The following is a 144179-nucleotide window of genomic DNA, read 5'->3' on the forward strand; positions in this document are numbered from 1 at the left end:
CGGCAATCTTGATTCCAGCTTGTGTTTCTTCCAGCCCAGTGTTTCTCATGATGTACTCTGCATATAAGTTCAATAAGCAGGGTGACAATATACAGCCTTGACGTCCTCCTTTTCCTATTTGGAGTCAGTCTATTGTTCCATGTCCAGTTCTAACTGTTGCTTCCTGACCTGCATATAGATTTCTCAAGAGACAGGTCAGGTTGCCGGGAGCCAGTGTGAGGAATCCCGCCCGTGACAAGGTCATGAGGAAGGAAGCTGACATATGCAAGGCGTGCTCAGACTTCAGGGGCCCCTCTGGAAATTCCTAAGCATGTACCCCAACAAAAATCTGCCGGCTTTTGTGCTCTGCTTTTCTACTCTTCTGACATTTTCTGGAAAAAGTCAATTCAGGGCTTTAGTCTTCTGCATTTGAAAGAGTGTTTCAATCCAAATACCCCTCTGATGGCTTTCTAGCCTGCCTGCAGGACTCGTACAGCTGCGCGTGTGATTGTTTGAGGCCTCCTGACTGCAGGAGGCACAGGAAGCTTAAAACATCCTAGGAATGTAGGGGCTTCCGAGGAGTCAAAATCTTTAGAATAGGACTGATTAAAGGTTTCATTTGTTGAGTCAATGCTTGCTGCCAAATTTTCATATCCTTTATTTTTAGATATAGTTGGTATATAGAAAAACAAGTAGTAGACCTGGTATTAGCAACATTAGATCTTTGAGTTATAACCCACTGCACCTTTGTTCTATAGAGATGTAACTTTAATGCTTTAAGGAGATGCAGATTAAAAAAAGCACTTCAGGGGAAACAAAATTAACATTCATTAAGGAAGAGAGCCAAAAAGTGTTAACAAGCCTCTTGGCCAGAAGATAATGTAAATCACCTGAGACCTTTTGTATACAAAATGATATACAGAAAGAGTCTGGGCTGAACGCTACATAACTTTGTGTTACCCATTGATCTCCATGTTTTATCAAAAGTATAAAAAGCCTTCTGAACAATAAAGGATGGGGCCAGCTTCTCGGACCAGTTTCTCGGACTAGTTTCTCGCGGCCTGGTTTCTTGGGACTCTGGCTCCCCCCGTGTCTTTCTCTCTCTTTCTTCTTCTCTCCCTTTCCCTCTCTCTGCTCTTTACTTTAACTTCAGGCTGAATCTCCACCTGGGGCGCGGAGGCTCGCCAGGTCTACTTACTGGCCCTGGCTGTTAAGACCCGCGCGAAAGGGAGCTTAAGGCGAGGCACCCTTAGATATTCAAGCGGGCGCCGGTGGCCCAACGTAGATGGTGCAAATTCCTTGTCTGGAATTTTATTGGTCTTCCGCGTAAACCAAGCTATTCAGCCCTCTTCCTCCACTTAATCTTCCTACTACGCTATAGTTTCTTAATCTAATCTTATAATAATAAATAAACAAGTCTTTCCATGCCAACGCCGTCCACCCTTCGAATTCCCTGGATCCACCGGGGCTGGACCCCGGCATCAGGTGGTCTGGTATTCTCATCTCTTGAAGAATTTTCCACAGTTTATTGTGATCCACACAGTCAAAGGCTTTGGCATAGTCAATAAAGCAGAAATAGATGCTTTTCTGGAACTCTCTTGCTTTTTCCATCATCCAGCGGATGTTGGCAATTTGATCTGTGGTTCCTCTGCCTTTTCTAAAACCAGCTTGAACATCAGGGAGTTCACGGTTCAAGTATTGCTGAAGCCTGGCTTGGAGAATTTTAAGCATTACTTTACTAGCATGTGAGATGAGTGCAATTATGCAGTATTTTGAGCATTCTTTGGCATTGCCTTTCTTTGGAATTGGAATGAAAACTGACCTTTTCCGGTTCTGCGGCCACTGCTGAGTTTTCTGAATTTGCTGGCATAGTGAGTGAAGCACTTTCACAGCATCATCTTTCAGGATTTGAAACAGCTCAACTGGAATTCTATCACCTCCACTAGCTTTGTTCATAGTGATGCTTTCCAAGACCCACTTGACCTCACTTTCCAAGATGTCTGGCTCTAGATTAGTGATCACATCATCATGATTATCTGGGTCATGAAGATCTTTTTTGTACAGTTCTTCTGCATATTTTTGCCATCTCTTCTTAATATCTTCTGCTTCTGTTAGGTCCATACCATTTCTGTCCTTTATTGAGTCCATCTTTGCATGAAATGTTCCCTTGGTCTTTCTAATTTTCTTGAAGAGATCTCTAGTCTTTCCCATTCTGTTGTTTTCCTCTGTTTCTTTGCATTGATTGCTGAAGAAGGCTCTCTTATCTCTTTTTGCTAATCCCATGAAGCAGTGTACTAGTCAGGGTCCAGTTGAGAATAACAGAAATTGCCTTACCTAGTTTTAGAAGAAAGGAAATAGAGGAAGAACTTTCAGAACAACACCATAAAACTTACCAGTCAAAGAAACCACTCCTTCCATGTGCAGGATCCTGGGAAACCAGAGAGCTGCTCTCTGATCAATGTCCCAGAATTCCACACTTTATGTCATCTGTCTGACTTATTTCATCAAGCATAATGTGCTCTAGGGTCTCCTGCATTGCAGGCCGATTCTTTGCCATTTGAGTCATCAGGGAAGCCTTAGGCCACCCACATTGCTGCAAATGACAGCTTTTCATTTTTGGTGGCTGAATAATATTCCATTGTGTGTGTGTGTGTTGCGTGTGTGTGTGTGTGTGTGAGAGAGAGAGAGAGAGAGAGAGACATCTTAATCCAATAATCTGTTGATGGGCACTTGGGTAACTTCTGTGTCTTGGCTATTGTAAATAGTGCTGCTGTGAATACTGGAGTTGTTTATATATTCTTGATTTAAGTGTTTTCATTTTTTCCAGTTATCTATTCAAGAGTGGAATTTCAGGATCATATGGTATTTCTGGGCTTCAACATAGAGAAGCTGGTTCAATCCCTGGGTCAGGAAGATCCCTTTGAGGAGGGCAGAGCAACCCACTCCAGTGTTCTTGCCTGGAGAATCCAGTGGACAGAGGTTGCTACAGTCCATGGGGTCACAAAGAGACTGAGCAACTTTGCATGGAGGCGTGATACTTCTACTTTAATTTTTTGAGGAAACTTCATACCGTTTTCCATAGTGACTGCTTCAATTTACATCCCCACCAAGAGTGTACTAGGGTTCCCTTTTCTACACGTCCTCTCCAACATTTGTTATTTGCAGACGTTTTGATGATAGCTATTCTGACAGATGTGAGGTGATACCTCATTGTGGTTTTGATTTGCCTTGCTTTAATAATTAGCGATGTTAAGCCTCTTTTCATATGTCTATTGGTGATTTGCATGGTCTCCTTTGGAAAAATGTCTATTCAAGTCTTCTACCCACTGTTTGATTTGGTTGTTTATTTTTTTGATGTTGAAATGTAAGTGCTTTTTATATATATTTTGAATATTAACTCCTTATTGGTCATATAATTTCCAATATTGTCTCCCATTCTCTAGTTCATCTTTTCATTTTATTGGTGCTTTTCTTTGCTATGCAGAAACTCTTAAATTTAATTAGGCTTCAGTTGTCTATTTTTGCTTTTATACCCTATGCCTTTAGAAATAGATCTTGGGAAATATTGCTATGCTGTTGTTTAGTTGCCAAGTTGTGTCTGACTCTTTGTGGCCCCATGAACTGCAGCACGCCAGGCTTCCCTGTCCATCACCATCTCCCGGAGTTCACTCAAACTCATGTCCATTGAGTCGGTGATGCCATCCAACCATCTCATCCTCTGTCGTGCCCTTCTCCTCCTGCCTTCAATCTTTCCCAGGACCAGAGTCTTTTCCAAGGAGTCGGCTCTTCACATCAAGTGGCCACAGTATTGCACCTTCAACTTCAGCATCAGTTCTTCCAATGAATAGATCCTGGAAAATATTGCTATTTATGTCAAAGAGTGATCCTCCTATATTTTCCTCCAGGAGTTTTAGGGTTTCCAGTCTTATAATTAGGACTTTAAACCATTTTGAGTTTATTTTTGTATATGGTGTTAAGACATGGTCTAATTTCATTCTTTTACTTGTTGCTGTCCAGTTTTCCCAGCACCAATTATTAGACACTGGCTTTTTTCTGTTGTATATTATTACCTCCTTTGTCATAGATTAGTGAACCATAGGTGTGTGGGTTTATTTCTGGGCCCTTTATTCTGCTCCACTGACCTATGTGTCTTTTTTTGTGCCAGTGTTACAGTGTTTTGAATACTGTAATTTTGTAGTGCCATTTGAAGTCAGGGAGCATGATAGCTCCAGTTTTTTCTTTTTAAAGATAGCTTGAGGAATTCAGAGTCTTTTGTGATTCCATGTAAATTTTAGGATTATTTGTTCTAGTTCTGTGTAATGTGTAATAGGCATTTTGATAGGAATTGCATTTAGTCTGTAGATTTCCTTGGGTAGTATGATTATGTTAACAGTATTAAAATTTCCAGTCCAAGAACACGGTATATCTTCCCATCTGTTTGTCATTAATTTTTTTCATCAGTGTCTTATAGTTTTCCAAATATAGGTCTTTCATGTCCTGAGGCAGGTTTATTCTTAAGTATTTTGTTATTTTTGATGCAATTGTAAATTGTATTATTTCCTTAATTTCTCGTGTTGATAGTTCATTGTATGTGTATAGAAACGCAACAGATTTCTGTATATTAATTTAGTATACTGCAGTTTACTGAATTCATTGATGAGCTCTAGTTTTTTGGTGGTGTCTTTAGGATTTGCTATGTATTCAGTGACAGTTATACTTCTTGCTTTCCAGTATGAAAGTGCTATCTATTTTTGTATTATACTTTATAATATAATACTAAAACTTTATAATATAACCATAATAACAAATATTCTTATAAAGTTTACAGTGTACTCAGCTCTAAGTGTTTAACATATTGTTAAATCCTCAAAACAAACCTGTGGTAGGTGCTATTATTTTCATTCTTTTTTACAGTTGAAGAAACTGAGGTGTGAAGTTTAAGCAACTTACCCAGTGCATGCATGCTCAGTTGCACCTGACTCTTTGCGACCTCATGGACTGTAGCTCACCAGGCTCCTCTGTTTATGAAATTTCCCAGGCGAGAATACTGGAGTGGATTGTGATTTCCACCTCCAGGGGATCTTCCTGACCCAGGGATTGAACCTGTGTCTCCTACATTGAAGGTGGATTCTTTACCGCTTCCTGCTGAACCACCAGGGAAGCAACTTATCCAGTATCACACAGCTATTAAAGTGGCAGAGATAGGCAGTCTATCCTATTTATCACTGTATAGTACTGCCTGTATCATGGGATGAAATATTGTTTCATGAATTACTTCAAGGTTATTTCCTGACTCAATGGGACTACAAGGTCCTTGAGAGCAGGAACTTGTCTTTTTTTTTGCTGTGTGCTCCATTTTGCGTGTCCTCCAAGTTATTTTTTCTTTTCATATGTACCTTAAAAACTTTTTAGTTTAAAATAATTTAAGATTTTCAGAACGTTCTTAAAAATAAAACAAGGAGTTCCCGAATACCCCTTACCCAGCTTCCTTTAATATTAATATCTTATGCAACCATGATCTTTATCAAAATGAAATTAACATTGGAATATCACTTAACTAACATATAGACTTTATTTAGATTTCATCAGTTTTTTCAATAATTTTTTTCTATTCCTGGGTCCAGTGATATATACCAAGTTGCATTTGGAGTCTTACTGTTTTTTAAATCTGCAAATAAGCAAGAGAGGAAAGCTGACTATCTGGGCCAATTTGATAATGATATCCAACAGTCTAACTCTAAATAAGTTTTTAACCATCAGGTTTTCCTCAGTTTTCAGTGATAGCAGTATAAATTTCTGTGCTTTAAAGTAGGACAGTATGACATACAAAGATCAACATTTAAAAATAAGTGTTTTTTTTCTTTTTTGTATTTGAATAAGGAGAAAATTCAAATTGAATGTCCAATTCTTGTAATTACATCGAATTCCATCCCTCTTAAAAGCTTTGTTATTAAAAAAGCTGCAGTCTGTTGACTGCCTATCCCTGTTAAGTAAGTACTTTACATGTGATTTTGCTGTTAATCATCACATCAATGCTAAAAGATAATTTTAGTGCAAAGACATTAGTTTTTGTTTGTTTGGCAATTTTTATTTTGTCACTGCCCTTCCCCAACTTGGTAGGATCTCCCGTTTGTGGATCGCCCACCTGGAGGCTCTATGGTAGTGCCAAGGGGGACCTCCTCCAAGAGGACTGATGCCAACACACTGCACCTCCCAAGACTGCTGTTGTCAGAGCTCCGACCCCAAGGTGGGCCGCTGTGGACCCACACGTCCGCAGGAGACCCCCAAACCCTCACAGGCAGGTCTGCTCAGTCTCGGGTGGGGCCGCTGCTCCTTTGCTCTGGGTGCTGGGTGCACAAGGTGTGCTGGTGCCCTCCAGGAGTCTCTGTTTTCCCCAGTCCTGTGGAAGCTCTGTAATCAAGTCCCCTGACCTTCAAAGTCAGATTCCCTGGGGATTCCCAGTCCCTTTGCTGGATTCCCCAGGTTGGGGAATGCGGGGCCTGATGTGGGGCCAATCATACCAAAAAAGGTTCTTGCACTGTTGCAAAGGTTCCTGGCCCCACTGCTGCTAGACTAGTTCTGGCTCTTACCATCCCTCCTTTCAATGTTTGCATGAGTTTTTTTTGGAAACTTATTCATTTATTTACCAAATATTTATAAAGCATATGGTATGTGGTATAGCTCTATGAGAGGGCTACAGAACTCAAGAAAACTAACACTTAGACACTACCATCAGGGAGTTGGCAGCTTTGTTGAAGTAGCCACAGAGAACTGGAATGCAATATGGTCAGTGCAATGATGAGGTGTTCTTGAGATATGAAGGAACAGGGAGGATGAATATTTAGCACAGCCTGGTGTTGTTGGCTGATGCACTTAGGACAATGAAGGCAGACTCACTCATACCTGCAACATGTGAGTTCATCACATATTGATTAACTGATGGGTTAATCAAGTAACTGACCGGTCCCTTTGAGGAAGGCTGCCATACTGAAGACTCAGATTTGGTTCTTAGTACTGACAAGTCAAAACTGTAGTAGCAGCAGCAACAGCTAGATCAACTGTAGGTGAGCTCATGAATAGCTTCCAAGTCCATTACTGTGCATTTTGCTCACAGGTCCACTATGTTCATGGGTAGCTGAGGGCAGAGGCGAGCTGACCTCTACTAGACACATGATTCCATCCACAGAGGTGTTCAGGGCTTCCTTCTACAGAGATGTGCTCCTTCAGACATTGATGTGAGACACAAAGATCCACACGTTTTGTGCTTACTTGCCTAGGTTCATTCAGGTGCTACTTTCCCAGACCTCTTTATATTTGATCTTTGTAATCTTTCTATCTTGTTCCTTCTAGATTCCTGATGAACCAGTCAAGTGACTTGTGATTACAGGAATTTATGTATATTTTTATTTTTATGTGATCACTTCCCCCTCCAGACTGAGTTTGTGGCTGCTTATCATCATCAACATCAACAGCAAATGCACTGTTCAATGCTCTGCTTGCTAGAAGCATCACCCTTCATTACTACCGTTCACAGTCACCCCCCCGGGAGACTCGAGTACGGCAACAGCCTACAGTGAGCCAGGCATGAGAGTTTCCCTGTCATCAGTTAGTGAAGGGAAGCAGAAAATGCCACCCCAAATATGTCACTTTGGCAAAAGGCTTATTTGGAGCTGAAGGCAAGCGAGAAGAAACAGAGAAAAGAAAAGCTCTATGCCCTCTCCCTACTTTCTTAAAAGCAGGACATAGATTTATAAAGTATCCCCATTCTCTATTTACCAGGAAGGACCAGACCTCCTATCAGTGCAGAGACAGCCTGAGAGGAATCTATCTAACAAGGTTAACTCACTAGATCTTCCATGAGTTCTCCCATATATCTACCTTCCCACAGTTTGCTGTTCCAGAAACTGAAAGCCCATTTCCTTGTCTTGTCATTTCTCACATTCACCTTCTCTGCTGAATTAAACCATCACTTTTATCCTAAAAGGCGACTGAACTGAACTGAACTGAACTGAACTTTACCCTAAATTAAATGACCCTCGTGCACTGTCATACAAATGATTCCAAGTATCCAAAGATGTATTGATAAGTCAAAAGCATTTAGCTAAATAAAAGAGATCTAACTGGTCTATCCTAAAGGAAATCAATCCTGAATATTCATTGGAAGGACTGATGCTGAAGCTGAAACTCCAATACTTTGGCCAACTGAGGTGAAGAACTGACTTATTTGAAAAGACCTTGATGCTGGCAAAGATTGAAGGCAGGAGAAGGGGACAACAGAGGATGAGAAGGTTGGATGGCATCACTGACTCAATAGACATGAGTTTGAGTAAGCTCCAGGAGTTGGTGATGGACAGGGAGGCCTGGTGTACTGCAGTCCAGGGGGTCGCAGAGAGTTGGACATGAATGAGTGACTGAACTGAACTGAACTTCATCCTAAATTAAATGACCCTCATGCACTGTCATATAAATGATTCCAAGTATCCAAAGATGTATAGATAAGTTAAAAGCATTTTGCTGAATAAAATGGCTAGTATTATTCCATTTGCATAAATAAATATATATTTAAGTATAAAATATATATGTAGTAGTGATTTCTTTTGAGGAGAGAGGTCAGTGGAGCACAGATAAATGGAGGTTTTCACTTTTTATTTTATAACAGTTAATAAAAGATAACATTTTTGTATGTGGCAGACCCTGTCCTAAAGCTTTACTTTTTTTTTTATTTCACTTACTCATTACAACCCCAGGATGAAGATACTTGTGGTTGAAGGTGTAGACTCTTCCAGTCTACAGACATTTAAGAGTTCATATCTCAGCTTATAGTCTAGCAGTGCAACTGTGAGCTTAAAACAAATAACCTAAACTCTCTGTGCTTCAGTTTCCTCATCTGCAAAATGTGAATAGAAGTAATAGAGTTGTTGTGAGGGTTAACTGAGTTACACATGGAAGCTTGTTAGGACAGGCCTTGACACATAAAGCACTCATAAAATTATTATTATCATCATCATTTCCATTTTATAGATAAACAGAGTGAGGCCCAAAAGTTTTAAGTCACTTGTTAGTAAGTGGCAGAGTCAAGTATTAAACCCAGCCTGTCCCTAAAACCTAGGCTCTTAATTATTTAGTCAAACTGCTTCCCAGTTCTCTTGGATAATTGAACTTTTTGTAAGCATGCTTATGAACACATGTGTTATTTGTGTATCTTGGAGAAATTAAAAGCTGTGAAAAGAAATGTGAATGGAAGATAAGTTTTTACAAGATGAAGATGAAATTTTAAACTATCACCTGTGCAATTTTTAAGAGAGTATCATAGATATTCATGGGGGTTCCTAGCTGATATAGTGGAAAAGAATCTGTCTGCCAAAGCAGAAGACACAGGTTGGATCCCTGGGTCAGGAAGATCCCCTGGAGAAGGAAATGGCAACCCACTCCAGTATTCTTGCCTCGAAAATCCCATGAATAGGGTAGCCTGGCAGGCTACAATCCATAGGGTCGCAAAGAGTCAGACATGAGTGAGCACACATGCTTGCATAGATAGTAATAATTTTTTTTAAGCAGCTTTGTTGGGATTTCATTTACATACCATAAAATTTACCTGCTAATGGTGGTTGGTTTAGAGAAAAAAAGTCTTGGTTACAGAGTTTTGTTTTAGCTCATGGTAGTATTTTCAAATTCACTGCAGTATTTAGCTTGGTGTCCAATAATTTGGTTCAGTTCAACCCACTCACAATTATTAAGCACTCATGGAGGAAAGGCCTTGGGGGATACAGCAATCATGTGAAAAGTCCCTGATTTTCCCTTAAGTATAAAAGCTGGTGTTTTTTTTTTATCATTTGCATTTGATTATTTTTGGCCTTTTTCTTTTTGTCATGATGTAAATCATGATTAAATTATTCATTACACCACTGTTTTATTTTGTGTGTGTGTGTGTGGCAAGAGATAATAAATTCAACATTTTTTGCCATCACAAAAAATATTTCTTTTGCCTACTTTTTTGTTTTGAAGAAGCTGCATTCATTTGTGGCGAAGGAAGGACTTCTCTAATAATCTACTATATCCCTTGGAAGTAATTCTAACATCATGTTGTATCCTGATCATTCTAGTCTGAGAATTTCCCGGAGTGTTTGTACAGTCAGAAAGATTCCCCTTGGTTATTAGGAAACTCCATCAGCTCTCCTTTCATGAGACTCTCTTCATTACTGAATTTCCAACATCCCACATCTAGCCTTCATCACAGACTGGCCTGAATTGACATCATGTCTCTATGTATCATAAGTCAGGTTATTTTGTAGAAGAGTAGTCTCTTTCCTTAGGGACTTGAATTTGGTATATATTATGAGCCAGACATAGATCATCAATTGGGGAAGCAGAATGAGGGTTACTGGAAGATTATAAATATTTGGAGTGGGTGATATGATGCTGGGCTTCCCAGGTGGCTCACTGATAAAGAATCTAGTTGCCAGTGCAGGAGACGCAAGAGACACGGGTTAGATCCCTGGATCAGGAAGATCCCCTGGAGGAGGGCATGGCAACCCACTCCAGTATTCTTGCCTGGAGAATTCCATGGACAGAGGAACCTGGCTGGCTACAGTCCATGGAGTCACAGGGTTGGACACAAGTGAGCAACTGAGCCCATGCACACATGATGCTGAAAGGGTTGCTGTAGCCCCCGCAACAGGCTTGGCTACATTTGTGAACCCCTTGATGAGGCAGTGACTGAGTCCAACCTTGTGTTTCTATTGATGGAGATGGTTTGTTTTCTCACATGCAGGAGGCAGTACAGGGTGGTGGAAAGAACGTGGACTTTGGAATCAGATACGTATTGATTCAAATCCGAGTTTCATCACCTTGGACAGGTTACTCAACTTCTCTGAGTCTGATTTCTTACCTCTTCAATGAGGTTCTAAAACTCTTGTTTCTGGCTATTATAAACAGTGCTGCGATGAACATTGGGGTACACGTGCAACCTAGATGTCCATCAGCAGATGAATGGATAAGAAAGCTGTGGTACATATACACAATTGAGTATTAACTCAGCCATCAAAAAGAATACATTTGAATCAGTTCTAATGAGGTGGATGAAACTGGAGCCGATTATACAGAGTGAAGTAAGTCAGAAAGAAAAACACCAATACAGTATACTAACACATATATATGGAATTTAGAAAGATGGTAACGATAACCCTGTATGCGAGACAGCAAAAAAGATGCAGATGTACAGAACAGACTTTTTGACCCTGTGGGAGAGGGAGAGGGTGGGATGATTTGGGAGAATGGCAGTGAAACATGTATAATATCATATAAGAAACAAATCGCCAGTCTAGGTTCGATGCAGGATACAGGGTGCTTTGGGCTGGTGCACTGGGATAACCCAGAGGGATGGTATGGGGAGGGAGGTGGGAGAGGGGTTCAGGAGTGGGAACTTATGTACACCCGTGGAGGATTCATGTTGATGTATGGCAAAACCAATACAGTATTTTAAAGTTAAAAAAATTCCACACACACACACACACACACAAAACCGAAAAAAAAAACCACTCTTGTTTCTGGTCCCCTGGCTCTTGGTAATTTTTTTTTTTTTGCAGGGCTTCTTAGCCAAAGTAAACATTCAACAGTCCTGTTTATTAAGTAGTTAGGTTTGAATCAACTTAATAATTATGTCCTAACAACTTGAAAGCTATCTGAAAATAACAGACATAAATTGAAAGAAAAATAATTTTTTAATTTCATCTTTAAATAATCATGATTTCTTACTAGTGGAATGTGTGTGGGCTCCTGGTGGACACTACACAACTTCTGGATTTGGGGGGAAGATCAGTCCACACTGATTTTCACACAGTACTTGCTTTTTATCACAGAACCCAGTTTTGCAAAGTTTGATGCCATCCAAAGGAATGTAGCATGATCTAATACTGAAACTGTGAATTACCTTGAACTACTAGTTTGCTCAGTTTCCAAGAAACACTGAGCATTGCTGTATTTCCCCTGAAAATTTAAGCTATCCCGGGAGCCCCCCTGCGTGAAGTTTGGGAGCCATGGGGTTGAGAGAATTCAAGTGCAGTGATTTTGGAGGGATGATGTAATAATGAGTGGCCAGTGCCTGGAACGTCACAGGTGCTCAGTAAGCGCAGCAACAGACGTGTGCTCGGTGGGGGTGGGAAAGAGAGAACCCGGCCCAGAACTCAATTCGGTATTATTCCTCTTCAAATAAACTCCTCTCAGTGTGCTGAAACAGAGTCCTCTCTGGACGGCCCCTGATCCTTGCAGTGACCACTGCCACGGTGCCCTTTTTCTTTTATACCCCCACACACAATAGGCCAGTAGTATCAAATTCCCAGTACCTTGGGGATAGCCTGGGAATTCAACTCAGGAGATCTGATGTACTGGTTTCAGTAAGGTGGGGGTAATTACTTAGGGTCTCTGACACTTCAGTTAAGAGGCAGCGTATTGTTACCAGATATATACCAGATCAGTATATACCATATATATATATATAATAGTTATATATCAGATCAATACCATATTGATACCAGAGATATCATAAATTTAAAAAGATTGTGTATTTTGATTTTGGCTGTGCTGAGTGTTGGTTGCTGTGTGCGGGCTTTCTCTGGCACGTGAGCTGGTGCTCCTCTCTAGCTGCAGCGCTCAGGTTTCTCATTGCGGAGGCTTCTCTCAATGTGGAACATGGGCACACAGGATTCAGTAGCTGTAGCACAGGGGTTTAATTGCCCTACGGCACGTGGAATCTTCCCAGACCAGGGACTGAACTGCCATCTCTTGATTTACCACAGGACGGCTAGGGAAGTCCCAGAAATTTTTAATATTATTAAAAATTTAATACCTAATATATGAAAATTCTGATCTTTTTGTAACACTTTCCATAGTGTTTATTTTAATAATGTCACTAATGGCCTCTAAAAGGTTTTACAGTGCTGGGCATTCAAAAAGGTAAATTAAAAAAAATTTTTTTTTAACCATTTTCCAGTCCACTAAATTCTATTTATATTTATTATTTTTTAATTTTCTTCAAGTATAGTTGGCTTACAATGTTGTGTTAGTTTCAGGTGTATATAAAAGTAAGTTATAAATACATGTGTATCTTTTTTCACATTCTTTTTCCTTATAGGTTATTACAAAATATTGAGTGTAGTTCCCTGTGTGATACAGTAGGTTCTTGTTGGTCATCTACTAATATTTTATATACTGTAGTGTGTGTATGATAATCCCCAGCTCCTAATTTATTCCTCTTCCCCTTTCCCCGTTGGTAAACATAAAATTGTTTTCTATGTCTCTGGCTCTATTTATTTTTTGTATATATAAGTTCATTGGCATCTTTTTTGATTCCACATGTAAGTAAAATCATGTGATATTTTTCTTTCTCTAGCTGACTTACTTCACTTAGTACGATAACCTCTCGTATGATAAAGTTGCTGCAAATGGCATTATTTCTTTCTTTATGGCTTAGTAATATGCCACTGTGGGCTTCCCTGGTAGCTCATCTGGTAAAGAATCTGCCTGCAATGCAGGAGATTCTGGTTTGATTCCTGGGTCAGGAAGATTCCTTGGAGAAAGGATAGGCTACCCACTCCAGTATTCTTGGACTTCCTCGGTGGCTCAGATGGTAAAGAATCTGCCTGCAATGCGGAAGACCTGGGTTCGATCCCTGGGTTGGGAAGATCCCCTGGAGGAGGGCAAGGCAACCCACTCCAGTATTCTTGCCTGGAGAATCCCATGGACGGAGGAGCCTGGCGAGCTACAGTCCATGGGGTCACAAAGAGTCACACATGACTGAATGACTGAGCACAGCACACAGCACGGTATGCCCCTGTATGTGTGTATACAGCATATCTTCTTTATCCATTCATCCGTTGACAACATTTAGGTTGCTTCCATATCTTAGCTGATGTAAATAGTGCTGCAATGAACATCGGGGTACACATATCTTATTGAGTTATGGTTTTCTTTGTACAGCCACTATGGAGAACAGTATGGAGTTTCCTTAAAAAAACTAAAAATACAGCTACTGTGTGATCCTACAACCCCACTCCTGGGCATATAGCCGGAAACTCCTGATTTAAAAACAATGTTTATGTAAGTAATTTAAATAAATAAGTAAACAAACAGACAACCATACTATGTGGCCCAACACCCTGCAGGTCAAACAACGTGTGCCTTTAGATTTTCCTGGTGGATCATGCTTTCCAGCTCTGAAACCAGCCCAAACTCTTTACCTCTGGTTGATAAACCTAGTGCTTACGGCCCATGGAGTGAGTCATTTTTCAACACCTCCTTTCTCTGTATGACAAAATTATTTTCAATCATAATCAGGAAACGAAATGAATAAGAGTACTGACTGGAAAGAAAATGCAGAAAGTGAAATTTTCAGTTACTGAACATTGTAATGAATAATGTTGCACTTTTTGTTTTTAGACCTGAACTTCATTGTAATCAATTTTGCACAGTTGTATCAAAATTTGTCAATCTATCTTGACTCACAGTGCATTGAAGAACACTTTTTTTGATTTGCACTTTATTTATTAAACTTTTAAAATTGACATATAGATGATTTCAGAGAAGGCAATGGCACCCCACTCCAATACTTTTGCCTGGAAAATCCCATGGATGGAGGAACCTGGTTGGCTGCAGTCCACGGGGTCGCTAGGAGTCGGACATGATAGAGCGACTTTACTTTCATTTTTCACTTTCATGCATTGGAGAAGGAAATGGCAACCCACTCCAGTATTCTTGCCTGGAGAATCCCTGGGACAGAGGAGCCTTGTTGGGCTGCCGTCTATGGGGTCGCACAGAGCTGGACATGACTGACGTGATTTAGCAGCAGCAGCAGCAGCAGCGTAGATGATTTACAACATTGTGCTAGTCTTTACTGTGTAGCTGAGTCACTTATGCACGTATAGATAAACATTATTTTTAAAATACTGTTTGCTATTACCGTTTATCACAGGGTACTGAATCTAGTTCTCTGTGCTGTATGGTAGCACCTTGCTGCTTATCCATCCTGTACACAACAGTTTACATCTGCTAACCCCAGACTCCCGGCCCCTCTCTCCCCGCTTCCCACTGGCACTCACAAGCTTGTCCTCTATGTCTGTGAGTCTGTTTCTGCTTTGCAGATTGGTTCATTTGTGCCATATTTTAGATAAAGGTGATATCATATGGTATTTAGCTATCTGTTTCTGACTTACTTCAGTTAGTATGACAGTCTCTACTTGCACCCATGTTGCTGCAAATGGCATTATCTCATAAAGAACAGCTTTTATTAATTTAATTTTAAAGGTTTTTTTTTTTTTTCACATGAAGTGACGGAAATACAAATAGTTAGGAAAAATCTTAAACTTAGGGATACGTTTGTCAGTCATAAAAAATTCCCATTTCACATCAGTTTCCAGATATCACAATGCTATCCACATCTGTTACTTTGGAACTGACTATAGCATCTTTCATATATCTCTACAGTCGAAAAATTTAAAATACCAAAAAGCTCCACATGGTCACAGGGGATGACAGGAATGATGAGTTCAAATTCTGTTCTCTTATTTTTATAATCCCTTATTTCTATTGTTTATCTTGAATCTACCCTTCAAACATAGGAATGAGTAGTCCTATAGAAACTGGAGAAAAGAATTGGGCCATAGTGATCATGAAAGTTATGAACTTACTTTTAAGGGTATGTCTGTAGCTGAGTCCTCATTAGTCCATGGCTAACTTCAGCTATAAGTTCTTCAAATTAAGTTCTATGTGGGACACAATATCTATTCAAGATAAGTAATAAAACCACGCATACTGGAAGTCTGCAAATACATTATTAAAATTCAACTGTAATGTCAGCATTTATTTAGAATACAGACTGACACAAGATTTTTGGAGGGGGCCTATTTCAATGCTATTTGTTAGAATTGCTGGCACATGGTGATAATAAAAAGGAGACAGAGATTTAGTCACTCTGGAAAGATGAAGCAAGCTATCTAAGAACACAGACTTCATTAATAGAAGACCAGGACTGGAGCTCAGATTTCTTGTTTCCTAGCATCTGGTAACAAGATGGGTAGCACTGCAACATGAAACAGTTCCTCAGGACTGTAAAAGGAAGTAAAAATAATTATTATTTTAATATTATATCAATATATTTATTGATCAATTTATTGCTTGTTATGAGCTAGGCATTGTGATATGTGTTTTATGTAGATCATCTCACTTAGTGAAAGTCAAGACTATGAAATGGGAAATGGAGGCAAAGGAGCTGAAGTGAGCTGTGCAATAACATAATGCTCAAAATTCTCCAAGTCAGGCTTCAACAGTGTGTGAACTGAGAACTTCCGGATGTTAAAGCTGGATTTTGAAAGGGCAGAGGAACCAGAGATCAAATTGCCAACATCTATTGGATCATAGAAAAAATAGGAGAATTCCAGAAAAATATCTACTTCTACATCATTGACTACACTAAAGTCTTTGACTGTGTGGATCACAACAAATTGTGGAAAACTCTTAAAGAAATGGAAATACCAGGCCAACTTACCTGCCTCCTGTGAAACCTGTATGCAGGTCAAGAAGCAACAGAACCAGAGCTGGAACAACGGACTGGTTCAGAATTGGGAAAGGAGTACGTCAAGGCTGTTTGTGGTTACCCTGCTTATTTAACTTCTATGCAGAGTACATCATGCGAAATGGTGGGCTGGATGAAGCACAAGCTTCATTGAAATATCAGTAACCTCAGATATGCAGACGACACCATCCTTATGACAGAAAGTGAAGAAGAACTAAAGAACCTCTTGATGAAGGTGAAAGAGGAGAATGAAAAAGATGGCTTAAAACTCAACATTCAAAATACTAAGATTATGGCATCCAGTCCCATCACTTAATGGCAAATAGGTGGGAAACAATGGAAACAGTGAGAGACTTTATTTTCTTGGGCTCCAAAATCACTTCAGATGGTGACTGCAGCCATGAAATTTAAAAATGCTTGCTCCTTGGAAGAAAAGCTATGACAAACCTAGACAGCATATTGAAAAGCAGAGACATTACTTTGCCAACAAAAGTTCGTCTAGTCAAAGCTATGCTTTTTCCCATAGTCAGGTATGAATGTGAGAGTTGGACCATAAAGAAGGCTGAGCACTGATGCTTTTGAACTGGGGTGAGAAGACTCTTGAGAGTCCCTTGGACTGCAAGGAGATCCAGCCAGTCCGTCCTAAAGGAAATCAGTCCTGAATATTCATTGGAAGGACTGATGCTGATGCCGAAGCTCCAACACTTTGGCCACCTGATGTGAAGAGCTGACTCACTGGAAAAGACCCTGATGCTGGGAAAGACTGAACGCGGGAGGAGACGGGGATGACAGAGGATGAAATGGTTGGATGGAATCATTGACTTGATGGATATTGGTCTGAGCAAGCTCCAGGTGATGGTGATGGACAGGGAAGCCTGGCATGCTGCAGTCCATGGGGTCACAAAGAGTTGGACACGATTGAGTGACTGAATAAAAAGAACAACAGCAACATTAAAGTGATAGGAATTTCCTATTTTTTCCTGGTGTTTCCAAGGAAGTGTTCAGGGGCCTCTAAATTTGGGGAAGTGGAAAGGAAAGTACAGGCAAGGGGAAAGAGAAGAGCCCTGCATGTCGGGAGTCAGCACAGGAGATCCCACCCATGACAAGGTCATGCGGAGAGACCTGGTGGGGAAAGGCGAGTCAGGTATCAAGGGGTCCGCTGCCCGAGCATCTACCCTGAAACCAAAATCTGTCTGTTTACTCTCTGCTATACAACACTCTTCTGACATTAGCAGGAGGCTATCCCCAACCACCTTTTTCCGAAAAAAGTTAACTTAGAGCTCCAGTTAATAGTCTCCTGCATATAAAAGGAGTGACTCAGCTCAGACCCCTCTGATGGCTCTCTAACTTGCCTGACAGGCTTCCCCGGACTTTTACAACTACGCATGAGAATGTTTACAGCCTCTCAGCTGCGAGAGGCACGGGAAGCTTAGAACATCTTAAAGATATAGAGTCTTTTAAAGAGCTAAGAATCATATTGGTGAAGGGTTTCATTGTTGAGTTAATGTTGCCACCAGGCCTCCATATCCTTTATCTTTTAGGCACCTGGGAGGATGTTAATCAATGTAATTGGGATGCAGAAATAGGAATATAGTAGTTTTGATGTTAGCAATACTAGACTTTTGAGTTAATGAATTTTCTCTTTGTTATAAATTGTTGCATCCTTGCTATGTAAGAATGTAACTTTATTTAGTGCTTTCTGAGAGTGGCATCAGACTTTGGAAAGAACAACACTTTTAGGGCAAATAAGTTTTCTAGTTGACGGGCCCTTATCAGAAAAGGGCCATAAAATGCTAATAGGCCTCCTGGCCATAAGATGATGTAAATCACCTAAGACCTGTGTATACAGATAGGTATGCTGAGAGAAAGCCTAGTCTCGATAGGGTCAGGGCCGCTAACCCTGCATGACTTTGTTTTTTCCATTACTCTCTATGTACAGCTTAAGGTATATAAGCCCCCTGGAAAAATAAAATTTTGGGCCTCGCCTCATCATTTGCTTGGCTCCCCATGTCAATTCTCTTTTTCGTTCTCTCTCTTACTCTCCTTTTCAGGCTGATCCCTTGGAGCACAGGGGCTTGCTGTGTTCACGTCTCTGCCCAGGCTTCTAAGACCCACGCGAGAGGAAGCCCAAGGCAGGGCACCCTCTGCTATTCAAGTGGGTGCCTGTGGCCTACGTGAACAGTATAAGTCCCTTGTCTCGGGACTTTATTGGCTTTCTGCATAAACCAAGGAATATCAGCCTCTTTCTCTCCTCTATTTTCTTAACTGTTTTGTTATTTCTCTATATATCTCTAAGTCTATAAATCTATATCTATATATCTCTCTTGCTTCGCTGTCCACACTCTGGATACCCTGGATCCAACTGGGGCAGGTCCCCGGTACCCACAGATGGGGGGGATTAGGGCCTGAGGAGAGAAAGAGGCAGGAAAGGGTATTGGGCTGACATTGTTTGGGAAGGGAAGGAGCTTCCCTGGTGGCTCAGTGGTCAAGAATCTGCCTGCTGATGAGGAGACATGGGTTAAATTCCTGGGTCAGGAAGATCCCCTGGAGAAGGAAATGGCAACTCACTCCAATATTCTTGCCTGGAAAATCCCATGGTGAAAGCACTGGTGGGCTACAGTCTTGGTGTTCAGTTGTTCCATTGTGTCTGACTCTGCAACCCCATGGACTGCAGGACCCCAGGTTTCCCTGTCCTTCACAATCTCCCAGAGCTTGCTCAAACTCATGTCCATTGAGTCAGTGATGCCATCCAACCATCTCATCCTCTGTCATCCCCTTCTCCTCCTGCCTTCAATATTTCTCAGCTACAGTCTAAGGGGTTGCAAAAGAGTCAGACATAACTTAACATGCACACACACACACATGGTTGGAGAATGTTTTAAGAGAGCACTGATAGTCTCCTGTGCTCTAATCTTCTCCTTAAACCTGCGATAAATCTGCCCCTCACAGCCCTGTGATTGTGATGACCTGGAACAGGGGGAAGAGGAACTGTGTCCATGATGAAGGGGACAAAAGGCCTAGGAGGGATGACAAGGCACAGACAACCGTGATGATGATGAGGAGCTTGAGCAAAGGCCTAGGAAGGATGACAAGGCACAGATGACCGTGATGATGAGGAGCTTGAGCAAAGACAATGGAACAAATAAGAGATGAGAGAGAAAGCAAGCATCCCCCTAGTATGGAAAGTCTCAGAGGATCTGCTTGGTGATAACTTGAGAGTCAGTGCAGAAAGGGTGACCTTGAGGGTGGAAATTTGGAGCTAGAATCAGTACTGTAGGCTGACTCAGGATTGTGTCCACCCAGAGGGTAAGGCCAGGCCAACTTGGCCCTCAAAGAAGCAGACTGAGTCTCCCAGGGTTTTTCCCTCCCTGAAGGGCATCCAAGAGTTTCAAGAGGGGAAAACCGATGATCTATGTGCAGACATACTCCACTTGAGGGTTGTGGGAAGGTGGTCAGACAGCCAGAGCCTCAGAGCACCCTTCCCAGGGTTTACCTGACGTTTTCAGGGCTCAGCTCATCAAAGAGGCTGCCGACTTTCTCAGAGGAATTCCCATCAGAGTGGGAGGATAGGCCCGCCACAGGGGAATGAGGAAGAAAATTCCACTTAGAAAAAACAAACAGAACCAAGAACAAAGGGTGGAGTTCCAGGAAGAGATAACAGAAATTTTCTTCCCTGGGAAAGGTGAAATGTGTGTGAAAATCACTCTTTCATTCAGAGCCCTGGAGTCTGTATTATTCTGTATTATTATTCTAGGAAAGCTCCAGAAATTCAGACGACTCATTGCTCATGAAGTGACAGATGCTGGAGGCTGCAAGTGCAGAGAGCAAAGCGATCCCAGGCAGAGCTCTTGACCTCACTTAGGGTATTGTCCGTCTCCCAGTCTTGTCTAAGCCATCCTTCCCCTCCTTCCAAATCTCCAGATCATCTTCCTACACTAACTGCATCTGGGAGGCTTGTGTCTGTTCCCATCAGTTCTCCGTGCATCCCCATGCACAGCTGATGGGTGGCTGACTCACAGGACCAAATGCAGCTCTTCCTTTACTGCGCTGAGGGGTACTTTTCAGATGCGTTTGCTCTAGATGTACTGAATCTTTCTCAGGGAAAGCTTAGTGGCTCAAAGCATTGGACATGGATTCCAGTCACACCTCTGCCTTTAGGACTAGGGCAAGTTCACTTAACCCAGAAATAGAGAAACAGAAATACCCACCTCATTGACTTGTGAAGATTAAGTAAAACAACACGTGTAAAGCACTTACATGGTGTCTGGTACATAGTAAATGCTCCATAAAAAGGATCATTCACTGGAACTCACATGCTGTTGGCTGAAGTATATATTAGGACAATCCCTCGGAGATGCATGCACTCTTGGAGACAACTTTTTGCATATATTATATACCAAAGCTGAACATATGCATCAATTATCTCAACTATTGTAACTATTCAAAGTTACAATCTTTTGTTACTTTAAAAGGTCACCATCATGGAAAATATGTTCTGAGCTCTAAAGAGCCAACTAACAAAGTTTTGAAATCCAACCCAAGTATAACTTGAGCACTGTTTTATATTTGATTAATAATGTTGTGGTTTGGTGCTCTTTGGTATTTAAATTCCAGAGCGTTATTGGCTTGAAGTTCTTTGCACTCCATGGTTAAGTTAGTCGCATAGTCATATTTTGGAATTTGAGCTCTGTTATTAGAGGAATAATTACATCCTGGGCTGACTTGGAAATGACTTGGAATTGGTTGACATCCTTGAATAGACAAGAGTAAGTCCCATGATGCTAGGCCAGCCACTAGGAGGGTTTCTGGGTGTGACAAATGTCACATTGAAATGCTTGACAATTTTCACTGTTGAGGACATTATTACTTGTGTAAGAAGTAAACATTCATCAAATGCTCACTTGGTGAAATTTCATTCAAAGTTCTCTTATTCACTCCTCAGCAGGACTGTCATATTTGGTTGCAATATTTTATGAATAAAGCCTTATTGATATACATTTTGGTGCAATCATAAAACTGTCAGCTCATTGTACTTCTTCCCCTCTTCTTGCTTCCCTGCCTTCTTCCTTTATATCTCTGCTGTGATCTATTTTCAGACATCTCATAAATAGAAACATATTTATTAATATGGAATACTTTACAGTCGACTTTGAAAACTCACTGAACAACACTGTTGATATGGTAAAAAATTTGAATTTAAGGCATATCATTTTGAATGGCTCCGTCCCATGGACCAGGGCTACTCAGGATGTGGTTCTCAGGGCAGTGTCCGTCTACGATCTGCTTGCTACCAGTCTGTGAAGACATACCTACCGAACTCCTATAGAACTCGACAGTAAGCATTTATACATTTTTATAAGCAGTTTCTCAGAGTGCTTTTATGTCCGTCGAGAATGTCTGTAATAACGCCTTCCAAAGAGAAGCAAGTGGCTCGTCTCATGCTGCTGCTTCTCTTCCTCTTTTTCTCCCATCCTCCTCCTTTTCCCCCTCGTCCTTTTTCTCCTCTTCCTCCTCCTCCTTTTTCTTCTTTTCTCCTTGTCCCTCTATAGACATAAAACTCTGACATAATATCATTAACATAAGGTGCATAAAGAATTGTTTCTCTCAGTCAATGCAATGGCGACTTTGTTTAAACCACTGTTGGAGGAGGCCCTGTGAGGACACGACTGCCTGCTGACCCTTGGATTGCTGTGCATCCTGCCAACTATGCCAACTGTATCACTGATCGTGTTCATGACACCAGTTGTCTTGCTGTTCACACTGTCTGCGCTGCTTGCTGAACCCGGGGTAAGGCAAGGTGCAAGCTAAGAGGCTGGAAGCAAACTCGGGCAGTGGTTGGATCTGCAGATGCGTTTCTTCTCTCCTGTCTGACGCAGCAGCCGTAGCAGCAGACATGCTATATTCTCCCCTCTGGCGGTTGACCCCACGGACACAGCCGTGACGCAGCAGTAATTGCCGCCACCTTCTGAGTGGAGCTCACATATGCACACCGCACACAACCGGAGACTATGCCAGCACTTTGTGAGGCACATGCGCAGTGCTGTCAGTGAGCTCAGCTGTACTGTTTACAAGAGTCAAGACGTGGGAGCAACCTAGATGTCCCTCGGCAGACGAATGGATAAGAAAGCTGTGGTACATATACACAATGGAATACTACTCAGCCATTAAAAAGAATGCATTTGAATCAGTTCTGATGAGGTGGAGGAAACTGGAGCCTATTATACAGAGTGAAGCAGGTCAGAAAGAAAAATGCCAGTACAGTATACTAACACATATATATGGAATTTAGAAAGATGGTAACAATGACCCTATATGTGAGCTGGCAAAAGAGACACAGATGTATAGAACAGTCTTTTGGACTCTGTGGAAGAAGGTGAGGGTGGGATGATTTGAGAGAATAGCATTGAAACATATATACTACCGTATGTGAAACAGATTGCCAGTCTAGGTTAGATGCATGAAACAGGGTGCTTGGGGCTGGTGCACTGGGATGACCCTGAGGGATGGTATGGGGAGGGAGGGGGGAGGGGGGTTCAGGATGGGGGACACAGGTACACCCATGGCTGATTCATGTCAACGTGTGGCAAAAACCATTACAATATTGTAAAGTTATTAGAATCCAATTAAAATAAATAAATTGATTTTTACAATGATCTCAGCTGTTCAGTTCAGTTCAGTTCAGTCGCTCAGTCATGTCCAACTCTTTGCGACCCCATGAATCGCAGCACAAAAGGCTTCCCTGTCCGTCGCCATCTCCCAGAGTTCACTCAGCTGTTACACAGTCATTTACAAAACGTGGGGCGAGAGCATCTGAACAGTCCAATTTGGCCAGTGCGCTCTGTCACCATAACCCCCCGGCTGGACCTGGGCAACCAGAGGCTTTTCCCTCTCTGCTGCTCCTGGAAGGCATGTTCTGCCCACCCTTCCCACAGCGGGAGTTATTTTCAGGACGCAGCTTAAGATAGCATATGCTGTTGAGATCACTTGAACTGGATTTGTGACAGTGACTGAACCTGGTTAAGACCTCTGTATAAACAAGACTCTGGGGGCAGGTGCAGAGATTTACTCCCCTTGAGGTCGCCCAAGACAAGCCTTGTATGTCAGCTCCCTCATTTATCATACCTGCCACCTACCCATCAGGAGTGATCTGCTTTCTCCAGTCTCTCCTTGCTTTACGTGTGTGGGAGCCAGTTTCAAATTTCACCCAAGGGAGCTCTTGAAGTCGTGAACCAATACCCATTATTAAAAATACTCCCTTTTCTCTCTGCTGCTGCTGAGTCACTTCATTTGTGTCTGACTCTTTGCGACTCTATGGACTGTAGCCTGTCAGGCTCCTTGGTCCATGGGATTCTCCAGGCAAGAATATGGGAGTGGGTTGCCAGGCCCTCCTCCAGGGGATCTTCCTGACCCAGGGATGGAACCTGCATCTCCCGCTGCTCTTGCATTGGCAACGGGGGTCTTAACCATTAGCTCCGCCTGGGAAGCGCAAATGCTCAGTACTGCTACCTGTCAGGGAATCAGACCCTGGTCTCCTGTGTGACAGGAGACTCCTGGTCGCCTGTGTGCAGGGATATTCACTAAGGAGGAGTAGCTCCATTAAAAAATTCAGTTTTGCAATGTGGATTTTTTATTGACTAAAATATAGTTCTTCAGCTTGACCTTTAGGATCTTAACATAAGCCCAGTATAACAGCTGAATTTCTCGTAATTCTTGTAAAAGTTAAATAATTTCTTCTTATTATCCATTTAAACCATTTTTTCTCCCAGAATGTTTTCTCTGCTTAAATATTTATGAATTTATTCACTCATCTAATGAATATTTGCTGGGCTTCCCTGGTGGCTCAGATGATAAAGAATCTGCCTGCAATGTAGGAAACCTGGGTTCAATCCATGGGTCATGAAGATCCCCTGGAGAAGGGAATGGCTACCCACTCCAGTATTCTTGCCTGGAGAACTCCGTGGACAGCGGAGCCTGGTTGGTTACAGTCCATGGGGCTGCAAAGAAGTGAGTATGACTGAGCAACTAACATTTTCACTTTACTTTTCCACTTCAGATGCTGGGCAATGGGTTTCTGCCCCTCAGTAATTTAATAACTAGTACTTTAAATACTTACCTGCTTTGGGGACTAGCTCAAGTCTTGCCTTCCCCATGAGGTGTAATTAGAAAAAGTACTGACTATTGTCAGAAGAGTTGAGAGTCAGAACACTTGGGTGTGAATCCCAACTGGGAAAGTTACTTTACTCCTTGAGTCTCATTTGCATAGTCATCTGTGAAATGGGGCCAATAGTGATCTTTTCTTCATAAAGATGTATTTTTTTCAAAACAGACTGATTGACTTGTTTGTATCTAGTGGCACCGGGTCTTTGCGGCTGCCCCTCTGCCCCCGCCCTGGTTTCTCTGGTCGTGGAGATGGGGTCTGCTCCTTGTTTTGGCGCTCAGGCTTCTCGCTGTGGTGGCTGCTCCTCATGGCGGTTCTGTTGTTGCAGAGCACCAGCTCTAGGTGCATAGGCTACCCCGGGTGCTGGCCACAGGCTTAGCTGCTCTGGGGCATGCGGAATCTTCCTGAGCCAGGGATTGAACCCGTGTCCCCTGCGTTGGCTGGCAATTCTTAACCACCAGGGAAGCCTCATAAAGATTTTTATTTTTTAAAATTATATGGGATAATGATGTAAACATGTCTGGCATAATATGAAGTCTCTCCATGATATTTTCCTCTTTTCTCCTATGATAAATTTTGCTTTTTACTCAATCTAATTCTGCCATCAAAGGCATGTTTTTTCTTTCCTCTATACTGTACACATTCTAAATTAGTTCATTTAACTGGTACGATCTTCCTATCCTAACTTCCCCCTTTTCTGGAATCTTCTCCCTTCCTTTCCCATCTGCCCCAGTTCATTATTTTTTTCAGAATGGGATTCAAAGACCTTGCTTCTCCATAAGTACTCAGAGGTCCCTTGACTTTTTGGGATTTCCTTAGAGAACTTTAGCTTCTAGCCATGTTATCTCAGGTGTTGTTGGCCATTATATTAACCCCACCTTATTGATCTAATGAAAATAAATGTTCTTTGATTGTAGAGAAAATGTTGCTATGTGTTGTTTGTATTTTCCTGCTCCCTGGAGTTTAGAACATATGATAAGTAGTTTAAAAACCCAGTAGAACCTTGACGCTGGTGAAGACATTGATGGTAAGTCATATTTTAATGCAGGGGCCCAGTGGCTGCAGGGTCTACTGCTCAAATGCTTCTCTCATTTACAGCCTCCAGACTAGGGAACTGCAACCAGTTTGTCCTTTAGCAAAATAATTAACCCATGTCCTCAGACATTCTGTGTTTGCAAAAACCTGAAACTTCGAGGGTAAAAACTCAAGGGCTTCTTATGCTTTTGATAAAGTTGGTTGTGCCCCAAACTACTGGGTGGAAAAATTCTTACTCAGCCAATTATTTTGACATCGTGCTGCTTCAGTAATAGACATATCACCAATTACCTGTCAGGTGTGGCTTGGAAGGTGGCTTTTGGGTAAATACAGACAAGGGAATAACTGCTAGTTCTTGCCTAGAGGCTCTGAACCCGCTTGCATTTTCCCAGCTCTGAAGGAGCAGATGCCAAACACTCCTCCGGGTGCTCAGTGAACTTCCAGAGGCCACATCACATGTCTTCAAAAGTCCCGCTCCAGGAAGTGTCCTTTCTCAAATATTCCATCTCTCAGTAGCTCTACCCAGTAACCAACTTTTGGAAGAATAGTGTCTAGCAAAATGGAAGGAGAGAGCAGTGTTCTGACTTAGATGAGTATCTTTTATTTAGTTTTAACTTTATTTATATTGACTTTATTTATAAAAATTCAAAAAGAAAAAAGAAAGCTCAGAATTATACCATATTAAGAACTAATATTAGAATTAACTTTCAAATTATAGCTAACCCTAATTGAATGCTTATAATGTACCTGTGCAGTCTTTCTTGTCCAGATGGTATATGAAAGCAGACTCGAAAAGTGCATGAGAACAGAACAAAGAATTAATTATACAGCACTGAATGAATTGATGTTGGAAACTAATTTTGGTTATTTATTGCAAATTTCCAGAAAAATTATGAGACTTAGACATGGAGAAAAAAGAGAGCATTGAGTGTCTTTTCAGCAGAGTGGTCATGAGTGTTGTCTAGCTGATCATCCAGGGATTATTTGATTATTTGACTATTTCACTGTCTGGTCTGATTGACAAGTATATTTTAAAATTCTGTAGAGACAGAAACTAAGTTGTAGAAAACTGATAGCAATCTAAGTTTTTCTAGTCCACAGTAATGCAAGCAATCTCACCCATAGAAATGCAAATACTCTAAAAACAAATGAAAAACAAAACAAAAACAGTCTCATAGAAACAGAGAACAAACCTGTGGAGCAGGGGTTGAACCAAATAGGTGAAGGGGATTAAGAGGTACAAATCTTCCAGCTATAAAATCACTGGGCTTCCCAGTGGTGCCTGCTAATGCAGGAGATGCAGAGACGCAGTTTCGATCCCTGGGTCAGAAGGACCACCTGGAGTAGGAAATGGAAACCCACTCCAATATTCTTGCCTGGAAAATTTCCTAGACAGAGGAGCCTGGTGAGCTATAGTCCCTAGGTTTGCAAAGAAGTGGATAAGACAGCATGCAGGTGTGCGCACACACACACATGATAAGTGTCATGGGGATACAATGTACAGTATAATATCTGATAATATTTTTAAAACTTTGTATGGTGACAAGGCCTCCCAGGTGGTTCAGTGATAAAGTATCTGCTGGCTGATTCAGGAGACTCAGGTTTGATCCCTGGGTCAGGAAGACCCCCTGGAGAAGGAGATGGCAACACACTCTAGTATTCTTGCCTGAGAGATCCCATGGACAGAAGAGCCCGGCAAGCTACAGTCCACGGGATCACAAAGGAGTCCGATGTGACTTAGCGACTCAACAACAACAAGAAGAATGGTAACAGATGATTACTAGACTTATCATGGTGATCAATTCATAATATATGAACATGTCAATGACATATTGTCTCATAGAGATAAAACTTTGAAATGTAAAATTTATATCTTATTGACCTATAGAATTTTAATCAGTTTTGCATTAATTAGCAAAAATATTTCAGTGTACCTAATTGCACATATATATTCTCCAAAATCGCTGACTCATTAATTAATTGAATAAACAAATTCTTTGATATATGTTTATTTTATGTTTGAGAGTCATCATTTTAGAAAATTATAGCTTAGCATTTTTGGAATTTCCAGTGAGAAACCTGAATGGGCTCTCTTGGCAAAGTATTAGTATCAAGTAAACTGCACTTCTGGAAACATTCACTAATGGTTATTTAACCTGGACACATCCCTTCTTGGAATCCAGGGTGAATTCCAGTAACAGTAGAACTTAAGCTCTAGTTTCTCTGTTTCTGTAGTTTTTCTTCTCTCTCGACTGATTTTTTGTTTTATTTTCCTTTCTGATTTGCTCATAGTCAATAACACATTGACTGGTATCCTGGTAGCTTGTATGCACCAGGACCAAGGAGAAAGCAGCAGTGACCCCACAAGAGACTGAGCCAGACTTGCTGGTGAGTGTCCAGAAGGTTCCCGTGGAAGCCTGGTTTGACAGCAGCCTGCAGTGGTGTCAGGGGCACTGAACACAACAGTCCTGAGAGCTGCAGGGTGTTCTGGCATGAGTCATTTTGAAGGAATTTGGCCTCAGGCCAAACTACTGGGAGGGAACAGAGCCTCACCCATCAGCGGAAAATTGGATTAAAGATTTACTGAACATGGCCCTGCCGATCAGAGCAAGACCCAGATTCCCCCACTGCCAGTCCCTCTCATCAGGAAGCTTCCACAGCCTTTTATCCTTATCATCAAAGGGCAGTCAGTCAATCAGTTCAGTCACTCAGTCAGTTCAGTCACTCAGTCCTGTCTGACTCTTTGCAACCCCATGAATTGCAGCATGCCAGGCCTCCCTGTCCATTACCATCTCCCAGAGTTAACCCAAACTCACATCCACAGAGTCGGTGATGCCATCCAGCCATCTCATCCTCTCGTCCCCTTCTCCTCCTGCCCCCAGTCCCTCCCAGCATCAGACTCTTCTCCAGTGAGTCAACTCTTCGCATGAGGTGGCCAAATTACTGGAGTTTTAGCTTTAGCATCATTCCTCCCAAAGAACACCCAGGGCTGATCTCCTTTAGAATGGACTGGTTGGATCTCCTTGGAGCCTAAGGAACTCCCAAGAGTCTTCTCTAACATCACAGTTCAAAAGCATCACTTCTTCAGCACTCAGCTTTCTTCAGAGTCCAACTCTCACATCCCTACATGATCATTGGAAAAACTATAGCCTTGACTAGACGGACCTTTGTAGGCAATGTAATGTCTCTGCTTTTCAATATGCTATCTAGGTTGGTCATCACTTTTCTTCCAAGGAGTAAGCGTCTTCCAATTTCATGGCTGCAGTCATCATCTGCAGTGATTTTGGAGCCCCCCCAAATAAAGTCTGAGACTGTTTCCACTGTTTCCCCATCTATTTCCCATGAAATGATGGGACCAGATGCCATGATCTTCATTTTCTGAATGTTGAGTTTTAAGCCAACTTTTTCACTCTCCTCTTTCACTTTCATCTGTTATGCCCAGAGTCCGAGTCCCCAAAACTGAGAGAATAAGACGTCCGCAGCAATGCAAAAGCATGAAGGGGTTTTATTTCTAACTTGAGCTAGGGCTCCTGCCACATCCAATGCAGTGGAGTGGAGCAAGGAGCCCTGAGTCCAGATTTACAGCAGTATTTATGGGTTTTGGAAGAGAGAGTTGGCAAGGGCTGATTGGCTGCAGGAGTTTCCTAGTATTTACTAATTGGCTAATCTTTATTGGCTGCAGGGGTTTCCTGGTATTTACTAATTGGCTGTTGGCTGCAGGGGGATGTCTTTTACGTCCTGACAAACTCAAACCAGGTTAAGGGGAGTATGCTGATTAGACAAGTCCTGGCATCTGCGGAGATGACCTCACTGGGCAATGACTCAGCCTTTCCCATGAGTCCTACCTCAGTCCCTGAAGACTATCATGGCATTTGTTAGGTCCCAACACATCAAGAGTCTTTTTAGTTCCTCTTCACTTTCTGCCATAAAGGTGGTGTCATCTGCATATCTGAGGTTATTGATATTTCTTCCAGCAATCTTGATTCCAGCTTGTGCTTCTTCCAGCTCAGCATTTCTCATGATGTACTCTGCATAGAAGTTAAATAAGCAAGGTGAAAATATACAGCCTTGATGTCCTCCTTTTCCTATTTGGAACCAGTCTGTTGTTCCATGTCCAGTTCGAACTGTTGTTTCCTGACCTGCATATGGGTTTTTCAAGAGGCAGGTCAGGTGTTCTTGTATTCCCATCTCTTTCAGAATTTTCCACAGTTTATTGTGATCCACACAGTCAAAGGCTTTGGCATAGTCAATAACGCAGAAATAGGTGTTTTCTGGAATTCTCTTGCTTTTTTGATGAGCTAGTGGATGTTGGCAATTTGATTTCTGGTTCCTCTGCCTTTTCTAAAACTAGTTTGGACATCTGGAAGTTCACGGTTCACATACTGCTGAAGCCTGGCTTGGAGAATTTTGAGCATTACTTTACTAGCGTGTGAGATGAGTGCAATTGTGCAGTAGTTGGAGCATCCTTTGGCATTGCCTTTCTTTGGAATTAGAATGAAAACTGACCTTTTCCTGTCCTGTGGCGACTGCTGAGTTTTTCAAACTTGCTGGCATATTGAGTACAGCACTTTCACAGCAGCATCTTTCAGGATTTGAACTAGCTCAACTGGATTTCCATCACTCCCACTAGCTTTGTTTGTAGTGATGCTTTCTAAGGCCTGCTTGACTTCACATTCCAGGATGTCTGGCTCTAGGTGAGTGATCACACCATCATGATTATCTGGGTTGTGAAGATCTTTTTTGTACAGTTCTTCCATGTATTCTTGCCACCTCTTCTTAATATCTTCTGCTTCTGTTAGGTCCATATCATTTCTGTCCTTTATCAAGCCCATCTTTGCATGAAATGTTCCCTTGGTATCTCTAATTTTCTAGAAGAGATCTCTAGTCTTTCCCATTCTGTTGTTTTCCTCTATTTCTTTGCATTGATCGCTGAGGAAGGCTTTCTTATCTCTCTTTGCTATTCTTTGGAACTCTGCATTCAGATGCTTATATCTTTCCTTTTCTCCTTTGCTTTTCACCTCTCTTCTTTTCACAGCTATTTGTAAGGCCTCCTCAGACAGCCATTTTGCTTCTTTGCATTTCTTTTCCATAGGGATGGTCTTGATCCCTGTCTCCTGTACAATGTCACGAACCTCAGTCCATAGTTCATCAGGCATTCTATCATCAGAGGGCAGACAGAATTAGAAACCACAACCACAGAAAACTAATCAACTGATGACATGGATCACAGCCTTATTTAAATCAATGGAACTATGAGCCATGCCATGTAGGGCCACCCAAGACACACGGGTCATGGTGGAGAGTTCTGACAAAATGTGGTCCACCGGAGAAGAGAATGACAAACCCTTCAGCATTCTTGCCTTGAGAACTCCATGAACAGTATGACAAGGCAAAAAGAAAGGATACTGCAAGATAAACTCCCCAGGTTGGTAGGTGCCCAATATGCTAATGGAGAAGACTGGAGAAAAAGTGCCTGAAAGAATGAAGAGGCTGGGAAAAAGCAAAACAAACAAACAAACAAAAAAAAACAAACACAAAACCAACCAAAAAACAAAAAACAAAACACCCAGTTGTGGATGTGTCTGGAGATGGAAGTAAAGTCCTAGGCGCTAAAGAACAATATTGCATAGGAACCTGGAGTGTTAGGTCCATGAATCAAGGCAAATTGGAAGTGGTCAAATAGGAAATGGCAAGAGTGAGTGTTGACATTTTAGAATCAGTGAACTAAAGTGGACCAGAATGAGTGAATTTAATTCAGATGACCATTAGATCTACTACTGTGGGCAAGAATCCCTTAGAAGAAATGGAATAGCCATCATAGTAAACGAAAGAGTCCAAAATGCAGTACTTGGATGCAATCTCAAAAATGATGGAATGATCTCTGTGCATTTCCAGGGCAAATCATTCAATATCACAATAACCCAAGTCTATGCCCCAACCACTAATACTGAAGAGGCTGAACTTAAATAGTTCTATGAAGACCTACAAGACCTTCTAGAACTAACACCAAAAAAGGATGTTCTTTTCATTATAGGGAACTGGAATGCAAAAGTAGGAAGTCAAGAGAAACCTGGAGTAACAGGCGAATTTGGCCTTGGAGTACAAATGAAGCAGGGCAAAGGCTGATAGAGTTTTGCCAAGAGAGTGCACTGGTCATAGAAAACACCCCTTTCCAACAACACTAGAGACAACCCTACACACTGACATCACCAGATGGTCAATACCAAAATCAGATTGATTATACTCTTTGCAGCTGAAGATGGAGAAGCTCTATACAGTCAGCAAAAACAAGACTGGGAGCTGACTGTGGCTCAGATCGTGAACTCCTTATTGACAAATTCAGACTAAAATTGAAGAACGTAGGGAAAACCACTAGACCATTCAGGTATGACCTAAATCAAATCCCTTAAAATACAGTGGAAGTGAGAAATAGATTCAAGGGATTAGGTCAGATAGACAGAGTGCCTGAAGAGCTATGGACAGAGGCTTGTGACACTGTACAGGAGGTGGTGATCAAATTCATCCCCATGAAAAAGAAATGCAAAAAGGCAAAATTGTTGTCTGAGGAGGCCTTACAAATAGCTGAAAAAGAAGAGAAGTGAAAGGCAAAGGAGAAAAGGAAAGATATATCCATCTGAATGCAGAGTTCCAAAGAATAGCAAAGCGAGATAAGAAAGCCTTCCTAAGTGATCAGTGCAAAAAAATTGAGGAAAACAACAGAATGGGAAAGATTAGAGATCTCTTCAAGAGAATTAGAGATACTGAGGGAAAATTTCATGCAGAGATGGGCACAATAAAGGGCAGAAATGGTATAGGGCCAATAGAAGCAGAAGATATTAAGAAGAGGTGGCAAGTATACGTAGAAGAACTGTATAAAAAGGATCTTAATGACCCAGATAACCACCTTGGTGTGATTACTCCCCAAGAGCCAGATATCCTGGAATCCGAAGTCAAGTGGGCCTTAGGAAGCATCACTACAAACAAAGCTAGTGGAGGTGATGGAATTCCAATTGAGCTATTTCACACCCTAAAAGATGATGCTGTGAAAGTGCCACACTCAATATGCCAGCAAATTTGGAAAGCTCAGCAGTGGCCACAGGACTGAAAAAGGTCAGTTTTTATTTCAATCCCAAAGAAAGTCAATGCCCAAAATATTCAAACTACCACACAATTGCACTCATTTCACACACTGGCAAAGTAATACTCAAATTCTCCAAGCCAGGCTTCAACAGTAAATGAACCAAGAACTTCCAGATATTCAAGCTGGATTTAGAAAAGGCAGAGGAACCAGAGATAAAATTGTCAAGATCCACTGAATCATAGAAAAAGCAAGACAATTCTGGAAAGAATTGACAATGCTGAAATCTTTGGCTGTGTGGATCACAACAAACTATGGAAAATTTTTAAAGAGACAGAAATACCAGACCCCCTTACCTGCCTCCTGAGAAATCTGTATGCAGATTAAGAAACAACAGTTAGAACTGTACGTGGAACAACAGACTGGTTCCAAACTGGGAAAGGATTCCATCAAGGCTTTATATTGTCACCCTGCTTATTTAACTTATATGCAGAGTACATCATGAGAAATGCTGGGCTGGATGAAGCACAACCTTGAATCAAGATTGCTGGGAGAAATATTAATAACCTCAGATATATAGATGACACCACCCTTATGGCAGAAAGCAAAGAGGAACTAAAGAGCCTCTTGATGAAAGTGAGAGAGGAGAGTGAAAAAGCTGGCTTAAAACTCAGCATTCAGAAAACGAAGATCATGGCATCTGGTCCCATCACTTCATGGCAAATAGATGGGGAAACAATGAAAACAGTGACAGACTTTATTTTCTTGGGCTTTAAAATCACTACAGATGGTGACTGCAGCCATGAAATTAAACGATGCCTGCTTCTTAAAAGAAAAGTTGTGACTAACCCAGACAGCATAAGCAGAGACATCTCTTTGCCAACAAAGGTTTATCTATTCAAAGGTATAGTTTTTCCAGTAGTCATGTATGGATGTGACAGCTGGACCATAAAGAAAGCTGAGTGCCGAAGAACTGGTGCTTTTGAACTGTGGTGTTGGAGAAGATTCTTGAGAGTCCCTTGGATTGCAAGGAGATCAAACCAGTCAATCCTAAAGGAAATCAGTCCTGAGTATTCATTGGAAGGACTGATGTTGAAGCTGAAGCCCCAATACGTTGGCCACCTGATGTGAAGAACGGGCTCATTGGAAAAGCCTCTGATGCTGGGAAAGATTGAAGGTGGGAGGAGAAGGGGATGACAGAGGATGAGATGAGATGGTTGGATGGCATCACCGACTCGGTGGCCATGAATTTGATCAGGCTCCAGTATTTGGTGATGGACAGGGAAGACTGCTTTGCTGCAGTCCATGGGATCGCAAAGAGTTGGACATGACTGAGGGACTGAACTGAACTGAAGAGTGTATTCTCAGTTGGTTGCATCAGTTTTGGTTTTGGGAAATTTGCTTTTATAGCTCAACCATTTGATGATCTTTCTAGATAATGGATATGAATTCTGAGTTTGGTGAGAAACAGCAGAGAAACAGATTGGTCTTTTTTTTGTTGTTTTTGTTTGTTTATCTATTTGTGAGCTCACATTTATTCAGAATTTTGAGGCCATTGGGAAGGAGGATAAAGCTGTAAGATCTAGGCAAGTTAGATTTTGTTTGTTTGTTTGTTTTATTCTCGACTCAGCTGAAATGTGAGACTGAAGCCATAAGCTCTCTATGTGCTTACGCATCTCTCTGTGTTAGTGTCTGTAACTGAAACAGGTTCTTTCCTATAATCGTGAAAATGGAAAATGTTTTCAAACTTCTGGAAGGTGTTGCTATGGCGGGGTATTAATAGATTATAATGTCTTAAAGAAGCACTGTTCTGATTTTTTCAGAGGTAAATAAGCACTTATATAATTATTAAAAAATAAATGCATAATATATTTAAAAGGCAGTAACAGTCTTCCCATTCTTATGTCTTCTTTTTCTCACAATGTGCAGCAACATAGACCTCTTGAAAGTTGTAATAAATAAATTTAGCAGTGTCACAGAATCCAAAATTCATACACCAAAATCAGCTGTATTTCTATATACTCACAAAGAATAATTGGAAACTGGAATAAAAAAGAATACCATTTGCAGCAGGATCAAATATTTATATATAAACTTAATAGAATACATGTAACACCAGAACACTGACAACTACCAAACACTGCTGGGAGAAATCAGGGAAGCTGGCAGTAGCTTTCCCATCAGGAGCTCTGTTTTGGATGGAATGGAGTCCAGGCATGAGTGGCCCATGGATCTGGAAAGGGGAATAAAGGTGCACTGGCTTTGCCATGCGTGTTGATAGTAATAGGAGCTATCTCCAGAGATTGCTAGGTGACCTCATCTGAGACCAATAATTCATGATATACATGGTGTTACTGACCTGGGTTCTTGGACTCTTTAGTCAATAGAAATTGATGAGGCCAGATGAGAAATTTAGGGAGGGATTTATTAGGACTCAGCATGAAAGAGTGAAAACAAGTAACGGGTTCCCTTGCTCCCTCTCTGAGTCGCGGCAAGCTGGTCCCTCTAGTGGGGTGAGGGTAAGGGTAGAGCCACGGTTGGGCCAGAGGGGAGGCTTAGGTGGTCTGCCCACCTCCTTGGTGGTGCTGTGTGCAGGGATCATGCTTAAGTACTTCACTTTTGCTCTCAGCACCTCAGAAATGGCAGTTAGTGTTTGGCCTTTTTGAATCTTATTGTTCATAACTTGCCCCAAGCGGGCATGCACACAGTTATTTTTAGTCCATTATATTTTCTTTGTATTTTGCTGCTTGAGATGTTTGTTCAGGTATAAGTGCTGCAGTGATTTATAGAAGGGAAGGCCATAAACCTAGACTGACTTCCCTAGAAGGTAAAAATATCCTGGAGCCAGTATCTTAGTTTTCTGGAAGACTAACTATGTGTGTCTCTTTTTCTTATAAGTGAATAAATAAATATCCTGAGTTAATGAAAAAAGTGATTCATAAATCATTCTCCACCCTCTTTCCATAGTAATAAGGACAGAGCCTTGGGGTGATGTGCTGAGGACAGAGAAAACTATTGCAAGACTCTAGAATCACGTTGCTAGAGTTTTTCACGTGATGTGCTTTCCGGAAAAGCCTTTACTTTCTGTAGTAGTTTGAAGCCTGCTTCCACTGTAGTGAAACTTCCATTCATATGCATACAACGTATCTAGGTTTCAGGCTTTCAAACTAAATTTGATCTGGAACCTGGGAAAAGACAGAGATACTGCGGGGAGGTATTGAGAGAGATTGGTTATGGGGTTGTGTTCAAGGAAAGTGGGAATCCTGATAGTTAAGCTTAACCACTTTAGAGTGTTACTGCTGCTGTGCTCAATCATGTCCAACCCTTTTCCACCCCATGGACTGTAGCCAGCCAGGCTCCTCTGTCCATGGGATTCTCCGAGTAAGAGTACCGGAATGAGTTGCCAAGTCCTCCTCCAGGGATCTTCCCAACCCAGGGATCGAACCCAGTCTCCCGCACTGCAGGCAGATTCTTTACTGTCTGAGCTACCAGGGAAGTATTCAGTTCAGTTCAGTTCAGTCACTCAGTCGTGTCTGACTCTTTGTGACCCCATGAATTGCAGCATACCAGGCCTCCCTGTCCATCACCATCTCCTGGAGTTCACTCAAACTCATGTCCATTGAGTTGGTGATGCCATCCAGCCATCGCATCCTCTGTTGTCGCCTTCTCCTCCTGCCCCCAATCCCTCCCAGCATCAGAGTCTTTTCCAATGAGTCAACTCTTCACATGAGGTGGCCAAAGTATTGGAGATTCAGCTTTAGCATCATTCCTTCCAATGAACACCCAGGGCTGATCTCCTTTAGAATGGACTGGTTGGATCTCCTTGCAGACCAAGGGACTCTCAAGAGTCTTCTTCAACACCACTGTTCAAACCCATCAATTCTTCAGTGCTCAGCTTTCTTCACTGAAAGTCCAACTTTCACATCCATACATGACCACTGGAAAAACCATAGCCTTGACTAGACGGACCTTTGTAGGCAATGTTATGTCTCTGCTTTTGAATATGCTATCTAGGTTGGTCATAACTTTCCTTCCAAGGAGTAAGCGTCTTTTAATTTCATGGCTGCAATCACCATCTGCAGTGATTTTGGAGCCCCCCAAAATAAAGTCTGGCACTGTTTCCACTGTTTCCCCATCTATTTCCCATGAAGTCATGGGACCAGATGCCATGATCTTTGTTTTCTGAATGTTGAGCTTTAAGCCAACTTTTTTACTCTCCTCTTTCACTTTCATCAAGAGGCTTTTTAGTTCCTCTTCACTTTCTGCCATAAGGGTGGTGTCATCTGCGTATCTGAGGTTATTGATACCTCTCCCAGCAATCTTGATTCCAGCATGTGCTTCTTCCAGCTCAGCGTTTCTCATGATGTACTCTGCATATAAGTTAAATAAGCAGGGTGACAATATACAGCCTTGTCATACTGCTTTCCCTATTTGGAACCAGTCTGTTGTTCCATGTCCAGTTCTAACTGTTGCTTCCTGACCTGCATATAGGTTTCTCAAGAGGCAGGTCAGGTGTTCTGGTATTCCCATCTCTTTCAGAATTTTCCACAGTTTATTGTGATCCACACAGTCAAAGGCTTTGGCATTGTCAATAAAGCAGAAATAGATGTTTTTCTGGAACTCTCTTGCCTTTTCCATGATCCAGCAGATGTTGGCAATTTGATCTCTGTTTCCTCTGCCTTTTCTAAAACCAGTTTGAACATCTGAAAGTTCATGGTTCACGTATTGCTGAAGCCTGGCTTGGAGAATTTTGAGCATTACTTTACTAAGGGACTAGACCTGATAGACAGAGTGCCTGATGAACTATGGATGGAGGTTCATGACACTGTACAGGAGACAGGGGTCAAGACCATCCCCATGGAAAAGAAATGCAAAAAAGCTAAATGGCTGTCTGAGGAGGCCTTACAAATAGCTGTGAAAAGAAGATAAGTGAAAAGCAAAGAAGAAAAGAAAAGATATAAGCATCTGAATGCAGAGGTCCAAAAAATAGCAAGGAGAGATAAGAAAGCCTTTCTCAGTGATCAGTGCAAAAAAAATAGAGGAAAACAACAGAATGGGAAAGACTAGAAATCTCTTCAAGAAAATTAGAGATACCAAGGGAACATTTCATGCAAAGAAGGGCTTGATAAAGGACAGAAATGATATGGACCTAACAGAAGCAGAAGATATTAAGAAGAGGTGGCAAGATTACACAGAAGAACTGTACAAAAAAGATCTTCACAACCCAGATAATCATGATGGTGTGATCACTCACCTAGAGCCAGACATCCTGGAATGTGAAGTCAAGCCGGCCTTAGAAAGCATCACTACAAACAAAGCTAGTGGAAGTGATGGAATTCCCGTTGAGCTAGTTCAAATCCTGAAAGATGATGCTGTGAAAGTGCTGCACTCAATATGCCAGCAAATTTGGAAACTCAGCAGTGGCCACAGGACTCGAAAAGTCAATTTTCATTCCAATCCCAAAGAAAGGAAAGTATTACTGAATCAGACTTCAGAATCAGACATCAAGTTCCTTTGTAAGGAGGAAAATCCAAGATTCCCTTTCTTTTTCCTTCTCTCTTGCCACATTAAAAAAAAAAAATTGGAATTCTGTCTCTTTTCCCTTCCCTCTTGCCAATTTTTTTTTTCCCCAATTTGGGTTTCTATAGCATGTTTGGCTTGTCTTCCTCCATTGGCAATTTAGTTAGCATTGATTTTACTCTCTGTACACAGTCACATACATTTCTAGCCTTATCTGTGTGACTGTGGAAGTAATAATATCTCTCAGGGTTATTGTGAGTCTCCAAGAAGATTAGGTGTGAAATGATGCTTTAAAAACTCTGGTGCTGAATATAATTCTGAGACCCCAGCCAAGTGATCTGGGGTTGAAAGCAGGTTAGGAATTTGTGTGCTGGGAACAAACACTGAGGCAAGGGTGAGGGTGAGCATCTCTGGGGTTCATCCTAGCCCTTGGAATCCTGGCCTACTGGAGAGCTCCACTGATGGCTGGGCTGAGTTTCCAGGCCTAATGCTTGTCTTAAAGGTTGACTTGGATACTGAGGTAAAGACATGGGGACTTTGGTTTTCAGGCAAAGGCAGAAAAATGTGGTCGAGACCTGGCTAGCCGCCGTCTCTGTAAGGCTTGGTAACATTACAAATGTAAGTTCTTCCACTATAAGAACAAAATGGATTTTTAAAAACTCTTAAAACTTTTTAAGAGTTTTAAATAAATTCCCAGGATACCAACAACTTTCTTACAGAAGAGCAATCCATAAGATTGTGTATTTTTTTTTTTTTTTATGATTTAGGCTTTCATTTTTGTTCCAAGAAATGTAACTATCAAGGAAAAAAAGCCTCAAAACATAAAAAACTCTTGTTAAAAATTAAACCATGTTCTTGAAGAGGGTAAGAAGAATGGATTAGTAGACGGAGCACGAGATCCTGATTAAAAAACTTTGAATCATTTTTATCTGCCTCTTTATTCTTTTATAATTCATTTTACCCAGGTTTCGTGGTAGTCTGTGGGGGAAAGGGCCTCAGCAGGTTGTAAACTGCAAGGTAAGGGTTATCTGTGATTTCCAGATATCTGGCTCCAAATTCTTTCTTGAACTCGAGTTTTTATATCTACTACCTAATCAGACATCTTCCCTTGGAATACATCCCCCTGGATGTATGGATAGGCAAGTCAAACCCAGCAAAGTCAAAATTGCACTCCTGATTTCCAGCCTTCATAAACCTGTTCTTCCTCTAATCTCCCTCATTTTACCACCGTTCTCACATTTGCTTAGCCCCCAAATCTTAGAGTCATTCCTGACCCCTTTCTTTTTCTTAAAGCCACATGCACTGTGGGGGCAAATCCTATTGGCTTTTATTATTTTTTTTAAAGTAACAGCTTTGTTGCAATACGAATTCACAGACCATGAAGTGCACTCTTTAAAAGTATACAGTTAAGTGGTTTTGGGCATATTCACAAAGTTGCGCATTGGTCATAACCACCTGATTTCAGAACACTTTCATCTCAAAAAGAACCCCATCCTCATTAGCATTCATTGTATTCCCTATTCCTCCAAGCTTCTGGTGGCTGCAGGCACCACTTTACAACATACCTGCATTGAGGGTTCCATTTTCTATACATCCTCATCAGTACTTGCTATTGTTTTGATTAGAGCCATCTTAGTGGGTATGAAGTGGTGTCACACTGTGTTTATGGTATGCATTTCCTGAGCATCTTATTGGCTCTTCCTAGAAACCTTCCTCCCATCTGACCATCCTTAGTGTCTTCACGGCTCTCTCCTTGGTCAGCACCATCGTCATCTCCCCCTGGGAAATGCCACTGTCTGGTGTCCGTCACATGCTCCCACATGCGTATGTCCCACCATATGAGCATGGCGTCCCTCATCCACTCGTATGCTTCTACGGGCCGACTGCCAGCCAGCAGCCAGACTGACCGTTAGAAGCCTGAGATCGTCGTGTGCCCGCTCACACCCTTCTCGTCAGGGTGCAGCCCATCTCCTTAGGGGGCCCACAGGCTCTGCAGAGTGTGGCTGGCTTCCTCTCTGACCTCGCCTTTTCTACTTCTCTTCTCCCACTGCCTGCAGCCACCCTGGCCTTCCTGCTCTGCCTCAAACACGCCCGGCCCTTTCCTAGCTCAAGGCCTCCCCTTGCTGCTTCCTCCACCTGAAACCTAGAGACACCCGTGTCTCCTGCCTTCCCTCACTCACATTGCTGCATGAACATTCCTGACTCAGTGTATCCTTTCCCCACACTTGCTTTTATAAAATGGTGCTCCAACACCCTTTTTACTCTCTCCTGCTTTACATATTTTCCAAATTATTTTCAATGTCTTTCATTGTATTGAGATTTATTTAGCCATTTGAATATTGACTGTCTCTCCCATTAGAATGTAAGCTCCTAGAGGGCAGAAATTTACACTTGAAAGCAGCTGAGCTTAGACTGGTGTTTACAAAAAACAAACACTTATTTTTTTTAGTGAATTAAGAATGAATCCTGAGGGTGATGATGGGATAGCTAGAGCCTTCAAAAAAGACTGAATTATTTGTGGAGATGAAGTATTTTAGGGAAGGGGTAAAGTGAAGAAGAACTAAAGAGCCTTGTGATGAAAGTGAAAGACGAGAGTGAAAAAGTTGGCTTAAAGCTCAACATTCAGAAAACGAAGACCATGGCATCTGGTCCCATCACTTCATGGCAAATAGATGGGGAAACAGTGGCTGACTTTATTTTTGGGGCTCCAAAATCACGGCAGATGGTGACTGAAGCCATGAAATGAAAAGATGCTTACTCCTTGGAAGGAAAGTTATGACCAACATAGACAGCGTATTAAAAAGCAGACACATTACTTTGCCAACAAAGATCCGTCTAGTCAAGGCTATGGTTTTTCCAGTGGTCATGTATGGATGTGAGAGTTGGACTATAAAGAAAGCTGAGCGCCCAAAAACTGATGCTTTTGAACTGTAGTGTTGGAGAAGAGTCTTGAGAGTCCCTTGGACTGCAAGGAGATCCAACCACTCCACCCTAAAGGAGATCAGTCCTGAATATTCATTGGAAAGACTGATGCTGAAACTGAAACTCCAATACTTTGGCCACTTGATGCGAACAGCTGACTCATTTGAAAAGACCGTGATGCTGGGAAAGATTGAGGGCAGGCGGAGAAGGGGATGACAGAGGATGAGATGGTTGGATGGCATCACTGACTCAATGGACATGAGTTTGGGTAAACTGCATGAGTTGGTGATGGACAGGGAGGCCTGGCGTGCTGCAGTTCATGGGGTCGCAAAGAGTCGGACATGACTGAATGAGTGAAATGAACTGAACTGAACTGAAAGTCTTTCAAAATAAACTGTTGAAAAAGTATTAACTTTCAGAAATTGCCAATTCATATACGGAAATATGCCTAAAGTTTAATGGAATGACATGCTGCACTCAAAGGGGACTGAGTTGCAAGTGATTCATGTGTAATGTGCTTTAAGAGGACTTTTGATGTCCCATCCCCTACTGAGGCAGCTGTGAACACCCAACTTCAAGAGTTCACATTATTTACTTTGTATTACAGGCCTAGAATTTTCCAAGAATAAACAAATTACTAGCTATTTACATAGACTTGATTTTCTCCCATCACTGTAGATGATCTAAAATGGATTTAAATGTTACCTTTCTTAATTGGTCTTTTGCAACTGTTTTCTCATCCTTTTATCCTTTTCTGATCTCTCCCTCTACTTGTAGAAACAATATGCTGCATTGTGTAGCAAAGATTTAATTTTATCCCCAACCATTTAAAAGGACATCTTGAATGAAGGAAAGTATATTGGATTAAGATTAATGGATAAGAGGTTAAAAATGAGGATAGGTCCTTTAGAAGCATCCCAAAGTCACTGACTGATTTCCTACTCTACCTTACTTACCAGCATGCTTCCAATTCTGCTTTATTTCAATTCCAAGATTCTAAGCTGTGACAGCAAGGCAGAGATTATGCAGTTTTTAGCATAAGAGGAGGCCCTTTAGCCTCACCATCTTGACAAGCCACTTGGGGATGAGAATGAGACCAAAGACAAGTTCACCAGCTGGAAGATAATCAGAAGATACTGTTTAGGCCTAGTCAGGCCTGTAGGACAGAGACACAGAGAACCTTTTGGCCCAGACTTTTCTATGATCCATTTTGTTGTTGCTATTCAGTCACTAAATTGTGTCTGACTCTGTGACCCCATGGACTGCAGCATGTCGGGCTCCTCTGTTTACTATCTCCCAGAGCTAGCTCAAACTCAAGTCCATTGAGGTGGTGATGCTCTCTAACCAACCTCATCCTCTACCACCTCATTCTCCTTATGCCTTCAATATTTCCCAGCCTCAGAATCTTTTCCAGTGAGTCAGCTATTCACATCAGGTGGCCAAAGTATTGGAGCTTCCATTTCAGCATCAGTCCTTCCAATGAATATTCTGGGTTGATTTTTTTCAGCACTGACTGGTTTGATCTCCTTGCAGTCCAAGGGACTCTCAGGAGTCTTCTCCAGCACCACAATTCAAAAGCATCAATTCTTTGGGGCTCAGCTTTCTTTATGGACCAGCTCTCACATCTGCACGTGACTACTGGAGAAACCATAGCTTTGACTGTAATGAGAATCTAAAACTCCAACCCGTTGACAAGCATTAGGCATTTTCACTCACTGGGAAATTTGAGCTACAAATATTCGCATAAACCCTTCAATAGAAGGAATGAGTAAAAGCAGGAATAAAGAGGAAATGTGAATGACATATAAATGAAAGCTCTTCAAAACCCTGTGACACATTTTAAACATATCACACACAATTCCAGATTAAAAGCTGTAGTTCATCTGTCATCTACCATGTGAAATAGAAGTTTAAGACGTTTCTGAATAAACATTTGAAAAAGAACAGAGGACATGGCAAAGTGGAGTCCACCATTTCACACCAGGCTAACTGGAAGAGAGCTTGGTTCCAGCCACAGAAAATTTAATGCTGATCTGTTAGGGAAGCTCCCCACCCAGGTGATCCATTTGTCCTTTAGCAGCCTTTCTGGTGCTTTCCAAGGCCACCCAGAAATCATTATAAAGAGGTTAATAGGACAATACACAGAGGACATCAGAAATCAAACTCTGTTCTGCTTCCTCTTGATTTCAAAAGAAGCAGTTGATTCACACTTTGGTCAAAACTCTTATTTAACCAAACATTTTTTCACTGTTATTCTGAAAACACTGTATTCCAGAAAAACATCTACTTCTACTTCATTGACTGCACTAAAGACTTTGACTTTATGGATCACAACAAACTGTGGAAAATTCTGAAAGAGATAGAGATACCAGACCCCCTTACCTGCTTCCTGAGAAATCTGATGCAGGTCAAGAAGCAACAGTTAGAACCAGACATAAAACAACAGACTGGTTCCAAATAGGGAAAGGGGTACATCAAGGCTGTGTATTCTCACCTTGCTTATTTAACTTCTATGCAGAGTACATCATGAGAAACTCTGAGCTGGATGAAGCACAAGCTGGGATCAAGATTGCCAGAAGAAATATCAATAAGTTCAGGTATGCCCATGGCCACCACCGTTATGGCAGAAAGTGAAGAGGAACTAAAGAGCCCCTTGATGAAAGTGAAAGAGGAAAGTGAAAAGGTTGGCTTACAACTCAACATTCAAAATACCAAGATCATGGCATCTGCTCCCATCACTTCATGGCAAATAGACGGGGAAGCAATGGAAACAGTGACAGACTTTATTTTTCTGGGCTCCAAAATCACTGCACATGGTGACTGCAGCCATGAAATTAAAAGATGCTTGCTCCTTGGAAGAAAAGCTATGACAAATTTAGACAGCATATTAAAAAAGCAGAGACATTACTTTGCAAACAAAGAATCATCTAGTCTAAGCTGTGGTTTTTCCACTAGTCATGTGTGGATGTGAAAGTTGGACTATTAAGAAAGCTGAGCACCGATGAATTGATGCTTTTGAACTGTGGTGTTGGAGAAGACTCTTGAGACTCCCTTGGACTGCAAGGAGATCCAACCAGTCCATCCTAAAGGAAATCAGTCCTGAATATTCATTAGAAGGGCTGATGCTGAAGCTGAAACTCCAACACTTTGGCCACTTGATGGGAAGAGCTGACTCATCGGAAAAGACCCTGATGCTTGGAAAGACTGAAGGCAGGAGAAGGGGATGACAGAGGATGAGATGGTTGGATGGCATCACTGACTCAATGGACATGAGTTTGAACAAGCTCTGGGAGTTGGTGATGGACAAGGAAGCCTGGCATGCTGCGGTTCGTGGGGTTGCAAAGAGTTGGACACAACTGAGTGAATGAACAGACTGATCTTGAAAACAAGTGAGCAATATATGTTATAAACTACTTCTGCACAAAATTCCTCTTTCAGATGAGGATGTAAATATTCTGAGTTAGTTCTGACACAAACAAAATCACTTTTTCCTGTGCTTTAGAGAGACTATATCTTTACAAAATACAACTATTTACCTTACTCAAAAAGGGATAAGGATTTGTAAGAATTCCTTTTGGTGGATGGGGGTTAACCACAGTCAGTATATTATTTGAAGATTAATTCAATTTGGAATTTGGGAAAGAAAAATTTCAGGTCACTGGTTATCAATCTTTGTGGTACTATTGCTCAGCTATCACAAGGGATAATTACAAAGTCTCTAAAATATCTCAAAACAAAATTAATTCTAATTGTTTCAAAAGCGACAGTTTTAGAGTCCTTATATGGGCTGTCTAGAGTTCCACATATTTTGACTCAGATATTTAAGCCTCTAAATATCCCAGTGAGGTAAGAATTATTCTTACTGTAATTTTACAAAGGAGGAAACTAAGACATTAGGGAACTTGACCAATATCACAAGGCTAAAGATGACAGATCTGGGGTTTGAATTCAGTCAGGCAGGCCTCAGAGCACACTCATTTTGCACCCCGTAACATTCGTTTCTTTGGTGAAGTGTCTACACCGGACACACGCAGGGCTAGCAGTGGCCGCAAGGTGGACACCTTGCATGCTGTGCTCAGCACCACACGCCTTCAGGCCAAAGCTTCGCTGCTGTGGGTTCCCGGCCACAGACGGTCAGCCGGCACGGCCTGCACACGTCTTCACACTACCTTGATCTCCTTGCTTATTATTTCAAAAAATATAACAGGTTTATTGAGATATAATTCACATACCTTACAATCCATTCACTTAAGGTGCACAATTTAATGGCTTTCAGTATATTCACAGATTTGTGCAACCATCACCTGTAGTGGCTCATACGTGATAGGAGTCACATCCACACCCCCTTTCTCCAGCTTCTGACCAGCAGAGATTAGTTCCCTGCATCTCTGAACATCTCATACATATAGAATCATGCCATATTCTCTGCCTTTTGTGCATCTCAGTGCCTTATGTGCATCTCAGTGCCTTATGTGTGTGACTTTTTTCACTTAGCATAAGGTTTTCAAATTTTACTCATATTGTAATGTGTATTAGTGGTTTTTTTTAATTGTCAAATAATAATCCAATATGTGAATTTTCCAGATTTAAAAAGTCCATTCATCATGTGATGCCTGCGTTTCCACATTTTGGCTGTTAGGAATAATGCTGCTGTGAATCCTCGTGTGCGCGTTTTTGTGTGGACATATATTTTCACTTCTCATAGGTATATACCTACTTGGAGCCTGGCAGTCTTCAGTCCATGGGGTTGCAAAAGAGTCAGACACAACTTAGCAGCCAAACACCACCACCACCACCACCACCACCACCACCTAGGAGTGCAATTGCTGGGTTATGTGGTATCTCTATGTTCTGTGTTTTGAGGAGATGCCAGACTGTTTCCCCTTCTTGCGTATTGATATTAAGTTTTCCTCAGCTGACCGTTTTTGCAAAAGTGACTTTTTTTACTCTGTGGAGTCAGTTGACATTGGAAATCAGGGATACCAGATTTTGTCATCAACAGTCTAGTTGGCTGTAAATAGCCACTTTCAGTAATGGAAACCATATGGAAAGCTTAGAGTACCCTTGAGTAACTGTCCCATCCCTTCTTACTATTAAGTCTTTTTAGTGAGCATATGAAACAAATTTAATAAATAATAATAAAATTATAACTAGTGTCTATTGAATACTGTAGCTGTTCCTGGCAGTCCATGAAATATGCTAACTATATTTTATCATCTAATTTTAGAACTACTTTTTAAAAACAGTTTTTTTAATTGAAGGATAATTGCTTCACAGAATTTTGTGGTTCTCTGTCATACATCAACAAGAATCAGCATAGGTACACCCATGTCCCCTCCCTCCTGAACCTCCCTCCCACCTCCCTCCCCATCCCACCCTTCAGCCTGCCACAGAGCCCCCGTTTGAGTTCCCTGAGTCACATTAAAAAAAAATGAAGTATGGTTGATTTACAATGCTGTATTAAATTCTGATGTATAGCAAAGTGGTTCAGTTTTATACATATAAGTATTACATATTATTTTTCATATCTGTTTTCATTATGGATTATTACAGGATATTGAATATAATTCCCTATACTATATAGTAGGGCCTTGCTGAAATAATAAATATTTGTTCGTAGCTGCTAATCCCAAACTCCTAATTTATCCTTCCCCTGCCTTTCGCTGTTGGTAATCATAAGCTTGTTTTCTATGTCTGTGAGTCTGTTTCTGTTTTGTAAATAAATTCATTTGTATCATACTTTAGATTTCACATATAAGTGATATCGTGCGGTATTTGTCTTTCTCCTTATGACTTATTTCACTTAGTGTGATAATCTCTAGGTCCATCCACGCTGCTGCAAATAACGTTACTTCATTCGTGTATAGCCGAGTGGTATTCCATTGTACGTTTATATCTGCTTTATCCATTCATCTGCTGGTGGACATTTAAGCTGCTTCCATGTGTTGGCTATTGTGAATAGTGCTACTATAAACGTTGGATTGCAAATGTCTTTTTAAATTAGAGTTTTCTCCAGATATATGCCCAGGAGTGGGATTGCTAGATCATATGGCAACTCTATTTTCAGTTTTTTGAGGAACCTCTATGTGGTTTTTCCTAGTGGCTGCACCAACTTACACTCCCACCAACAATGTAAGAATGTTCTCTTTTCTCCACATTTTCTTCAGCATATATTGTTTATAGCCTTTTAATGATGGTCATTCTGACCTGTGTGAGGTGATAGCTTATTGCAGTTTTGATTTGCATTTCTCTATTAATTAGCGAAGTTGAGCAATTTTATTGGCAATCTGTATGTCTTCTTTGGAGACATGTCTATTTAAGTCTTCTGTTCATTTTTTGATTTGGTTCTGTTTCTTTGTTATTGAGTCGTATGAGCTGCTTGTATATTTTGCAAATTAAGCCCTTGTCAGGTCTCATTGTCTGTGTATTTTCTCCCAGTCTGCCAGCTGTCCTTTTGTTGTTATGGCTTCCTTTGCTGTGCAAAAGCTTACAGTTTGATTAGGTCCCATTTGTTTATTTTTGCTTTTATTTCTATTTCTTTGAGAGACTGAACTAAGAAAATGTTGCTATTATTTATGTAAGAGAATATTTTGCCTATGTTTTCTCTTCTAGAAGTTTTATGGTGTCATATCTTATATTTAATTAAGTCTTTAAGCCATTTTGAGTTTACTTTTGTGTAGGGTGTGAAAGAGAAATTCGCTCAGTCATGTCCGACTCTTTGCGACCTCCTTGGAATTCTCCAGGCCAAAATACTGGAGTGGGTATCCTTTCCCTTCTCCAGGGGATCTTCCTAACCCAGGGATTGAACCCAGGTCTCCCACATTGCAGGTGGATTCTTTACCAGCTGAGCCACAAGGGAAGCCCAAGAATATTGGAGTAGGTAGCCTATCCCTTCTCCAGGGGATCTTCCCAACCCAGGAATCCAGCTGGGGTCTCCCACACTGCAGGCGGATTCTTTACCAACTGAGCTCTTACAGAATCCCGTAAGGTGTGAGGAAGTGTTCTGACATCATTGATTTATATGTGGTTGTCCAGCTTTCCCAACACTATTTGCTGAAGAGACTTTCTTTTCTCCATTGTATATTCTTATCTCCATAAAGATTAATTGACTGTAGGTGTGTGGGTTTATTTCTAGACTTTCTATTCTGTTCCATTGATCCATACCTCTGTCTTTGTGCCAGTAGCCTGCTGTTTTGATTACTTTGGCTTTGTATTATTTTCTGAAGTCTGGGAGGATTATGCCTCTAGCTTTATTCTTTTCCCTCAGGATTGCTTTCACAAGTCTGGGTCTTTCGTGGTTCTGTATAAATTTTAAGATTATTTGTTCTAGTTTTGTGAAAAATGTCATGGGTAATTTGATAGGGATTGCATTAAATCTATAGTTTGTGTTGGGTAGTAAGGCCATTTTAATAATATTAATACTTCCAATCTAAGAATATGGGATATCTTTCCATTGCTTTGAATTATCCTCAATTTAATATATCAATGTTTTAAAGTAGAACTACTAAAATATAAGATAAAAAAATAAGAATGACGGCTGTATTTTATCTGTACTAATGACTAGGTAGAAAAAAAAAATTAGCTTGAAATAAAAAAAAATAAAGCAAAAGACAAACTTCCCCAAATGAAAAGCTAGTCAGAAGAGGCCTTCTTAGAAAGGCTAAAGACAGTTTCATTGAAGACATTTTATTTTCAGGAAGGAGGAAAAAGAGTGAATTAATATTATTTCTTCTGAGTCTGAATATTCATGATACTATCTCAAGGTTTGAGTTTTCTATAAAGTACACAGAATTTGTTATCAAAGTGTGATAGAAGCTGGTAACCATTAACTAAAGAGAAATACTGGATTGATCTTATACAACATTTTTATTGGCTTTTGTTAAAAATTTTCTTGTTGTTGCAAAATGCCCATCTCTTACCTAGTATGAGAATCCATTTGAGTAGATTTGCCCATTATAACCTACTTCAAAGACCAGTGAGCACACATAGAGTCAAACAAACAAACAAACAAACACACAAACAATGAGAAACAAAACTTATACAGTATGCAGTCTGTGATATGGTTAAAGACAGATACATTTATATCCATCAGAGCAAATGTTAAGACCAAAAAGGCTTGTATAGAATTAATATAATTTGTGTGGTAATGCTATTTCCTATTAAAAGAATTATAATACACATCAGAAAATCCACAAGTAGGCTTCTTCCTGGAAATAAAAACCAAACTGATCAATTTGCCTCAGTGTATTAGTGAGGAGAAAAAATGATGCGTATCTAACTGAAGAGTTGCACTGTGTTGATTCTGATTTTGTGTGAAGCTGAATGTATAATAATTTCCCATTTGGTTTAAAATTCTGAATCCAAAACTGAGAAACTGTTTAGAAGCATAATTTTTTCAATGAATTCGAAATTACCCTTAGAATTGAAGGCCATGGGAAGAATATGTAACCTGAGTTCCGATTTAGTCCTTAAGATCCAGTCCTCAGATCCAGTTCTCAGTCATCTTCATTTTTTAGGAAAGACTAGACTTTGCTATTTAGCAACCAATCCAGGAACTAGATTTCAGCACACTAACCACGTCTTCCTTCTCTGTATCATATTTGTATGCTTTGGGTCCCGAAAAGAAGTAAATGTAGCCTAAAAGAGACAAAGATGAAATTATGGTTACTGAAAAGGACTTGAAAATTTATAGATGGGATGGCCGTGCAGTTGTAACTTTCTCTAGGGGGGACCGAAGAGAAACAAGAAATGTGCCAGGGGGCAATTGGCTAACCCTCAGCACAGCTCTCTCTCAGCCCTGGAATCCGACACCCCTAACTTGCCAGTCATCTCTCATCATTCTCTCTGCCACGCCAGGGGCGCTCTGTGCCTCTCCTCAGGCTGCTCCCATCCGGGAAATCCACCCCCAACTTTTTCTTTCCTGAGTCAAAAATCCAGCCGTTCTTTAAAATCCGGCGGAAGTCCCATCACGAAATCTACACCAACGGATGCCTGTTTTGATTTTTTCTTTCTCAGATCACCTCTTGCAATTATTGGGAAGACTACCACAACAATTCAGTACTAAATTATACTTGATTTCTAGTAATTTCATCTGTGTTGGATGGAGGGGCATTTCCCAAAGAGACTAACCATTCCATGAGGGCAGAGACGGTAACTGAAGTTGCCTTTGCATTTCTCAACAGGGTCCAGCTCTGTGCTAAACACTCAAGAAGAACGTGTTGACTGACTGATTCAAAGATTCAATTAAACTTATTCAACCCAGTTCAATTCAACTTTCACAGCTATGTGTCAAATTTCAGAAGCTGGGTGATAGAATGGGGAAGGGCATTTATTCTCAATGGGAAGGTTGAGAATATGTACATTTTAAAGATGAAAAAGGCGGTTTTGACTAGATGGCCTTTATGATGTAACTGGCTAATGGACTGAAGCTATACTTTTCAAACTTTCCATTTGTAAAGACAGACCCATAATGGCAGACTTTTTATACTTTTTCTGGTGGTTAATCTGGTTAACTAAATTTATAAGGGACTCAGGGCCCCAAAAAATAAGAACCAAGGACTCCCATTTGGAAATCCATTTTCAGTTATGTTAAAGCAAAGCCCAGAAATTGTTACAATTTCTACAAAGAAAGTGTTTCATGGAAACACTCACCATTTAATTCTACAGCTGCATCTATTTGGCCATTGACTCCTGAAAATTCTTCTTCAGTACTCTTTGGATAGTCTTTTTCCATTTTCCTTTTTCGTTCATCGTAACTGTAAGAAATATTATTTTGCAAATAATATAAACATGAGGTATTCATTGATTGTAGAGGACATCGTGCTAGTTGGGTGTATTTAGCCAGGGTTGACTTATGATTTACTTTGGATCTCCTCTGTCTCTCTGTTTCTCTGCTGTGTCTCTCTCTCTCACACACACACATTCTGCCATTACTTTCCCAGGTTGCAGAGATTCTGTGGACACTAGTTTGGGAGTCATTTGCTCTAGACATTTTTTTAAGCAAATTGCCAGATATGTTGTTTAGACTTAGTTATATTGTTTAGAATTATAAGATCATATTTCTATAATGAAAAATTACTGCTTTTCAATGGGAAATCTACACTTATTTTCAGTGCTTTTTTTTTTACTATTGTAATTTCTCTCTCTCTTACCCTCCATGTATGAATTTCCTGGCTCACCAAACAGTTGAAAGCCCTTCACGGAGGCTTTCATTAACCATTGCCATGGTTTGTCATCGGAAGTGCCAGTAAGGAGCTTTGTGCTATGCAGGGAAGGGATTGAACAAATGACGCACGATGAATGAATAAACAAGGAAACAAATGTGTGAATGATCAATAGATAAAGACAAGAAGTGAGAAAGTCTGGAATAACAGATATTCTGCTTTTAAAACATTCTAATTGTTTCCTAGAAAGATTATACAACTAATCAAAAAGTAGATTAGGTTTGTTTTTCTGAACTCACAACTACCATGCAGTGATAACTCTGAAGACTGATTAATACATCTCTTTAGTAACTCTCTAAATTATCCCTTGTAAAGAGATTGTGACTCATATGAACCAGTATGACTTGGATGAGCTCAGCATGTAGGCAGAGCAGGCTCTCTTCCCTTCAAGAAGACTTCATTTAAAGTGTGAGAAAGTCCCTTCTTCATCAGCATGGAGCTCCCAGTGGGGACATTCTCTAGGTAGACACCCTACTCATTTCCCACCAGAAGGTCAAACAGTTTCTCCTGGTGCCTGGGCCACTGGGAGTTTCCTGCAGCAGCAATCACAGCCGCTTCTCCTGAAATGTGCCTCTCACACGGCTATGACTACCCAGGCAGGGGACAGAGCTCTCATGATACTGAGTAGATCAAACCCGGGGAAGGAATATTCAGGTTGAAACTGACTTGTGGTTGAGATGCTTTGCTGGGTATTGAGGAGAAAAGTGGAAGTTAACTCCTGGAAGTCCAAATTCCCTTTCCAAGAGTGTCATTAGAACCTTCCAGCAGGCCGAGGGGAAACCCTAGCTATGTGAGTTACACAAATAAACATGGAAACCATTGCCATGTTTTGTCATCAGAAGTGCCAGTAAGGAGTGTCTATGCTATCAGGAGGAGTGCTGCAAGGTGTCAGGACTGTAGTGAGGGAACGGGTGGGGGAAAGGACAGCTGGGCATATTGCCTCACCAGGGCTTGGATTTCTCTTGTTTGCTTTGTTCCAGTGTTTGAAATCTAGAGTCCCTGGTTCAAAGTGGGAGTGCGGTTGTTTACACATTAACCAGTGCTTACTAGGTTCTCTTCTCTCACTTCCCTGAAACAGTTGAATTGAGGAAACGGATGCTATTACTGGAGCGTATGAGGAGGGTAATTCTAACGCTTAAAATATTTTGGGCAAGGGATGAAACAGGAAGAACAAAGGGACCGAAAGGTTTTGGCATGTCTGTAGACATACAGAGAGACGTGGTGGGGGATACCAGGGAATGTGACATTTTGAATTCTTTGTTTAATGTCAACCCCTAAGCTCAGGGATCAATAGTGAAATGCCTTTCATATCCACTTCCTTTTTCGTCTGTCCTGAATAAAGGAGTAGGGGCTGAGCTATTATAATTAGAGCTATGCCTTACCTTTGTGTGCGTTAAACATTTATGAGTGATTTTAAGAACTTCATCCACATTTAATCATTTTACAGCAAAATGTGTTCTCAGTTCCAAACAAGTGACTGGCCAAAGAATGTCTGTAGGGAAGCCTATTACAAACTGAGATCTGCTCATACTAAGAAATCTGGAAAGTATCAAAGGAGAGAGTGAAGATCTTTTCTTGAGAATGGAAAAACCATTTAAATAATATGGAATAGGTTTTCAAGAAAATGATGACTATTAATCCAACAACAAAAAAGAAAAATCCAATAGATTTGAAAAAGTGATCTTTCTTTTTTTTTTTAAATGTGTATGCTTAGTTTGCTAAGGGCAGTGGTGACATCTAAAATCTTATATATCTATCTGTTGAGAGGATAATGGAGTTAATAATATTATATGTAAATACAATTTCAGCAGAAATTTTGGACAAGTGATATCCAGCTGAGAATTTTAATTTTCAATTACATTTATGAAAACATAGGCAAAAATGTTGGCAAACCTGTGAAATCATTTTTCTTTTTTTCATCCCTTCTACCACTTAGTCCCTCTCCCTTTCTGCCAACTGCGTCTCTGCCCTCTTGCCCCTTCCTCTATAACTGCTTTTCAAAGAGTATCTTTTTGGAGTATCAATAAAATCTATGTTAAAGAATCAGTCTGACACATAAACCGTGTGGTCCTCGGATGTTGGAGTGGGTAACCATTTCTTTCTCCAGCGGACCTTCCTGACTCAAAGACTGAACCCTGAAATGCAGGTGGATTCCTTATCATCCAGGGCCAGAGCGATTAGGGAAGCCCACATTTTAAGATTAGCTGATAACATATATTTCATTTGGACCTCTTATATAGACACTGTGTAGATGGCCTTATGCAGTTAACATAGGGTTAAACTACTTCTCATTTTACCAAATAAGAACATTACCATTAACCATCAAAATAATAATTATCACCTATTTTCATCATCATTTCATTAAAAAAGAAACTTTAATACTAAAAAAGGCAGAAAAAACATAACCTCAGAAGAAAAGATGGTTCTTGCCAATAATACTGACCCAGATCACGTCCTCCTATGTCTTTATTGTGCTATTTTATATTTCTGTGGACTAATGAAAACTTTGTGATGATCTATCCCTTGGCTTTTGGACAGGTATTTGGGGATTTCACTTCCCTGGTAGCTCAGTTGGTAAGGAATCCGCCTGCGATGCAGGAGACCCCAGTTGGATTCCTGGGTTGGGAAGATTCCCTGGAGAAGGGATAGGCTACCCACTCCAGTATTCTTGGGCTTCCCTTGTGGCTCAGGTGGTAAAGAATCTGCCTGCAATGCAGGAGACCTGGGTTTGATTCCTGGGTTGGGAAGATCCCTTGGAGGAGGGAAAGGCTACCCACACCAGTATTCTGGCCTGGAGAATTCCAAGGACTGTATAGTCTGTGGGTTTGCAAAGAGTTGGACACTACTGAGTGACTTTCACTTTCACTTTGAGGGTTTCTGTTATAGAGCAGAGAGCACAGTCGATGGCACAGTCAGGGTTTGAGTTCTGACGCTGTTATGTGCTGGCTCTGTGATCAGGAGATTGTGTTCTGAGACCTGGTTTCTTTATCTGGGATATAGTGGCCATGAGGATGAGAGAAATCACACACACACACACACACACACACACACACACACACAGGCACATATGCACACAGAAACGTGCCTGGCACATGTAGATATCAAGGGCTGGCCCAAGTTATTTGCTGTTTATTTTGGCCCCAAGAGGGCTTCCCTTGTGGCTCAGCCAGTAAAGAATCTGCCTGCAATGTGGGAGACCTGGGTTTGATCCCTGGGTTGGGAAGATCCCCTGGAGGAGGGAACGGCTACCCACTCCAGTATTCTGGCCTGAAGAATTTCATGGACTGTATAATCCATGGAGTCACAATGAGTTGGACACGACTGAGTGACTTTCACTTCACTTGGTCCCAGGAGCCATTAACTGGCTGGCTAGTATGAAGTTGAGTGAATGTGTGATTTTGTCTAGGATCCTGAGTCATCAAAGAGTTTAGTGTTTACCTAATTTTTTAAACACACTTCAATGGGATAACATTTTGCAGTAGTAGGCAAAGTTGAGAAAAAAAGAAGAAAGGAGGACTAGAAAATACTGGAGGTAGTTCAGAGACCTCAGCAAAAATGAGGTTAGAAAGTCTACTGTTAATAGTATACTGAGGATTTTACTGAGGATTAAAGAAAATAAAATTATATGACAGGATGAGAATTATGGGCATGGTTATTTTAATTGACTGTAAATAAATATATGGTGAAGAGAATGAAAAGTTACTACACATGGTAGACGGAAAGGACTTCTGGATCTGGACTCAGAGGGCATAAAATACAGCCTTGGAAGGACTACTTTTAACTGTGTGGCCTTGACTTAATCACTTGATCTCTTAGATGCAACGTTTTTAACTGTGAAATGAAGATAACAATACCTACTTCTCAAGATGGTTGAGGAGGCAGATGGGAAAATGAGAGGAAAAAAAGAAAATAGTTTGATTTCTAACACATAATAAACTATCAATATTTGAATACTAAGAAAGTATTTATTGTAAATAAACTATATACTGTGTGTGTGCTAGGTTGCTTCAGTTGTGTCCACCTCTGTTCGACCCTATAGACTGTAGCCTGCCAGGCTCTTCTGTCCATGGGATTCTCCAGGCAAGAATACTGGAGTGGGTTGCCATTTCCTCCTCCAAGGAATCTTCCCAATCCAGGGATTGATCCCACGTCTTTTACATCTACCTGCTTTGGCAGGTGGATTCTTTACCACTAGCACAACCTGTATACTAGATACCTGGTAAAAGCAATACACACATTTTCTCACCACTAAGGTCTTGTTTGTGAAACCCAAATACCAGATAAAAACGATTAACCAGTAACTATGTTGATTTCCTTGAGAGTATTTCTTTCATCATTTAACACTGATCAATGGGTCTAGAAATTAAACAAATCATTACTGACAGTTAAACTTTACTAGCAATATTGTTTAACTGCAATATTGTAAGGCTGTAGATATCTGATACTGCTTTTTCATATATATTATCTTACTCTCCACATTTGCAATCTAAGGATTTAGGGAGTATTTTGGTAAAGTACCTGCGAATTGTTTAACTTTTGGCCGAGAACTTAGATTTGTTAGAAATTTCTAGTGTTTCCATTGTGATGATTTCTAACTTGTGTCAATGGCAAAATTTAACAGCATTCTGTCTTCTTTGAACTACTGAATCGGGAGTTCGGTCTGCTAAACAATGCTTAAAGAAAATGTGAGAAAGGATGGCAGACGCAGGAATTTACTGTTTAGCATGTAAGATACTGTCTTCCCAGGTGGTGCTAGTGGTAAAGAACCCACCTAACAATGCAGGAGACATAAGAGACTTGGGTTCCATCCCTGGGTTGGGAAGATCCCCTAGAGGAGTGCATGGCAACCCACTCCACTATTCTTGCCTGGAGAATTTCACAGACAGAGGAGCCTGGTGGGCTACAGTTCACAGGGTTGCAAAGAGTTGGACATGACTGAAGCAACTTAGCATGCACACAAGTATTTATGGTACATGTTTCAAGAAGTTTCCTCAAGGAGACCTTTTTAGTGAAATCTAGTGGAATTTCTCGTGGAATCCCCTTTGAAGTTAAGCCACTTCTAGCCAGGAATCACATGGTTCTCTTGGAGGAAGGGATCTTTGTGATCTAAACTAGAGAGGGTAGGCGGGTAAATGGTCAGGAATGAAGAGAAGGGAGAAGAGTAAGAACCTGCTATGCACCATCTTAGATGAGGAAAGTGGCTATGAGAAAATTCTGGAACAAAGAATTAGTAATAATGTTGAAAAGTACAGATGATCTCAATTACTATCTGATTGATGAAATGCAAAATTATATCCAGCCTGAATGCTCTAAATTCAAGCCCTGTATATCCAACTCCCTTCCAGACATTTCCATTCTTTGATCTTACCAGCATGTCAAACTATATAACTGCAAACTGGAATTTCTGTTTATTCTTTTAATTTTGCTTTACTTCTTAATCTTATTCTTTCCCTACTGAATGGCCTTAGCATCCTTGTCAAAAAGCAACTGAAAATAGATACACGGACTGTCAATTTTATTCCATTTATCTATATGTCTGTTTTCATTATTAGTATCACATTGTCTTGATTAATGCTGCTTTCTGGTAAATTTTGAGATTAGGAAGTCTGAATTATACAGCTTTGTTTCTCTTTTTCAAAGTATTTTGGCTATTCTGGTTTTTTTGATTTTCCAAATAGATTTTAAGATCAGCTTCTCAATTTCCAAGAAGAAACCAGTGGTATTCTGGTAGGGACTGGGTGGAGTCTATAGATCTGTTGGGGGAGCACTGCCATTAATTAGGGCTCTGAGCCATGAACGTAAGATATCTTTCCATTTCGATCTTGTTTAATTTCTTCTGACAGTGTTTTGTAGTTTTCAGATTACAAGTTTCACATTTACTCTGTTAAAATGTATTTCTGAGTGTATTTTTCTTCTTGATGCTATGGAATTGCTTTCTTAATTAATTTTTGCATTGTTCATTGAAGTATATAGAAATACATTAGATTTTTTCATATTGAACATATCTACAAGTTTGCAGACTCATTTATCAGGTTTTTTTTTTTTCTTTTGAGGTTCCTTAGGCTTTTCTATGTGAAAGATTATGACATACAAATACAAATAGTTTTACTTTCTTTCCCATCTTCTGTATCATTCTTTTTAAAATATCATTCATTCTTGCTTAATTGCCCTGACTAGAGCCTCCAGTAAAATTTCGAATAGAAGTGGTAAGAATGAAAATTTTTGTCTTGTTCCTGATTTTAGAGGGGAAGCATCCAATCTTTCAACACTGAGAATGATACCAGCTGTGGGTATTCATAGATGCCTTCTATCAGAGTGAAAAAGTTTCCCTCTATTCCTTGTTTGTTGAATTTTTTTTTATAATGCAACAGTGTTTGATGTTGTCAAATGCTTTTTCTACATCTACTGAGGTGATCTTATGGTTTTTAATTTTTAACTATTGATATAGTATATTATATGAATTTATATAATTAATTATAGATGTTATTATAGATAAACAGATGTTAAACCAATCTTGCATTCTTGGGGAAAAATTCCCAACTGGTCGTGGTGTATAATTCTTTTTTATATGTTTAAGGATTTGGTTTGGTAGTATTTTTGGAGGATTTTTGCATTCATATTCATAATAGATATTGGTCTGAAGTTTTATTCTATGATGCTTTCATCTGGTTTTCATATAAGGGCAATACTGGCCTCATACAATGAGTTGGGAAGTATTCTTTTCTCTTCTACTTTCTGGAGGAGTTTGTTAAAAATTGGCAATAATTTTCTTTAAATGTTTTGATATAATTCACCAGGAAACATGTAGGCCTGGGTTTTTTTGTGGATAATTTTTATATTACTAATTAAACCTCATTTGTTATAAGTCTATTCAGAATGTCTATTTCTTCATGACTCACTTTGTCCTTTTTTTATCACTTTGTATTTTTCTAGGAATTTGTCTATTTCATATAAGCTTTCTAATTTATTGGCACACAATTGTTTATTCTTTTATAGTCCATTTTATTTCTGTAAGGTTGTGTTCACTCTTTCATTTCTGATTTTAGTAATTTTGGTTTTCTCTTTTGTACTAGGTTAATTTAGTGAGAAGTTTATAAATTTTTTTGACCTTTTTAAAGAAACACATTTAACTTTGCTGGTTTTCTCAAATTGTTTATTCTCTACTTCATTTTCACTGTTATCTTTATTATTTCCTTTTTTCTTGCTTGTTAGAATTAATTTGTTCCTTTTTCCAGTGTCTTAAGTGGAAAGTTAGGTTATTGATTTGAATTCTTTCTTTTTTTTAAATATAGATATGTACAGCTAGAAGTTTCCCTTTGAGCACTGCTTTAACTGCGTCAACATAGGTTGTGCTTTAATATTCATTCATCTTAAAGTATTTTCTAATTTCTCTTGTGATTTCTTCATCCCATTGGTTGTTGAAGAGTGTGACATATAATATACATTTATACTACCTTTTATAATTTCATAATTGCACTTACTGGTGTTCTTTTTTTCAACGTGGATTCAAATGTTCAAATTACTGTCTGGGTTTACTTGCTTGAAGAATTTTCTTTACTACTTCTTGTAAAGAAGATGATAGTGATAAATTCTCTGTTTTTATTTGGGAATGTCTTCATTTTGCCTTCATCTTTTAAGGATAGCTTTGCAGAATATAGGATTCTTGGTTGAGCATTTTTTCCTTAAGCACTCTGAAGATGTTTCCCACTACTTTCTGGCTTAACTGGTTTGACTGATTTTCAGTCTTGTTCCTGCTCTAAGGACAGAAATGGTATGGACCTAACAGAGCAGAAGATACTAAGAAGAGGTGGCAAGAATACACAGAAGAACTGTACAAAAAAGATCTTCATGACTGAGATAATCACGATGGTGTGATCACTCATCTAGAGCCAGACATCCCGGAATGTGAAGTCAAGTGGGCCTTAGAAAGCATCACTATGAACAAAGCTAGTGGAGGTGATGGAATTCCTATTGAGCTATTTCCAAGTCTGAAAGATGATGCTGTGAAAGTGCTGCACTCAATATGCCAGCACATTTGGAAAACTCAGCAGTGGCCACAGGACTGGAAAAGGTCAGTTTTCATTCCAATCCCAAAGAAAGGCAATGCCAAAGAATGCTCAAACTACTGCACAATTGCACTCATCTCACACGCTAGTAAAGTAATGCTCAAAATTCTCCAAGCCAGCCTTCAGTAGTATGTGAACCATGAACTTCCTGATGCTCAAGCTGGTTTTAGAAAAAGCAGAGGAACCAGAGATCAAATGGCCAACATCCACTGGATCATCGAAAAAGCAAGAGTTCCAGAAAAACATCTATTTCTGCTTTATTGACTATGCCAAAGCCTTTGACTGTGGATCACAATAAACTGTGGAAAATTCTGAAAGAGATGGGAATACCAGATCACCTGACCTGCCTCTTGAGAAATCTGTATGCAGGTCAGGAAGCAACAGTTAGAACTGGACATGGAACAACAGACTGGTTCCAAATAGGAAAAGGAGGACGTCAAGGCTGTATATTGTCACCCTGCTTATTTAACTTATATGCAGAGTACATCATGAGAAACGCCGGACTGGAAGAAACACAAGCTGAAATCAAGATTGCTGGGAGAAATCTCAATAACCTCAGATATGCAGATGACACCACCCTTATGGTAGAAAGTGAAGAGGAACTAAAAAGCCTCTTGATGAAAGTGAAAGAGGAGAGTGAAAAAGTTGGCCTAAAGCTCAACATTCAGAAAATGAAGATCATAGCATCTGGTCCCATCACTTCATGGGAAATAGATGAGGAAACAGTGGAAACAGTGTCAGACTTTAATTTGGGGGGCTCCAAAATCACTGTAGATGGTGATTGCAGCCATGAAATTAAAAGACGCTTACTCCTTGGAAGAAAAGTTATGATCAACCTAGACAGCATATTCAAAAGCAGACATTACTTTGCCGACTAAGGTCCGTCTAGTCAAGGCTATGGTTTTTCCAGTAGTCATGTATGGATGTGAGAGTTGGACTGTGAAGAAGGCTGAGTGCCGAAGAATTGATGCTTTTGAACTGTGGTGTTGGAGAAGACTCTTGAGAGTCCCTTGGACTGCAAGGAGATCCAACCAGTCCATTTTAAAGGAGATCAGCCCTGGGATTTCTTTGGAAGGAATGATGCTAAAGCCAAAACTCCAGTACTTTGGCCACCTCATGTGAAGAGTTGACTCATTGGAAAAGACTCTGATGCTGGGAGGGATTGGGGGCAGGAGGAGAAGGGGACAACAGAGGATGAGATGGCTGGATGGCATCACTGACTCGATGGATGTGAGTTTGAGCGAACTCCGGGAGTTGGTGATGGACAGGGAGGCCTGGTGTGCTGCGATTCATGGGGTCACAAAGAGTCGGACATGACCGAGGGACTGAACTGAACTGAACTCCCACTCTAATACAGCTGCACTGCTTCCAGAGTGATATAACAAAACCTTAATGAGTTACTTCCCTGTTTAAGACCTTTACAGATATCCCTATTTTCTCTAAATTAGCACTGATCTCCTAGAATGGCACAGGCCCTTCCTGATCTCCATCCTTGGGCTGCATCTCTCATCCCAGCCCATGTTCTGATCATACTGAACTCCTTGAGGTTTTCCTCCTATACACAGGTTGTTTTCATGCATCGGTGCCTTTGCTTCAACTGCTCTCTCTGCCTGGAAGATACCCTGCCCATCCTGTCTGGGAAACTCCTACTCAACTCTCAAAATGAAGCTCAGTCATTGCTTCCTCTAAAAACTCTTTCTTGACAATTTTGCTAGAATTGGCCATTTCCTTTTGGTTTTGCCCCACTGAACCCTGTGCAGTCTTCCATGAGGCCACTTGTGGCATCTGGGTTGCTTTTAATTAGTTATCTATACATTTACTTTCAACTGTACAACTTGCTGAGGGCACTAATAACACCCAATATGAATTGAGTCCTTACTATATGACAGGAATTTCACATTTTTCTCATTGATTTCCACAATTCAATGAAGTAGATACTATCTGTGCATCCAGAATGATCCAACAGAAAGATGATCCAACATGCCAGAGTTGAGATGAACACTCTCTTATTCCTGTCTACACTCTTAAACAGCAAACTTTGTGCCTTGTCATGAGTGTCAAGGTCTTAGTACACAGCTTGACATGTAATCATGACCAATACGGGCATGAATGCAGTAGTTTGGTAATATATTTTAAAAAAAGATTAAAAAACAAGATTTTGAAATCTACCCATCTTTCTTATTTTTGTTACTATTATTTATTTCTCTATTTTGATTAAATATAAAATCTTTAAATAAACAGATTCAGTTTCAGCATTCTTGAGGGATCCAAGAAGGAAAAAGTCTGGAAGACTGTATCTTACTTTGAGCTTCCCTGATAGCTCAGTTGGTAAAGAATCCACCTGCAATGCAGGAGACTCCGGTTGGATTCCTGGGTTGGGAAGATCCTCTAGAGAAGGGACAGGCTACACATGCCAGTATTCTTTGGCTTCCCTTGTGGCTCAGCTGGTAAAGAATCTGCCTGCCGTGTGGGAGACCTGGGTTCAATTCCTGGGTTGGGAAGATCCCCTGGAGAAGGGAAAGGTTACCCACTCTAGTATTCTGGCCTAGAAATTCCATGGACTGTATAGTCCATGGAGTCGCAAAGAGTCAGACATAACCAAGTGTCAATCATGCCTCTAGTCTATCTGTTAGAAAGAATGATTTAGGAGTGGAAAAGGGCTTGTACCTATACATTTGTAAGTCATTTAACACAAATTTTAGAAACCACTGGCAGAAGCAGAAGATATTAAGAAGAGGTGGCAAGAATACACAGAACTGTACAAAAAAGTTCTTTATGACTCAGATAATCATAATGGTGTGATCACTCACGCTTACCTAGAGCCATATAATGTGAAGTCAAGTGGGCCTTAGGAAGCATCACTATGAACAACGCTAGTGGAGGTGATGGAATTCCAGTTGAGCTATTTCAAATACTAAAAGATGATGCTGTAAAAGTGCTGCACTAAATATGTCAACAAATTTGGAAAACTCAGCAGTGGCCACAGGACTGGAAAAGGTCAGTTTTCATTCCAATCCCAAAGAAAGACAATGCCAAAGAATGCTCAAACTACTGCACAATTGCACTCATCTCACATGCTAGTAAGTAATGCTCACAGTTGTCCAAGCCAGGCTTCAGCAATATGTGAACCGTGAACTTCCAGATGTTCAAGCTGGTTTTAGAAAACGCAGAGGAACAGAGATCAAATTGCCAACATCCAGTGGATCATCGAAAAAGCAAGAGAGTTCCAGAAAAACATCGATTTCTGCTTTATTGACTACGCCAGAGCCCTTGACTATGTGGTTAAACTGTGGAAAACTCTGAAGGAGATGAGAATACCAGACCACCTGACCTGCCTCTTGAGAAACCTATATGCAGGTCAGGAAGCAACAGTTAGAACTGGACATGGAACAACAGACTGGCTCCAAATAGGAAAAGGAGGACGTCAAGGCTGTATATTGTCACCCTGCTTATTTAACTTATATGCAGAGTACATCATGAGAAATGCTGGGCTGGAAGAAGCACAAGCTGGAATCAAGATTGCTGGGAGAAATATCAATAACCTCAGATATGCAGATGAGACCACCTTTATGGCAGAAAGTGAAGAGGAACTACAAAGCCTCTTGATGAAAGTGAAAAAGGAGAGTGAAAAAGTTGGCTTAAAGCTCAACATTCAGAAAATGAAGGTTATGGCATCTGGTCCCACCACTTCATGGGAAATAGATGGGGAAACAGTGGAAACAGTGGCTGACTTATTTTGGAGGGCTCCAAAATCACTGCAGATGGTGATTGCAGCCATGAAATTAAAAGACGCTTACTCCTTGGGAGAAAAGTTATGACCAACCTAGACAGCATATTCAAAACCAGAGATACTACTTTGCCGACTAAGGTCCGCCTAGTCAAGGCTATGGTTTTTCCAGTGGTCATGTATGGATGTGAGAGTTGGACTGTGAAGAAGTCTGAGTGCTGAAGAATTGATGCTTTTGAACTGTGGTGTTGGGGAAGACTCTTGAGAGTCCCTTGGACTGCAAGGAGATCCAACAAGTCCATCCTAAAGAAGATCAGTCCTGGGTGTTCACTGGATGGACTGATGTTGAAGCCGAAACTCCAATACTTTGGCCACCCGATGGGAAGAGCTGACTCATTTGAAAAGACCGTGATGCTGGGAAAGATTGAGGGCAGGAAGATAAGGGGACGACAGAGGATGAGATGGTTTGATGGCATCACCAACTCAATGGACGTAGGTTTGGGTAAACTCCGGGAGTTGGTGATGGACAGGGAGGCCTGGTGTGCTGCGGTTTATGGGGTTGCATAGAATCGGACATGACTGAGTGACTGAACTGAACTGACCATCTCAAAGCATGGTGGAGATGATGGCCTCCCACTTCTCCCAGAGTCCTCAGGAGCTCCTTGGTGTAATCACTGCTCTGGTGTTAGTAAGCAAGGGAGAATACTTACAGGGAGAAATTATCCAGAGGTGGTAGAAGTAATGTAAAAAAAGAAACTGGATGGATAATTGAGGTTGTCTAGGAAATAGGAACGGCGAAGGCAATGACAACCCACTCCAGTACTCTTGCCTGAAAAATCCCAGGGATGGGGGAGCCTGGTGGGCTGCTGTCTATGGGGTCGCACAGAGTCGGACACAACTGAAGCGACTTAGCAGCAGCAGCAGTAGCAGCAGAAATAGGAGAGGAAGGAATAAAAGCAAACAGACGAATGGGGAAGTAGCCCTTGTTAGTAAAGTTTACCTGATGTGCCATTTGATGGGGCAGCATGTGCTGGCATCAACCTGGCAGAGCCCCATTTGAGTTTCACTTTGTAGCTCTATGGTCTGCTCCTCTGCAAATTACTATTACACTGATATGTGGGTTCTCACTCTTAGGTGGTGGTGGTGGTTTAGTCACTAAGTTGTGTCCCACTCTTGCAACCTCAAGAATTGTAGCCCACAAAGCTCCTCTGCCCATGGGATTCTCCAGGCAAGAATACTAGAATCGGTTGCCATTTCCTTCTCCAGGGGATCTTCCCAACCCAGGGACTGAACCCGTCTTCTACACTGCAGGCAGTCTCCTGCATTGCAGGTATTCTCATGCATTTCAGGAAGATTCTTTATCCTTAGCCACCAGTGAAGTCCCCTTACTCTTAGAGCCTGAATCAACTTGGCCCAAGGCAACACTCAGTCCTCAGTGGAGGAAGCTATTCAGTAGTTTTTTTAATGGCACTTCATTCACTAAAATGGGTCCCCAGCCCTAGGGATTCATGGAGAATTTCCCTGACAACAAGCATATCTAGAGACTTTTCTTCCATTGGCACATTATTTGTACCACAGACTGAACTAGCCTGAGGACCAAAGAAGAACCTGAGGGATGACCAAGGAGAGTAAATCCTAACACACTGTCCAGGGGTACCAATATAGTAAAATTATTGGTGTGTAACTTGAGGCTTCGGTATTTCTGGGTGTGTCCATGTGCTTTATCTATAGAACTTCATTGCCCCCTTTCTCTTTCTTTCCAGTCCAACTTCTTCCTATTTAGCACTGGATGTAGTGACTGAGGCACCACTAGCCATCAGGAATCCTGTGGCAATCATAAGAGGGGAAGCTACCTGTTAATACTTGAGCAAAATGTCAGAAGGAGCTTGGGACCCTAATGGCCATGGACCCATCTTACCAGCTCTAAATCCGTAAAACTTCAGACATCTCACATATATGAGAAAAAAACCCCTTGTGGTGTTTAAGCCACTGTTGTTACTGGGCCTGTCTTTCTAGCAGCTGAACATAATTTCTATCTGATACAGGGCTTTATAGACTATAAGATGTCAAACATATGAGGCCCTATTGAGCAAAATGTGTCAAACACAAGGGGGTGGTTATTAATAAAAATCATACATTAGCTTTTCCTGAACTTCTGAGCTGTAGGTCAAGGTTATTTGTCATATTTCTTATTGTGAAAAACAGTGTGTGTGTTGGAGAGTGTAAAATAGAAGACTCTCATTGCTGAAAGTACTGTATCTGCCTTGCCAGAGCAGAGATTTCAGTGCAATGTCAAGGCACTTCAGTGTTTAAAAAGAAAATGCCCTTTGATGAACTCTTTGACTGGACTGCTATTTATAGGAATATTGAGGTTTAAGCAATCACTTGTTAATTATCACAACATTTTAAGCAATTATTTGTTAATAACCATATAAGCTCAAACAGGAGATAGCAAAAGTGAACATTGATATTTTAGGAATCAGTCAACTAAAATGGACTGGAATGGGTGAATTTAATTCAGGTGACCATTATATCTACTGTGGGCAAGACCATAGAAGAAATGGAGTAGCCCTCATAGTCAACAGAAGAGTCTGAAATGCAGTATTTGGATGCAATCTCAAAAATAACAGAATGATCTCTATGTGTTTCCAAGACAAACCATTCAATATCACAATAATCCAAGTCTATGCCCCAACCACTAATGTAGAAGAAACTGAAGTTGAATGGTTCTATGAAGACCTACAAGACCTTCTAGAACTGAAAAAAGATGTCCTTTTCATCCCAGGGGACTGGAATGCAAAAGTAGCAAGACAAGAGATACTTGGAGTAACAGGCAAGTTTGGCCTTGCAGTCCAAAATGAAGCAGGGCAAAGGCTAACAGAATTCTGCCAAGAGAACACACTGGCCATAGCAAACACCCTTTCCAACAACACAAGAGACGACTCTACACAAGGACATCACCAGATGGTCAATACCAAAATCAGATTGATTATATTCTTTGTAGCTGAAGATGGAGAAGCTGTATAGAATCAGCAAAAACAGGACCGGGAGCTGACTGTGGCTCAGATCATGAACTCCTTATTGTCAAATTCAGACCAAAATTGAAGAGAGAAGGGAAAACCACTAGACCATTCTAGGTCACCATTTAGCTCACCACCATAGGTATGACCTAAATCAGTTCAGTTCAGTTCATTTCAGTCGCTCAGTCGTGTCCAACTCTTTGTGACCCCATGAATTGCAGCACGCCAGGCCTCCCTGTCCATCACCAACGCCTGGAGTTCACTCAGACTCATGTCCATTGAGTTGGTGATGCCATCCAGTCATCTCATCCTCTGTCGTCCCCTTCTCCTCCTGCCCCCAACTCCTCCCAGCATCAGAGTCTTTTCCAGTGAGTCAACTCTTCACATGAGGTGGCCAAAGTATTGGAGTTTCAGCTTTAGCATCAGTCCTTCCAAAGAATACCCAGGACTGATCTCCTTTAGAATGGACTGGTTGGATTTCCTTGGAGTCCAGAGGACTCAGTCTTCTCCAGCACCACAGTTCAAAAGCATCAATTCTTTGGCTCTCAGCTTTCTTCACAGTCCAACTCTCACATCCATATATGACTACTGGAAAAACCATAGCCTTGACTAGAAGGACCTTTGTTGGCAAAGTAATGTCTCTGCTTTTCAATATGCTATCTAGGTTGGTCATAACTTTCCTTCCAGGGAGTAAGCGTCTTTTAATTTCATGGCTGCAGTCACCATCTGCAGTGATTTCGGAGGCCCCCAAAATAAAGTCTGACATTGTTTCCACTGTTTCTCCATCTATTTCCCATGAAGTGATGGGACTGGATGCCATGATCTTCGTTTTCTGAATGTTGAGCTTTAAGCCAACTTTTTCACTCTCCTCTTTCACTTTCATCAAGAGGCTTTTTAGTTCCTCTTCACTTTCTGCCATAAGGCTGGTGTCATCTGCATATCTGAGGTTATTGATATTTCTCCCGGCAAATCACTTACAATTATACAGTGGAAGTAACAATAGATTCAAGGGATTAGATCTGATACACAGAGTGCTTGAAGGACGATGGATGGAGGTTCATGACATTGTACAGGAGGCAGTGATCAAGACCAACCCCAAGAAAAAGAAATGCAAAAAGGCAAAATGGTTGTCTGAGGAGGACTTACAAATAGCTGAGAAAAGAAGCTGAAGGCAAAGGAGAAAATGAAAGATATATCCATCTGAATGGAGTTCCAAAGAAGAGCAAGGAGAGATAAGAAAGCTTTCCTAAGTGATCAGTGCAAAGAAACAGAGGAAAACAATAGAATGGGAAAGACTAGAGATCTATTCAGGAAGATTAGAGATATTAAGGGAATATTTCAGGCAAAGATGGGCACACAAAAAAGGACAGAAACCGTATGTACCTAACAGAAGCAGAAGATATTAAGAGGTGGCAAGAATACACAGAAGAACTATACGAAAAAGATCTTAATGACCAAGATAACCATGATGGTGTGATCACTCACCTAGAGCCAGACATCCTGGGATGTGAAGTCAAGTGGGCCTAGGAAGCAGCACTACGAACAAAGCTAGTGGAGGTGATGGAATTCCAGCTGACCTATTTCACATCCTAAAAGATGATGCTGTGAAAGTGCTGCACTCAATATGCCAGCAAATTTGGAAATTTCCAGGACTGGAAAAGGTCAGTTTTCATTCCAATCCCAAAGAAAGACAATGCCAAAAATATTCAAACTACTGCACAATTGCACTCATCTCACAGGCTAGCAAAATAATACTCAAAATTCTCCAAGCCAAGCTTCAACAGTACATGAACCAAGAATTTCCAGATGTTCAAGCTGGATTTAGAAAAGGCAGAGGAATCAGAGATCAAATTGCCAACATCTGTTGGATCATCAAAAAAGCAAGAGACTTCCAGAAAAACATCTACTTTTGCTTCATTGACTACGCTAAAGACTTTGATGGTGTGGGTCACAATAATCTGCGGAAAATTCTGAAGGAGATGGGAATACCAGACCACCTGACCTGTCTCTTGAGAAACATGTATGCAGGTCAAGAAGCAACAGTTAGAACCAGATATGGAAAAACAGACTGGTTCCAAATTGAGAAGGGAGTACATCAAGGCTGCATATTGTCACCCTGCTTATTTAACTTTTATGCAGAGTACATCATGTGAAATGCAGGGCTGGATGAAACGCAAGCTGGAATCAAGATTGCTGGGAGAAATATCAATAATTTCAGACATGCAGATGACACCACCCTATGACAGAAAGCAAAGAAGAGCTAAAAAGCCTCTTGATGAAGGTGAAAGAGGAGAGTGAAAAAGCTGGCTTAAAACTCAACATTCAAAAAACAAAGATCATTGCATCCGGTCCCATCATTTCATGGCAAATAGATGGGGAAACGATGGAAACAGTGACATACTTTATTTTCTTGGGCTTCAAAAATTCATTGCAGATGGTGACTGCGGCCATGAAATTAAAAGACACTTGCTCCTTGGAAGAAAAGTTGTGACCAACCTAGACAGTATATTAAAGAGCAGAGACACTACTTTGCCAACAAAGGACTGGCTAGTCAAAGCTATGGCTTTTCCAGTAGTTATGTATGGATGTGAGAGTTGGACTATAAAGAAAGCTGAGGGCCAAATAATTGATGCTTTTGAACTGTGGTGTTGGAGAACTGTGGACTCTTGAGAGTCCCTTGGACTGCGAGGAGATCCAACCAGTCCATCCTAAAGGAAATCAGTCCTGAATATTCATGGGAAAGACTGACGCTGAAGGTGAAGCTCCAATACTTTGGCCACCTGATGCAAAGAACTGACTCATTTGAAAAGACTCTGATGCTGGAAAGATTGAACACAGGAGGAGAAGGGGACAACATAGCATGAGATTGTTGGATGGCATCACCGACTCAACAGACGTGAGTTTGAGTAGTTCCAGGAGTTCGTGATGGACAGGGAAGTGTGGTATGCTGCAGTCCATGGGATTGCAAAGAGTTGGACATGACTGAGTGACTGAACAACAACAACCATGTGAGTTCCTTTTATTTACTACTAAACAGTTACTCTTTTTGAGCACCTGCAATATGTCAGGCAGTATATTAGGTAGCTATCTACATCCATTATATCACTTAATACCCTCATTAACCCAGGGAGGGTAATATCAAAAGCGGCAACCGTAGTTTCCTTTCCTTTCTGGCAAAATGAGCTCTTTAATATTTGAATCAATGTCCTAGGCCAACTTAAAATGAATTTGCTTTATCTAGATTGCCAAAGACTTTTCCTTAATAGATTCTCACAGAGGTTTGATGTAAAGTTTCAATATTATTTCCTCAGGGGTAATTAGTCATCATTAATATCAGATATCTTCTCCCTCCCGTTCCTTAATTTACAGAAGAAGCACAGGCTGGAATCAAGATTGCCAGGAGAAATAGCAATAACCTCAGATATGCAGATGACACCACCCTTATGGCAGAAAGTGAAGAGGAACTAAAAAGCCTCTTGATGAAAGTGAAAGCGGAGAGTGGAAAAGTTAGTTTAAAGCTCAATGTTCAGAAAACTAAGATCATGGCATCTGGGTCCATCACTTCATGGGAAATAGATGGGGAAACAGTGTCAGACTTTATTTCTGGGGGCTCCAAAATCACTGCAGATGGTGACTGCAGCCATGAAATTAAAAGATGCTTACTCCTTAGAAGGAAAGTTATGAGCAACCTAGATAGCATATTGAAAAGCAGAGACATTACTTTGCCAACAAAGGTCCATCTAGTCAAGGCTATGGTTTTTCCAGTAATCATGTATGGATGTGAGAGTTAGACTGTGAAGAAAACTGAGCACTGAAGTATTGATGCTTTTGAACTGTGGTGTTGGAGAAGACTCTTGAGAGTCCCTTGGACTGCAAGGCGATCCAATCACTCCACTCTAAAGGAGACCAGTCCTTCTTTGGAAGGACTAATGCTAAAGCTGAAACTCTAATACTTTGGCCACCTCATGTGAAGAGTTGACTCATTAGAAAAAACTCTGATGCTAGGAGGGATTGGGGACAGGAAGAGAAGGGGACGACAGAGGATGAGATGGCTAGATGGCATCACCGACTTGATGGACATGAGTTTGAGAGAATTCTGGGAGTTGGTGATGGACAGGGAGGCCTGGCGTGCTGCGATGCATGGGGTTGCAAAGAGTCAGACAGGACTGAGCAACTGAACTGAACTGAAAAACCTTTCACCAAGCTCCTCATGTTAGCTGCTAAGCCTCAGTTCTGCTTGGTTGGAGGTATGTGTTTGACTTTGGATTCTAATGGGTGGTAGATTAGTCCAAAGACTGGAACCAAAGTTTTATGCAATGAATGGGTAATAGAAATTATGAGAGTGGATAAATCCCCCCAAGGAGAATCAGGCTGTGAACAGACTTTGACAAGTTAAATGGGTAATCACAACTCACACTCTCACATGTCATCTTGTACACTCCATCTCTGGTTGCCATTCCCTGAAAACCTAAAATGGGAGTTGAGTTTCTCAGTATATATCTCCCTGTAGGTCAGCATGGTGATGGCAGCCACCTTATCCTGAAGAAAAACTTTGGAGAACACGCCCAGCAGATACTAGGGACTTAATAAGTGAATAACCATTTCTATTTTATAAAGGAAGTTCTGAAAGAAAATTAGCTGGCTTAAAGGCTTAAACATTGGACTGGAAATGTCAACTCAAGACAATACAAGACAATTTGAGCAAAGCTTCCAAGGCTCTCAGTGACTCAGAAGAGTCAGGAGGGTCCACATTTGACATTCATTTTTATGAAATAAATTTTCTTGAAGTATATCTGTGCTTCTGTTAGATTACATTTTCAGCTCTAAACTGAAGAAGCAGAGGAAGATGACAGATTATTTATAAATTTATTTTATGCCACATATATGGTTATTGAAAATAGGTAATATAAAATAAAATGAAACCCATGGACCAAAGCTGAGCTGTTTCCCACTGCCAACAAGGTCCTAACATAGACCTAAAGAGTTTAGCATCAGTTCAGTTCAGTTCAGTTCAGTCACCCAGTCATGTCTGACTCTTTGTGACCCCATGAATCGCAGCACACCAGGCCTCTCTGTCCATCATCAACTCTCGGAGTTTACTCAAACTCACGTCCATCAGGTCGGTGGTGCTATCCAGCCATCTCATCCTCTGTCGTCCCCTTTTCCTCCTGCCCCCAATCCCTCCTAGCATCAGAGTCTTTTCCAATGAGTCAACTCTTCACATGAGGTGGCCAAAGTATTGGAGTTTCAGCTTTAGCATCAGTCCTTCCAATGAACATCAAGGACTGATCTCCTTTAGGATAGACTGGTTGGATCTCCTTGCAGTCCAAGGAACTCTCAAGAGTCTTCTCCAACACCATAGTTCAAAAGCATCAATTCTTCAGTGCTCAGCTTTCTTCACAGTCCAACTCTCACATCCATACATGACCAATAGAAAAACCATAGCCTTGACTAGACGGACCTTTGTTGGCAAAGTAATGTCTCTGCTTTTTAATATGCTATCTAGGTTGGAATGTAAAGTCAAGTGGACCTTAGAAAGCATCCCTACAAACAAAGCTAGTGGAGGTGATGGAATTCCAGCTGAGCTATTTCAAATCCTGTAAGATGATGCTGTGAAAGTGCTGCACTCAATATGTCAACAAATTTGGAAAACTCAGCAGTGGCCACATGACTGGAAAAGGTCAGTTTTCATTCCAATCCCAAAGAAAGACAATGCGAAAGAATGCTCAAACTACCTCACAATTACACTCATCTTGCATGCTAATAAAGTAATGCTCAAAATTTTCCAAGCCAGACTTCAGCAATACGTGAACTGTGAACTTCCAGATGTTCAAGCTGGTTTTAGAAAAGGCAGAGGAACCAGGGATCAAATCGCCAACATCCACTGGATCATGGAAAAAGCTAGAGAGTTCCAGAAGAACATCAATTTCTGCTTTATTGACTATGCCAAAGCCTTTGACTGCGTGAATCACAATAAACTGTGGAAAATTCTGAAAGAGTTTGGAATACCAGAACACCTGACCTGCCTCTTGAGAAACCTACATGCAGGTCAGGATGCAATAGTTAGAACTGGACATGGAACAATAGACTGGTTCCAAATAGGAAAAGGAGTACGTCAAGGCTGTATACTGTCACCCTGCTTATTTAACTTATATGCAGAGTACATCATGAGAAATGCTGGACTGGAAGAAACACAAGCTGAAATCAAGATTGCTGGGAGAAATCTCAATAACCTCAGATATGCAGATGAGACCACCCTTATGGCAGAAAGTGAAGAGGAACTAAAAAGCCTCTTGATGAAAGTGAAAGAGGAGAGTGAAAAAGCTGGCTTAAAGCTCAACATTCAGAAAACGAAGATCATGGCATCTGGGCCCATCACTTCATGGGAATAGATGGGGAAACAGTGAAAACAGTGTTAGACTTTATATTTTGGGGCCTCCAAAATCACTGCAGATGGTGACTGCAGCCATGAAATTAAAAGACGCTTACTCCTTGGAAGGAAAGAGTTTAGCATAGTCACCTACTTACAATCTGTTTTTGCTTCTCTCTTAATGTTCAGAAAGACAAGTAATGCTAAAGCGAGAACTGTGACTAGAGAAGGTGTGGCGGCAGAGCTTGACAAAGTTGTTCCCAGTTCTTCAACATGAGTCAGTTAAGGTAGTGAGATTAGGTAGGAGAGACAAGGTATGACCCTGTGCACAGTGATGGAATCTGCTCATAGTAACCTCTTGTAAGACAGGCCTGGAAATTACACATGATCTTTGGATAAGAATTTTCATGCTCTAGGTTAAAGAACATAGCAATAATGTCTTTGCCTTTCAGCAAAAATTTCCTTCAAAGAGCCCCACAGTTTGTTTTGTACAAAATCACAGAGCATTCTGGAATGCAATGATATTCATGTATCAATAGGATATAGTCACATAAGAGGGAATCAGTTCTTCTTTCAAGGCATTCCCAGCGGGTAGTTATGTATTGGGAATGGTAACTCCACTCTTTAAGGCCACTGGACATCCAGTGAATGAGTGCTTTGAAAGATTAGGATGTTTCATGTGTCAGACACCAAACAATGGGATTATTGAATGAATGTTTCACTTATTTGGATGGTTCTGTATGTTTTAGACAGTGTCAACCATCAGCAAATGACACCCTAGTGACTGAGAAGAGTCAATGGGCCTTTTGTAAATTTGCCTTGCATTCTTTTTAGCAAAAGGATTTTCCTTCTCATTGAATACAGCTGGACAATCACAAAGAGAAAAGCCATACCTGTAGTATTCATCTCCCACAAAGAAAAGGGTCTTCCGTGCGTCCTTGAGATACACCGCGGCATCTATTTGCTGCACATATCTTGGGAACCCAAAGTCATAAATAGTCCGAGGAGGACCTTGCATTTGGAATCCTCTTGTTATCCAGTAGTGAGGTCCTGGAACCAGAAATTAAAGCTTGCAAAAACTCTGTACTATTTAGTGATGCCCTTCATTCATTAGGATTTCTATGCAGGATTACAAATGGGGCTAGTTTATGGGATATTTGCCATGGATAAAACCCAGGAGAAGATACAAGTCTCTATTCAGTTCAGTAAAAGACTTAAAACTTGCCCTGGAGGCAGAAATCCCTAGTTTATCCTTATGAAGGCAATAATACTGATACAACTGTGTCTTAAATGCAACACATTCATTTTTTTCAAGATAGTTTTCATCTGTATAATCTCGTTTCAGTCTTATATATGTGTGAGATAGAAGGGGCAAGTGAACCACAAATGCTGATTCTTGCTTAAACTGGCACTAATCTACCCTCAGCCTTCGGCATCAAGAAAATACAATCTAAACTGATGGTTAACGTTTGCTGGACAACTTCCATTGGCTAGCCACAGTCACATCTTCAAGGTTGTCATTACTATAACTATTTTGCAAGGAAGAAATGAAGATGCAGAGCAATTAGATAACTTCCCTAAGGCATTCAAATAGTAAAGGGCTGGAGACAGAGTCCAGGCGTCTCTCTGCTCCCAGACGCTTGTATTGCTTTCCTGAGGTTTCCACGCTGACTTCTGTGAATGAGAGGCTCTCAGTAGAGAATACGGTGTCACTCAGAGCAGAGGTCGGGGGGCGGTGGGGCGAGGTGGGGTAGGGAGCAGGTTTCCACCTTCCCGGACACTCGCTCATCACTGAGCCTCACGAGACTGTACCTTTGGCTCTGGGAAGAGTTTGACAGTCACCGTCACTGCTGTCACTGTCACAGTACAGTAGAGGGATGTTTCACCCCCAATCTGAGGAGCAGGAATGGCTGGAACTGCTCTGTGATCACTAACAAACACTGATAGTTCTGGGTGCTCCAGACACACCGTGCCCTGTACCCGGCCACTTCTTTCTTTGCGGGACCTTCAGCGTACCTTTAAAGAAGTAGGCTGTGCCCCTGTCAGCCACTTCATAAGCTGCATCCACATTGGACATAAGCTGGGGGAAGGAGCTGGTGATGGTGCTGGGCCGGATCCCTGACATCAAGTGAACCTGCCGACGCCAGAAAATCCTATTTGGCAACAGAAAAGGAATAGGACCAGGGTTGACTTAGATCTTCAATTGAACTTGGACTGAAATATATGGCAAGCCACACTTTAGAGGCCATTTCTAAATGCCTCTTGTCCATGTCTTGTTTTTAAGTAGAACACACACACACACACACACACACACACACACACACACACACACACACACACACACACACATATATATAGGTTTTCGTAATCTGCTTCTTTTTCCTTTTCATTCTTTTAGCATCTCTGTAATTCTTTTTCTTTCATTTATTTAAGGATGTTCAAAGCATGGAAGGAAATAGCAGGGATTGACATCAATCACGTATACACTTAAGCTGTGCATCTTCCTATTCCAAGTATCATTTGCTACAAGTTTTCCTTTCCTCTTCTAATTTTTTTTTATTGTGTGTGTGTTTGTGCTTTCTAAAAATTTTTAAAATTTATTTTTTAATTGAAGGATAACTGCTTTACAGAATTTTGTTGGTTTCTGCCAAACATCAACATGAATCAGATCTCATAAAGGTAGCCATTCTGGTGTATTTTATGAGTATTATATAAATGAGCCAAATTTTTGTGGTTTGGAGATGCTAATTACTTCCAGTAAAAATAGCAAAAACATTAACAATTACAAATTATATTGCCTATTTGCTTATCTATTGAAAGTGTTTATATCTTAGGACCTAATGGCTAGTTCACAAAAATCTGGTACCTATACATTAACTTAAGATTTAGCACCTTAACCATCCATTTTCCCAATATTATTTATGTAAAACTGTGGGAGTATACATGAGGGTACTGGTCTGAAAATTTCAATGTAAATGTGGTCTATTTTGAATTTTGGAGTTTAAAATCATTCTTGTAAAATATGAATAGTTTACTGACTCAATAGAAGCTAGAATCAATTCATAAAAGTATTTGTGGACAGGGAACTTAAGGGAAAGTTTAGATTTTTAACTTTCCATGTGGTAAATTTAGGCACTCCTCAAACATTCTGTTGAGTTTCAGTTAATCTAACAAATATTTATAAGCACCTAGCAGCAGGCACTGAGTTAGACCTTGGGATGAAACACTGAACAAGATTCGGGCTCTGCCCTCAAGAAGCTATGATCTAGTAGTAGAGGCAGATGAGTAGTTAGATACTGTGCACGCTTTGCCGCTTCAGTCGTGTCTGACTCTTTGAGACCCCATAGATTGTAGCCCACCAGGGTCCTTTGTCCACGGGATTCTCCAGGCAAGAATACTGGAGTGGGTTGCCATGCCCTCCTCCAAGGGATCTTCCCAACCCAGGGATCGAACCCAGGTCTTCTGCATTGCAGGCGGATTCTTTACCATCTGAGCCACCGGGGAAGCCCAATTAGACATTATAATCCAGGGCAACTTGTGCAATTAAGAGTTAAGTTCATCATGTTCTGGAGCATAGCATGTTCCCCATAAGAGGGATGCTGCATACAGGGGTCTGCTGAAGCTATCTGGGTGAGCTGATAATGAAATCCAAAGGACAGCTCTATTGAGAGATAGGAATATTTTTTTCATGTTCCTAAGCAGCATCATGATTCAGAAGAGAAGGCACATTGTGTTTTAGAAAACTGTAAACTGTCTTTGCACCTCCAATGCTGACCATTATCTCCAAGCTTGTTTCATAATCTCTTAAATGCAAATAATAATACCTGGCCTATTTCATGAGATCATTAAGAGGATCAACTGAGATAAAGCATCTGAAAGTGCATCATAAACTGTAAAGTGCTACTTGGCTGGATATTGTCCATTTTAAAAATTATTACTTGGGCACCTACCATAGATAATAACTCAGTGTGTCAGCAGTCTATCGAGGGTACACTTCCTCTCCCCAAGCCCTATATATCATGGCCTTATCTAGACTGTAGGTATTTTTGTTGTGGTTGTTGTGTTAGTTAAGTTTTACTGGGGGCAAAATAAGGACTGTAGGCTGGGAGATGGCCCCTCAGATGACTCTGAGAAATTGCTCCAAAGATACAGGGTGGCGAGAGGTCAGTATATATATTTGGTTTTGCTGAAGAAGGAATATATATAATCAAGTACATATTTTTCCAGAAGGTTTCTGCTAGTCTGGTGAAACCTTTCTGCTAGTCACAAGTAACAGTTGTCACCGTGAAGGATTTTAGTGCTTTTCTAGATATGAAGAGGTACAAAAATTAGGCTCATAAAATCAGCTCCTGAAAACATCTATCTGAAAACCCATTCTGCCAGCTTTTCCCTGAGCACAGAATGCCTCATTTTTGCTCTCCACCTTGAACATTTTCCGGGGGATGTTGAAAATCAGCAGTTGCCCCAGCTCAAGATTTAATTCTTGTAGAGGTAGGTGGCAATTTGTAGTTTACAGGGCCCCCTCACGGTTACAAATTTGACCATACTTTGGGAGGCATTTCATGACCATTTCATCCCATGGAGCAAGGAACTCATTCTTAGGTCTGGTGAAGATGTTGCTGATAGGCCATTCAGTGTACTGTTAGTATCAACAGTAACCAAAGGGCTGGACCAACCTGTCTTACCCAGTCTCTTACAGTCCAGGAAAAATTTCCTCTTGTTTGTATCCTTCCATATCTAGAGTAATTACAATTATTGATTACATCCGGAACTAAGTATTTGATCAACTTCTCCAAGTTGCCTAGTTATTATTATTTTGTTGGAGGTTCAGTCACACATTTGGTAATCCAGGAAACAACAATCTCATAAAATAGGCAAAGTGCAAATAACATAGCTAACAGTATTATTAAAGTTATATGTAAGAACTAGGCCAAAAATTTCTGTAAGGTGTGGGAAGCCCCTGGTGGCTCAGCGGTAAAGAATCTGCTTGCAATGCAGGAAACATGGGTTCAATCCCTGGATCAGGAAGATCCCCTGGAGAAGGAAATGGCAACTCACTCCACTCCAGTATTCTTGCCTGGGAAATCCTATGGACAGAGGAACCTAGCAGCCTAAAGTCCATCAGGTCTCATGAGTTTGACATGACTTAGCAACTAAACCACTACCACCATTCCATTAGGTGTAGCTCAGTATATTCTCAGGTTGTCTGAATTAGTCTATTTTGTACCAATCTTTATCTTTCAAGGAAATTATATATTTACATTGTATGAATTAAAAGATAGAAAACTGAGACCCAGAAAGGCTGGGAGGCTCTAATGTCAGCAAGCGGCTAAGGCCAGACAGAGTCAATTAAACTCCAGCTGCCTTGATTTTCATCATACCCCCCAATTTCTCTACTTGCTCCTTCTCAGCCTTGTGACATCTGGTTTTCCTCTGTTTATAACTTGACCGCTTACCCAATGAGATCTGGCCTTTTCTGGAGGCCAGAAGGACTGCTTTCCCCCACTTCCTTCTCTTCACCATCACAAAGTGAGCACTTGTTTGGGTATCCAGAAGAATCAGGTAATAAATATAGAAAAACAAATTAAGTCAAAAGCTCATAATTTCATCTTTGATAAGGAGGCGAAAAATGGATTCACTGGGAACCCATGAAGAATGCAAAAAGCATTTTCCAATTAATTCAATTCAATACATAATTCCAAAATGCTGACTCTGCTCAAGTCACTGCGCTAGATTCTCTCTAAGGTACAAAGTCTGCCTTTCAGGCAATTAAAATAATGAGGATGAGGAAAGTGGGAAGGAGGAGGAGCAGACACATTGTCTAATAATCAGACTCTTTCTGAATTACATCACTGATCGGGTTAACTTCCAGCTGCTTTCTCTTTTTGGGTACTGTAGAGCTGGGCTGTATTTTCTTTCATTTCTCGTTTAAAAATCATGTGGGAGTTTTAAAATTCTCATTTAAAAATCAAGTGACTCTAGGCAAATTAAACCCAAACTTTCATTTGAAGTTACATGTTATTGATGTCCCAGATGACTCAATGTGAGAGGTAGTAAAGTGCAATGGTTAAAAGTTTAGGCAAACAAAAAATGTACTTTTGGAACTGTTCACAAGTGGTAGAATCTTATATTCCTTACTTGACTTAGGATATTGTGGGTATTAGGAGGATTAAATTGATGTAAAGTAGTCATTCTAAACCAAGAATAATTTTGTGCCATGGAAGACATTTTTTAATGCGTGGTGACAATTTTGGTTGTCACAACTAGGAGTGGGTAATGCTACTGGAGTCTAGTGAAATCCAGGGATATCAGTTTAGTTTACCTTTTACAATGCACAGGATAGTCCAGCATGGCATAGACTTGTCTGGCTTAGAATATCAGTAGTGCTAAAGTCAGGAAACTTTGGCTTAAACACTGTTATGACATATTAGAATGTATACATGAGGTGGTAATAAACACTACCTATATGTGATACTTATGTAAAGTATCACAACTTCCAAAAGGATCTGTACTCATGAAAAATTTCATATTAATGAAGAAAAATTATATCTTGTGGGTAATAAAGTGATAAGACACATATCCAGAGGATTTACAAACTTAGAGCTATAAATTACAACAATAATTAAAATTGACCAAAAAAGGTATAACAATTAACCTCCTAATACACCTGTAAATATATTTAAAGTATAAGGCAAAAAAAGAAAATCTATAAAACTGTTAGAAAAGAAGAACTGAGGGGGATGGAAAAAGATATTCCATGCAAATGGAAATCAAAAGAAAGCTGGAGTAGTAGTAGTCATATAAGACAAAATGTTGTTGTTTAGTCACTAAATCAAGTCCAACTCTTGCAACCTCAAGGGCTAACCTTCCAGGTTCCCCTGCCCAGTGGATTTTCCAGGCAAGATTACTGGAATGGGTTACCATTTCCTTCTCCAGGGGATAGTCCTGACCAAGGGATCAAACGCATGTCTCCTGCATTGGCAGGCAGATTCTTTACCACTGAGTTACCAAGGAAACCCAAGACAAAATAGACTAGGATAAAGACTGTTGGAACACTCTTGCAGTGATGGTCAGAATATAAATTGATAAAGCAACTATGGAGAACAGTATGGAGGCTCCTTAAAAAAAAATAGAACTACCATATGACCCAGCAATCCCACTACTGGCTACTGGACATAAACCCTGGGTTTATGTGGGTTTGATCCCTGGGTTGGGAAGAGACCCTGGAGGAGGGCATGGCAACCCACTCCAGTATTCTTCCCTGGAGAACCCATGGAAAGAAGAGCCTGGTGGGTTACAGTACATAGGGTTGCAAAGAGTCAGACAAGACTGAAGCGGCTTAGGAGACATGCACACATGCACCCAACATAAACTTCCCAGGGGGCTCAGAGCAAAGAATCCACCTGCCAAGCAGGAGATGCAGGTTCAATTCCTGGGTCAGGAATATCCCCTGGAGAGGGAAATGTTAATCTGTTCCATTATTCTTGCCTGGAAAATCCCATGGAGAGAGGAGCCTGGTGGGCTACAGTCCAGGGGGTCACAAAAGAGTTGGACATGACTTAGTGACTAAAGAACAACAAAAACAACACGGGAGCACCTGTTAACAGACATACAAGGAGACCTACAAGGAGATATTGACAGTAACACAATGATAGCGAGGGACTTCAACACCCTACGTACATAAATGGACAGATCATCCAGGCAGAAATTACTAAGGAAATGCAAGGCTTAAGTGATGAATTAAACCAGATTAACTTAATTGATATTTATAGAACATTCCATCTGAAAGCAGTGGAATATTCATTCTTTTTACGTGCACATGGAGCATTCTCAAGAATAGATCACATGCTAGGCCACAAAGCAAGCTTCAGTAAACTTACAAAGATTGACTCATATAAAGCAGGGGTCCCCAACCCCCAGGCTGAGGACTAGTACTGGTCTGTGGCCTGTTAGGAAGTGCACCACACAGTAGGAAATGAGTGGCAGACAAGTGAGTGAAGCTTCATCTGCCATTCCCCATTGCTCTCCATCATTCACATTACCACCTGAACCATGCCCACCCCCCCCCACCTGCCCTGTCCATGGAAAACCTGTCTTCCACAAAACCAGCCCCTGGGGCCAAAAAGGTTGGGGACCACTGGTATAAAGCACTTTTTCCATTCACAATACTATGAGATTAGAAATCAACTACAAGATTTGTGCAAAAACAAAAACAAGAACAAAAACAAAAACACAAACACATCAAGGCTTAACAATATGCTACTCAACAACCAATGGATCACTGAAGAAATCAAAGAGGAAATAAAACAAAATACCTAGAGACAAAAGAAAGTGAAAACACAATGATCCAAACCCTGTGGGATGCAGCAAAAGCAATTTTAAGAGAGAAGTTTATAGTGGCACAAGCTTAGCTCAGGAAATAAGAAAAATCTCAAATAAACAACTTAACCTTATACCTAAAGCAACTAGAGAAAGAAGAACAAACAAAACCCAAAGTTTGTAGAAGGGAAGAAATCATAAAGATCAGAGCAGAAATATTGAATAAATGAAATGGAGACAAAAGGAAACATAGAAAAGATTAATAAAACTAAAGGCTGGTTCTTTGATAAAATAAACACAATTTATAAATCTTTATCCAGATTCATCATGAGAAAAAGGAAGAGGGCCCAAATTAATAAAATTAGATATGAAAAAGGAGACATTACAACCAATACTGTGGAAATATTAGAGACCATAAAAGGCTACTACAAGCAATTATATGCTGATAAAATGGACAACCTAGCAGAAATGGACAAATTCTTAGAAAGAAATCTTATAATGCTTAGAAATCTCATAAAGCTAAACCAGGAAGAAATTAAAAAAAATGAATAGATGAATTACAAATACTGAAATTGAATCTGTGATTTAAAAGCTCCCAACAAACAAAAGCCCAGCACCAAATGACTTCACAGGCAAATTCTACTGCACATTTACAGAAGAGATAACATCTACCTTCTGAAACTCCTCCAAAAAATTTCAGAGGAAAGAACACTCCCAAATTCATTTTATGAGGCAACCATCATCTTGATACCAAAATCAGAAAAAGATACCACACAAAAAGACCAGAAATAAACCCATGCACCTATGGTCAATTAATCTATGACAAAGGTGGCAAGAATATACAATGGAGAAAACACAGTTTCTTCAATAAGTGGTGCTGGGAAAACTGGACAGCAGCATGTAAAAGAATGAAATTAGAATATTCTCTAATATCACACACACAAATAAACTAAAAATGGATTAAAGGCCTAACTGTAAGACTAAATACTATAAAATTTGTAGAGGAAAACATAGCTAGAGCACTCTTTGACATAAATTACAGCAATACCTTTTTGAATCCATCCCCTATAGTCATAGAAATAAAAAAAAAGTAAACATACAGGATCTAATTAAACATAGAAGCTTTTGCACATCAAAGAAAACCATAAACAAAATAAAAAGACAACCTACAGAATGGGAGAAAATATTTACAAAGACAAACAATCCAACCAAAAACTGGGCAAAGGATCTAAACAGACATTTCTCCAAAGAAGATGTACAGATAGCCAAAAGGCAAACAAAAAATGCTCACCATTGTTAATGATATTAGAGAAATGTAAGTCAAAATTACAATGAGGTATCATGTCACACCAGTCAGAATGGTCAGCATCAAAAAGTCTAAACAATAGAGAGGGTATGGGAAAAAGGGAACCATCCTATACTGTTGCTGGGGATGTATATTTGTACAGTCCCTATGGAGGACAATAAGGAGGTTCCTTAAAAAACTAAAAATAGAACTATATATAATCCTGCAATTCCACTCCTGGGTGGATATCTGGGGAAAACCAATTTGAAATAATACATGCACTTTGATATTCACTGTGGCACTGTTTACAAAAGCCAAGACATGGAAGCAACATAAGTATCCATCAACAGATGAATGGGTATGAAAGATGGAATATATATATGTATATATATATATATATATATATACACACACACACACACACACACACACATATATACGTATATAAGGGAACATTACTCATCCATAAAACAAATGAAATAATGCCATTTGTAGCTACATGGATGAACCTAGAGATTATCATACTAAGTGAAGTAAGCCAGCCATAGATAGACAAATATCATATGATATAGGTTATATGTGGAATCTTAAAAGACTGATAAAAGTTACTTACATACAAAAAGAATCAGACTCATGGATATAGCAAACAAATTTATGGTTATCAAGGGGAAAGGGAGAGAAGGATAAAATAAGAGTTTTTGATTAACATATACACATGACTATATATAAAATAGATAACCAACAAGGACCTACTGTATAGCACAGGGAACTAGACTCAATATTTTATAATAATCTATGACAGAAAAGAATCTGAAAAAATATATGCATGTCTAACTGAATCACACTGCTGTATTCTTTAAACTAACACAACTGTAAACCAATTGTGTTCAGTTGTGTCTGACTCTCTGCAACGCTATGGACTACAGCCCACTAGGCTCCTCTGTCTATGTGATTTTCCTGGCAAGAATACTGCGTTGCCATTCCCTAGTCCAGGACATCTTCTCAATTCAGGGAAAGAACCCATGTCTCCCGCTTCTCCTGCATTGCAGGTAAATTCTTTTCTACTGAGCCACCAGGGAAACCCACTATACTTCAATTTAAAGAAAAGAACAGTTGCAGGATATTTTGAAAATGGTAGTGAAATAAACAGATCATATTAATAATGTGTAATCTGATCTTAGGTAAGGAGGGCAAAACAATGGAGTTTATTGATACTAAAGACTTGCTGATAGATATTTAACTGCACTGTTTAGCCAGGAACCAAAGCTGTATCTGGAACATACTTGGGCTCAATAAATATTTGTTGACTAGATAGATAGATGTCACAGTTGTGTAGAACTTATCTAATCATCAGTTTTCATATTCTCTTTACTAAAGAACAGCATCTAAGTCATCAGGTTTGAGCAGAAGTCACTAGTAACATTCCTGTTTCTTGCTGCCAGTCCTGTGAGCTCCTTGTGGCAGGGTCGTCTATTATTCACCTAAGTATTCTAGGGATCAGCAAGTCCTGGCACATCTGGGGCTTGGTTCAAGTCTGTTAAGCTTTTTATCCTTTTGTTGTTGTTGTTGGACCCCTCTGTCTTCGTTCCCCACCTGCTTGACTGATCCTCTTGGTCTTTCCTTTCTAGGAGACACAGTCACCTCTTTGCTGACTGTAATCCAGCAAGAGTTGATGGGTCCTTTCATTTTCCACTCTCTTCACCCCTGACTTTCCTTGACTCTTCTCTGTCACTCTGTACCCTACTTTCAGGAGGAGGGGGTGTCTTTTTTCTGTCAGTCTTTTGATGCTGAGTTGAATTGATGCTTCTCTTCCCTGAAAATGGGCACTGTGGCGCAGTGAAAGCAGCAATGGGTGCTTGAGACCTTATTTTATTATTGGATGTGTGACCTTGTATGAGTCACTTAATTTTTCTGAGGCTAAATTTCTTCTTGTCAAATAAAATTGAAAATAATAATAATAACTGCTAACATTTCAAAGGATCAATCGAGACAATGCATATGAAAGTGTTTTATAAACTCTGGACTACTCTTACAATTATTTGTAAATACTTTAATAAGACATGTTTTCACCCTACAAATTTATTAATTATGTAATACTTAGAGTTTATGAATATAACTACATTTTATTCTAAATTTTTCTCATTAATATAAAATTTTGTCAGTGGAAAGTTTGAAATACAAACAATCACATCATTGGTCAAGAAGGCATTCATTTGTGGGATGCTCGCTAACCAGGGCTGTTTATATCAGGAGGTTAAAGAGGCCAAGAATCAGACATGCATCATCCATCTCACTGAAACCAAGAAAAACAGAGCTTATAAAATTAAAATCCTACATGTAGATAGTGGTTAAAACAGTGAAAACTATTCATTGTGTCCTTAAATTAAGTGTATATCTCCATCTGTGGAGCCTATGGAGATCCGTATTTTAAGCCACAACTTATGAAGATGTAAAGAACCTCATCCTTAGTCAGAAGGAGGGATTTCAGAAGAAATGACAGTGAATCAGCAATCTTTGTACACCTTCTGCCTCTTTGAATTCATAATACATAACAGAGAATCAATCTAAGTAAATACAATGCCATGTGTTGACTTTCAATGATGCAATCTTATAGCCAGAAAAGAAATATCCTCAGGGAGACTGAAGGAGGAAGACTTCCTCTTTAGTTGTGCACGCTTTCCTCAAGCCCATGAAACTCTGGAAAATGCTAGGTTCCAATGGACTCATCTATTAATAATAGGAGAGGGTACTGATTTTATTGTCTCTCCTTCTGATACAGCTTTTCATTTCTTTCTCCTCAACGGCTCCTTTTTATGCCTTCAAATGTTCCCAGGTATTTCTCAGAGTGAAAAACCCTCATTTGACTCTCCTGCCTTTTCCAGTTATTGTCTTAACTCCTTGTTATTAACAAGATTTTCAAATGAATGATTTGAAAATGAATGATTTATACCATCACTTTTTGAGCATGTATGCTAAGTTGCTTCAGTCATGTCCAACTCTTTGTGACCCTAGGAACTGTAGCCCTCCAGGCTCCTCTGACCATGGGATTCTCCGGCCAAGAATACTGGAGTGGGTTGCCAGGCCCACTTCCAGGGAGTCTTCCTGACCCAGGGATCAAACCCTCATCTCTTCTGCCTCTTGCACTGGCAGGGGGCGTTCTTTACAACTAGGAAGCCCACCATTACCCTTTGCCTTTTCATTCCTCAGGATCTGGGTTCATTCCTTGTTGTTAAGTTGCTAAGTTGTGTCTGACTCTTTTCAACCCCATGGACTATAGCCTTCTAGGTTCCTTTGTCCATGGGATTTCCTCAGGCCAAAATAATGGAGTGGGTTGCCATTTCCTTCTGCAAGGGATCCTTCCCATTCAGGGATTGAACCCGCATCTCCTGCATTAGCAGCCGGGTTCTTTACCACTGAGCCACCAGGGAAGCCCGAACTGTGCTGCTGAAACTATAGTCCATCATCCCGACAGTCAGTCCTGTTCTTCAGTTTCCGACCTGGTGACCTCAGCAGCACTGTACACTACTGATCTTTTTTTTTTTTTTTTTTTTTTTTTTAAGAAAAAGACAATCCTCTTTTCCCTGATTTATCTGGGGTTCCATTATAACAATTCTGTCTCTGATGTCAAGTAGACCTAGGTTAAAACTCTAGCTGGGAAAAAGAACGTGGATTAAAGGAGCAGATGTCTATAAAATGCTTAGGATAACATAGCACATTGTAAAGGATAATGAAATGTCGGATTTTATAATGAATAATATTATAAGAGTTTATCTAAAATTGAATTTTTCTTGATGCATCTAAATCTTTTTGATTTTCTTATCTAAGTGAGTGATGCTGCTACCTTCGACTCTCCTTTTCCATTGTTCTCATCAAATCAGTGTCAAGGTCCTGCTGGTGACTTTTTCAAGATGCCTCTTACATTTGTCCTTCTCTTCAATCCCTACCTGCACGACCCTGAAACATATTTTTCTTTCCATTACTATAGGCAATACATAACATCTTTCAGAATGTAACAATTAGTCAATCATTCAGGGATTTACAGATGTTTTAAAATAAAGAACCCTATTTTGAAAACAAAACAGCATGTGGAGAAGCCTAGCAGACATTTCTGGGGACCTGGATACTCAAGAACCTCCTCCTCCTTGTGGCTCTTCACCCAATCTGCAGGCCCAGGGCCCAGGGACATAGCAGCTTTTCTTACTCACACAGATGCATTCCAGTCAGAAGGCATTCATTCATTCAAGTCAATATTCAACATTCTCTTCACAGTTCATAGGGTTACATAGCCTCACAGCTATGAGGCTTTCTATGTGAGTGATAGACTCTGCACTGGGTTTCAGCAGGCCTGGGTTGCAGAGCAGGTCTTCTGGGCTGAGAGTTCTGGGCCTGTCTTTCTTGTCTCCAAAATGAAGGATTTGGACACAATCAACCTTTATGCCTATTCTACATGTGAAATGCTATTATTCTTCTGAGATCTGAAGCTGATAGACATATTCTTGATCTTATCATTAAAACTGTATCATGTAAAATCCAGAATAATAGAAGGCATACAAATATCATTTGGGTATGACTGCTGTTTCAGTCATTTCAAGGAAATCTGAGATAACTTTAATATTTTGTTATTTATTATAAAGAGTAAATCTATGTGAATTAAATATGTGTGTGTGTGTGTGTGTGTGTGTGTGTGTAGCTGACGTTTCTCTTCAAACAGAACATTTGAATGGACCCATATCCATTTATACACTGTGGAGAATGTGCAGCAGTCTCACAGTGACTTTAAAAGGCACTGCAATCATGCTTTGGAAACAAACTGTGCGGTTATTACATGCACAGCCTGAAACGTCTCGTCAACAGATTGTTGTTAGTGATGGGGAATTCCAGGCTGGCGGGTGGGAGAGAACAGGCTGGGAACGCTTTCATATAGCCCCTAGGTTGCCAGGCTGGCTGTGGCTGAAAGAGTCCTTTGTTCTTTGTCCAGGCTTAGCAAGCCCTTGGGGACTTCTGGTGATGGGAGGTAGGGGATCAGGGCGATGCGAGTCCAGCTCTGCATGGCACCCACAAGGCAGCAAGGCAGGGCAGCTAGGAGCCCAGCCTCCAGCACAGGACTGAGGGTGGGGGCCTCAGCTTCAAACATGGCCAGCCTTGTGAGCATGATCGAGTTGTTCATCTTTCTTATGTCTAGTAAAAAGGCAGTAATAACAATTCATACCTTACAGGGCTGCTGTAAGGGGTTGATAACAAAATGCTTAGCACCAAGTACTGAACACATTGAAGTCACAACAAATATCAGGCAACATCTGCTTTTGCAAAGGAGGAAGAGAGGTTCAAGGTCCCATGGCGGGTTAGTGGCAGCTCCAGTGCTAAAAGGGTACCACTACTGGCTCCCCGTCCTCTTTCTAGCTCTTCCTAGTTCTTTGGAATTATCTGCCCTTACAACAACAGCTCCTTAGATCCTGAGTGGAAGAAGATGAGAAGGCGATGCTTCCCCTAATTTCTTCCCTGCTTACCCCTTTTTAACTGTCCCTTATATCTATGCTTCTCTTTCTATTCTCTTACCACTCTCAGTATTTACATTTCATTTACATTTGGTATTTCATCAAAGGATGAAATCAGTTGTCCAATTAGTTGTTAGCAATTGTTGAATGCTCATAGTTTGATAAATAGAAGTTTAAAAAGTGTTTCCTTTGGTTTTTAAAGAAAATATAATTGTGTGAAAGGGCTATCTTTGACTTCACTGTCTCTTGCCTCGATCACAACCACTAATAATACCAAAAGAAGAAGTTACTTGCTGCGCTGGGGCACAAGTCCTACATCCCTCATCAGCACAGCACAGAGTCAGATGGAGCAGACGTCACCTTGCATGGTGTCTGGGGCTCTCCTACTCTGCACCTTGCCTATCACTCCTGGGTCAGTGCCTACCGATTCTACTTTGGTTTCCTTTTCAGTAATAAACAATAAAAACAAAGTAAATAATCAGCAAGTCTTAAGAAAAAAGAATCAATCAAAACAGGTAACAATTAAAAATACCTCTGGTTGTTTCCAAGCCTTAATCCATTGTACATATTTTTGACTCCCCCTCCTAAATATAGGAACTGCCTTTTATTGAGTGCTCACAAGTTTGGCGCATGACTTGCCCAGTGTCACCTGATCGGTAGGAAGCATAACCAGAATTCAAATCAACTTAGCCTGAGGCTAAAGCCTAGATTTCTGGGTTTTCCTCTCACTTGCTTTGAAAAGTAGACACCCATCCATTGCTAAAGATTTAGTTCAGCTGTGCCCAATTTTTAAAAATTGGAAACAATACAGATGTTCATTGGTTTGGGACTGGTTAAATAAGTAAGGATAGATCTATACACTGGGATAATATACACATATATTAAATAAAGATGAAAATTGAAGTTCATTGACATGGAAAAAATGAGAGATAACTGAGTGAAAAAGTTTGCAAATCAGCACATCCAGCACATTACAAACTCTTACTTTTGTGGATATCCCTGTTTCCCTCCCATATTTATGATAAATCTCTACCCAGAGAAAAAGTCTGGAAGGATATTCAATAACATGTTTAACAATATGATTACTCTGTATTATGGGCTGAATATCTGTGTTTTCCCATCATTCACTGTAACCCCCAGTGTGATGGGAGTGGGAGGTGATTAGGGCTTGATAAAGTCATGAGGGTGGGGCTGATGGAATTACTGTGCTTTTATAGAAAGAGACACCAGAGCCTTTTCTCTATCTAAATACATCCATGGCACAGTGAGATGGCAGTGCTGTTTGGATGTTTCTTTCCTTCATCTAACCTTGAGGTGTGCAAAGGCCAGGGGACTGTTGATCTGTCTTTACAGGCCCAGGTACTGTGACGGGGTTAGTACCCTACACACTTTTCCAATGAAGAAAAAGAATAAGTAATGTCACACATGCTTATGCCTGAGCTACCTCTGCCTATTCTGATGTGGTTGAATTCTGTCCCCAGTAAAGGGAAGAGTGGAGGTGAGAGTTGGGAGGTTTCTTTTTGTCCAAGGAGAGAAGTAATTACAGAGTAACTGGTAGCCATGTTCCCAGAGACAGCACAGTGGGAGGGAAATAGGAACAACACAACTTTAATTCATGAGCTTTCCGACAAGTCTTCATGCTTAGCCTCAGTCACTGTCTACTTCTCACGGGGCTCCCAGCTGTGGCTGGTGAATCCCTCCAGCTCGGCCTTCTGCACCACTTCCCTCAGCCTCACTCAAGCACAATGGTTGGAGCTTTTATTACTTTGTTTTAATCAGTGACAGAAAATAATAAAACTATCCAAAACACTGACATCTGTCCATGTGTTACTACCCACACCAACTAATCTCATGCAGCAGATTGCTCTCTTCTCCACTTCAAGGCATTTAGGCCTCGGAATTGTTACTATTGGTACTAGTCAACCTCACTTAGCATGCCTTCATGTCTGCACATCTGCATTTAAAAAACCCATATTATTTGTATACTCTGGGTCTACTCTTCATAACTATAAACAAGACACCTTTCAAATGGGCAGCTTATTTAAAGCTTTACTCTTCATTTCAACCTCGCTTACTATCTGAAGCCTACAGCTCATAGATAGGCCTTCCCTTAAAGGATTTTTCTCCAAAGATTGAATTATCGAAATTGCTAACACATTGTATACTAATGCCTGCACCCGATGAATAAGACTGACTGCCACTTTCTTAGCAGCTGCCCAAAGTATTCAAATTATTTTTCTTCATGTGTCTAGAAGAATCTCGTTTTCTGACTCTAATTTTAATAAATGAAAATAATCCTCTCCTAATTGATTCTATTAAATGTCTTTTATTTTTTAATTAAAAAAATTTTTTTATATTATTAAATGTCTTTTAATCAGAAGCATTTTCACTAGAATTTTTACTTCCAACAAGATTACTCCAACAACTATTGACATATAACTGCCCTACCACCTAAAATGAGCAGCTTCGCTGTAACTCTCTCAGGTTTTATTCTAGTACTTGAATTTAACTTTATAACACAAAACCTAAAATTTAATTCCCCTTTGTGTGTTAGTCATTCAGTCGTATATGACTCTTTGAGACCCCCACAGACAGTAGCCCACCAGGCTTCTCTGTCCATGGGATTGTCCAGGCAAGAATATTGGAGTGGGTTGCCAGTCCCTTCTCCAGGGGATCTTCCCGACCCAGGGATCAAACCCAGATCTACTGCCTTATAGGTTTCTTTACCGACTGAGTCCTCAGGGAAGCACCTGCATGAATTTTCCAACCTCTTCAGATTTTTCCAGTTATTACTCACTGCCTGTCACCATCCATCCACCTTTCAGCAAGCCAAAAATCAGCATCATTATTATCACACTTAATTTGGCTAGAAAAATGTATTACCAAAGCCTACTTCCTATCTTCAAATAAAAACTTCCACGTTAATTTCAAAACATAAAGTTTTAATTTTCTCCTTTTCCCTTATTACACTAATGTTAAACTTACATCTACTTAATTTCCATGAGTAATCTCCATAACAACAAAATTACTAAAAAATAAAGATCAACCACTCATCATAGCTATATCTGCAGCTATTCCTATAGTATCTTCACTAAAAATCCAGCATCTCTAGTATCATAAATTACTCAGTCTCTTGTGCCATAAAAGTCAAGTACAATGCCATCTCCTTGTTTTTTTATAACTCACAGATCTACTGAAACTTCTATTAATAAGCCCAAAAGAAGCATTCCTAAAACAACAATAATAGAAACTCAAACGTCAGGGTATTCTTTTAGTAGCTATAGCTGTGGTATAACAAGAAGTCACCAATATTCCCTCTCTTTCTGAGCTTTCTGACAACTGACAGTTGAAAAGTCAAGAGGCCTTGAGAAACAGGGCTTTGGGAAGAATACTAAGTTTAGAGCTCTCCACCCATCTATCTATGCTCCTGATTATCCATCTGTGACTCCATCCATCCACGCAACAACCAATCTATCCATCCTTCCATCTACCCAACCCTCTTTAACAAATATTTATTGAGAATATACTATGGACTCTCAGGAGGGATACAGAGGTGAATAAAGTAGAAATCAGAGAAATCTGGGCTGATGTCATAACTCAGTCACTTAATACAACTGTGTTACCTTGTAAAGTTTTGTGTTCTTTTGAGCTTCTGTCTTCATCTATAAATTTGGGATTCTAACTCTGCTTCACAGTGAACAAGATTAGAAGAAATACTGGACTTATATAGAAAACAGCCCAGTGGCAAGAGCATCGTAGGTACCCTACAAATAGTAGTTTTGGCGACTCTATGTCTCCCCAAAGACTCCTGCCTCCCATCCGACTGTCACACAGGACAGCACTTCTGCACGATCGTCACCCAAGGCAGCGACAAGGTCTTCTCTGACAACGTGTGCCTGGGCATGTGGCTGAGGCCTGGTGAGAGCTGGGGGCACGTGTCAGGCTTACCGGTCCCTGAAGAGCAGGAGCTCCTTCCCCAGCATCGTCACGGCATCGAAGGATAAGTTGGAGTCACAGAGGTCGGGGATGGACGGATTATGAGGGGGGCCGTGGGGCGCAGTGGGCTTCCCTGGGAATGCTCTCCGAGGTCCTAGGATTCAAAGTGACTTGGTCAAAATGGTACCAGGAATGAAGTCTATACACTTCTGCTCCAGGGACCCACTTTCAGTGCATATTACAAGGTCACAAACAGCGTGGTTGTTGATGACATGAGGACCTGGGTTTGAATCCCGGCTTCATTAGTTGCTGACTCTTATGCTGGTGGTTCAGTCGCTAAGTCATGTCTGACCATGGCAACCCCATGGACATGTAGCCTGCTAGGCTCCTCAGTCCATGGGATTCTCCAGGCAAGAATACTGGAGTGGGTTGCCATTTCCTTCTCCAGGGGATCTTCCTGACCGAGGAGTCGAAGCGAGGTCACCTGCATTGCAGGCAGATTCTTTACCAACTGAGCTATGAGGAAAGACTTGTGTGATTCAGATAAATAATTCAATCTCTCTAAGCCTCCATTTCCTCATAGTAAAATGGGGAAAGGCAATAAAGGTACCTACTACAGAAGGTTTCTGTGAGAATTAAATAATGCCTGAAAAGCACTTTTAGCGGAGTGCTTGACACATAATAAAAGTTCCAAAAAATGGCAGCTATTATTTTATTATTATGCAAATTTCTTTGATAGCTATGGGTGTTTGAAATTAGCAGTCTATTTTGAAAATTTCCTCTGGTTTTTTTTTTTTTTTTGGTTATTAAGTATTCTTGCTTTCAATAAGATTATATCTTTCTTGTGTGTTTTCTTATTTTTGAATAGCTTCTGGGTGTCCTTCCCTGTGCATAAGCTTTTTCTTAGGTGTCCAGGAGAGGCTGAGCAAATTCTTGGGGCCCTGAAGTACCATGGAGATGTTACCATTTAAAGGCATCTTCTAATAGATCCTGTTGGAACACAGGACCCAGCCCTTGGGGGAAATGCTATTGAGTTTTCATCTCCCGTTCTGTTCCTTAGGACTGTCTGCCAACTACAGAGGACTGATCTGGGGCTGCCTAAGCCACTGCTCCTGGCAGGTCCCTGTGCTGAATCGAGTCTTGTTACCATAGCTGGGGATCAGGGAAGGAGTGAGGCCAGGGAGTGAGGTGGGTAAGACCTGGGTGGAGAAGGGTCAGCAATAGAATGAAGATCAGAGGTTGGGGTGAGGCTTTGGGAAAAGATCAGAAAGTGGAAACTGGTCGGATCATAAATACATTGCCATTTTTTGAACACTTACTAATCCTCCAAGCACTCTGCTGAAGCTCAGGGTGGTCAGCAGTAGGTGAGGCTTGTGCCTCTCGGCGTTATAAAACCATGTTTCTGTATTTTGTTCACTTGCGGAAAAACAGCCTTGTCAAAATATAAACTTCCTCTCCTGGCTGAGGAACAGTGGCTGCCAGAACGGTGGTTACGCTTCAGGGCACAAAGACCCATAAAGGGTAGGCACAGATCTGGAGTGGGTTCCTCTTGGGGACCACAGGAGAACGGCATGACTACCCACTCTGGTATTCTTATCTGGAGAATTCCGTGGACAGAAGCCGCTGTCCATGGGGTCACAAAGAGTCGGACATGACTTAGTGACTGAGCACGCATTCCCTGATGGCCACAGGAAGGGTTTTACACTGGAGCCCTAGCTTGTCATATGGAGAGATTCGCAGGTTTTTTTTTTTTTCTGTCACTCAAGAGAGCAGCAGAACTGGCATAGACCCCACTCTGAAGGGAAATAGCTGGCTGAACACTTCTTGGGATGAAATTTCTCTTTTTATGTGCCTCAAGTGAGATCTGCCTGCAGCTGTGTGTACCTACGTCTAAACAACAGATGAACTGGCCAGATGCGGGAAGGCAGGAGGAGCTGGGTTCTACAGGCTCTTCTCTAGGCTGAGCAAAGAGCAGGAGTGCCTGCAAGTAAACCCTGAATGAGCAGGTTCTGAGGCTTATAGGAAAGGCAGCTTCCTAGATTCTCCAGCTTTTTTACCCATCAAACAAACAAAATGTCAAGGTCTAGTGATGTTTCAAGATTTCTTCTCATGGATGAATGGACTTGACTTTCTGTTCAGGAAAATGGGATATAGAGTTCCTCATAATCCTTTATCACCTTAAAAAAAAATGCTAACATTTCAGATAATTTTGGATATTTTGGGATATAGACTTTGAGCCTCAGCTTTCTCAACTATAAAATGCAGAAAACATTTTCTATCCCTCAGGCTAGTGATGAGGATGATATGTGATGACTCATGTGAACATGATTTGTAAACTGCAGATCGGCTATATGACTAAACGGTACAGTTATTACCATCAACATTACTATTTTTAGGAAGATAATGTCCATTCCCTTCTCGAGAGGATCTTCCTGATCCAGGGATCAAACCTGGATTTCCCGCATTACAGGCAGACTCTTTACTGTCTGAGCCACTAGGAAAGCCCCGAGATAAGATCACTTATTTGCAAATGGATAAACACTATATATATATATGTATGAACTATAAAAAAATCCATCCTTTTCCAATATCTAACCCCTGATCAACACTCAAAATACACACAAATGATTGTATTTTCTATGGCCATCGAGGGACCAATATGCTCTGGAAGAAAGATGTAAAATTTAAATATTCATCTTACAAAAGAAAGCAATACTCATATATGGTAAATAAGTTTTTCCTAAGAGGGGATAGTTGGGGCTGTGGTTTCTAGCTTAATCTTCACCTATGCAGGTTAATGGCTGGCAGAGTACACCTTGCCACGAGACCAAATGCCTATCATTTTCAGGGTCTGTACTCAAAAAAGTGTAGTTATTGTACCATACAGTGCCTGGATCCCCTTCACGTCGTCCTTGGGGAGATGGAACCCATAGGGATTCTGATACTTATAAGTTGGGTACATCAGTGCTGACGGGTCTGTGGAATGGGCCAGGCCCAGTGCATGGCCAAACTCATGAGCAGCAACGGTGAATAAATTGAAACCTAGATGATATGAGAGAGAAAAAGACAGCATCAACACAGAGTTTTATTTTCACTATTTCCTGTCTTCACAGGAGACTTTATGCCAAATCATAGTTTATTCATTTTCTTTTCAGAACTGGGTTATTAAAATGTTGGTAGGGTGTTCTGGCACTTAGCTTTGCTGACTTTAGCCTAGTTCTTCCCCCCTTGGCGAGGAGCGGCTTCGGGTAGGGGACGATGGAAATGTAAATCCATTTATTTTGTTTATGGTCAGTGGTGCTCCGTAAAGAAGGGCTTCAGCACTAACAGTGGCAGCAATACCTAGATTTAGTCCATGCATGCTTTACTGGCTCCCTGTCTGCTCTCTTTTATCCACCCATGTTTCATACTGGAGAATTCCAGATGACATGCATGATATTCTAGAAATTTTAACCCATCCCCATTGCACTTCTCAGTAAAGTACTAATTCTTCTCAGGTCATTTCTGAACGTAGCCTATTTCCAAGTACAAGTAAACAAAAAATACTACATAGTTGAAGGAAAATACTGCTGTGTGTTGAGTAGGGGATTGCTGTTTCTCGAGATTATACCCTGTGAACCAGAGAGCAGACAAATCTACAGCACAATTGAGGGTGGATCTTTTCCCTTATGGTGTTCCCTTTTGGATTTTTGGCTTACTTGTTTTTCCTAGCCAGCCCCCCTAGTTAAAGGGTGGCTTGGGACGTTGAACCTCAAGGTTTCATGATGGAGGCCCAGAAGAAGGTACAATATTTTCCAGGTTATGGTGAATTGTGCATATATACCATTCGTTCCCATAGTCCACTTCTCAGCATTGTCGAAATGCGTATCTCCTCCCAGGCCTTCTCCAGGTGCAAATGCATGGGCTAGAGTCCCTCGAGGCCCATCAAATGGATAGGAATCCCCGTGATCTAGACATATGGGGCAGAATGCCAACAGGATTTAGTCCTTCTAGCAAATTTTGAGGGGTACATGATATCACAGGGAATGGACAACTTTTTGAATAGCATTGGTATTTCTCATACAAATAGATTTACTTTTCAATATTCATTTTTTAATAAGAGGAATCTCACATACCAATGAGTGATCGATTAAAATAATAAAAGCGATATTTTGTGTTTTAAAGATAGTGAGCATTAAAAATTTTTTTTAAATGTTCTTTTGTTATTGTATCTGTTGCACTGTCTGTCAATTGGCACAAGGCCTACTGCAGACTATGAACAGCTGCAGATTCCAAAAGGAGAAAGGCAGATGGTTATTCAGCCACCATCTTATCCACTCACTGGACTGTGAACGTGTTGGCAGAATGATTTCAATGCATTATTTAGGGGGTGGCAGTGAGGGAGGGACAAATTAGGAGTTTGGGATTAACGTATACACATTTCTATGTATAAAATAGGTAACTGACAATGAACTACTGTATAGCACAGGGAACTATACTCAACATTTTTGAGTATAGCATGGTGTAATAACCTATAAGGGAAAAAAATCTGAAAAAGAACATATATATATATATGAATTACTTTGCTGTACAATTAAAACTAACACAACATTGTATATCAAATAAATGTCAAAAAAATTGCTAACAAAAAACAAAACAAAACTACGATCTGGCTAAGACAGTGACAGTAAATTGGACAAGCGTGTGCTTTCTGTTTGTATGCTGCTACTGCTGCTGCTACGTCGCTTCAGTTGTGTCTGACTCTGTGCGACCCCATAGACAGGCTCCCCCGGCCCTGGGATTCTCCAGGCAAGAACACTGGAGGGGGTTGCCATTTCCTTCTCCAATGCATGAAAGTGAAAAGCGAAAGTGAAGTTGTTCCGTCATGTCTGAGTCTTTGCGACCCCATGGACTGCAGCCCACCAGGCTCCTCCGTCCATGGGATTTTCCAGGCGAGAGTACTGGAGTGGGTTGCCATTCCCTTCTCCAGACAGTGTGAGCCAATTAATCAGAGTGCAATTACATTAAAACCTGCCTCATACTTTCTGTAACACACTGCATTATGGTAAAATGAGAGGTTGGTCACCCATTCTCTACTAATAGGCCAGCCTGTGGTAGTAAAAAAATAAAATAAAATAAAAAATGACAAAGCAGAAGCTATTCAGAAAACACAATTCAAGGTAAACTAATGTTGTAACTGCTGCCTTTAAACACACCACAGTGACTGACTGCCCCACGATGCACATGTGTGGAGCCCAGCACCTCCCACGAGGACATGGCCTGGGCCATGCATGTGAGCCCTGGGCAGCTGCCATCTTTCCCACCCCCGCATCAGCTCCACCTGACTCAGGCATCCCCACACTTAACACATCTTCCACAAGGTAAAGATGCATTCAGAGAAAGTCCAATTCTTATTTTGCTTAGTGTTTAGTTTGGAAACACTTCTGATTTTTAAGTGTTAAAAATGAGTTGTAGAGCCCAATATATTTTAAGGACATGTCAAAAAAGGAAAGAAAATTTCTCTGTAATTTTATTACACTTTCATGCATAAAACTCCTGAAAGCAACAGACATATTTATAAAATTACAGCTTTTAAAGCTTAATTAGTATCTGTATTTACTTAAAAGTTCATTACAAAATAATAGAAAAGGAGGAAGAATAAAATGAGGGATATTATACAATACATTTCATAGATTTTCAGGATTTTGGTGGGAATACCTTGTTTTATTTAAACCCCACAAAACAAAGTTCTGGTGTGCCATTCCCCAAGTTTCAGGGCAGTGTTGTTTAATCAGTACATGCCCTGAGGTCCTGGCTAAATGGCAGCAGAGTGCCAAGTCCACTTGTTTTAGGGAACAGAGCACCGGCTTGAAAGATTGACAGCCAGATGTCAACTCCATCGCGCCTAAAGCTGCCCCAAGCCCTGCCGCTTCCCTGGGGGTGGGTGGCCTTGACCCTGCGGGAGGAGCGAGACCCACCGTGGGCCAGTCCCCCCAGGGCCACCTCTCAAGGGCTCCAGCTCAGGACTTACTTGATCCTCTCTCCCAGCTTCTATACATGTCTCTCCCCAGTGACATCAGATTAAAATTAAGATAAAGACTTTAAAGAGGACACTTAGAAAGGTTATCTGTGAAGGGAAAGAGGCGGGGATACTCACCTTGACTCAGAAAGCTGAGAGGGAAAAGACTTAAACGGCCTTGCCTTCATTTACTACTAGAGCCGTTTCTCTGAACCAGGGGCGAGTGAGGGACGGCGTGTGCAGGCTGGCGGCAGGCCTGGCAACTCCACCAAGAGGCGTCTGAAGCGTGGGCCAGACAGCAGCGGCAGCCGCCCTCCTCACCGCGCTGCCCGGGAAAGCTGCCGGAGCTCCGCGGGACTGACCCTCAGAGAGGATCCAGAGGGGCAGGTCCTCGGCTAACATGAAGGGGAGTGATGGACACCATCATGGCGCTGGGGAGAGGCCAGAGGGCCTCCCAGCCATAGAGAAGCTAAACCTGACAGAACTTGTCCCTGACGGGGCAATGCCACAGCGAAAATGGGTTATTTTCTAGTCTGTTCTGTAGCTCAGCCATGTGGAGAACTCCCCAGATCTGTTTTCTGACTAAATAAAGGTCGTGACTTTGCCACGATCTTGGCCTCTGCCCTTCACAGCTCTGAGAAGGAGCGTGCTGGTCACGTGGATTAAACATTGTATGAGGAAAAGTACTGAAGTAGTTTTCCTCTGGAGTAATAGACAAAATCCAGGAAGCACCACAGTACCTCCGGTTTCAAAAGAGATCATAATGTCTGCTTCGCCCGCATTGACTCTGACAAAGTTCAGAGGGACGGCGCTGCTCCAGGCCCTCAGGGCCATCTCCATGGCTCTGTCCACCTCTGCAGGGGTCATGGAAGGGGTGTACTTGGATATTCTGTCAATACAGAAGCAACACGTTTTCCTTTTAACAAGTGCTCCTAAGTGAAGAAAGTGAGAGTTATGTCAAGTTCATATTGAAAATAAAAATAGTGATAAAAATAGTGACCATAAATCTACAATTTAGAGATTTTTCTCCAGAATAATAATTCTTATTTTGCTTTCATCTTTATTACATTACTGAAACATGCTAACTTAAGAAAAATGAAGGGGGTGAAATGGAAAATTTGAGATTTCTGATGCTGAAACAGTTTGACTTTTGTTGTTATTATACATCGCTAATTGGAAAGAATAATACCTGCGTAACTTTATGAGTAGCTAGAAGTCTGTTTTTCCTAAAGCGGTTTTAATTGAGAAGGAATCTTTTTCCCCTAAAGAGACCAACATTTTTCAATTGTAAAAAAATAAAGACAAAGAGTTTTGAGGTTTTGCAAATTCTTATTCAAAGACAAGCAGGTTTTCCCCAGGGCCATGGGGGAATGTTTTTTCTTAAAATAACGTACATCTTAAAAGAGGAAGTGCTAGCTTGTCACAAGGATGCTCACTTGGGCTGAAAAAGGCTCAAGTCTTTCTTTCATCAAGTCCTGCTCTGACAATGACACTGGGAGGCATAAACGTATAGAGCATTTTGGATCCAGTGGGTAGAGACAGTTGGTGTTTTTCTAGGGTGTGCCACTTTGGAACCCAGGGGCTGGGGATTCTAAGCTGCCGTAAAGGAAGGGAGGAAGAAAGGAACCGCAACCTGGGACCTTGGGCTCAGGTCGAATAGTGCGGGCAGAGTTAGAAGCCAGTTCTGTAAATGTCCACCTTGAGAGCCAGACACATAGTCTACTTTTGCCAGGTCCTAGTCCTGGCTCTTGGACAGAGTAGGTGCTTAGCAAACATCTGCTAAATGGATGAACTAATGAATAAAAGCTAGTGTTTTTTAGGGCCTCCTTAGTTGTTCTCAAAGTTTAGGACCTGTGATAACACCTCAGAAAGTTTGTTAAACACACAAGCGTGATCAAGAAATCTGCATTTTAACAAGTGTCCGGCAAAACCAATACAGTATTGTAAAGCAAAATAAAGTTAAAAAAAAAAAAAAAAAAAGTGTCCCAGGCTATTCTGATGCAGGTGGTGCAGTCTCAGCCAGAAATCAACAGGGGTTGTCCTGGAGGCCCCAGAGGAAGGGACCATGTCCCACAGAGAGGAAGGGAAATAGCCAAACCCAGCAACTGAGAGGGAAGGAATAAGATCTCTCACTCCAGGAACTGGGCCCAAGAGGAGGGAGCTAGAGTGTCTAGAGGGGGAACCACGACTCTTAAAGGGACCAGTTTAGTGTTTTCCAAATTTGCCACTGCCACAGCATAATATGAACCTGTGATTTGTCGTGGCTCCGTATAGTTAGCATCCCCCAATTCTCTCATATCGTAAATAAGTTATCCACCCCCACAGAGCGGCCTGTGTGTGTTGGGCTGGAGAAAACAGACATGGAGAAGGGATGGACCAGAAAGGAAGAGCGTGTGGACAGAGGTCCTTGCCCAGAGGGTCTAGAGATCGATACAGCAGCAGTGATGACAGCTGACGTTCAGGGAACACACGCTAAGGGCTGGACCCGGTTCCAGGTACTTTTCAATGTGGTAAGCCTGCTAACCTTCACAGCCACCTTCAGAGGTAACAATATCACTCTATGTTTCATGACTAGTCAGGAACTGAGCCCAGTTCTTTATGGCTCCAAAGTTTATGCACATAAGCTCTAGATTATATTTTATCCTTTTCAGTCTTCTGAGTGCTAAGTTGCTTCAGTCTGTCCAACTCTGTGCGACCCTATGGACTATAGCCCACCAGGCTCCTCTGTCCACGGGATTCTCCAGGCAAGAATACTAGAGTGGGTTGCCATACCCTCCTCCGGGGGGGTCTTCTCAACTTAGGCATTGAACCCCCATCTCTTACTTCTACCTGCTTTGTCTGGAGGGTTCTTTATCATTGCCACCAATGAAAGGAAGCTCTTTCAGTCCTCTGTGTGTGTGTTAGTTGCTCAGTCCTGTCCAATTCTTTACGACCCAACGAACTATGGCCCAACAGGCTTCTCTGTCCGTGGACATCTCCAGGCAAGAATACTGGAGGGGATTGCCATTCCCTTCCTCCAAAGGCTCTTCCTGAGCCAGAGATCGAACCCTGGTCTCCAGCATCACAGGCAGATTCTTTACCCTTTGAGCTACAGGGAAGTCCTTCCAGTCCTCTGGGCTATGTTAAAAGAAGTTATTCTGAGATCCAGTAGCTACACAGAGCTAAGGTAGTCTCTAGTTCCTCTTTTTTGGAGAAGGGGAGGGGAGGAGAAGGCGAGTTGTTCAGGAGGAAGTGGATGGTCAGTGTGGGTGTGTTGAGGGGTTTTGGGGACTGCCCAAAGAATATTACCGCAAGAATACTATACTTCAAATCCCAAGTTAGCTTGATCTATCCCCTTGTCTTTGCTGTGCGTAATCACAGACTATGGCTTCCCAGGTGGTGCTAGTGGTAAAGAACCTGCCAGCCAAGGCAGGAGACAAGAGAAGCGGGTTTGATCCCCAGATGGAGAGGATCCCCCGGAGAAGGGCGTGGGAACCGCTATTCTTGCCTAGAGAATCCCATGGATAGAGGAACTTGGCAGGCTATAGTCCATGGCGTTGCAAGGAGTCGGACATGACTGAAGTGATTTAGCACGAATGTAATCACATACGACGCCCTCGGAAATGTTTAGGAAATGTTTACACAGTTTAGGAAATGTTTAGGAAAGTTTACTCAGTTTAGGAAAACTTCCTATGACACAGTTTAGGAGATGATGGGAAAGACTCCATGAGTTTATATAAAAATATAAAAATTTCCTCTCTTACCTCGTAATCTCGTGGGTGCTCAGTTTCTTTTAGGTGTTTTTTTTTTTTTTTTCTTCCCCCCAAGAAAGATCTTTGAGGCTTTCTTACACTGAGGCAGAGACTAATAGCTGTATCCAGAGTGCCACCTTATGGACTCAAAGGCTCATAGCAGCTAACAGGTGGCCTAGAGGAATCATCTGATCTCTGCTTGGGTTTGGGCCCTCACTGGAGTGCGGGGGCAGTATAACAGCTGGCTCTGTAGCTACCCGCCTCCCCTCTCAAGGTCTGCTGATTACAGTATTGGAAACTCTTCACTATGGCTCATTTCAGGTACCAGCCTGCCACCAGTGAACGTCAAGTTGGGAAGAGGTGAGCCGCAGCAGGCCATTTCCATCACACAGATGAGAGCTGTAACTCACTTCCCGAACATCGATAACAGTAAAATGCACTGTAATAATTAGGAAGCACCACGGTCGGTCTATGGGAGGTGGACCGAGTGGGGAGGGAAGCCAGCACTGGCCCGGCAAATGGATGCGGGCTGCGGGGCCAGAGTTCAGGCCTGAGACTCCAAAGCACAGCGCGGGGGTTGGTTCTGCCTGGGTGAGTCCTCTTGGATGATGCAGAATCCTTGTTCCCCCTCGGGCAGGAAGACATCAGAGGATGGCCGAGGAGGCTGGGCTCACGTGTGGGAGCCGAGGAGGACCAGGCGGGAAACGGGGGAGCTGGGGCTCGGGGCGGCCAGCTCTCGCTTGGCCTTCGGGTCAGGCGCGGATGTCACGGGCCATCCCTGGGTGACCTGGTAGCTCCTCCACATGCTCTCTGCTTAGACTTGTTTCACATCTCTCACCCGGAGCTGCGGCCATTTGCATGTATTTCTCCCCAAAAGGCAGGGAAAATGATGTAATTAACCTTTTATCTCCAGAACTGAATGCCCAGACATTTAACAAATTGCCAACAAATTATTTTTGGAATTAATAAAAATTAATTTATTAGGTGAGCTTCTAACTTAGAAGATTGTTTTTAAGAAAACTGATTGGTACCATCAGGTTATTAATCTTAGACAAGATTCATTTTCTTTATGGAAAAACGTGTTGTCTCTAAACTGGTAAAACTGTCATACCTAAAATGGCCACTCATTAGGACAATCTTGAGGTCATATTTTCTTGTGAATTCTCCATTGTCTAAAGAGTAGACCAAAAAAGTTCGCATTCTCTTTTATGATTGGGACGAGTCATGATTTTCATACACATCAGAAGGAAGATATTTTTAAAAGAAAAGAAGGAGAGGGAGGCTATTTCTCTCTGAATTTGGAAAGACTCGATCTCATTACCTGTATGTCAAAGTATTTTTTTTCCATTTGGGTTCACCTGGGAAGAGGCGATAGTCGGCCACGTCGGGAACTCCACAGCGAGGCCTCTTGATCACGTCCATCGTAGCTTGGTCTAACTTCCCGGTGACTCGGAGGCCGAAGAACTCCTGCAGCTCCTTAATCTTTTTAACTGTGGAATTGCCTCCTCTTGCAACCATCTCCCCAATCTGGGGCCCTCCTTTCCTTGTGTAATACTTGTCAAGGTACGCCTGAAACGGAGAGGCAGGCTGACGTCTACAGCGCAAGCTCTGAGCAACACTTATGCTCAGGTAAGACAGGACAGTATTCTTGTTATGCTAAAGACAGTCTGCACAGCATTTGCCACTTTTGAAAAAAAAATTAGATATACTTGCTTATATAAAGCTTAGATAGATAAGTCCAAGTTAGTAACAACACCTATCTTGGAAAGCGGGATTTTAGATTTTTTTATTTGCATACATTTTGTGCTTTTTCTACAATGAACTGCTATTTTAAGAGAAAAAAAATATTAGAAAGAAAATAATGTGAGCATTTTCCCCACAGCCCATTTATCTGTACTGAAGTCTTTAACAATTTGCAAAATAAAGACTATCCTATTTCTCTGTAAGCAACTATCAGTGTCGCCTTTTCATTATACACTGTGAAAGAGCAGTGTGTTCTTAACTCTGTGAGGCCACATAGTGCAGGCTCTCATTTTATGTGAAAGCAGTAGGTGTCAACCTGTTTCCTGACTGAGACTTTTAAATAATTTAGGTGTGTTCAATACGTGGGGTGTTTTTCAAGGGGCAGGTTTTCTAGGACTAACTGTTCCTTGAAGCAAATATTATCAATTTAGACATAAATATAATGTTTTCATTTGCATTTAAAGGCTTAAAACCCCTAATATATCACTCAAAACACTCTGTATGACTTATCAGGTGAAGTGAATAACATAGTCACGCAAAGGCAGGTTTAGTGCCTGCTGTTGTCCTAGGAATTTCAGAAAGCAGCTAAGATTTATATCTGTATTTTATTAAACATGAATGTTCATATTTATATAAGATGTATATGTATATAAAATTATTTGTATATCATATGAACTAATTCAGAAACCATGTGTTTTATTATATTCTATATAAACTATGTGTATCATTCATTTCCATTAAATATATTTATGTATAAGTAATAAAATATTGGAAGTAATCTTAATATCTAACAATAGGGAATGTGTTAGATACATTATTATATACTGATTTGAAATAATACTAGGCCTCTGCTAATATCACATTTTTGAAAAATATTTAGTGGCATGTGTAATGATTCAATATAATGGCAATACACTGAGAAAAGCAGAAGTGAAACCTTTATACAGATTATAATCACAATTTCATACATAAACCAAATCATATAATGTATATGTATTATGTTCATATTTATTATCTCTGTATGTTAATATATCAATAATAATGGCAGCATGTATATTAACATTTAAAGTTAACATACTAATCAATACACTGATAATTAGCACATATAATTTAATAGAGTGAACATAAGTAACATAAATAATAGAAAGAAATATATCTGAATATTAATCTTGCTTATCTCTGGGTTGTAAAGTTATGGGTGACAATTTGTCTTTATCCTTTCCTATATCCCAAAGATTTCTTATTTCAACATAAGCTGTAATTGTTAAGCAAAAAGTGAAAAGGAATAAGACTCACTTGTTTAGACAAGGTGCTCTGTGTCCTTACTGTGTCCTTCCTGTGGGCTCAACCAGCCCTTAGTCCTTGGCCTGCTTGTGAGCAGACCTCACTTCCTTGGTGGTTGTTCTTTGTAAAATCTTAGTGAGATAAGAACCCAAGAGGAGAAAAAGGGTGAGGGAGCCCTGGAACCCAGGAGAGGTGCCCTGAAACAGAGGTGCGACTATTTGCTTTCATTTCTATGTCTCATTAAGCTATCTGATATACGCATTTATGTTTCTGATTCTTTTGGCAAGATGACGTTGATTCTCTGAGCTATTCTGTTTGCTCAAGCGGATGCTGTAGCCATACAAGGCTCATGGTAAGTCTGAATTACAGTCTTGAGAGGTGAGCTCTGTGTGGAGCTCTGTGCTCCATATGTTCTGAGGCTGTTTAAATTTCAAATATTTTGTTTCCTGTTAGATTATGTGTTACAGTTACACTCTAAACTCTAATTTTGATTTCACAAAATATGGTCCCATAAGAAGATGCTTTGGCCACCTGCTGCAAAGAACTGACTCATTTGAAAAGAACTTGATGCTGGGGAAGATTGAAAGCAGAAGGGGACGACAGAGGATGAGATGGTTGGATGGCATCACCAATTCATTGGACATGGGTTTGAGTAAACTGTGGGAGGTGGTGATGGACAGGGAGGCCTGGTGTGCTGCAGTCCACGGGGTTGCAGAGAGTCAGACACGACTGAGTGACTAAACTGAACTGAAGAATTTACATTTTTTTCCAAAAATATTGCATTTGATATTATTTTCCTGGATCACTGTGTTTTTGGCAACCCCCACCCACTTCCTCACCTCATCCTAGTTTATCACTCTATATCTGTGTGTATTCATATACACACATTTCTATTTGCAAACTTGGCTTGTACTATAATAATAATAGTGATAAATCTCTTTTAATGTATATTAAGCATCTTCTTCAGCTCAGTGTATTTTCTGAAATATTTGTCACTTTTAAACATGATGTTTACGAACATATAAACATCAAAATTTTATTATGATATAATAATAAAATCAGAAGAAACCAAAATTTGAGTATGCTGCTAAGTCACTTCAATCGTGTCCGACTCTGTGCGACCCCATAGATGGCAGCCCACCAGGCTCTCCCGTCCCTGGGATTCTCCAGGCAAGAACACTGGAGTGGGTTGCCATTTCCTTCTCCAATGCATAAAAATGAAAGTGAAGTCACTCAGTTGTGCCCGACTCTCAGCGACCCCATGGACTGCAGTCCACCAGGCTCCTTTGTCCATGGGATTTTCCAGGCAAGAGTACTAGAGTGGGGTGCCATTGCCTTCTCCAAAATTTGAGTATAATGGCAATTTAAAAATATCTTTATGCAGAGAAAGTGAAAGGGTAGTAAAGGCACCTGAATTTAACAATTTGTATTTGGAAGTTTTTTAATTTTTATTTTCTTCAACTTTTAAGTTAATAATGCTGCTTGCTGCTGCTGCTGCTAAGTTCCTTCAGTTGTATCCTACTCTGTGTGACCCCAGGGACAGCAGCCCACCAGGCTCCTCTGTTGACGGGATTCTCTAGGCAAGAATACTGGAGTGGGTTGCCATTGCCTTCTCCATAAGTTCATAATAATGTGATAATAAAAGCTTCTATTATTTTAAGGACAACTTAACAGCCCGTATTAAATGTCATATTGATATTACTACTTAAAAACAAACAAACAATAGGCTAAAACTCTGGGTGATGAGACTAATTATTTCATGTTTTCCCAAGCCTTTGTGATAATTAGCCAATGAGAATGGAAAAGATACAAGCGGGCATGAAATAAATCAATTAAAAACCTGTTTATCTTTGCAAGAATGGACTATTGTGTTCCTGGGTGGAGGCAGAGGTGACTAGCACTTGGAAACATTTCCTGCCTGGAGTTCCCAGGCACAGTTTGCCTGCTATAGGTGAGCGGTCGAGAGAGAAGCGAGCAGGGTGGAGGCCCAGGCCCCGGTGTGTGCTGGCCTGACTCTGGACTCAGCGGTGCCCTCCTGCCATCTGGCCTGCTGCCCCAGGCTGCTGCACTCGCTCTTTCCTCTGCCTGGACAGCTCTGTCTCCAGATCTTCACACGACTGAGAAGGTCAGGTCCACATAGTTCTTTACAGAGTTCAGGTTCATTGCAAATATCCCTTCCTCAGAAAAGCCTTCCTGGACTACTCAGGTGAGAATGCCCCCCTCCCCCTCCATGGCCCAGGGTGAAAGTGAAAGCTGCTCAGTCGTATCCGACTCTTTGTGATCCCATGGACTATACAGTCCATGGAATTCTCCAGGCCAGAATACTAGAGTGGGTAGCTTTTCCCTCCTGCAGGGGATCTTCCCGACCCAGGGATCAAACCCAGGTCTCCTGCATTGCAGGGGGATTCTTTACCAGCTGAGCCACCAGGGAAGCCCAAGAAAACTGGAATGGGTAGCCTATGTCTTCTCCAGCGGATCTTTCCGACCCAGGAATCGAACCGGGGTCTCCTGCATTGCAAGCAGATTCTTTTACCAACTGAGCTGTCAGGGAAGCCATTCAATAAATAATTGCTAAATGAATAAACTTAAGCTGTTTTATGAAATAAATCTATTTTCATGTCGTTTCATTTGTTGTATTGTTGACTGAGTTGTTAGCTATTTCTTTAAACTATAAGATGGGACAGTAATTCTTTCTAGTCATTGGGATGCACTTAGGAGGTTTGCCTAGATCAGACCAGCCTGCTGAAGAGTGATACCCTTTCCTTCCTGGAGCTGACGCCTAGGACCACTGCAGGCAGGAGAAGGCCTGTTTGCCAGGTGTCAACAAGTTTCCTTGATCCTTGGTCGAAGGTCTTTCAAAGTATGTCATAAGGGAGACTGAAAGGGCTTGACTAGCTTTGGAGAGAAAGGATAAAGGGTCATTGTGAAAGTGACAGTGTTAGTTGCTCAGTCGTGTCTGACTCTGCAATCCCATGGATTGTAGCCCTCCAGGTTCTTCTGTCCATGGGATTTCCCAGGCAAGAATACTGGAGTGGGTTGCCATTCCCTTCTCCGTGGGATCTTCCCCACCTAGGGATCAAACCCAGGTCTCCCACACTGCAGGCAGATTCTTTACCATTTGAGTCACCAGAGAAGCCCCAGGGGGTCACTAGAGATCCCTAACATTCCAAGAACACCTAATTCTTTCCCAATACTCTTAGCAAGGACAGATTTCTTTCAAGGCTCACTGGCCTTACTCCTGCATAGACCACTATGGGGTCAGTTAACTGTTTTCTGAAAGGTCCGATAATATTTTCTGTTTCATCACGTGATTTCCACCATTGTGGTACAAATGCAGTAGATGATTTGTAAACAAACAAGGGTGGCTGGTTTGGGCCCAATGAGCATAGCTTGTCTGAACCTGGACAAAACCACGATTTTCAGCCACCAGATCAGTTCTAACCTCAGCATGACACCTTCTGGAGGTCCAGCGGCATGAAACTGGGTAAGCGACAGTTACATGTCAGGAGAAGGGAGGCAAAGCCTGGTGGCAAAATGCGATTGGAAATAGACCCAGTTAATATTCTGAGATATGTTATTTAGAATTTAGCTCATCTGAAAGTGGTTTCAAGTCAAAGAACGTTCAACTCAAGTCTGTACCCGGCATCCACTGTGCTGTTTATATGGAGGGCTGATATTCAAAATGTTGAATGATCGGAGTGGCAGGAGGACTGATCAGTTAGAAAGCAAGAGTGGCGTGAGCCATCAGTAGGGACCCGTGGTGTGTACAGAAGAAGCAGCCCACGAGTGTGGCCTGGCAGGTAGGAAAGCAGTCCCCAGCAGGGCTGCAATCACAAGTGTGCTGTCTTTGTGACAGATACACCAAACAGAGGCCCTGGTGCAAAAATGTCTCACTACACACCTTTCACTAACGTTGGAAATTCCTCCACTGAAGATTTATTTCTTTAGGCTGAAGTTTGACACCTTTGTTTTAAATGTAAAAAAGAACAAAAGCAAAAAAATCCCTCCCATCCCCCCACCCAAACAAACAAACAAACAAAAAACACCCAAAAAACGCTTGTTGGAAGCAAATATACATTGAATTACTTTGAGTCACTCTTAGTCTTTGAAGGAGTTCTGGTATGCTGAATAAACTATTTGTATTCGATCCTTGCCAACAGTCAGTTGGGAGAGATTTTAAAAGAGAAAGATACAGAAAGTGTAAGTAAATAAGGGACTTTGGGAATATGCTTTAGAGAGGAAAGACCTTGGCATGAGAAGTGGGTTGGCATCCAAGAAAAATTTGGTTCACTTCAAATTTTGATCAAGTTTGCCCTGAGTATAAAAGCCATTTTTCTGAAAAGTGAACACAGGAAATCTTTCTGTTGTGACTGTTAGGAATCTTAGCACTAAATTTGCAACCCACCTCTGCTGTGCCACGGAGAAGGCGATGGCACCCTACTTCAGTACTCTTGCCTGGAAAATCCCATTGATGGAGGAGCCTGGTGGGCTGCAATCCATGGGGTCGCGAAGAGTTGGACACGACTGAGCAACTTCACTTTGACTTTTCACTTTCATGCATTGGAGAAGGAAATGGCAACCCACTCCAGTGTTCTTGCCTGGAGAATCCCGGGGACGGGGGAGCCAGGTGGGCTGCCGTCTCTGGGGTTGCACAGAGTCGGACACGACTGAAGTGACTTAGCAGCAGCAGCTACTGTGCAAATCTTACACTTTGGTTTTTATTTTTCTGCCCTTAGTTTTCCTTCTACGTTGTTCCTCAAACACTTCTTTGTCTTTCTGTAATGCTGGTATTTTTGCAAGCCCCCTCAAATTCTGTGTGCAGCAAAATACCTGGATAGATATTCACTCATGTATTTATGCAATCTTGCAACACAGATACTCAGTGTGTACTAGACACCAGTCTCAGCTGTACAGGGAATCGTATCCATCAGATTTCAGTGGACTTAGAAGATGATTTCAAAACCACAGCAGATATTCCTGATTTTCTTATTATTATCCCCTTTAGATTTTCTGGGGCAGGAGGGGGAAGAGGGAATTGTGCAAAGATTCACCAACCTGTGCAAGGCGGTAGTTGTTCCTTGAGGTCCTGGGGGAGGCTGCAAGTAGGGAGGGGGCTGCGGTGGAAAACTTCAGAGCGGTGATGAGGAGGACAGCAAGGCCAGATGCAGGAAGCACCTTCATCTCCTCTTGGCGGATCGGTAATTATAGCAACCCTAGGGGACGCGAGACAGTGCATGTTTGCACTTCAACCTTGAGCTGCTTTTATAGAGTCAAACAGGTCTGGGCCCTCAGAGTAAGGATGATTCATGTCTCAAAAGGTAATTATACAGCTCCTTTCTCCCCTGATGATGGGGTAACACAGTAGGACACAGGAGTCAGGGAAAGCTTCATTCTTTGCCATTTATCAAGTGGCAAAAGGAGGAAAAACAATCACTTCCAATGCAGTTTGTCAGCTATTAATAATTCCACGAATTGGAGTAAACAGGATTAATCTGAGCCCATCTCAAGTGAAACCTTTGGTAAGTATCAGTTTGGGGCCTTGTCCATTCTACTTGCAGGAAAGGTAAACGAATAGAATATACTTTAATTTGTCCTCAGTAATTCTGGGCTCCCCACACACTCACCCCTATCACCTTCTTCTGCATTCACTTGGACATTTCTCAGAAACGAATGCTGCTTATAATGATGGTGCTGGGACACGTAAGATCCTGAGTCATCAAGGAAACAGTACATTATTCTGTGCTGACTTAGGTTGCAAGGTACACTGGTAACTGTTAGAAAGCTTTTGAATAAGTTAGCACAAGAGAGATGTTCTTTGTTAACTGAAATATTAAATTCCGCATTCTCTGTGCACTCTGGTTAACTAGCGTCATACTCTTGTTCCTGGCTCTGATTTAGATGAATCGTGACTTAAAGATAGCATGCAGAAGTGGTGCAAAATCACTTTGGCATCAACTAGAGATTAAATTTCGTTTAAGATACTTTCTAGCTGTGTGATTTTGGACAAGCTATGTAACCTCTGAACATCAGTTTGTTTTAATCTGCAAAAGACTAACTAAGGCTGTGTGCAAGCTCGTCACATTACCGAGGTAGCGCAGCAGGCAGCATGATGTCTGTGGGCACCACTTGCATCCAGTAGACCTGGGCTCAAATGCTAGTTCTGACACCTGTCCATATGGCTTTGAGCAGGTTACTTAATGTTTTTCAGCTATGTAATTTCTCCTGAAAAACGGGGGAAAAGGTGCTTACTTTGAAGAATTGTTATAAAGGAGTAAATCAGGTCGTAACAAAGCAGAATGCTCAGTAGACATCAGCTCTTACAAAATAATGTTCAATTTATCTTTTTACTTTGATACCAGGCACTAGGTAGGCTTTTAATTAATGATTTTTGAATACATGTGCTATTATTCGGTTGCCCAGTTGTATCTGACTCTTTGTGATGCCCTGGACAGCAGCATGCCAGGTCCCCTGTCCTTCACCATCTCCTGGAGCTTGCTTATACTCATATCCATTGAGTCAATGATGGCGTCCAACCATCTCATCCTCTGCCACTCCCTTCTCCCCCTGCCTTCAGTCTTTCCTAGCATCAGGGTCTTCTCCAAGGAGTCAGCTCTTCACATCAGGTGGCCACAGTATTGGAGCTTCAACTTCAGCATGAGTCCTCCCAGTGACTATTCAGGGTGGATTTCCTTTAGGATTGCCTGGTTTGACTGATGGATATTTGAATGACTCAATCAATGAATCTCAAAATGTAGTTCCTAGACCAGTAGCATAACTATTACTAGGAAACTTGTTGGAAATGTAAATTCTCAGGCCCCACCCAGAATTACTGAATCAGAAACTCTGGGACTGGAGCCCAGGAGATATGTTCTAACAAGCTGTGCAGGTTATTCTGATGCATGCTTGGAAAACCACTGGAGTAACTGAGCAAACAGGATTATGAAATATGGGATGAAATGATCAATATATACAAAATGCCAAAAACGTCCTGGTCACAGACAGTATTCAGTATCACCCTTGCCATCTGCAACAGTGTGGCATTTCTTGTATTTAAAGTCATTTGTGAAGTCTGTTGCAAATAATTTAACACTAACATTTGTTAGGTGATAGATAAAAATATGTGAATGTCTTACTTAGATATTAGAATAAGTATGATTAGATTCAAGGCTATTCCTAGGTGATCTCTCTCTCCCTTGCTCTGTTGCATGGTGATATATTTTCCTACATGAAGAGAAAATAGTGGAGTTACAGGCCATGTATGGGGGTCTGGTGAATAATCCCAGGTGCTTGATGAGAATTTGTTATACATGTGAACATCATCTCCATCATATGCTGTGAGATACACAAAACATGATCCTCAGAAGAAAAAAGAAAATCACAGATCTAGTAAACTAGTTCAACTACCTAAATTATACTGTTCCTTGAAAAATGAATGATACAAGTCTCACTTAAGGTTGTTTTATAAATGAATGAATGAACATACACACATATACTCATTGCCACTTTTTGGCCTGAGGAAAGGAAAAGACTATTACAATAATCATTCAAAATTTCCATCTATATATTCTCCTATCTTCTACAGTACTGCTTACTACCATAACTTCATAACAGCTGCCACAATTGAAGAACAAAGAATAAATGAGTCCTTGAAACTTCCCTCCATTTGATCATCTCATTCCCCTGTTTTCTCCCCACAGCTGTTGCAGTTTACCATGATGGTCCACTGCAGACAGGAAGTGGAGGGATGGCAGCGAGAAATTCTGGACCAATTGAGAAAAAGTGCTCTCATTTCCAGAACTCCAAAGAGTTTACAAAATTCCATTTTTGGATGCAAATTGAGGAAAATAACTGCGTATAAGGTATGATCTGGGCTTCCCTGGTGGCTCAGATGGTAAAGAATCTGCCTGCCATGCAGGAGACCTGGATTCGATTTCCTGGGTTGGGAAGATGCCCTGGAGAAGGGAATGGCTATCCACTCCAATATTTTTGCCTGGAGAATTCCATGGACAGAGGAGCCTGGTGGGCCAAAGCCCCTGGGGTCACAATCAGACACAACTGAGCAACTAATACAAGGTATGATCTAGATATTTCTAGAAGATTCCAGCATCCAGTTTTCATTTGCATGAGCTTAATGAATCTCAATACTCTCAAGTATGACCCTTTGATTGTTAAGTACAAAAGCTGATAATTTCTAGGTATTTTCTCTCTTCACAAGGGAGAAAAAACTCGCTTTCTACCATGTTTGTGTCAAGCCTAAGTTAAATCCAAATCATTCCAACCTAAAAAGGTCATATCAAAGCAAGTCAATGACCAAAAGGTAATGAAATGAGAGACCATATCACAGAGAAATGTGGAAAGCACAGTATCTGTAGAAAAATTGGGTGATAAACATAATATGAAGATTGGAGGCGGACAATCTGTTTCATGTTTACTGATGTTTGGGTTAATGTTTTGGGATCCTGCAGACACTGTAGAAAGTTTATACAGAACTTAGGTTTCCATATACCACTAATATAAGAGGCTAAGTATTTCAAATTATAGAATCAAGTTCACTGCAAATAATTGCTCTTTTTTAGACTCTTGTTGAATTCTATTCCATGGTGTGATCACTAATGTCTGACTCTTTGTGACCCCATGGACTATAGCCCACCAGGCTTCTCTGTCCATGGGATTCTTGTCTTCTCTCTCCAGGCAAGAATACTGGAGTGGGTTGTAATTTCCTATGCCAAGGGATCTTTCCAACCCAGGGATCGAACCCCCATCACTTAACTCTCCTGTATTGGCAGGCAGGTTCTTAACCACTAGCGCCACCTGGGAAGCCCTTGATTCCATAGGGGTTTTAGTAAATCCTCAGCATTTAGGTTGCTGAGATGGTGCCTGCTGTGCATATGATGAATAATTTTTGAATAAATTACTGCTTGCCCAGGTGACTTACTTAAGGGGTTCTGTTTTTAGACAGACCTAAAATTAAATATTGACTTGGTCGCTTTCTAAATGTATAATTAGTTAGTGTTATTAAGTTTTAAGCTATGAAAATCTGTTTGGATAATTGAGTTTTTAAAGGATATCAGGTATCTGAGAGGACTTCCAGGAAGGCTGGCACATCAGGCTGGGAGAACAAGCAGAAATAAGGGCAGCAGAAACCAAAGCCAAAGAGTGCTCTGTGGCTGGGACCCGGGCATCTTACAGCCGGGCACAGGCCCAGCTGGACAGTCAAGGCCATGCTGCGGGGCTCTGGTTTCTGATTATCTTTTTTTGTCTCCCACAGCATTTAGAGTCTTTAATGAGAGATTCTGTTGTTTAGGTTGGGTCAGTGTCCTTACCTTGACGTTCAGGGTCAACAAGCATGTCTCCACACTAAGAGGCAGGATACCTTCCATAGAGATCACTGATTATATATAATGTATATAATGGTAATATCCCCCAGAGAGAACATTGGTGCTGGGCAGTCAAAGAACAAATCATAACCAAACCCAGAAAATGTCTATTACAATCTGTGAACCCTCCTAAACTATCTCCTGCATTATAAAATCAGGGAGTGGGGTAATATCTATCTCAGAGGGATGTTGAGAGGATTAAAATAGCTTATAGAAGCTTAGTATTCAGTCCAATTCTGAAATAGGAGGTTTCAGAATTGCTTTTTGTCATGATTTGCAAAAATTCCCCAGAAATACTGTGATTAATTAATAAAAAAATGAACATATGTCATTTTCTAACTTCTAAGATACCATTGGTTATTGAATTGACCATTGATTAAAATTACAGATGTGGGAAAAAACAAAGCATCACATCATTAAATGTACATATTGATATGCTGTTCCTGCTGCTGCTGCTGCTGCTAAGTCGCTTCAGTTGTGTCCGACTCTGTGCGACCCCACAGACGGCGATGCTATATGTTGTTTAAGTATGTTTTGTTTGAGACTCAATATAGAATGTAAGCTCCATAAGGATAAAGACTCTATATTTTCGCTGCAACAATATCTCTAGTACATAAAACAGTGTCTGGCACAAAATAGGTATTCAATAAATAGTTGAATAAATGATTGCATGAATGAATGAATGATTGAATGATTAAAACTAGGAATAAGAGAAATGATTGCCCTCAGAGGGATAAATTTTACTTAACCCATATGGTGAATCAAACAAACATGTGTAACATTACCCTAAGGTTTTATTAAACCCTTTTTAGACACCGCACTTTGAGCCAAGCACCCTCTGTACACTTCCCCCAAAAGTGTAGAACACTCCATTTTTCCAATGAAGATACTTTAGGCTTAGGGAGAGTAAATAATTAGTTGGAGTATCTATAGATGCTAATTGATGACTCCATGATTTTAATCCAAATTTGTCAGAGCTCAATACCTGTGTTCTTGACAGTTACAGGAAGCCTATATACATGTGCGCGTGGGCCAGGCAGTGTCCTTGGGAGCACTGGGCTTGAGCTGGCTAGGAGAGGACTGCCTGGCTGAATCCAGCTGCCAGGCAGCTCCTGAGCACTTTCAGGTGTGGTTTCTACATTCCTGGTTTCTGCATCTCAGTCTCTAGTGAATTCAGCTTTGATAAATGATTGGATTTCTGGACTTCTGAGGGGTTCAGGCACAGTCTGGGAGAATGCATTGCATGGGAGACAGGCTGCTAGCAAATCAGCCACCAGCATTACCATAGTCTTTCTTTCATACTTCTCAGATAAACATACTCCACTTTGAATGTCTGACTTGTAAAAATGCTGCAAACTGACATACTCCTAAAATGGCTATGTATCAAGAACCATATAAGGGTTCATACTTTTTTGAACATTTTGTGTAATCCTCAGAATTCTCATTGAGAACATAATTTACAAGAATAAAACCCAAAGTGTTTATTTTATTCTTAGTGATAACAGCAAAAACTTGGAAACAACCTAAATGTCTAAAAATAAGGAAGTGGTTATGTAAGTGATGGCAACTCAAGATTGTATAATTTAGTCATTAGAAAGGAAACAGCAATGCATAAAATATTAAAGAAACAATTTCAACCAAAAAGGAAATCACAAAATTGGGCAAGTTTGTTTCGGTCTGCTAAAAAATATATATATGCTGCTGCTAAGTCACTTCAGTCGTGTCTGACTCTGTGCGACCCCATAGACGGCAGCCCACCAGGCTCCCCCACCCCTGGGATTCTCCAGGCAAGAACACTGGAGTGGGTTGCCATTTCCTTCTCCAATGCATGAAAGTGAAAAGTGAAAGTGAAGTCGCTCAGTCGTGTCTGACCCTCAGCAACCCCATGGACTGCAGCCCACCAGGCTCCTCTGCCAGTGGGATTTTCCAGGCAAGAGTGCTGGAGCAGGGTGCCATCGCCACATAAAGGCAAAAGAGAATACCTGGAGAAATGGCAGCAGTAGTGTTGAGGTGGAAGGTCTTATACATAACTGTGTTTGTAAATCTTCCTCTAATTCGACCATACGTTTAAAAAAATAGTGAAAATTTCAGATATGCAGAGCAAGCTAATGGTCATCAGTGAGAAGAGAGAAGGGGGAGGGGCTGTTTGGGGTAGGGGGCTAAGAGGTACCAACCATTAGGTATAAAATAAGCTACAAGGGGGCCTTCCCTGGTGGTCCAGTGGTTGAAGAAAAATGCCTATTATACAGAGTGAAGTAAGTCAGAAAGAAAAAACACCAATACAGTATACTAACACATATATATGGAATTTAGAAAGATGGTAATGATGAGCCTATATGTGAGATAGCAAAAGAGACACAGATGTATAGAACAGTCTTTTGGACTCTGTGGGAGAAGGCAAGGGTGGGATGATCTGAGAGAATAGCACTGAAACATGTATATTATCATATGTAAAACAGATCACCAGTCCAGGTTCGATGCATTAGACAGGGAGCTCAGGGCTGGTGCAACTGGGATGACCCAGAGGGATGCTATGGGGAGGGAGGTTGGGGGGGTGGTTCAGGATGGGGGACACATGTGCACCCATGGCTGATTCATGCTGATGTTTGGCAAAAATCAGCACAGTATTATAAAGTAATTAGCCTCCAATTAAAATAAATAAATCAGTGAAAAGAAAAGAAGAAAAACAGCCTTGCAATGCAAGGAACACTGTTTGATTCCTGGCCTGGGAAGATCCTGCATGACCAGAGCAACTAACCCTGAAGGCCACAACTACTGAACACCTAGGACACCGGCACAGCTAGAGCCCGTGCCCCGCTGCAGTGAGAGGGCTGCGCACCGCACCTAGAGAAAGCCCGCGTGCAGCCAAGGACCCACAACAGCCAAAGAGCAAATAAATCTACAAAGAAAAAACAAGGAACAAGGAAGTAGTGTCCATCGCAGGGAATGTAGCCAGTATATTATAATAACTAAACATTTACAAATTGTGAATCACTGTATTGTATGTCTATACTTATAACGTACATCAACTATACTTGAAACAAGTATGATGTTTGTATGCCACAAAAAAGAACCAGTGAACCATCTAAGACTACATCCATGTACTCCTTCCGTTTGTATTTGAGAAAACCTATATGATGAACTCAATGGCATATTTTACTTATTCATTTATTTGCCCATTCTTCATTTGTTTTCCCAGTCTAAAGCTCTTGCATTTAATCTATGTGCTGGTACTAGGCTTAGGGCTGAGGTACAAAAGGTAAATAAAACCTGTTCCTACCCACCAGGGTCTCGGGGTCTCCAGGGAGCGAATCAGAGGTAAACTCTGAGTCCTGTGGCATAATTAATGGGATAATAGGAGTATCTCAGGGTCCAGATGAAGGAGGAAGAGGCTCCTGAGAACGGCGGTGGGACGGGAGGAGGGGGTCAGAGTGGGCTCCCTGCAGAGTGGAGCTTCAGCTGAGTCCACGCGCAAGACCGGTGAGGTGATGATTGGGCCAGGGAAGCAGGAAAGGGAAATTCTGAGGGGAAGGAATGGGGGGCGAGGAGCTATCAAAAGGCATATTTCCTTCAGGAGACTGGAGGCATTTCTGTGCACGAGTCTGTCTGGGAGCAGCATCAGGAGACGCAGCGGAAAGGGTAGCAGAGACCTGTCTGCTGGAGGACGGCTCTCACCCCCAGTTCTGATGATTGCCTCAGCCAGGCAGGCCAGGGGTAGTTTGCTGGGGGAGCTGCGGGCCACGATGCAAGCCCGGAGAGCGAGCTCTGCCCCACGCTGGGGTCCAAAGGCAGGACTGATCTGTGCAGTGCACAGATCTGCCAAGTGTGGGCAAAACCCAGAAGGCAAAAGGTGAACAGAATGCCCAGCACCAGCCTGGGGCCGCCACAGCGAAGCTTGGAGAGCTTGGAGAACTTTGGATCTTTGGACAGTTTTGGAGAGCTTGCTCGGTTTATTTAAAAGGCACAGAGAGGGGAGGACTGGGCAACGTCATGGAGCCCTGTGCACCAGGCTAAGGCATCTAGACATTAAGGGTTTCTGATGGGAAGCCAGGGGAGCATTTCTGCCCCGTGACATGAGGGGGTTTGCATTTCCAGAAAAGATTGTTCTGAAGCGCACAGCTCAGACTGGAGGGGACCAAGGACGGCAGGAAGGGGTCACTGAGGGGCGGGTTGTAGGAGGCCTGGGCGGAGTGCCAGCAGCTGTGTTTATCTTAGATCAAGTACTGTGGAGACACACATGTCAGTATGGTTAGCGTTCTGTTTATTCTGTAAAATCCCGGGCCTGTAATGCAAAAATATCAGCGTTTGAGTTCAGATAGTCAGTGTGTTTACCGTGGCCTGTGTGACGGGTGGGATGTCAAAAGTTCCATGAGACCACATACCACGTGCCCAATCATTTTAGCAGTCAATTCTTTAAATTACAGATCTATTTCAGTGGAGAAATCAGCAGTTCCTGTAAGGTGATGGCTGGCCCAGAAGTTTCTTTTGAAATTTCCATTTTTGTTTTCCTTTAGAGTTTTATCTGCGTGTAAAATAAATCCAATCACTTTGAGGGATCTACCACACATATCTCCCACCATCCCCTTCTTCAAGAAAGAAAAAAAGAAAGAAAGAAAGAAAGAAAGAAAGAAAGAAAGAAAGGGAAGTCACTCAGTCATGTCGGACTCTTTGTGATCCTGTGGACTGTAGCCCACCAGGCTTCTCCGTCCATGGGATTTTCCAGGCAAGAACACTGGAGGGGGTTGCCATTTCCTTCTCCAGGGGATCTTCCCGACCCAGGGATCAAACCTGGATCTCCTGCATTGCAGGCAGACGCTTTACCCTCTCAGCCACCAGGGAAGCCCCCCTCTTCAATATGTGTTCAAAAATGTTTTTGAGTATCCTCTACGTGTTTCAAGTACTGTTCTGGATGCAGGGAATGCAGAAGTGAGAAGGAGACGTTTAAGCAGAGATTTAAATGTAAGGAGGGAGTGAGTCTCTTCTGTGTGGAGGGGGAGGAACATTTCAGGTAGAGGGAATGGTCGACTCAGGTAGAGCCAGGAAGAGTCGGTGGCCAGAGCAGAGGGGGTGGGGGCTGTGTGGCGGAGGGGGCAGGGCGGCTGCAAGGGAGCCCGGCAAACTTGGGTCCCACTCAGGCTCTCCACGGGAAGGGGAGGCCTGCAGGGTGGGTTGGCTCTCTGTGTAGCCAGCGCATCTATAGGGGTGACTGGCCGCTCTGGAGACATGTGAGTCCAAGCAGGGAGACCAGCTGGGAGCCTGGTGTCTGGGCAAAAAGTGATGGTGGCTAGAGAAGTGTTCTCCAAGTTGGTCCCTGGACCAGCCACATCAGCATCATTGTGGGGTTTCTAAATTCCTGGCCCCCTCAAGGCCTACTGAATCAGAAACTCTGGGCTGGGGGCCCAGCAAGCGGTGTTCTAACCGGCCTGCTAGGAGACTCTGATATATGCTTTCTGTCTGGGGCACTGGTGGGAAGAACATGTCAGATCTGGGGTATACCCAGAGAGAGTTTCTGGGGCTTGCTGATGGCATGGATCCGGTATGGATCAGACAAGAATCCAAAATGAATCTTGTTATGTCTGAGCGAGTGGTGAGGGAATGCAGTGAGGCATGGCGATTTTGAACATTAGTTTGAGACAGTCTGTCTGGGTTTCAATCCTAACTCCATCACTAAGTATCTGTGTGACTTTGGGGAATTAAGGTCTCCTGCAGAAGTAGACACTGAAAGAATGACTTAGGTGCAGTGATCCTCAAAAGTGCCAAGAGGGGCATCCTGTGTCATTTCCCAGGGATGGGAAGAAAGCCAATAAAAGGTATAATAACAGGAAAGTTACCACTGTGTACCCACAGAGGGTTCAGCCCCACTGAGGACCCCTGAGACCCTATGTAGAGTGTACTTCAGAACTCCCCAGGAAGTGGGAGGAAACTGAGTTATTTATCTAGTAATTTCTGTCTTCACTGGTTGAAGTTACTCTTGGACCTTTCCTTTTCAGGAGCATCCAAACAGTAAATGTCCCCATAAAGAGATAGGAATTGGCTGTAGATAAGCTCTGACACTTCCCTGGTGGCTCAGACGGTAAAGCGTCTGCCTACAATGCGGGAGACTGGGTTTGATCCCTGGGTCGGGAAGATCTCTTGGAGAAGGAAATGGCAACCCACTCCAGTGTTCTTGCCTGGAGAATCCCATGGACAGAGGAGCCTGGCCGGCTACCGTCCATGGAGTCGCAAAGAGTCAGACACTCACGCATAGCACACACAGCCTCTGACTTTAGCTAAGGGGCTGTGAGAAGGTTACAGTGGGGTCTGCAGCTCGTGATCAGACCCTCTGCGCCTCACTTTGCTCATCTGGAAAATAGAAATGGTGGTAATTATACATCCCTGCTAGAAATGCTCTGAAGATTAAATGTTAAGACATTTAATGCTATTGGAACAGCGTCAGACATCTTAGGTCATGTTAGCACTCAGTAGACATCATTTTTTTTCCTTTTAATGAGGTAAAGACTGCTGCTGCTGCTGCTAAGTTGCTTCAGTCGTGTCCGACTCTGTGCAACCCCATAGACGGCAGCCCACCAGGCTCCACTGTCCCTGGGATTCTCCAGGCAAGAACACTGGAGTGGGTTGCCATTTCCTTCTCCAATGCATGAAAGTGAAAAGTGAAAGTGAAGTCATTGAGTCGTGTCCAACTCTCAGCAACCCCATGGACTGCAGCCTACCAGGCTCCTCCATCCATGGGATTTTCCAGGAAAGAGTACTGGAGTGGGGTGCCATTAGGGGAGGTGAATTTGGGAGCAAGGGAACTCAAGAGCTCTGGATTGGATGTGTCACGTGATTTCTTTTTTTTGCAGTTGACAACTGGCGAGGAGAGACTTAGGAGCTGTTCCAGGTAGAAGAAACCTAAAGACACATGATGACCAGGTGCCTTTGGGATCCTCTGCTGTAAAGGATGTGACCCGCATAAAGCAGCCTCAGATGACGTCTCTGGGTGAGCATCCTTGCTACTCTTCTTGTGACTTTTCTGTAAGCTTAAAGCTGCTTCAAAACGGAAAAACATTTTAAAATAAACATTAAAAAAAATGATCGTCTAAGTCATTCAGGCTTAGATGCAGAAAAATAGGACTCAGGCCCACGTAGTATGAGATCCTTTAAAGTGCTTTTCCAAGGAGCTAGTAAAAGAGTGTGAAAGCAAATTTAAATTGCTATATCTGTCGACTGAAAAAAATGCACCTCCTAATGGTTGAGAGTTACATTTTATCTGGTGGACAAAACTAAGGACTTAAGCCTGGGACACAGTATCTCAGGTAACTCGCGGAGACTGCTACAAAGAGGCAACAATGCAAGGGACTCCAGTTAGAACATCCAAAGATTATTGATTTTTGTTTGTTTGTTTATTTTTGGCTGGGCTGGTCTTCTCTGCAGTGCCCCAGGCCTTTGTTGCTATGCAGCGGCTCTCCCTGGTTAGGGGTGAGTGGGGGGTCTCCCTGGCTGTGGTGAGTGGGGGGTCTCCCTGGCTGTGGTGAGTGGGGGCTCTCCCTGGCTGAGGTGAGAGGGGGCTCTCCCTGGCTGTGGAGAGTGGGGGCTCTCCCTGGCTGTGGTGAGTGGGGGCTCTCTCTGGTTGGGGTGAGTGGGGGCTCTCCCTGGCTGAGGTGAGTGGGGGCTCTCCCTGGTTGGGGTGAGTGGGGGCTCTCCCTGGCTGCAGAGAGTGGGGGCTCCTCCTGGCTGTGGTGAGTGGAGGCTCTTCCTGGCTGTGGTTAGTGGGGGCTCCTCCTGGCTGTGGTGAGTGGGGGAGTCTCCCTGGCTGTGGTGAGTGGGGGCTCTCCCTGGCTGTGGTGTGTGGGGGCTCTCCCTGGCTGTGGTGTGTGGGGACTCTCCCTGGCTGTGGTGAGTGGGGGCTCCTCCTGGCTGTGGTGAGTGGGGGGGTCTCCCTGGCTGTGGTGAGTGGGGGCTCTCCCTGGCTGTGGTGTGTGGGGGCTCTCCCTGGCTGTGGTGAGTGGGGGCTCTCCCTGGCTGTGGTGTGTGGGGGCTCTCCCTGGCTGTGGTGAGTGGGGGGGGTCTCCCTGGCTGTGGTGAGTGGGGGCTCTCCCTGGCTGTGGTGTGTGGGGGCTCTCCCTGGCTGTGGTGAGTGGAGGCTCTCTCTGGGTTTGGTGAGTGGAGCCTCTGCCTGGCTGTGGTGAGTGGGGGCTCCTCCTGGCTGTGGTGAGTGGGGGCTCTCTCTAGTTGTGGTGAGTGGGGGCTCTCCCGAGTTGTGGTGAGTGGGGGTTCTCTCTGGTTGCGGTGAGTGGGGTCTCTCCCTGGCTGAGGTGAGTGGGGGCTCTCCCTGGCTGTGGTGAGTGGGGGCTCTCCCTGGCTGAGGTGAGTGGAGGCTCTCCCTGGGTGTGGTGAGTGGGGTCTCTCCCTGGCTGAGGTGAGTGGGGGCTCTCCCTGGCTGTGGTGAGTGGGGGCTCTCCCTGGCTGAGGTGAGAGGGGGCTCTCCCTGGCTGTGGTGAGTGGGGTTTCTCCCTGGGTGTGGTGAGTGGGGGCTCCTCCTGGCTGTGGTGAGTGGGGGCTCTCCCTGGGTGAGGTGAGTGGGGGTTCTCTCTGGTTGCGGTGTGCAGGCTTCTCACGGTGCTGGCTTCTCCTGTGTTGGAGCATGGGCTCTCGAGCACTTGGGTTCAGTAGTTGTGGCTCACGCACAGGCTCTAGAACATGCAGTCTTCAGTAGCTGCGGTACTTGGGCTTAGTAGTTGTGGTTTGGTTGTCTCTGTGCATTTGGGATATTAGTTCCCAGACCAGAGATCAAACCCATGTCCCCTGCATTGGCAGGCAGATTCTTAACCACTGGACCACCAGGGAAGTCCCAAGATTATTCCTAATTAAGGAAACCCAGATATCTCAAGTTAAGGAATTTAGTGCTTCTGTAGTAATCTGAGCTTATGGAAATAATCCCTTTGATATGCGCCTCAGCGATCTAGGACCAGCATCCTGTGCCTCTCACCCTGTGTCTGCTCAGGATGCAACCCCTGGGGGTTAGGGTTGAGGGTGAGGGGTAGCAGCAGCAGTGGACTGCTGGATGGGGTATCCTGCCTCCACCCTGAGTTCCCTTAGAATGGTTATGATGTGATGCCTTGATAGCTGCAACATCCCTTGTTTACTATATGGCAGGCAATAGTTTTCATTCATATATCCATCAAGAGAAGAGTAAATGCTAGCGATCTTGAGAACACTCAGGCCAGAAAAAAATTATTATAAACAATCTGTGAAGCCATACCAATGCAAAATAACTCATTAGCTTTGCCTAAATATTTAAGGGAAAAATTGAAATAAAAGATAAGTCCAAATAAGTTTATGATCCATTAAGTGCCTGTGATGAATCTCATTTTATATACAGAAGATATGATCTTTGTTTGGAGAAGGGAATGCAACCCATTCCAGTATTCTAGCCCAGAAAATTCCATGGACAGAAGAGCCTGTCGAGCTACAGTCCATGGAGTTGCAAAGAGTTGAACATGACTGAGCAACTAACACACACATGATCTTTGTTAATAGAAAAGATTTTTCCCATGATCTCTTTTAACTAAGCAATGAATAAATCTTCTAAGATTATAGATTTGAAAGGTGCCAAATTATCAGGCTGAATATTAGGATTTAGCTTTGGTCTAGTCTTAATTAAGGAAGGAGAGTAATATGACCTCTTAAATTCCCAGAAAAAAATTACAATGGTCAGAAATGCGATAACATTTAAATACACATGGAACAAGTCATCCTAGATTAGGAATGTTAAATAATAAATTTATAAATTTTTTTGTTCTCTGAATTCATGAATATCTAAAAAAAATTTATCAAGCTAGGTAATCAAAATAAAAAAGTTATGAGTATTTGAATAGAAAGATCTAGCATTATCAAACTCAGTTCATGTACCCCCACCCTAACCTCTTGGCCACATTATACTGCATTATACCCATGTCCTCGGGCTCCTCTTTCATCTCCTTAGTCTACTTTCTTTTCCTTCAAGTGTGTTAATCGCTCAGTCTTGTCCAACTCCTTACAACTCCATGGACTGTAACCTGTCTGGCTCCTCTGTCCATGGGATTTTCCAGGCAAGAATATTGGTGTGGGTTGCCATTTCATTCTCTAGGGGATCTTCCCAACCTGGGGATCAAACCCTGGTCTCCTGCATTGCAGGCAGACTCTTTACCCTCTCAACCAGCAGGGAAGCCCTCCTTTCCTTATCTAGGCCTTTAAATAAATGGACACTTGGATTGCTTTCATATTTTGAGTATTGTAAATAGTGTTACTGTGAACATTTGGGCTCCTGGATCTTTTCAAATTAGTGTTTTCATTTATTGAAATACTGAGTCACGTGGTAGTTCTATTTTTGTTTTTTTTGAGGAATCTCCATATTGTTTTCCATAGTGGCTGCATCAATATCACTGCAGATGGTGATTGCAGCCATGAAATTAAAAGATGCTTACTCCTTGGAAGGAAAGTTATGACCAACCTAGATAGCATATTCAAAACCAGAGACATTACTTTGCCAACAAGGGTCCGTCTAGTCAAGGCTATGGTTTTTCCAGTGGTCATGTATGGATGTGAAAGTTGGACCGTGAAGAAAGCTGAGCGCTGAAGAATTGATGCTTTTGAACTGTGGTGTTGGAGAAGACTCTTGAGACTCCCTTGGACTGCAAGGAGATCCAGCCAGTCCATTCTAAATGAGATCAGTCCTGGGTGTTCTTTGGAAAGACTGATGCTAAAGCTGAAACTCCAATACTTTGGCCATCTCATGCAAAGAGTTGACTCATTGGAAAAGACTCTGATTCTGGGAGGGATTGGGGGCAGGAGGAGAAGGGGATGACAGAGGATGAGATGGTTGGATGGCATCACCGACTCGATGGACATGAGTTTGAATGAACTCCAGGAGTTGGTGATGGACAGGGAGGCCTGGCGTGCTGCAATTCATGGGGTCACAAAGAGTTGGACACACTGAGTGACTGAACTGAACTGAACTGAACTGAACTGAATGTACATTCCCATCAACAACGTACAAAGATTTCGTTTTCTCTACATCCTCACTGGCCTTTGTTATTTGTACACATTTTGATGATGGCCATTCTGACAGGTGTGAGGTGGTATTTCATTGTTGTTTTCATTTGCATTTCTCTAATAATTAGCATTATTATTATTATTATTGGGTGCATATATGTTAACAAGCATATCTTCTTGTATTGATCCCATTATACTGCTGTTTTGTTATATAGCCTTTCTTTTAAAATTTATTTTACTTGATATGAGTATAGCTACCCCTGCTTTCTTGCAATTTCTGTTTGTATGAAATGCCTTTTTCAATCCTTTCACTTTCAGTCTGTGTCTTTAGCTCTGAATTGAGTCTCTTATAGATAGAGTATGGGTGGCTATTGTTTTTTTTCTTTTTTAAAATCTTATCAGCCACTCTATGTCTTTTTTTGGGAGCATTTATCAAACTGTTATTTAAAGTAATTACTGGCAGATTTGCATTTGTTGAATTTTATTACTTGTTTTCTGGTTGTTTTTGTATTTCTTCTCTGTTCTTCTTTTGTTTGTTTCTTCTCTTATTGTTTGTGGATTTTCTTTAGTAGTATGCTGTGTTTCTTTCTTTTTAGGTTTTTTTTTTTTTTTGGTATCTCTTTTAGGTTTTTTTTTTATTTGTGGTTACCATGGGGTTCATTTATCTTGACCTACAACGGTATCTACTTATTTTGAACTGGTAGTCATTTAAGTGCAAACACATTCTAAAAGATCTATATTTTTTACTCCCTCCACATTTTGTGTTTTGATGTTATAGTTTACATCTTCATGCTTATCCCTTAACTGTTTATTGTAATTAAATTTGCTTTTACTTTATTTTTGTCTTTTAACCTATGTACTGGCTTATTTAAGAGGTTGATTTTCATCCTTAACTATATATTTGTCTTTCCTAGTAGAATTTTCCCATTCTAATAAGTAAAAGATTATTACTTTTTTTCCACTTAGAGAAGATCCTTGAACATTTCCTTCTCCAAGCCAGACTTCAGCAATACGTGAACCGTGAACTCCCTGATGTTCAAGCTGGTTTTAGAAAAGGCAGAGGAACCAGAGATCAAATTGCCAACATCCGCTGGATCATGGAAAAAGCACAAGAGTTCCAGAAAAACATCTATTTCTGCTTTATTGACTATGCCAAAGCCTTTGACTGTGTGGATCACAATAAACTGTGGAAAATTCTGAAAGAGATGGGAATACCAGACCACCTGACCTGCCTCTTGAGAAATCTGTATGCAGGTCAGGAAGCAACAGTTAGAACTGGACATGGAACAACAGACTGGTTCCAAATAGGAAAAGGAGTACGTCAAGGCTGTATATTGTTACCCTGCTTATTTAACTTATATGCAGAGTACATCATGAGAAACGCTGGACTAGAAGAAACACAAGCTGGAATCAAGATTGCTGGGAGAAATCTCAATAACCTCAGATGTGCAGATGACACCACCCTTATGGCAGAAGGTGAAGAGGAGCTAAAAAGCCTCTTGATGAATGTGAAAGAGGAGAGTGAAAAAGTTGGCTTAAAGCTCAACATTCAGAAAATGAAGATCATGGCATCTGGTCCCATCACTTCATGGGAAATAGATGGGGAAACAGTAGAAACAGTGTCAGACTTTATTTGGGGGGGCTCCAAAATCACTGCAGATGGTGACTGCAGGCATGAAATTAAAAGACGCTTACTCCTTGGAAGAAAAGTTATGACCAACCTAGATAGTATATTCAAAAGCAGAGACATTACTTTGCCGACTAAGGTCCGTCTAGTCAAGGCTATGGTTTTTCCATTGGTCATGTATGGATGTGAGAGTTGGACTGTGAAGAAGGCTGAGCGCTGAAGAATTGATGCGTTTGAACTGTAGTGTTAGAGAAGACTCTTGAGAGTCCCTTGGACTGCAAGGAGATCCAACCAGTCCATTCTGAAGGAGATCAACCCTGGGATTTCTTTGGAAGGAATGATGCTAAAGCTGAATCTCCAGTATTTTGGACATCTCATGCAGAGTTGACTCATTGGAAAAGACTCTGATGCTGGGAGAGATTGAGGGCAGGAGGAGGAGGGGACGACCGAGGATGAGATGGCTGGATGGCATCACAGACTCAATGGACGTGAGTCTGAGTGAACTCCGGGAGATGGTGATGGACAGGGAGGCCTGGCGTGCTGCTATTCCTGGGGTCACAAAGAGTCGGACACGACTGAGTGACTGAACTGAACTGAACTGAGTATTGAACTAGGTAGAGTATCCTAGAATAAGGTAAGGTGTTAGTGCTATGCTCAGTCATGTCTGACTGTTTGCGACCCCATGGACTATAGCCTGCCAGGTTCCTCTGTCCATTTGATTTCCCAGGCAAGAATACTGGAGTGCATTGCCATTTCCTTCTCCAGGGGATCTTCCTGACCCAGGGATCAAACTTGCATCTCCTGCACTGTAAACAGATTCATTATGGACTGAGGTACCCTAGGTTCCAGGTTTTTCCCTTTCAGCATTTTGAATATCATGCCAGTCCCTTCTGGCCTACAAGTTTTCTATAAATAAATCAGCTGATAGGGATTCCTTTGTATGTGACTCTTTGTTTTTCTCTTGCTGCCTTTAGAATTCTATAGTTTTAACTTTTGCCACCTTATTTATGATCTGTCTTGGCTGGGTCTGTTTGGGTTCACCTTATTTAGGGTCCCTCCTGCTTCCTGTACATGGATATGTTTTTTTCTTCAGACTTTGGGTGCTTTCAGCCATAATTCCATCAGATACATTTTTGATGCCTTTTTTTCTCTCTTCTTCTGGGACCCCTATAATATTAATGTATATATGTTTAATGTTATTAAGTTGTTTTATTTAATAAAATTTGTATTTCTTTTTGCTCTTCTGATTGGGTGATTCCCATTATACTATATCCAGATTAAGTGAAGTGAACTCACTCAGTCGTATCCAGCTCTTTGTGACCCCATGGACTGTAGCCTTCCAGGCTCCTCCGTCCATGGGATTTTCCAGGCAAGAGTGCTGGAGTGGGTTGCCATTTCCTTCTCCAGGGGATCTTCCCAACCCAGGGATCAAACCCTGGTCTCCTGCATTGCAGGCAGACGCTTTAACCTCTGAGCTACCAGGGAAGTCAGCTAATATCCAGATTACCTTTGCATTTTTCTGTATCACTTAGTCTGCTATTCAGTCCTTCTAGTGTGTTTTTATTTTCAGCTGTTGAATTCTTCATTTCTTTTTTTAAAATTTATTTTTAATTGGAGGATATTTGTTTTACAATGTTGTGTTGGTTTCTGCTGTACAATAATGTGGAAGTCTTCATTTCAGATGCTTTTTTTTTTTTTGCATTTTCTATGTCCTTGTTAAAGTGTGTGCATTGGTCTTTTCCCTAGTTCAGTTAACATCTTTATTATTGATGCTTTGAATTCTTTATCTTGTAAATTGCTTATTTCTCTTTCATTATGTAGTTTTTCAGGGGTCTTCTCTTGCTCTTTCAGTTGAGAGCAGTTTCTCTCTTTTTTCATTTTGCTTTACTTTCTCTGCGCCTATTACTTTAGGAGAAACTGTTACCTATTGTGGTCTTACAGGGGTGATCTTCTGTGGGAACATCCCTGTGCAGGCTGTGTGCTCAGTGCCTTGGGTGGGAGAGTTGGGTTTGCCTTGGAGACAAATCATGTCTTTCCTCAGGCTGTGCTGGCAGCCGACCCCTTGGTAGGGAATGTGGCTAGATCTGGAGCTGGGTGTGATGGGGACGTCCCCCTCTGCTTAGCGGCTGCTCCCACCCTACTGAGGGGAGGGCCTGATTCCAAGCTGCTGGAGCATAAGCTAGAGCTGGCTCTGTTCTCTTTGTGTATGTTTCCCTCTCCTTTGCCTCAGAGGGCTTGAATGCTGAATTGCCTGTCTCTTTAGACTCAGCTCAAAGATCATCTATTTATCCATTAAATGTTTCTCATGCTGTTGAGCAAGTTGTATGTCTCTCCTTTAATTATGCTTTGAGCTCCTTAAGGAAAGAAACTTGACTTCCAGAAAATACGGTTATTGGATATAAAATGTTAAAAAAATTAACAAAATATATTTTTTGAACAAATTAAGATTTTCTTGAATGAATTAACAAAATTATTTGATAAAAATGGGATTAGAATGAATTTTGGATGTTCTAGAATAGTTCTACATAGTATTTTCTTTAGACTTCAGGAAAAGTTTGAAAATAATGATATAGAGTTGACACATGTAACACATAAATTTTTGTGATACATATAACAAAGTAAAAATTTGCCCGTGGTCACAGATTGGGTTCTCCTGGTAGCACACTCTGCAGTGGACACAAGAGTGTAGGAAGTTATTGGGAAGTGGTCTCAGCACTGCCAGTTATGGAAAGGTTCCTTGTGGCAAGGAACTGAAAGAATGGAAAGGGAAGAAAAAGGAAGGGAAGGGTAAGGGAGGGAAAGGGAGGGGAGGAGAGGGGAGAAGAGAGAAGGGGAGGGAAGGGAGAGGGGAAGGGAAGGGAGAGGAGAGAATGGGAAGGGGAGGGGACAGGAGGGGAGGGGAGGGGAGGAGAGGAAGCAGGATTAAGCAGATGGAGAATCTCAGCTGTGATATAGTTTTAAGATGGTGTCAACATCCCAAATGGTGTCAGGAGCTGACAGGGTCCTTCAGAGATGTCCTGAGTTGAACTGTGATTGACTTGCCTTATAACCCATACATGTAATAAGGATGTAGTCTGCCTTGGAAGGGAGGAGGAAATGGCAACCCACTCCAGTATTCTTGCCTGAAAAATCCCATGGGCAGAGGAGCTTGGCAGGCTATGGTCCATAGGGTCGCAAAGAATCAGACATGACTGAGTGACTGAGCGCTGCCTTGGAAGAGGCAAAATCCCTCCTGTTGAAGCAATGCAGAAAAGGGCTAAGAACTGAGGGCTGTCTGCTGCAGTGCTCCCAAGAGCTGGGGGAATCCTTTTAGTTTAGAGGAGGAACTTGACAATGCTGCACAGCACCCCCTACATCCACAAACACCATGCTCTAGAGTTGGATTCTATTAACCCTGAGTGTAATTGTGTATGGATGGAGGTGGGATTAGGGAGGTGCATTTCTTCCAGGGCTCTAGAACCACCAATCATGATTTCTCTGAGGGAAAACAGAGCTCAATAAAACTTACACTGTGAACTGAATTTAAAATAAATTTGATAATAATGACTTAAAATCATTTGATTTTCACCTTTTATTAGGTTTAATGTTTCTAAAAAGAAAAACAGATTTTACATACTGAAATTCTGAAAACGTGTTCAATTCAAAATCTTCAGTGAGGATTCTAGAATAAGGAAGTCACTAAACATAAAGATTTACATTTTTAGATAAGGAAAAATTGTGAATAAAGTGCAATGTGGGTAGCAGTGATTTAAAGGAAGTGTATATAAATAGAGGCTAGTTGCCTTAAACCACGTAATCATAGTAATTCATGAGCACACAATAAAACCACAGTTTCCTGTTCAGTGTTCCTAGTAATTAAAAATATATTTTGCGTATATCAAGCTTCTCAAGTAATTTTATTTTAATGTCTATGAAGGCAGAAATACTGATCCTTCCATCCTATAATCCTGAAGTATTTATGTAAATAAATGTTTTCTCAAGACCAGAATGATAGTTAAATAAAACCTTAATTTTGGTTTATAAATCTTTCTCTAATAATCTGGGGCAAATCCAAAGGACACAATACACTAGTTATTAACCAGAATCTAAACAAGGACAACATTCCATTTTGGAAAGAAATTATTGGTCCACTTGAGACATAGTTAATGTTTTGGTAGAAATAGTCCTAAAACTTTGCTTTCCAAGTGGCTCAGTGGTAAAGAATCCGCCTGTTAAGCAGAGTCGCAGTTCAATCCCTGGGTCAGGAAGATCCCCTGGAGAAGGAACTAGCAACTCACCTCTTGCCTTTGAAATCCCATGAACAGAGGAGCCTGGAGGGCTACAGTCCATGGGATCGCGAAAGAGTCAGACATGGCTTAGCCACTAAACAACAACAAACCATTTGGACAAGTCTGTTTGTGCACAATGATGCTAAATTGCAATTAATTAAGTTACTGATTTCTTTAATAACTTACATATATGCAAGATAAGTAGGCACTTATAGTTGTATGATCTTCTACAAGGTAGTTTACTTTCTAAGGTTTGAAGATGAAGTAAGTCTAAGATTTGAAGATGACAAAGCTCAGTTGTGTCCGACTCTTTGCGACCCCATGGACTGCAGCCTGCCAGGCTCCTCCATCCAAGGGATTTTCCAGGCAAGAGTACTGGAGTGGGGTGCCATTTCCTTCTCCAGGGGATCTTCCCAACCCAGGAATCGAACCCAGGTCTCCCGCATTGCAAGCAGACTCCTTACCATCTGAGCCACCAGGGAAGTCCTTTCTAAGGTTTAGTTTCTTCAATTAAGGAATGAGGATATTAAAACTTATTTCACTGAGTTGTGTGAATTAGACGTGGCAGTGTGTATAAAGGCTTCGTATAATACCTGAAATGTAGAAAGTGATGAATAAATGTTTGCTATTATTATATATTATGTCATATATATAAATCCAATTATAATTTAACATAATTATTATAATCCTAAAATATAATTTATCTGCAAAGCCTCTTAATATCACTCCCTTTTGACCTGAATCCCTTCAAGCATGCTTAGAACAGCTATGCAAATCTGTGCAGCTTAATAAATGGTTATGAGTACCCTCTGGTTTTCTTTTCTCTCATACTTTTCTTTTTCCCAATCTTCTAAACATATCCTAAACTTATCTACCCTACCCCTGCCCAACTGCTCCACAATTAAAAAGTAAAAAGTACCTCTTTGTCAAGGACCCAGGGCTCACTGTGCCCTTCCCCCCCATCTCCACCCCTTCCCTGCCGGTCACCCCCACAAAAGCCCTAGAACACTGCTTAGGAAGTTTTTGCCAACAAAGGTTGAAAGAAGAGCCGATCAAGATTTACGACTATCCCAGCTACTCATTCACAAAACATATGGCCACAGCCTTGCCACTAGTGGTACTGCAGTAAATGTGACCCAGCTCTACCCTCGGGGAGCTCACTAGCTGGTTGAAGACACAGGCATTTAAAAGAGCAATTATAAAACAGGGCCAAGGGCAGATATAGGTTGTCATTTTTATGGGGTTCTTGCAGAGGTCAGGGAAAGCTTCCTGGGTGTGGTGGTATAGGCAACAGTGAACTAGGTGAAAAGAAAAAAAAAATGTGCCCCTTTAGAAAGTGGGATGTCTGAGATGTCCTGGTCTGTGCAGAGTGGTGAGATTCAAGGCAGAAGAGGCTGGGGCCTAGTCACAGACTTGGAATTTCTCTGGTGCAAGTGAGGATTTTAACTCTGCCTGCACTTTTGGTTTTAATTTCCTGCTTTTTCCTGAGGTTTTCTGCGTACCTTCTTCTATTGATCCTAGCATCAAGAACAGAATTGTGGCTCTGGCTGCAAATGTGCATTCTTGAGAAATTGGAGTCCCAGGGCAACAAAAAGAAGCTTCTGGCACATCCTTATCACCACCTGCCACCGGGCTGAGTCTACAGCATGCTCCTGGTTTCTCCCAAGGCAGGTGCTGATTTCTTTTGGGTCATCAGGCTATATTGTTCCTTATTTAAACTATGTCATTATTTTTTCCTGCTCAAATGAGAAGTGTCTAGATTTTATTCTCACGTCTCATTTCCCAGTTGCTGTTTCAAAAGAAAATTTCTGAATTTTAAGTCTGATTATTCTATTATTAAAATGAGAAAAACAGTTACTCAAAATAAACCTGCTTATTGTAAGGTAGGTTTTCTTTTTAACAGCCGCTGCAAAACCAGTGATGGCTTGGACTTTAGCTGAAGTCATAAACATTCATCACTCATTCAAATGATTCTTTCCTTTCATTCTTCTTGAAGATCAAATTCAAGGGAAATTTAATATTAGTTAATGCTTCTGTTTTTCATTTTGTCATTGCAGTTGACTCTGTTTCCCTCAAAACTTAATGCTCCATTGTCATATATTTAGGTGTACAGGATTTGTCTGTAATTTATCATTTTATCTGTTTCTTTTTTTTCCTGGAGCATTGAATCTTTAAAAATTCTAATACACATCATTTGAAATTAAGTACGTCCCCTCCCCATCTCCCAATTTTTATTAAAGAGGAGTAAGTAAAAAGTGAAATGAAAAAGAAAGGTACCAATAATGTTGTTTCACACATTAACTATAATGCATGGTTTTAATCAGGAAAGCAAACTCAGCTGTGTTTTCACATTATTTCATTCCTGCTAAGTTGCTTCAGTCATGTCTGACTTTGAGACCATATGGACTGCAGTCTGCCAGGCTCCCAGGCCTTCTGTCCATGGGATTCTCCAGGCATGAACTGAAGAGGGTTGCCATGCCCTCCTCCAGGAGATCTACCTGACCCAGGGACTGAACCTACATCTCTTACACCTCCTGCATTGGCAGATGAGTTCTTTACCACTAGCACCGCCTGGGAAGTCCTTTCACACCATTGAGTAACATTAATTTTTTTCTCAGAAAGTCTTTCAAATGTTAACCACTGATTTTAAATCAAGGGGTTTAATTTCTTCATCTGTAAATGATTATTTGGTTTTAGAGTCTTTTGCTGAGAGGAACAGAGATTAGAATCTTTGACAGGCAGTGGCAAGTAAGAGTGGCCACCTTGCGGAATCCAGGACTCGAGGTCAAGCTGGCAGTGGTGGGCATGACACCGTGACTCAGCAGTAGGACCAAAATGACCCAAAGAATTTGCATTTATCATTCCCCAAGACCATCATCATCAAGTCGAAGTCAGTCTGTACTTCTGTACACCAGCCTGAGAAAGTGGCAAGCTGTCCTTTTCACATTTCTTTCCCTCTCTTTGATGTTCACCTTACCCGGACTCCATCCGCATGAAACGGCAGTGGTGGTGATGAGCCTGCTTCCTAAGGGCTGGCTCTTCCTGGGGTATTCTGTCTTCTAATTCTCTGATTTCTTGAACAGTGAGGCCACACTTTGGCTTCTATGCACAATCACCTGACCACCAGGCTGGCAGCCCTCGTGGGGCTTATGCTTTAACTTTGGGTTCAGAGCCTCCTTGGCTTTATTTGGGATTATTGTCACTGCTGTAATTTTGCTTTTCATCTCTATCAGGCTTTGATATAGTGGCCATGGTTGTGTTTCCCTCAGGATAATGAGATATGCTAGCACTACAAAGAACAATGCTTAAGATTTGCAGCAGCTGCATTTTTGTGTCTTAATTCAGTTTTATTAGATAGCATTTTCTTAGAACTCCATTTCTGTACTTATCTCCTTTTATTTACACTATTTATTATATTCTGATTCCCACGTTATATAATATTAGGAGGTCTCTAAAAGCCGAAATCAGTATTTCATGCATCTTTGACTTCCTATCCCTGTAAGATCTAAGGTAAATGGCAGAGAGCAGTTTAGAAAGTATACACTGTACAAAATAAACTATAGCAGCAGTGAAGATATTGACTTGGAACCAGAATCATGGTCCAAATTCAGAAGTATTTACCTTTTTTCCCCCTGAGAAACCAGGATCTTTTTTAAAATGCTAATTTGCAGTTTGAAACTGTTGAAAATACAAGAAGCAGCAGCAAAAGAGACGAAGCAGGCACTTTTGGATATTATAATTACACCTAAGGATTGTTTTTATTATAGTTCTTCAGGTTTAATCATGCTCTTGATTCTGTGAAATGTCATGGAATCACAGGACGGAGGGCTCAAAAGGTCTTTAGTCTCTGTCTTTTAAAGAAATGCGAGTTTAAACTTCTGCAAACATTTACTTACCCTATAGTTTTCTTTTAAAATACTCAGGAAAAGAAGGACCAAGAGGCCCAAAGATTTGTTTGAATAAGTAATATTTTAAGGGCTTATTCAAGCCCTTTTGGTTAATCTAATACATCTGTTACATCTAATACATCTGTTCTCAGTTCTTCCTTTTCTTGCCACTTCTGAGATTTTCCTTTCTCTAGTCTCTTTCTCCTCTTTTCAAACAGGATTTTAAATCCCTCACTTTCCTGCTGTACAGAGAAATTTAGCAAGCAGTTTCTGTTTCTTGAGCATGCCTCTACACCTTGTAGGTGATGCTAACCTCTGTCTAGTAATGGTTAATTCAGACAGTTGCTACAAGAGGAGAGAGATTTCTATCACAGATTTTGGTGACTGAGATTCTTCTTCATCTTGTTACATTTTCATGTCCTCTTCTTCTAAATAAATGACTCCATCCCATCATTCTTTCAACACAGTGCTTCCTTTCCAGGAAGTAATACAACTTTGTTTCCTCTTTTGTTGGTACTCTGCTCCGGTCAACACCCATCATCTAGGTTTAGACCCAGAGCTGATTACAGTTTCTAAAAAAGGCCAGACCACTCCAGATTGTAGCATTCATGGGTGGTTGAAAGTGCTGATGACTCAGTTCCTGGGATTCGCCAAATACCACTATTTGCAAGTCAAACTGTATTTTAGCACTGTTATTTTTAAATCTTCATTTGTTTTCCATCAGACTTCTGGGTTTTCTACTCTACTCATTTTGTTCTAGATTTAGTAAAGTTGTTACTTTTTTCCTATTCTTCAGGGCCAAAGGATTCTAAGGATTCAAATTGTGTATATGCTGCTTTTCTGACTATTTTTCTTTGATCAATTCAACACATATAGATTGTACCGACTCTGATCATTTTGTTGTGGGCTTCCTGGCCTGCAGTCTTGAGAAAGACTTCTGATAAATGTGATGATAGACACCCCATGCAGTGTGCTAAGGGAATAGCATGGTAGGGAAACCACTGGCTGTCAGGGAAGGGTCTCCATGAGAGGGAAACTAAAAGGAGAGGGCCAGGTGAAGAGGATGGAATAGTAGGGGGAGAGAGTTCCAGGAAAATAAAACAGCAGGTAAAAAGGCCTGAAGGTGAAAAAGAACATGGCCATGCTTAGGCAAACACATGCAAGTTCAGCATGGCTTGAGCATTAGACCTAAGGCTGGGTGGGTAACGGGTGATACTAAAGCGTGGTAGAGACTTCTGTCATGCTAGGCCTTGTGAATCATGTCAAGAAAGCTAAGAGTGATGGAGAACCACATAAGGGTCTTAAGAAAGAAGATGATGTTAGTAATTTCAGAGGGTTTACTCTGGCCTTGGTGTGTAAAATTGGAGGCCATGGGATCCCAATAGCTGGACACAGCAATAACCCAATAGAGACAGCATGGAGGCTACAACTGAGGAGGGAAAAAACTAGATGAATTTGAAAAATACAAATATGGTAAAATTGGAAAATGAGATGAAATACCCTGCTACTTCTATCATATTTGCTGTTAAAATTACACAAGATTTAACTGTAATCCATGGGATTAGGGGCTGTAGTAAGCTCTTGAGACAGGGCACTGAGGAACAGGAGTTCGCCGGCTTTCTTTGATGACAGCTTGCTTCACTAGCACTGTCTAGAAGCAGAGTGACCAACCTTATAGGCATCAGATTGCTGTCATGCATGTATTTCAGGACTGGATGCCGGGAATGATATGCTGGCCGGGATGGTTCACTGATCTCAGCCCTGATCGGAACACACCTGCACCACTGTATAGATTCTTAAGTCTGCATTTGAAAGTGGTCCTAACTGGAACCTCTACAGAGAGGAATCAAAAGATAAGAGGCCCTCAAAACACATCATATAAGGAATAGGTCAAGAAAGTAAACATATTAAAGACAAGAGGCACACAGCAGCTCTCTTTGAATAACTATAGGGTTCTTGAACTTGTTCTGTGTGACCTCAGAGAGGTGAGCTGGGGTCTATGGAAAGACAGGAGTTCCCAGGAGGTAGAGAATAGACTCTCACCCTGACATCCAAATTTTGGAGTTGACTGAAAAGTGGAGACAGTGTGCTCCCTCCCAGTGTGAATATTCAGCAGACCAGGCTGTGACCTCAAAAGTGCCTCCCAGATCCAAGTTACTTATCTGCCTTCGTTCATTCTCCTGCTGACAGGCCTTGTGCAGAGCAGAGCAGGAGATGCCTTGCCACTTACACCAAGTATAGCAAATGAGTAATAAATATGTGATGAATGACAACGACGCTTCCTGTATTAGTGCCTGAGTTGTCACCACATCCTTCTTTTGGTGGATCTTTAGAAGCCTACCTTAGAATGAGGATGCACTGAAAAGCAGTCATGATTTTGTCTATACTGAAGTCCTAAGTTTCCTACTTGTATCCTTCTTTGGAAGAAGCACTGAAAGTGACCGTGGGTATAGGAGTGAGGGTATTCATGATGGAAAAAGCAGGGGGATGGTTGGGAGTGGGCTCATAAAAAAATTTATGTTACAGTCCACTTCTCTAGGGCTTCCCTGGTGGCTCAGTGGTAAAGAATCTTCCTGCCAATGCAGGAGATGTGAGTTTGATTCCTGGGTTGGGAAGATCCACTGGAGAAGGAAATGGCAACCCACTCCAGTATTCCTGCTGGGGAATGCCATGGACAAAGGAGCCTGGTACAATTCATGGGGTCACAAAGAGTCGGACATGACTTAGTGACTAAATGGCAACAATAACCACTTATATAGGCCATCTCATTGGCAGTTGGGAGATGTAATATCTAAACATTTTGTCCACCTTTAAGCAAAAATTTTGATTTTTTAGTATCTACTTGCTCATGTTTCTTATCAAAACACGATCACAAAGATAAAATTTCTTATTTTTCCTCTTTTCCTTTCTATATTTTCCTTTTCAAACAATTTAATCCAGAAGCCATTGGGTGAAATTAAGGAAATAATGATGGTCCAGAACAGGATGGAAAGCCCAAATGGGATGAGGAGGTTTCTGTCAGTGGGGGAGCCCAGCACAACATACCTGAGTGTGAGGAGATGAGGAGGGTGTCCATGCAAGTGTGTGGGTGATGGCAACCCCGTGAGGGGTGTTGGGGCCTGAGAGGTGTGAAAGGGCATATGCCTGAGGTCTAGGTTTGTCTGTTATATACGAAGAGGTTTGTTACATACAGGAGGATCAGTTACAGTAAATATTGTAAAAAGGATAATGGGAGCTAGGTTTTTCAACAGCAGAAGATAGCATTATAAGTAAGGAAACAGAAAAAACTAGATGTTAGATTGGGACTGGAGATATTAGTGTGAACTTTGGTTTTCAATGTATATAGATAGAGAAATAGGTTAGTTGTATATATACATACACATATGTGGGCTGATATATCCATGCATTTGATCGTATATACATCTACATTTAGCTTTATCCAATGAAGGAGTCCTGGAGCTGTGGCATCTCCATAGTATTACACACAACTAGCACTTAGATATTGGTTTCTAAACACTAATCTCTCCTCAAAGGGACCAGGGCTTCTTGGAGAAATGACTGATTTCTGGGGTGGGGAAGGAAAAGTACAAAATAAGCCAGAAATATCTTGTTTGGCTAAAAAGTAAGAAATTGTTTAAAGAATGACAAAGACTGACAAAAAAGATGGAATAACTAGCTTTAAGGGGTCCTGATGACCAAATCTGGAGCACTTTGAGTATCAAAATAATTATAGAAGTATAATATAATTGAATAAAATAGTTCTCAGTTAATTCATAAATGTAAATTAAAAATAGTTTATGAGTTATTTGCATAGTCTCAAAGTACTTTTTAAATGAAATACTTTTTAATTACAAAAGGGAAAGGGGAAATCCAACCAGAAAGAAAAAAAATTCACAAGAATTTTGAGGGAGGGGCTGAGGTTCTCCTGAAATCCTGGGTTTAAAAAATTTGTACACTAATATTAGTGGGCTGTATATATGTGGGTATTCAGATTAAAAGTTCACAGTCTCACTTAGGTTCACCTTCACAACAACTGTAAAATAGAGGTATTACTGTTGTCTATTTTACAAATAGGCAAACAAATGAGAAATTAAGCAACTTGCCAGAGCCACTAAGTAGCTTCAGGATGTGAACTCAGGCCTGACTCTAAATCTGCTTCTATTTGAGAACCAATGTGGAGTCCCAGAGAGCCCAGGGTAGCTCAGATGGTAAAGAATCTGCCTGCAGTGTCTGAGACCGGGTTCGATCCCTGTGTTGGGACAATCCCCTGGAAAAGGAAACGGCAACCCATTCCAGTATTCTTGCCTGGAGAATCCCATGGGCAGAGGAGCCTAGCAGGCTACAGTCCATGGGGTAGCAAAGAGTTGGAAACGACTGAGCGACCTCACTTTCTATGGAGTCCCTGTTTCATGCTTATCACAGGCAAGATCTGCTGCAGTTTCTTAATTTCTCTAAATTAGTTCTGGTTGTAGGCCTGCTCAATATAGCTCATAATTTATAATGAACACAGTTCGTGTAAAACTCCATTTGTTGTTGTTGTTGTTGTTCAGTTGCTAAGTCATGTCTGACTCTTTGCGTGCCCATGGACTGTAGTATGCCAGCCTCCTCTGTCCTTCACTATCTCCTGGAGTTTGCTCAGATTCATGCCTACTGAGCTGGTGATGGTATCTAACCTACTCATCCTCTGCCATCCTCTTCTCTTTTTGCCTTCAATCTTACTCAGCATCAGGATCTCATCCAATGAGTTGGCTCTTGGCATCAGGTGGCCAAAGTATTGGAGGTTCAGTTTAAGTAACAGTCATTCCAAAATATATTCAGGGTTGATTTCCTTTAGGACTGACTGGTTTGATGTCCTTGCGGTCCAAGGAACTCTCAAGAGTTCTCAAACACCACAGTTCAAAAGCATTGATTCTTCAGCTCTCAGTCTTCTTTATGTTCCAACTCTAATTATCTGTACATGGCTAATGGAGAAACCATAGCTTTGACTATATGGACCTTTGTTGACAAAGTGATGTCTCTGCTTTTAAATACATTGTCTAGGTTTGTCAGAGCTTTTCTTCCAAGAGGCAAGCATCATCTAATTTCATGGTTGCAGTTGCCATGTGCAGTGATTTTGGAGCCCAAGAAGAGAAAAATTTGTCACTGCTTCTACTTTTCCCCCATCTATTTGCCACTGGGCTTTCCTCATAGCTCAGTTGGTAAAGAATCTCCCTGCAATGCAGGAGACCCCGGTTTGATTCCTGGGTCGGGAAGATCCCCTGTAGAAGGAAATGGCAACCCACTCCAGTATTCTTGCCTGGAGAATCCCATGGACAGAGGAGACAGGCAGGCTGCAGTCCCTGGGGTTGCAAGAGTCAGGCACAACTTATCGGTTAAAGAGAGAGAGAGAGAGAGAGAGAGAGAGAGAGAGAGAGAGAGAGAGAGAGAGAGAGAACTGAATGCCATGATCCTAGTTTTCTGAAATGTTGAGTTTCAAGCCAACTTTTTCTCTCTCCTCTTTCACCCTCATCAAGAGGCTTGTTAATTCCTCTTTGCTTTCTGCCATCAGAATGGTATCATCCGCATATCTGAGGTTTATATTTCTCATGGCAATCTTGATTCCAGCTTTTGAGTCATTCAGCCTGGCATTTTTCATGATGTATTCTCTATATAAGTTAAATAAGCAGAGTGACAAGATACAACATTCAGTTCAGTTCAGTTCAGTCGCTCAGTCATGTCCAACTCTTTGTGACCCCATGAATCTCAGCACGCCAGGCCTCCCTGTCCATCACCATCTCCCAGAGTTCACTCAGACTCATGTCCATCGAGTCTGTGATGTCATCCAGCCATCTCATCCTTGGTCGTCCCCTTCTCATCCTGTCCCCAATCTCTCCCAGCATCAGAGTCTTTTCCAGTGAGTCAAATCTTCGCATGAGGTGGCCAAAGTACTGGAGCTTCAGCTTTAGCATCATTCCTTCCAAAGAAATCCCAGGGTTGATCTCCTTCAGAATGGACTGGTTGGATCTCCTTGCAGTCCAAGGGACCCTCAAGAGTCTTCTCCAACACCACAGTTCAAACGCATCAATTCTTTGGAGCTCAGCCTTCTTCACAGTCCAACTGTCACATCCATACATGACCAATGGAAAAACCATAGCCTTGACTAGACGGACCTTACTGGCAAAGTAATGTCTCTGCTTTGAATACACTATCTAGGTTGGTCATAGCTTTTCTTCCAAGGAGTAAGCGTCTTTTAATTTCATGGCTGCAGTCACCATCTACAGTGATTTTGGAGCCCCCCAAAATAAAGTCTGACACTGTTTCTACTGTTTCCCCATCTATTTCCCATGAAGTGATGGGACCAGATGCCATGATCTTCGTTTTTTGAATGTTGAGCTTTAAACCAACTTTTTCACTCTCCTCTTTCACATTCATCAAGAGGCTTTTGAGTTCCTCTACACTTTCTGCCATAAGAATGTTGTCATCTGCATATCTGAGGTTATTGAGATTTCTCCCCGCAATCTTGATTCCAGCTTGTGTTTCTTCTAGTCCAGCGTGTCTCATGATGTACTCTGCATATAAGTTAAATAAGCAGGGTGACAATATACAGCCTCGACGTCCTCCTTTTCCTATTTGGAACCAGTCTGTTGTTCCATGTCCAGTTCTAACTGTTGCTTCCTGACCTGCATACAAATTTCTCAAGAGGCAGGTCAGGTAGTCTGGTATTCCCATCTCTTTCAGAATTTTCCACAGTTTATTGTGATCCACACAGTCAAAGGCTTTGGCATAGTCAATAAAGCAGAAATAGATGTTTTTCTGGAACTCTTGTGCTTTTTCCATGATCCAGCGGATGTTGGCAATTTGATCTCTGGTTCCTCTGCCTTTTCTAAAACCAGCTTGAATGTCAAGGAATTCACGGTTCACGTATTGCTGAAGCCTGGCTTGGAGAATTTTGAGCATTACTTTACTAGCATGTGAGATGAGTGCAATTGTGTGGTAGTTTGAGCATTCTTTGGCATTGCCTTTCTTTGGGATTGGAATGAAAACTGACCTTTTCCAGTCCTGTGGCCACTGCTGAGTTTTCCAAATTTGCTGGCATATTGAGTGCAGCACTTTCACAGCATCACCTTTCAGGCTTTGAAACAGCTCAACTGGAATGCCATCACCTCCACTAGCTTTGTTCATAGTGATGCTTTCTAAGGCCCACTTGATTTCACATTCCAAGATGTCTGGCTCTAGATAAGTGATCACATCATCATGATTATCTGGGTCATGAAGATCTTTTTTGTACAGTTCTTCCGTGTATTCTTGCCACCTCTTCTTAATATCTTCTGCTTCTGTTAGGTCCAGACCATTTCTGTCCTTTATCGAGCCCATCTTTGCATGAAATGTTCCCTTGGTATCTCTAATTTTCTTGAAGAGATTGCTAGTCTTTCCCATTCTGTTCTTTTCCTCTATTTCTTTGCACTGATTGCTGAAGAAGGCTTTCTTGTCTCTTCTTGCTATTCTTTGAAACTCTGCATTCAGATGCTTATATCTTTCCTTTTCTCCTTTGCTTTTCACCTCTCTTCTTTTCACAGCTATTTGTAAAGCCTCCCCAGACAGCCATTTTGCTTTTTTTCATTTCTTTTCCATGGGGATGGTCTTGATCCCTGTCTCCTGCACAATGTCATGAATCTCATTCCATAGTTCATCAGGCACTCTATCTATCAGATCTAGACCCTTAAATCTATTTCTCACTTCCACTGTATAATCATAAGGGATTTAATTTAGGTCATACCTGAATGGTCTAGCAGTTTCCCCTACTTTCTTCAATTTAAGTCTGAATTTGGCAATAAGGAGTTCATGATCTGAACCACAGTCAGGTCCCGGTCTTTTTTGTTGACTGTATAGAGCTTCTCCATCTTTGGCTTGACGTTCCCCAATTTTCAACCAGTCTGTAGTTCCATGTCCAGTTCTAACTGTTACTTCTTGACCTGCTTACAGGTTTCTATGACCTGAACAGAGGAGGCAGGTCAGGTGGTCTGGTATTTGTTGGGGTCCTTTAATGGACCAGGACCTGGTGGTCCGGAGGCAATGATAAGAAAGTGAAAGAGGTTGAAAGTGATAGAGGCTGATACTCCCTGGTTTATGCAGAAAACCAATAAAGTCCTTGACACAGGACTAGCTTCTCTCATGAAGGCACTGGGTGCCCTCTCGATGGGGGGTGAAGGGAGGAGAGTGAGCAAGACAGGTCTCTGTGCTCCAAGGAATCAGCCAAAGAGAGAGAGAGAGAGACAGAGACAGAGACAGAGAGAAACAGAGAGAGATAGAGAGAGAAAGAAAGAAAGACACGGGGACACAAGCTCTGATGGAGCAAAGGTGCTTTAATGATTTTTCTGTGAGTATATATAGTCTGTAGTACAAGAAGTTTCTTTCGTTAATGATAAAGATCAGAAAACCAAACGAACAGTAACCGTTACCAAGGGAACAAGGGATGATGATGGTCACAAGGTCAGGAGACAATCCATATGTCAAGAAAGGGGATCGAGACTAAGCAGTTTTGTCGTAAAGAGAATGTTTACTAAAGGAGATTCAAGCCTGTCTCACACAATGACCCCAGTTCCTGGGAGCAGCATGCTGTTCTGCTTAAAAAGAAACAAAGGACTTGCAGAAACAGCATGTAGGAATCCTCCCGTTAAACATTCCCTGACAGGTATTCCCATCTCTTTAAGAATTTTCCACAGTATATCGTGATCCACACAGTCAAAGGTTTTAGCATAGTCAGTGAAGCAGAAATAGATGCTTTTCTGCAATTCCCTTGCTTTTTCTATGATCCAACAGATGTTGGCAATTTGCTTTTGGTTCCTCTGCCTTTTCCAAATCCAGCTTGTACATCTGTAAGTTCTTGCTTCATATACTGCTGAAGTCTAGCTTGAAGGATTTTGGACATTACCTTGCTAGCATGTGAAATGAATGTAATTGTATGGCAATTTGAATATCTTTGGCATTACCTTTCTTTTCCATTGGAGTGAAAACTGACATTTTCCAGTCCTGTGGCCACTGCTGAATTTTCCAGATTTGCTGGCATATTGACTGCAGCACTTTAACAGCATCATCTTTTAGGATTTGAAATAGCTCAGCTGGGATTTCATCACCTCCATTAGTTTTGTTCACAGTGATGCTTCCTAAGGCTCACTTGCACTCCAGGATGTCTGGCTCTAGGTGAGTGACCACATTGTTGTGGTTATCTGGGTCATTAAGACCTTTTTTCTACAGTTCTTCTGTGTATTTTTGCTACCTCTTCTTAATATCTTCTGCTTCTGTTAGGTCCATACCATTTCTGTCCTTTAATTGTGCCCATCTTTGCATGAAATGTTCCCCTGGTATCTCTAATTTTCTTGAAGAGATCTCTAGTCTTTCCCATTCTATTGTTTTTCTCTATTTCTTTGCATTGATCACTGAGGAAGGCTTTCTTATATCCCCTTGCTTTTCTTTGAAACTCTGCATTCAGTTGGATATATCTTTCCTTTTCTCCTTGGCTTTCTGCTTCTCTTCTTTTCTCAGCTATTTTTAAGGTCCCCTCAGGCAACCATTTT

General features: G+C 41.5%; 1 protein-coding gene across 1 annotated transcript; it reads right to left on the minus strand.

Annotated features, from left to right (window-relative positions):
* On the minus strand, positions 49104-109639 carry MMP20 (matrix metallopeptidase 20). Its single transcript, XM_005689365.3, has 10 exons — positions 109509-109639; positions 102748-102995; positions 98436-98584; positions 95521-95646; positions 94578-94739; positions 91710-91851; positions 74679-74815; positions 73556-73712; positions 50908-51011; positions 49104-49893 (listed from the first exon to the last, which is right to left on the minus strand). The coding sequence occupies exons 1-10, from the start codon at positions 109632-109634 to the stop codon at positions 49793-49795; spliced, it is 1452 nt and encodes a 483-aa protein (XP_005689422.1). The 5' UTR covers positions 109635-109639; the 3' UTR covers positions 49104-49792.

This window comes from Capra hircus, chromosome 15 (genome assembly GCF_001704415.2).
Source record: "Capra hircus breed San Clemente chromosome 15, ASM170441v1, whole genome shotgun sequence".
NCBI lineage: Eukaryota > Metazoa > Chordata > Mammalia > Artiodactyla > Bovidae > Capra > Capra hircus.

Excerpts from the sequence above, each read along its gene's own strand:
- MMP20 (XM_005689365.3), bottom strand. The coding sequence starts at position 109,634 with ATGAAGGTGCTTCCTGCATCTGGCCTTGCTGTCCTCCTCATCACCGCT. Across the intron at positions 91,852-94,577 it reads GGGGATCCAGGCACTGTATG|GACCTCGGAGAGCATTCCCA; the intron begins GTACAATAACTA and ends TTTGAATCCTAG. Across the intron at positions 74,816-91,709 it reads CTCCTGCTCTTCAGGGACCG|GATTTTCTGGCGTCGGCAGG; the intron begins GTAAGCCTGACA and ends GTTGCCAAATAG.